Source organism: Perissodus microlepis, chromosome 5 (assembly GCF_051167445.1).
Source record: "Perissodus microlepis isolate ML-2025 ecotype Zambia chromosome 5, ASM5116744v1, whole genome shotgun sequence".
Lineage (NCBI taxonomy): Eukaryota > Metazoa > Chordata > Actinopteri > Cichliformes > Cichlidae > Perissodus > Perissodus microlepis.
In genome coordinates, this window is record NC_140465.1 from 7173823 (window position 1) to 7293372 (window position 119550).

A 119550-nucleotide genomic window follows, 5' to 3' on the forward strand; every position below is an offset into this window, starting at 1 on the left:
TACTTTCCACTCCGTGGCAGCAGGAGTCGCCCCTTAATGAATAATAGCGATTTCTTTAATTGATTTCCGAGACAAATTAATAACACGGCGTTAATTTGTGATTAGCTTCAGGCTGCAGTTTCAATGAATCTGATTCAAGAGTGATTTCTTCATTGAATTCTTATTACTTTCCCACTACTTCTCCATTTAATTTTCCAACTCTGGGGCAAAATTAAATCCAGATTGACAAACGCGTCACTACTTCTTGTTTCCATTCCTAATGTGTGTGTTCAATTTGACTTCCACTCTTTTCCAATTTATCCTATTCTCTTTTTTTCCTTTTCTCAGGCATCCTCCTGGGCACGTGTACTTTGACCCTGATTTCCTTGAGGGTATACAGCAGGACATAGAGCGGGAGGAGCTGGAATATGAGGTAAAAACACCATCTCCGTTCTTAGTCGTCCACTCAATGAAGCTCTACTTTTGGACAGAAGTGCATTATTGCTCCATAAGCAGACCTGAGGTCATCTCGGCGTCTCCGCTCCAATGGCCTTGTTAGCGACCCCAAGCCCTGATATATTGCAGTTATTGATGGGGCAGTCTCCCTATGCGGAGACACTGAGATGCATGCCAGACAGGAATCGAGTTGCTGGTTTGTTCCAGCAGATGCACAACGGTGACATCATTACTTATTAGTGACAGGGCCTAATAAGTCTTCCTCTGCTCCTACACAGTGGAGATGAGGCCCAGTGGATAATTAGATGGCACAAGATAATAGGGCTGCGGTGATGAATCTGACAATGCTAACAGAGGCTGGAAGAGGCCACGATCAAACCTCTGTCGTGCACCTTCATTGACCTCTGCCAACCCTCGCTCCCCCTCTTATTAAACCTCAGGGACCACCTGCCTGATATTAATAATATCTGTGGAGGTGCTCTTGAAGAATGACTCTGCTTCATAATGTTTAAATTCACAAAACAGCAAATTAGCGATTAAATCAAATCCGACAGGTTGACCGCTAATTTGTTTATATTAATACCAGAAGCTTTTTTTGTTTACTTTACTTTTCTTCCCAAATCATATTTATTGTTTTGTTTAGTTGTTTTTTTGCTAGTTAAAATAATAGATTCACACAGTCAGTGTTATGAATCCTGTATAATATAATCCAAATTAATGAATCCTATAGGTATCACTGTGATTCAGTTCAATTTTATTTAGCACTAAATCACAGCAACAGTCACCTCAAAGCACTTTGTATTGTAAGATGAAGACCCCAACAGTCATACGACCCACTATGTTGCGCTTGGCAACATTAGGAAGGAAAAACTCCCTTTAAACAGGAAGAAACTTCTGCAGAAGCTGCAGGTATTTAATAAATCCAGAAGAAAGACTGCTACAAACAGCTAGAAGCAACAATCTAAACTTCTAGTGTCGGTTTCAGCCATTCACACGTATCACCCCTGCTTACCGTACCTCACTATAGCATCATATTTACAGAATAAGAATAGTCATCTAATTCTTGCCAAAAAAAATGGGTTTTTCCTCAAAGATGGTCTCCATTTTTTAGCTGAGAGTTTTTAGAGTGCTAACCCCTTTCAGAATCTGCCCTCTGCCCCCAAAAACGAGCGCTGCTCATATCTTTATCTGTATCTGTGAGATTACACGTGTTGACAAGTGAAAAATGGCACTCTCCGCAACTGCAGTCCACTGCATCATCTCTCATTCTGTCAGAGGGCTTTGTCAGGAGCCTGTGGCCTCGCTGCCTCCAGCTGAAAGATTCATTACAGAGATTGATGGATCACTCCTTCTCTGGTGTCCCAGTTTTGATCCCATTTAGATAGTCCTGGGACACAGACGTATAAATACAGTGTTTCTCTGCTCTATGGGCCAAAATAATTCCAGCTATGTAGGTTATTAATTTGTGCATGTGTCCTTCCAGGAGGTGGATTTGTACAGAGACAACATTCAAGACAAGCTCGGCCTGACTATCTGTTACAGGACTGACGATGAGGATGAGGCTGGGATCTACATTAGTGAGGTATGTGTCGCAGGCGGACAGCAATTTCTTTTCCTGTCGGCGTCAATAACGCTCACTTTAACTCACAAATGTAATGTGTGCTCTCTTTAGATTGATCCAAACAGCATTGCGGCAAAAGATGGCAGAATTAGAGAAGGTGACAAAATCATACAGGTATGATTTCGTGTGTGTGTGCATGTTTCTGTGATCTCATATCATGACAGTGAACAAAAACTGCTTTTTTTATTTAAATGGCTCTTTCTGTGTCAATAAGATCAACGGTGTTGAGATCCAAAATCGAGAGGATGCCGTGGCACTGCTAACCAGTGAGAGCAACCAGAACATCTCCCTGCTGGTGGCCAGGCCAGAGATCCAGGTAATTTCACAAACTGTTATTGGTGTCAACTCAATAAAGGTTTTAGTTTGGAACCAAATGTGATTTCACATCAAATTGATTCAAATCTGAAAACAGCACTTGGACTTTGAATAGCAGATGGTCTTTTGTGTGTGTGTGTGTGTGTAAAACTTTGCATCTAATGAGGCATCTCTTCTCTCCGCCGCGTCTCAGCTGGATGAGGGCTGGATGGATGATGACAGGAACGACTTCCTGGATGACCTCCACATGGATATGCTGGAGCAGCAGCACCATCAGGCCATGCAGTTCACTGCCAGCATGCTGCAGCAGGTACGCGCACATGTGCGCAGCGTGAAGAGCGTGAGCACGCACAATCAATCTCCACTAACACATATGTCCATCAATAGATTATGTCGGCCGAGCCCGTTCTGGCGAGGTGAACAGATGCTCCGCGGTTTCCAACTGTTTTTTTTCCATTAACAGAAATTGTCTTTGTTATGGAGAACCTCAGGCTCAGCGACGCAGCCTTTGTTATTCGTCCATTTGTGATTAAAAGTGCAATGAATGCTCATAATTAAAGCCGATGTGATATTAACAGTTTTGCACATATTTGTCCAAATGTGAAAAACAGTTGTGAAACAGTTACGCTTATTTCTTCCCCCTGTGCGGTCTGTTTGCTTGTTTTGTTTAGAAGAAGCACGAGGAGGATGGGGGCACCACAGATACAGCCACGCTGCTCTCTAACCATCACGAGAAGGACAGCGGCGTCGGCCGCACGGACGAGAGCACGCGAAACGACGAGAGCTCTGAGCAGGAGAACCTCGGCGATGACCAGACCACGGCCTCCAACACGCTGGGCAGCTGCAGAAAGCTGACCTACAGCCAGGACACGCTCGGTAGCACCGACCTGCCCTTCAGCAGCGAGTCGTTCATGTCGGTCGACTACGCCGACGCCGACTTCCTGGGCATTCCGGTTGACGAGTGCGAGCGCTTCAGGGAACTCCTGGAGCTCAAGTGCCAGATGAGGAGCAGTGGAGCCCAGGGCCTCTATGGGCAGTGCGGTGGAGCGATGGGTCAGGACCAGGAGGGTGTGGACAAGGAGCTTGAGATGCTCAATGAAGAGCTGCGCACCATAGAGCTGGAGTGCCTGAACATCGTCCGCGCCCACAAGATGCAGCAGCTGAGGGAGCAGTGCCGTGAATCCTGGATGCTGCACAACAGCGGCTTCCGCAACTATAACACTAGCATAGATGCTCGCCGCCACGAGCTGTCAGACATCACGGAGCTGCCAGAGAAGTCTGACAAGGACAGCTCCAGTGCCTACAACACTGGTGAGAGCTGCCGCAGCACCCCTCTGACTCTGGAACTGTCTCCAGATAATTCACTCCGTAGAGTAGCAGAAAACCAAGCTGGGCCGTCGGGCTCCAGCGGCAGGATGCTGAAGCCCCTCCTGTCTCCTGTGCAGGAAGCTTGCAGCCCGAGCCGGAGCAGAAGCTCATCCAAGGATCCAGATGGAGCGCTGCAGGCAGAGGGCAAAGAGAGAAAGCCCGGAGAGTCTAGTAAGAGCGGGCGAGGCTTCTCTCAGCCGCACTCACCTTACAAGCACGCTCACATCCCCGCCCATGCCCAGCACTACCAGAGCTACATGCAGCTGATCCAGCAGAAGTCAGCCGTAGAGTACGCTCAGAGCCAGATGAGCCTGGTCAGCATGTGTCGGGATCCCATTACCCCCGGCGACCTGGAGCCTAAGATGGAGTGGAAGGTGAAGATCCGCAGCGACGGCACACGTTACATCACCAAGAGGCCCGTCCGGGACAAGCTGCTGAGGGAACGCGCCCTCCGGATTCACGAGGAGCGCAGCGGTATGACCACAGATGACGACGCCATCAGCGAGCTGAAGATGGGCCGCTACTGGAGCAAGGAAGAGAGGAAGCAGCACGCGGTGCGTGCCAAGGAGCAGAGGCAGCGCCGCGAGTTCATGAAGCAGAGCCGAGCCGACTGTCTGAAGGAGCAGGCCACCCTGGAGGACAAAAAGGAGCCGAACATCATCGAACTCAGCCACAAAAAGATGATGAAAAAGAGGAATAAGAAAATATTTGACAACTGGATGACCATTCAAGAACTTCTCACCCATGGTACCAAGTCACCAGATGGCACGAGGGTGTACAACTCCCTCCTGTCTGTGACTACGGTCTAAGACCTGTTCAGGCCTGCTAGAGGAGAAGAGACTTGAGTGTAATGGTCTGTACATAGGACTCTAACAGCTGGGGTACAGATTCCTGCCTCGTTCAAGGTGGCAACACGTGTAAATAGGAAACAAACACCTTTTCTGTGTGAGCATTTTCCCCACTGCAGTGAAAAGAGGTTGGACAATGGTTGGACCTCGAGTGAGTTGGATTAGGAGACCGTGTATGAGGAAGATTTTGGAAGCATAATTCAATAATCTTTTCTACCTTTGTGCCTGCTTTTTTGAAGATTTTTTTGAAACACAAATACAATATTTGACTTTTTGGAAGGTTTTGAAAGTGTGTAAAGACAGTGTGCCATACATTAAAAAGCCAGCATTTACACTATTTTACATTATTTTGTTCGTACTATATATCTCTTCAGTATTTTTGCTGTAATGTGTACGTAATGCTTTTACCAAAATAATATTTTCCTGCGAGGTGAAACACTTAACCTTTTCAAAAGGACTTTTTGTAAATTAAAAAAAATCCAACTTTTGTATCAAATTCACTTTGTTGTTTTGCTTTCCCTTGAATGGTGCTGATCTCCCAAAGTTTAAAGCCACCAGCGATGTACCGTCTGTTACATAATGTAGAGAACATCATAACGTGATATCACCATGTATGTACGTATATTTAGAGAAAGACATTTCTCACGTTGCTGAAACTGAAATGTCTGTTTGTTCAAGCACACACTGTAGTTGCTTTGGTAGGGTTTCATGTATTGGTCAGAATAACAGCTTAAGCAAATCTTTAGTTAACCACCCAATTTGATGTCTTGTAAAATGAGAGAAATAATAAATTATTGTTTTATATATGACGAGCTTTGAAAACTTGTGGGAATTTTGTCATTTATAAGAGATGTTGTTTATTTCCTTCTGGCATTTTAGCATTTAAGTATTTTTACTCAATAAGGGGAGGTTGGACAAAAGTAGATGGTGCAAGACTCCAGTCAAAATATTCATGTCGATTAAGGTATTTGAACCGAGTTTGAAAATGCACAGAAAAAGTGTTTTTGTTCAAAGACATGAAAGAAAACGGGACATTTCCACACAACAGTACGTGCTACTCCCTTTCTGGCTCTTACAGGTGCCTTTCAATAAAAAGTTACCATTTGGAAAAATTAACGAGGCATCTTTTTTCTCAAACTAGAGCCTGGATGTTCCCGTCCTCATGCTCGTTTTTGTCTCCCCCTCTTTTTTTCCCCTGTGTAGAGCCAGTTCTTTACACAGCTCTCTTTGTGGAAGCAGTAGTACGCGTAGTTGTATGAATTTTTGTTTTGGTGATATTCTTTATTAAAAGGTCCACTAATTAATAACGTATAGCAAAAACACTCTGACAAGAAATGTTTTGTTAAATTTATTCATTTATTTTTTAGTTTTTGAGGTTTTTACTGATGGGGTATTGTCGTTACCCCACCACACGGGCGGACAGGTTGGTGGTGTCGATATCAAAGTTTGCAAAAACAATAACTCAACAAAAGGTGATGTAGGATTTTGAAATTCCTACCATAGATCCGTCTACTAAAAATCTCAGGTTTGAATCTCAGTGACGTCAAGGTCAGAGGTTGCATTTTCCAAAAATCGTGTTAAGGGAAGTCACGTAGGATTTTCAGATTTATACCACACATGCATCGGCTAGAAGTCTGACTGGCAGCACTACGTTTGTTCTTTGTTTAGTTGAGTTTGTTGGTTTGGAGACTGTAACCTACAAAGGCTACAATAGTTTGTTTAAACAGCACAAGAGTTTTCTTCTATTTGGAAATTAGTTTTATTTAAAACGTCTCAACCCAACCTAATTTCCCACCAGTACAGAGTGATGTTGCTGCAAATCTGCTCCTAAAAGCTTGAGTAGCTATTTCACTAAAGTTGTTAATGATTTGTGAACAATGCGTCTATTAGTCAGTAACTGTAATTTACATTTTTTACATTTTTCCTTGTGATATTAGTGATGATAGTGATAGCATTTTGATGTTTATACAAAGAGTGTCAAAGACATTTCAACTTCACGGCACACAGCAGTGCGTTTAGGCTGGAGAGCTTAATAATCCATCAGATCTCTCAGGCTGCAACGCTGCTGAATTTCATTCAGTTCAAATCCAACCTTAAATAGATTTCTTTGCTGTGCTGCTTAGTCCGTTTCAATATCTCGAGTAACACGGTTTTGATTTTAGCATGTGGTATCAAAGGCACCCTCCCTCTCTTGGAATACATTTTTTTTCAATCTAGGATGAAGTCTTACTGGTATCACAGAAGCATCCATTCATCTGCCAGCCAGTAGTAATGATAGCAGAAGTCCTGAGGCAAAAAGTGTTTTGGCTGTGTCTGCGTTTCATATCAAAACCCAAGTAGGGCAACAGCATGACAGGCTGGCATTAACATAAAACAGTCCAGTCAGTAGAGATCCCTGCTGTCCAAGTCTGACGGGGCTCAAGGTTGACAACAAAGATTTACATACTGACAGCCTTTTCTACATATCTCACAGTGGCTTCCCTCCATTATCTTTTCCTCAGCCAAAGAAAAGTGGTCCATCAGCTCGTAGCTCAGATCTGATGGGTCGTTTCACGCTGTCTGTAATGCTGGCAATAAGCTTTGTCTTATGGTGATGTCCCCATGCTGGGCTGATGGTTTATTTATCTGACGCCGGACTCCTACCATCTGTTACAGAGACCTTGTCGCCTCAGTCCCGTATGATCCTTCAATTATCGGCTCAGCGCCTCGTTACTGAGGACAAAAGCAGCTCACCCTCTGCTGATCCACTTTGTCGTCACCTTAGTTGTTCAGTGCACCTTTGTTTTTTAATGAGACGACAACAAGGGCAGGAGTAACATGCATTTAACGTGTTTACTCACAGATGAGTCCATTTAAAGATTGATCAATTTGAGGGTTTGGACATTCAATATGTAGATATTTTTACTTTAGCAGGTCAATTAATTATTGTGTAGGGTCTGAAAGTGAATACTAGAGCCCATTTTCCTGCCATTTGAACTCTATTTACTTTGTTAAAATGTAGATATTTATTCAGTTGTATCTTTTTAGTGTAAGCTGTTTTGTGCAGCAAGTATCTAATAAACATACAGTCTTGTCTGATGAACGTAGACTACATGATTTACAAAACATACTGCGTATGTGTGTTTTCTCCACTGTTTCTTCCAAAGCTATGACACCTCTGGCACAGTTAAAGCAGCTGGAGGAGACTTCATCTAAACAATAACTTAAAGAAATTTCTTCCATTTGGGTTTAGATATGCAAACATTCAGCTTGTTGTGCTGGTCCCAAGAGATTTAACAAAGATGTATAAAAGAGTGCTCAAAACTGCAAACAAAGGTTGTAATATCTTCTTTTTGTTAGGGGATCAAATATTCGTCAAGCTCCAAAACTTTATATATACCCCATAGTAAGTCGTGCCAAACCCTGCTTCGTCGGTGTGTCAAGCTAATAGTCACCTAACAGAAACATGCACATCATGGTGATACTGATACAACCTAATGATACCGATTATCTCTACATCATGACCCCCTGTTGGTGGAGGTGGGGAAATATATGGGGGAGCAAATGAACATTTTGTCCTCAAATCTCATGTTAAAAGTAGAGATGGACCGATCCGATATTACATATCGGTATCGGTCCGATACTGACGTAAATTACTGGATCGGATATCAGAGAGAAATAAAAAAATGTAATCCGATCCATTAAATAGCAAAAAAAGCACCTCACAAAATTTGCAACACGGCGTAACTCGGCTCATAACCGTAGCACGTCGGAGCAGTGTGGTCACGTGATAGAAGGGCTGTGTGTATTTGTAGCCTCGCTACCAAACCAGCATTTCATCTCCGAGGAAGTTATCCCAGAGAAAAGTGAAGCAAGTGTGTAAGTTCATCTCTGAATGTTTGTAAAGCATTCCCACGTTAAGCTTAACAACCGATATATGGAGCGACTGCCTCTCTCTCCCTCTCCTGCTGCTACTTAAATCATTAAACTGATCAATGATCAGCTGATCGGCTTTTCTGTCACGACTCCGTCTCTCTTCTTTGTTTTTGGCCCACTTTGCGCCAGAAAGAGGAAACCAGCGGCTGAACAACAGCAGCACGTTTAAGCTTGATAAGCTGTTGTTAGAATTTATTTACTTTCTACACCAGGATCCTTTTCTACGTAGCTGACGGCTGCTAACTGTGCAGGGGCGGATCTAGCAAAGTTTAGCCAGGGGGGCCGATAGGGCATGAACAGGGAAAAGGGGGCACAAAGACATACTTTTCTTTCTTATTCTCATTTAAAATGTCTAGCTTTTAATAAATAATTATCTGACACCCAAAGTTTTAATCTGATGTAAAATGTATAGAAGTCCATTACTGTATATAGTAACTGTTAAGTCTAATATACCCTAGTAAGCTATAGTACTTTTTCCTTTGGGAAGGTACCATCTCTGCAGTTTTGTTGAAGAAAGATGTTGAATCTATTTAATTATTCTTGAAAAATAATTTATTTCTGTGCATTTTTTTCCACACTGCATCAAATTAAAGTTGATTACGTCGATTAAGCATCATGAGGTGGAGGGTGGGGGGTGGTTCCCTATTTTTTTTTTTTTGCTGGGAGTTTGCAACCCTATTAATTAGGTTGCTTAATATTTCTGCTAAGTACTCTGTAAAATACCAGAATAGGAAGGATTGAGTAGGTTTAAGTTTATTAGATTGATCAGTATGAACTATGAAATATTTTGGGTGCAGTGTATTTTTTACATACAGGTATAACTAATAGCTTTAGTGTTGTTTATTTAAACTTGAGTATGAACTTATACAAAATGCAGCAAGATATTAAAAAAACTGTTTTATTGATTAAAAACACACTATATCGGATTCATATCGGTATCGGCAGATATCCAAATTTATGATATCGGTATCGGTATCGGACATAAAAAAGCGGTATCGTGCCATCTCTAGTTAAAAGCAAGAAAAATGTGCAGGCGTGAGGATTTGAACAAGTTTGACAAGGACCAAAGGTTGGTGGTTCAATTCTTGGCAGCTCCAAAGTAGCGCCAAACTATCCTTGGGCAAGATACTGAACTACAAGTTACTCTCTGATGCATTCATTGGAGGCGTCAATGTGTGTGAGGACTTCAGGTATAGAAAAATTGCTTGGAGGGATTGGGCGAATGAAGCTTGTATGAAATGCTCGAGAACAGTAGAAAAGCAGTATAAAGGAACAAGTCTATTTACCATTGGTACTCCCTGATGGTTGTGGCCTCTTTCAGCAGGATAGTTCACCCTGAGGTGTTGACTTGGCCTCCAAATTCCCCAGATCTCAATCAAGTCGAGCATCTGTGGGATGGGATGGACGAACGAGTCCTATCCATAGAGGCCCCTCTCACAACTTACAGGATTTACTGCTATCATTTTGGAGGCCAGCTACAGGGTTGTTTTGGCAGCAAAAAGGGGCGGGCAGACAGGCGGTCATAATGTTGTGCCTTATCAGTGTACATGTTCCTCCCTTCTGTAGCCTATCACAAAAAGACTGACTTAAAATTCCTTTCTGAACTGGCAGTGCTGTCTTCAGTTTGTCTTATTAGTCAGTCTGGATAGTTCATGAATCTCTCTCGTCTCCATTCTTGAGTCTGCATCACTTATGAGGGATGATTATGATAATGAGGGGTGCAAGCTCAGCCTCTCCCTCTGTGTCTGGTAGAGTATAATTGATGACTCCAAGCTCTTTACGCTTGACCGAACCCAAGCCTCGTGATTTATGTCTGAGTACAAATCTCCGTGCGCACTCTTTTAATAGGAGATAGCAATGTGCCATGCAAGGCAAACTATAAGATATAGCATCAATTCTGGGTTGCCCCATCACAGACTCCTTGGAGATTATTTGATCACGTACCTGTTTTGCTACCTCCATGTGTTTTTATTATCGTTGGGATGAAAGTGTTGCTCTTCCCTTCCCCACATGGTTTGACAGTCCAGTGTTTGGATTGGACTGAGGGACTCATCAGTTTAAATGTCAGCGTGGAGAAGAGGCCGACATTCCGGTGCACTTACCCATTAACTGATAAGGAGGCGGCGGCTCTGCTTCCTGCGAGCGCTGCCGATCCCAATGCTGTCTCACTATGGAGACGAAAATGGTCATACCTGCTCAATAAGTCTGGAAACTCCACCTCAGCTTGCCAGTATTTACAAGCAGACTGATACTGCCTCTAAATGAGATTTGACACATAACAATAGAATTCATCTCATTCACGTCTTGCCAAAAAAGAACACACACACACACAAAAACCATGTACTTGACCTACATTAACATGGCCAACTTTTTCCATCTTTTTGCTTGGTGTGACGATCCTCGGAGGCACGGCATCGCTCCAGCGAGTTCAGCATGTGCTGAGACTGTGTTTGCACATGTTGGATTAAAGAGAACAAGCTGCTGGATAAACAGGAAGAATCGCTGAACCACATGTTTGTGTCTCAACATCAGTGGAAAAAAGGGAACGCTCAATTGTCGAATCGTGCCCTCCGGGACTTTGATTTTTCACAATAAAACTTAAAACTAAAACCCCAAAAGTACTGCAGATGTGAAACTGGAGCCCAGCAACATTTTTTGGTGCTTTTCTTTTAAATTAATAAGTAGGCATCCGTATTGAGAGCGATTGTTCTGACCTTGACTTGCATGACTGATCATTAAGATTACCGCGCTAACCCTGGTAGATATTAAGAAAAGTGGATTTATGGTTTCATGTGGGTTCTTTTTTAGTTATTGCTACTATGTACTTTGACGGAATGACCTGTTTTACCATTAACTCATATGTAGTTTTTTAAACAGGTCCCGGAAGCCAAAAATAAGAAGAACACACACACGAGTGGATGTTTTTCTGTTTAAAAACTATAACCATAATTTTTCTGAGTGAGCTGGGGAATTGCGAATGACATGTGTTTGTGTGTTGCTTTTAAATGCATTTTATCACTTCAACGCATCTGCTGTGAAATGATGCAGTATGAGACAGTCAGGAGAGATGAATCACTCTCCATACGGTGATCGGGTACATAAAAAGAATAATAAAATCCACAAGGACGTATGTCATTTACTTCCTCAGGATATGAGCTCAGACAACATCCAGGAACCTGACAGTATGATTTCGAGCTCTTTTCCACAGTGTATCCTGCCCCCCTCACCCCTGCCCCTAACCGGTGGCAGCAGATGCATCCCCCTCCCCGAGCCTGGTTCTGGTTAAAAGGGAGTTTTTCCTTCCCACTGTTGCCAAGAGCTTGGCCATAGAGAGCTGTCTGATTCTTGTGTTTTCTCTGTAATGGTGTAGGGTCTTTACTTTACAATATAAAGAGCTTTGAGGTCAGTGTTGTTGTGATGTGGCGCTATATGAATAAAACTGAATGGAACTGAACTGAAATATGGGAATGGATGTTAGAATGTGTGCTCACAAAGCAGTAACACCTACATTTTATTAACTACAAACATAGACGTGAAGTTAATTCATAATGAGTTCATTAAACTGAATTATAAGACGCCCTGGAGAGCTCGCCGATCCATTGCGGGGAAACGCAAATAGGCAAACATTTACGCTCACAACCACACTGATGGCCAATTTAGAATCACCAATTAACCTAACAAACTGGAGCACCCAGAGAAAACCCACAAACTGCACTTTGAACCTGGGATTTTCTAGCTGTGAGGTGAGTCGCCCCATCACTCCCACACACACATGCACTTTTTGTTCTCCATGCTAATGACATTTGTAGGGAATTTGTTAGAAACATCATCTATTTCCAGTGTAATCGTTGGTTTATCTCTTATTATTTGACTTTAAAAAATAAATTTACATTAAAGTGACATAAAATGTTCGTTTTGTTCAAAAGAATGTGTCTAAAAGCTCATACAAAAAGTATAAACCTATCTATGCATATCTATATTTTATTATCTATCTGTATTTGTTTTTATTGATCCACCCACCTCTGTTGAAAAGCACTGCAATAAGAATCGCAGTCCCCCATTTTTAGAGGCTCAAAGGGACCTGGATAATTGACAGAGAAGCAGTTCCATGGTCAGGTGAGACCAGCTCCCTCATCATTCAGTGGCAAACTGGGCAGATAATAAATCTGGAGTTGGTTCAAATAGTTGAATTTGTGTTATTTTACATACGAAACCCTAAGGAATTGTCTCTGTATTGAGGGAGGACGTTATTAGACTGAAACTATAAGACAATAAAATGTAAACCTACTAAAGAGACAGCAAAAATGTTAGAAGTGGCCAAATCAGCAATGTTGTACTTTCTTAAAAAGAGCAGCAAGGTGCAAACCGCTGGTTACACTCAAGGTTAGGAAATGAGATCAGATCTTGCCAGAAAACCAAATCCATCCAGTCATGAAAAAAATACTTTGGAGGGATGAAACCAAGATGATCTTGTACCAGAATGATGGGAAACATGTTTAAAAAAGGAAAGGAACAACTCACGGCCCAACACATGATCTGTCAAACATGGTGTTAATAAACTATTATGGACTGGTCATGTATGGCTGCCAGTGGAACTGGGTGTCTAGTTTTTATTGATGACGGAGATCGAAGGATGAATTCTGATGTATACAGAGTTATACTCTGCTCAGATTCAGCCAAATGCTGCAGAACAGATCAGCCACAGCGTCACAGTGTAGATGGATATTGATTCAAAGCAATCTGTAAAAGCAACCTGGAGTTTCTCAAGGCAAACAAATGGGATTTCTTCAATGACCAAATCAGACGCCTGATCTCAACCCAGTACAGCATGCTTTCCAGCTACTGAAGACAAAAATCAATGCGGAAAGTCCCATAAACAAGCAGCAACTGAAGGTGGCTACAGTAAAGCCTTAGCAGGTCATCTCAAGGGACGGAAACGGAGCATTTTGGGATGTCCATGGGTTCCAGACTTCAGGCATTCATCAGTGAAGACAAAGGAATTTCATCCAAGTCTGTACATATGTTAGTTAAGTATAAAATCCTCAACAAATTCTTACTTTACTTGGTTAGCTTTAGGAAAACATTGTGGTTTGGGTTGAAATATGCTCCTTTCTCAGCACGAAGAGTGGATGTGGAAAAATTACACTAACCCAATGTGTTACCAAAAACAAATATATTAACAAGTGTTCATATGTAACGATTTAGGAGTGACAGATCCTCTTGCTATTACTTAAAGCCATAAATTTTACATGCTTGGAATGAAAACTAACTTACTCACACAGTAAGTCAAAGAGGCTGACGAGAATGTAGGGCAATATTTTTCAAAACCCTGGATTCGAATATAAAAATCCAGCAGCAAGACAGGGCTGTCAAGAGAAACAGGAAAAGATAAAAAGTAAGTTGTATGGTTTGAGTCAAAGAGGGAAGGAAGAATATTTCGAAAGGTTCTTAATTAACTCTAAGAAACCTTCACCGGGGTTTGATACAGCTGCACCGTGGCACCATCACTGCCTGCTGCTCCTGCTTCTGTCTTCAAGTCATTTCTTTGCACTTTTGCTAAAAGGTCAGGACGGGCAATAAGGCAGCAAGTTCCCTGTCTGCTAAAGCTGGTGTGCCACCTAATCTTCTCTTTAATTAGACAGACGGCCGGCAGAAACAGGACTGACTTTCAGAAGTGACATCTACTATCAGGGGTTGCCAATGAACCTAGAAATATAATTTCTTCATTTAAGAAAAAATTAAGAACTTAGAATGAAACACTGTATTATATATTTTGGCCAAATGAGAGCTTTATAATGTGAAATGTATCTTTGCTTTCCATCTAACAGCCTTTCCTCTTCTGTCCTTTGAATGAACACAAAATGTGGGCCAACTCTTTGAATACTAAAGACACATTAAATGCCTCTGAGTACGTTTTTGACCCTTGCATGGTCTTGTTAGCTTCAAAGGCCCCTTTTCCTGTGTTTTGTTTATGGCCCAGCAGAGCCGTAACTCACTGCAGCCCGTCCTCCCACAGCCGCTAAACTATTCTCTCCGCACAGTTTCCTGGGTCAGATCGCATGAACCTCTGTGGCTCCCTTTTCTGCAGATTTATTGGTTGACAGCTAATTTATCCATTATACACATTCCAAATTATAGGCTTCGGTCAACAGGATGCCGGCAAAAGAGCAAGGATCAAGAGAAAGAACGGGAAAGACGAGCTGTCCACCACATTACCCACTGGATCCGAAGGACTCATCTCACCCCTGAGCAGGGCCCGATGTTTGCAGGCTCAGCCAGTGAGGTTTTGGCTTTGGAAGGAATCAGAACTTTTGATCATTGCCTGAGTCATACTTGTTAGAGAATCTCTACTTGTGTTTTTCTTCTACCACCCACTAACATTACTGATATCATCTTCATGCACGTTGTAGTAACAAATGCAAGATCATTCATCAGCAGCTCCGGGGTTCTTCATGACCCTGGAGTTTCTTCAGTGGTTCTTGATGTTATATGGGGGACAAGCGGGTATAATGTCCAGTGACTAAAGTGTTAATGCTCCCCACTCCATTCTAGATGTTCAAAAAACTTTGTGTGATAGTTAGGAAGTTAGGAATAGTTATATTTGCAATAGAGAAATGTTGACATTTTTGCCATTTTCGCCATCAGGTGGTGAACACCTGATTAGCCCTGAATGATAAGAAAAAAAGGAAGAACGTGCAAATTAGTGAGGTTTAGAGATGCCAGTAAGTGTATTTTTTTAACTTGACCGAGCTGATTAGGCTCAGTTCCACCTCCCTGCAGTTCTGTACTTGACACCGAGGCTTTAAAGTTTCATCTAAGCCTAATAAACCCAAAAAAAGCAACTAAAAGCATTTATCAAAAGTCAGCAAACTCTTTTTCATTTTTGTCAATTTTCCCTAAAACCAAATTTAATTTAAACAGCTATTCTGGAGCGCTATAAAGCTTCAGATACAGCCCCAACCCCCCAACCCACCCCTAAAATTCTGCAAAGAATGTGCTACGGCCCCCCCGAAATTAGAAAATCTGATTCATGAAGCTAGCTAAGCTAACAGCTATTCATGAAGCTAGCTAAGCTAACTGCCCTCATATTACTCCTGGGTCGAGCAGTTTGATACAGGTTACAGGTGGAGGTTTGTCTAAACGTTTGTCCCTGTACAAACTATTGCTCAGCAGGGTAGGTATCGATGTGTAACCACTTCACTGTCTATTGTACTAAAAAGTGGAAAAGTAGACCCCCAATACTCCAGTGTCACAGTCTTGCCACTGTAGTCTGTAGAGGCTGTTAGTAGGCCTTTAGAATTTCAGTCTTGTTTTGTCAAATAACATTGTTTGATCAGGTCAGTTCAGAAAGTGCACTTTGAAGGAGTCCACAGGTATCATTTAGATGCAGTTACTTTGTCTTGCCAAAAGAAAATTTAGTCACAAGTACCATACAGCTTTGAAAAAACAAAGCCTTAAATATTCCAAACTCCCAAAATGATTGATGAAATAATGATGGAATTAAAATCCACCCCACTCTCCATCATTAAACACTGTTGTTTTTGTTCTCTTAGGAACTATGCTAGCATTTGGCTTTGATTCTGCACATCTGCGAGCTACACCAACAGTGCCACTGTACTAAATGAAATGGCGGGAAAAAATAAAATTAATCTGTTCTTCATTTTCAAAGCATTTCCCCTCCCACATTAAGAAGCACTGCAGTAAAACAAGTAAGAATTTCAGCATGGTACGAGGGGTTATTGAGAGACGAGACATCACTTTAAATTCAGACTGTTGAGTTTACATTTTAAACTCAACCTCAAACAGAAAATAAGCTAAAAAGAGAAAACTCTGTGTGTGTGTGTGTGTGTGTGTGTGTGTGTGTGTGTGTGTGTGTGGTTTGCTTATATAGGCCATTAGCTTTTATTAATCTCCTCTGAGAGGATGAGGTAAACCTGAAGTTCACATCTTTAGAAAGGTTTGATTCTTTTAATATTTACACCCTCCATCTTGTGCATTCATTTATAATGTATATGCCATGTCTCAGTAATTCATGTCCCGTACACGTTAGAATGCAGCTCTCTAGACCTTTCCAGCAAGCTCAGTGAGTCCTGCCTATTGATTTAAAATAGTGACAGGAGGTCTATTGTTGTGTTGAAAGCACGCTGCTTGTGGCACGGGATTTTAGTTTTTTCCTGGCCTCCCACAGCAGCAGTTTTCAGCCATGCATAGCATGTTCTCTCAAGCTACATTTCAACTTTATGTTCTTCCAGCTGAAGCTTAAATCAATAAAGCTTAAGTGGCCACAACAGAGGAGCTTGTGTTATTTAGCTGTTTTTGAAGCCTTCAGACAGAGAAATGCTGAATGTATTTATTTTTCAGAGCTGAAGTGAAGCGCGCACTCAGTTTGTTGCTTATTTTTGCTTTGGGCCATTAGAATAATTACTATATGTCTGTTTTTTTGCATGGACAGGTATCTCAGGCAGATCCTCTCCCATGTGCCTCTTCACTGTGGCCAAACAATCCATTATCATCATCATAAAGCATCCAGGCAACCTGCCTCCTCAGCCACAGGACGCACACATGCACAGACCCACTCAGAGGCAGTATCACCGCATACACACACACAATCGCTATAATTGCACCTTTATTAGTCTCCCATTCACACTTTTTACAACCCGGCGCAAAGAGCAGGGCGCATCTCTGGAAATGGCCTCTAAAAGCACGGGACTGTTATAAACAAGACCCTCCAGTGCCATTAGGCTGAGTGGCTCAGGGAAGCAGGCAGGCCCTATGCTGCCAGCATGGTGAGTAAAGTCAGTTAGTGTACTTCACAGGAGTGTCACATGCGGAAAGGCTATCAAGGAAACTTTTTTCTATTACACTGGATGGCCCGTGATGCTTTTTTAAGGTAAAGAACTGGATGTCAGCTGGTGGCATCTTAGCTGAAGTGCTACAGATTGGACTGAGAACCCATCAGGGTCATAAGAAAATCATAAGATTCTATCTATGTCCATCTAACCAGGATGTAGCACATCCTAGATGGTGATTTTAATTGTGGGCAGACCTCCACTTCTATCAACATGCATACAAGACATGGGTGCCCCATAGCAAATATGGTGGCTGCACGGAAGCACATGATAGATTTGTAGTTATGGCGCTAACAAAATACAGTCTGGTTGCAAGTGAAGGAAAACTTTGAAAACATCCACTCTGAATGAGGAAAAACGTCATGCTGGATATATATACGGATATATAGACTAAGTAATGTGTTAGGAACAAACAAATGTCATATTGTTTAATAGAAAATAAAATGATCGACCTACAGAGGGCAGAATTCAAAGACATGTCAGTGGCCTCCACTTGTAAAACCACTCCTGTTTTGGGGGTTGCCCACTCTATGTAGACGTCTCATGAGCTTGCAGTGCATGTTGTTGAGTACGACCAACGTTTTTCCCATGAAAGGTTTACCATCCATACATCCATACATCACACCATGTTTCTGTCTTTTTGTGGGGTTGTGCCACTCCAGGGCCCCCTTTAGTTAAACAACTGGCCCAAGTTTTCTTCAACAAATTGTTTTCAGTTTTGTTTCTATGACTTTTTGCCAGTAACACCCCATGTGACCTTACTCTGCAAATATTAAATAAATATCAAATATTGTAGAAGACAGCTCAGGTCGTCAGGCACAGGCCTTCAGGCTGTTTTAAGTGTTACATAAAAGATTTGCGAAGCTGCATCCCGTGGTTGCTCATTTCCTATTTTCTCAATATTGCAGTGTCTATGGGACTAAGACGCACAGCTTTCAAACATAAGGTTAAGCGCTTCAGTACGAGTCAAATCGACAATCTCTTTTTTAACACTGACCTGATTTTCCCCAGCCAGGCTCACTGCCAGCATTTTATCACCAGCCATAAATGTCACCACTTCACATAATGTGTAATGTCCTACAATTTCCTGCCTTGGCGTTCTTGACAGGACTTGAAGCCGATCAGAAGGATGATGCTGAAAGGCGCTGACACAAATAGACTGGCTAGATCAAAGCATTAACCCAATATACTGTCTCTTTGTGATGATGCCATTCTGACAGCAGAGTGGAAATTCAAACAGCAGCTACCTGAGGACGGTGCCCTCAGAGTGCGCCGCCTCCACGAGGAGTTGCATAAAACTCCACACCGCAAAAACCCCCAGTCTGGGCATCAATCCCTACCTTTTTCAGCACACCCATTCAGGACATTACATAGTATTTCTCAGTGTCCGCACTTTGCTAAGCGCTTCTTGTGAAGTCTGTCTGGAGGCCTCCTGTGGTTGAACCAAATCCATTTTTAGATACGCCTCGTGTTCTTGAAATACGGAGAGACTTTATGTTTTTTTTCCCCAGCGACTTGTCTAGTCTGCCAACACACTGAACAGAGTCCCACCCACTGCTGCTACATGCCGTTTTGACAGAGGGGTTCAGAATGTTAAACCCTGCTGTGCATCAAATAATGCAACCTGACATTGACACCAACCTGCAGACCAGAAATCTACACTAACTGTTTACAGAAAGTCAAAAAGACACCGAACTAGCTACCAGATACAAGCAGCATATTCAAATAAAATATTTGAATATGCTGCTATCAACACATGGGAGTTGATCTGATGCGGTTCTCAAACAGGCGTGATAAATGCATTTGTAGAAGGAGGCAGCAAACACGCTGTCTGGCTGTTAGACGGTGAAGAAAAAGACAGCTGTGTCATCTTCATTCACAAGCAATCGCAGACTGAGCACCCACAGAAAGAAAATTAGACGGGCGAGGGTTCATTGTGCGGACAGCGCTGGATGGAACTGAAAGGGGTCATGATGATTCAAGGCAGTGTATTAGGAGGCATACTGAATATGTCACCATGAGCAGCAGCAGCGAGAGGACGAGGGGGAGGAGGGGGAGAAAGAAAACCTGGGCTGCATTCTGATCTTAGAGGAGGATATAAGCATGTTTGGTCTGCCTGCGAAACTAAACAGTACCCTCTATTGGATGACACAGAGATTGCGTCTGCCGGTCTCTTACTGGTCAGGGAGGATGTAGTGATGCTGACACTGCTGCTGCTCCATCTGTGAACTTTCAATCCTATTGAGCCGCTCGCATGCTCCAATCTGTTATAATGACTTTCAAAAGACTCGGTATATGTCTTCTTTTAATCCTGTCACTGTCGCTGACTGTATCCAACAATGAACTCCTTCCACTTAACATGACGACTCAAGGGAACGATTATGATTTGAGAAAAACTTCCAAAGACACCCCCAATCCCCAGTGGGGTGCAGAGTGGGTTGGATTTTAATTTCATAGTTATTTTACCGAGGAGTTTGATCAAAGGCTCCACTTTATTCGCTCCACCTATCACTCCAACCTCTACATAAACTCTTATAATTACTTGCTAACAACATGTCTGCCGGCAGTGAGACAATTTACACCATGTGAACGGTTTCGAAATATATATTTTTTATCTGAAAGGTGTTTTCTTTTCTTTTATTCCAGCAGTTTAAATAATGCTAACACTAATGGTAATACTACTACTATTGTTGTTATTATTACTATTATTGCTGATTATGTGAGACAAAGTTTTTACAGGGGCTCTGTGATTCATATAAAATGAATCAATAGCCTGTAGAAGCACTTGTATTTGAGAGTAAGGGCTGGACTGCTATACCTTCACTAACTTGAATACTTTGTTATACAGAGGAGTTCTTGTTTGAGTCGATGACTGCAAGTCGCCCAAGTAAATGAACCCAAATCATCAGGCCTCCGCCACCGTGCAGGACAGTTGGTATGAGGTCTTTGTGTTGATATGCTTTTGGTTTACCCTAAATGTGATGCTGTTCATTATGACCAAACAGCTTCACTTCAGTCTCAACGGTCGGACAATATTGTTCCAGAGGTCTTGTGGCTTGTTCGGATGCAAGTTTGCAAGCTTAAACCATGCGACCAAATTCTCTGGAGAGAAGACGCTTCCTGCTGGCAACCCTTGGCAGCCGTACTTGTTTTGTATTTTTCTGTACTGTCATGAAATTTAACATGGTAACTGATTCCTTTAATATCTGAGCTCAAGGGCAGGTTGCCATTTGGGGTGAGTAAAATTCAAGTATTTTATTAGTGTGTTGCTTAACATTAATTACCAGATAAATACTGATGCAATTTGCTAATACCAGCATTTGCTAACAATAAAAGGCTCCAGTCTTTTAGCTCCCAAACTCATAACAGCAGATCTTAAAATGCTGACATTGATGTTTCAAACTGTCAACAACCAATGGGTTACATGACGGTGGTTATTCCAACATTTATATACAGTCTATGGGAATAACATATGCACTAAAGAGTAGTTATGAAAACCACAAAACCTATGAAAACTGCCATCTTCCTCTGTGGACAGCACCTGCCATTCATGAATCTCGGGTCAGATTAAAAATCATCTTGGGTCAAAGCTGTGTTTAATATCCCTCCGGATCTGGCATTTGTCTCCCTGGAGACTAGTCTTCAAAGCCCACCGTTTAATCAGAGCTGCACAGATTAATGCAGTCCGCTCTTTATTTCCTCTGTGAGCCTGGGTAAATTTCAGCAGTGAAGGCAGCGGCAAAAGATGATAATGTGAACATACAGGCAGAAGCATCTCTTATGCTTATGGGTTTACCGAAGAAAGAGAGGTGAAAGGTCATCTTTATTTAAAAGTCAAAGGTTTACTCCTTTTTATATTTCCATTGTAGCCATAGGCCCAGAAATGCTTGTGAGCTTTAACAGAAAACATGTCTTTAATATCTCCAAAGTCAAACAGATCATGTTTTTTTCCTCTTTTATGTAAAATGAAAAATTCCATCCATTTTTTAACATCATTATCCAATTCAGCGTTACAGTGGGGGCAGGAGTCTCTCCCTGCTCTCACAGGGCAAAGAGGAAGGGTACACCTGTGAACAGAAAACATAATTCTTTTAAATGGCCTATGAGAAACCTATCAGAACTACAAACTACACTTCGTACACCATGTGCGCATGATGGCATCAAAGCTGGACATTAAAGTCGACCGCTGCACATGTAACGGACGAATAAACCTAACAAAGCAACTGCTGGAGGAACAGAACAGCTGCATTTCATTACAGGTTGTCGTCATGCAGGCTACGTGGCACGTTTTACCTCGGCTCATAAAAGGATTAGAAGCTCTGTTAAAGTTCTTAGCACCAGCTGTTTTTCATGATCCCAGCATGTTATTGCATGTGCAGCCCGTGTTGAGGCTGAATTGCATCAGTCAACATGCAATACTTGGAACAGAGTTGTGTCACAATGCAGGGTAAACAACAATTTTGATTTTTTCTTCTCATTTGTTCTGATTAATTTACACAAGTTATCATTACATTACTATCTTTAATACTAAGTAGTGCTGTGTAATACTTTAGCTAGTATTGATCTGATACAAGTATTGCAGGGCCAGTATTACAGCTTATGTAGGGGAGAGCAGTGTGTCGTGATTTATGAATTTGACTTTCCTCAATAATTAGTTAACGCAACAAAACACACCTTTCAGCTTTTCACGTATTTTGAAAACTGGGTTCTGATCCAAAGCAGTTTGGATCATTGTGTTATTTAAATGTGATATAGGCTATAAATAAAATAAGAGGACAGAATGAAAGTATCGATCTGATACAAATACCACCGTTGGAATCAACGACTGATCCACCTACCTTTAGTGTTAAAACTATGATATGCCATTGTGTGTGTGATGCAGAATTAGAGTACAGCAGAACTTTGTATGGCTAGGAAAAACCAGGGTACGAAAATTATTTCCAAATCAGAAACTACTGTAAAACCAGGCATCCATGTGCATCACTCATTTTAGTTCGAGGGCCACACGTCTGATCAAGTGTTTTTATATTATGTATGAAAAAAATTGCTTTGTTTTTTGATGTTAAGTATAAATACATTCTGAAATTCAATTTGATTTATATATTGCCACATTTACAACAACAATTGCCTCAAGGCACTTGATATTGTAGGGAAAAGACCCTACAGCAGGGGTGGGGGAACTCCAGGCCTCAAGGGCCGGTGTCCTGCAGGGTTTAGATCTCACCATGGATCAAGACACCAGAATCAGATGATTAGCTCATTACCAGGCTTCTGGTGAACTTCAAGACATGCTGAAGAGTTAATTTAGCCATTTAAATCAGCTGTGTTGGAGCAGGGACATATCTAAAACCTGCAGGACACCAGCCCTTGAGGCCTGAGTTCCCCCACCCCTGACCTACAGTATTGGAAAGGAAAATCAGCAATCACATGACTAACAGTTGGTGACAGTGGGAAGGAAAAACTCCCTTTTACTAGGAAGAAATGTCCAGTAAAACTAGGCTTGGAAAAAAAACACAAGTGCAAATGTGCCAGGATTTGCTTAACCAACTTATCACCAACACTCTGTGGCAATCTAAGCCATAGGTAGCAACTTCATTATTAAAAGGGCTGTAAAGCCGACAAGGATTCAGACAGAAATAATATATGGACAGTGTCAAGTCCAAATATTACACAACCATTTAGTGGGCTGGACTTCCTGCTCATTCACAAATGAGCACGCACACACACCCAAACTGGACCCTGGAAAGAACTCGCCCCTAAATTAACTAAAGCCATCAAATATATGCTTGTTGTTCACATCATCTACATATTCCTAAATAATTAATGCACAACATGAATGGTTAAGTGAGCAAGACCACCAACCATAAAAATGTTAACATTTATTGCTGTTTCTGAATACCCCATTGAAAGCAAAAGCATTCAGAGTATACACAGAAATTGTACAATTAGATATGGTTTCACAAAGGCAGTGAACACATACTGTATTACAATCTACAAAAAAATCTACTTTACAGAAATTTAAAATTCTAAATATCAAAAAGTACAGCTGCAGAAACAAGTGTAGAACTGGAACCAGAAAACTGCTCTGGATATCGGTTGGTGAAACAACATGGTGACATCACAATACAAAGAAAGCATCTGATCTTTGTACTTACAGCTGGTATTTGGAAACTACAACTGGCAGACAAAACTAAACAAAAAACAAATATACGTCAAAATAACTCATTGAAATGATCATAAATTATGTTGGTTTTATGCATCCGAAATATCATTTTACAAAGGACGCCTCTACAAGGTAGACCGTCATAGTACTGTTCAGTAGGATTGGTAGTGTATCAATGTGGGGTGGGTTAAACAGGACACGGGGGGGGGGGGGGATCTCACATCTCTGGTGGAACACACGTTGGTTAGTTGGTTGCCATAGTTTAGGTCAGGAACAGATTTGCTGGTTTGTTTAGCTTACATGTGAAATTCTTAAATAATGACGATCTGATGCAGCTCTGTTCTGACCCTGGCAGTGTGCTACACTACGGTTAAAGACTACCAATCCTGTAATAATGTCAAAATGGCTGGAGTGAGTGGCATTAAACAACCAGACCACCACAGAACTCAAACAACCCCAGTGAAAGAGACAAAAACAAAAACACAGCTGCAGAAACCAACCCCCTTTTAAGGGAAACTTAAAAGCAAACTTAAAAACAGAAGAGAGGAAGATCAATAAAATATTCCAGTTAAAAAGAAGGAAAAGAAAAATTTTTTTGGGATGCCCACATCAGTGCCAGGTAGCCATTTTGGAGGAGTGTCCAAAGCGTAACGAGGCGTTCTTCTTGTGTTTGAGGTGCTGTCCTCGTTCCCAGTGACAGTCAAGCTGGAGTCAAGGACAAGCTGGTTTATGGTCACACATGGCTGCAAAGGGAGGGGGAGGCTCTCAGTCTAGTCCTGCTCCATAGGCTCCTCGGTGTTCCCAGTGTTTAAGATGGCACTTCCCATATCGCCCTCTGTAGGAGGTTCACTTGTACTGCTGGAGGGAGTGAGAGCTACATCTTCACTGGCCGCTTCTGCTCTCTCCTCTATGCTACAGCTGCTATCGCTGCTGCTACTGCTGCTGATGACTGGGTCACTGTTGCTCTCCTCACTGTCTCTGCTGGTCTCGGGGCTTTCCAGGTCGCCTGTGGGTGCCTGCTGCTCTGTCTGATCCATGTCGCTGCCCTCGTCCTCTGAGCCACACGGCACTTCCCTCTCGGCCTGCTCGGCCTCCTGGCCCGAGTCTGCACATGCATCGGCCGCCGTGCTGCTAGTTGGTTCTGTAAAGAAAAGTGAAAAACAGCAGAGGAAAAACTAAATCAAAAGTAGTTCCAGAGGGGGAGGGATGTACGCGATCCCAACATTACACTGGGGAGTACAGTATGAAGATATTTACAGAAAGAAAATTATATATTCTTGAGAATTCACTCTCACCTCCAATAATGCTTCTGCATTATAATAAATGAAATGTTACCTTTTGTATCAGTAAATGAACTCTTTATGTGGTTTACATCATTTAAAACTATCCTTTCGTGCCTACAAATAATTCCTTTTTACTTTACTTAACCATCTGTTCAGGTCTTGCACTACGAGTACACATGCAGAGGTATTTGTAGGCCACTCTGGTCTAAACTACGTAATGCGAGAACCACAGCCACCACATTGTCATTGCAGTAAAAGGTACTGACAGCATCTTCAGGTATCAGCAGACCTGGCCTCTTAAACCTGGATTATATTGTGCTGAGAATACAGCTGGAGACCCAACGGCCAAGTAGTCATTCGTATTATACTTGTTTGATATCCGCTTGAAGTCCGATGCCTGGGTTGTAATGCAAGTTCACCACAAAAAACCCCCCCCCCAAAAAAAAAAAACAACAGGCACAGAGACATCTGCATGAATCCTTTTGCCAACTGCGTAATGATGACATTTACACCAGTGGAACTCGCAGACTTGCGGGTGCAGAGTAATCCCTGCTTCATCGTTAACAAATCCAGCACCACTCGGCCCTCAGCTCGGCTGTCCCTCTCTTCTGCCAGCTGCCCGACTAACACACACTGTGCATCAAATTATATGGTATTAATAGGACATGGGGTCAGTTTTATTTTCAACGCTATCCCTTAGTTAACTAGTTAAGCTACAGCTTACATCAATGACTTGATGTACTGTATGTAGCGACAATTCATGAAACTGGACTGGAAACTGGTTACAATCTATATCAATTCCTCAGTCATGATGTTGAATACTGGGCAGAAAAGCCACAGCGCACCCCCCCCCCTCCTCCCCTCCTCCTCCAAAAAAGACTTTATAAAGACAATTGTGTAGCCTGCTCTGATTATTTGGTCTGAGAGCATTTTTACCTTAATAAGACAAAGAACATTTTCACATCAGTAGTCTGGATGTAAGTCACTCATTTAAATGACACAAAAAACAAACAAATTGTGAGGATATAGACATGGAGTAATTTCTAATATGCATCTTTGAACTTGTTTGGTTCACCAAGTTGTCACAAGTGAAGGTGCTGCTGAGAAGAACAGTGACAACATGAAATGCACGGTTGAAGGAGTGGAAAAAAAAAAAACAGCGTATTTGCAACTTACCAAACAGTTTCCAAAAATGTTGAAACAGATGAATGACTAGTTAACTTCATAAACATTTCCCACAACCACAGCGCGGAAACAACAGTGGTTACTACTTTAACAGAGGAAGTTACATTGAACTGCATGCAGTCACACTTTACACAGAAAGTACTGCTTGAATTGTTCAACAACCAACAAGAGACACCAAAACACGTGTTTGTGAAAAGTACCCTTGAAAATCTAAAAGCCACAAGTTGTCCCCTTTATTCAGATCAAAGATGTTCACACCTTACGTGTTATAGTTATATATGTTAGAGTTAAAGCCAACTCTGACTTTGATGTTTCATGTTGCAGTGTAAAGTCAGAGCAAGCATGTCATTTGTAAGAAGAGTAGTCTCGCTTTTCTTTTCTTTTTTTTTTTTTTTAAACATAAAAACAATTACTTTTTAACCATAATAGTGAAAAGCTGTTTTGCCGTACCACGACTTGTTCTCCGGGTTCCCTATGGTAAAGTTCTAAATCATGTTATTGAACAAGGAAAACTATCAAAGCATCTGAGCTGTTTCTGTTTTTAAACTCGGTAATCTGATTGTTAACTGGGGTTGGTTTAGTGCGCTAGAGCAGCGGTCCCCAACCTTTTTTGCGCCACGGACCGGTTTACGCACGACAATATTTTCACGGACCGGCCTTTAAGGTGTCGCGGATAAATACAACAAAATAAAACTAGTACCGGTACCGGAAAAAAAGAAGATTTATTCATAACACATGTGAAAAGACCCAAGAAAACTTGAAGTTAATGATAAAAACGATAACAAAATAACGCTGAAAACCGATAAAAACCCTGAAAACCATACATTTCACACCTGAGCCTCAACTCTCGCGGCCCGGTACCAAACGACTCACGGACCGGTACCGGTCCGAGGCCCGGGGGTTGGGGACCGCTGCGCTAGAAACCTGAACAGCCAATACAGCCAGCACATTTGCACGATCGCTTGTATTTTTCATTATCTACGTTTGTAGAGTCAGCTCGACTTTGTAGCCTCAAACTGCTCAGTACTAAATTTATTGCCTTAACGTCCACAACCAATAAACAAACAGCACTGAAGAACACCTACCTTGGTCTTCAGTGGCAGCAGCACTGCTAGAGGCTTCATCCTCCTTATATGCAACCTTTTCTTCTTCCTCTTCTTGGACCATGGCTTCTGCTTCTTTTGAGTGGCAGGTGGCATCTGAAGGCCTCAATGCATCCACCCCATGCTCCTCCTCTTCATCCTCCTCCTCCTCATCTTCTTCCTCTTCATCCTTGCTGAACTTAAGTCTCTTCACCTCTTGCTGTTCAGCTTCCATGTCCTCTTCTGTTTCATCGTGTTTGTTCTTTACCGAGCTTCCCGGGGATCCGCCTGATGCCGAAACCTCACTAACAATGAAATAAGAAACCAGAGATACACGTGAGACCAGCAGCTTTGATTGGGCTCGACAGGGTGTGCTCCTGGTGTGTTAAGAATTCGGACATACCTGGAATCTCTGTCGCCATCTGGGTCCGTGTCAGTGTCTTTGTTGTCTGTGCTGTCTGGCAGACCATTAGCTGTTAGTGAGCTGGCCAGAGAAACTTTCGGTCTGTTCAGTGGTCGTGGAGTTCCTGGACCATTCACTTTCCTATCACAAAAGCAAACCAAAACAAATAAATAAATAAATGAAAATACATATTTATTTTTTTAAATCGGGTCAATAATCTGTCCTTGACACAACCTCTCTGTAAACGCAGATGTGCTTCCAGGAGGCATTACTCCATTCATTCTATTCACAGCACTGCATCCATTTTTCCTGCAAAAGCATGAAAGAGAAAAAAATATTAATGCATTATTAAAACCCTCTGCATGGACACTGAATGCAGATAAATATTCTATTAAACTCTAAACTTGAACACATCACTTACTCTGAGATTGGATGGACACAGCTTACCACCATTACATTCTAGAGGGAAATAAAAATTTCAGTTAATCACAGACTTCAATTAGTTGAAAAATACCTAACTTTTCTGTTCACGTCTTACCTTCTCCACCCCCCGAAGAAACTTATCTGTTCCTGTATAGTTCCTCTTAGGTTCTGTAAGTAGCTCACACAGGCGCTGGATCGTGAACGGGATTCTAAAAATGGAAGCAGAACGACAGATTCACCATACAGTGACCAGGACAAGTGTCCTTCAGAAGGTCCATGAATCTATTTTATGTGGTTTGTAAGTGGGAAGTCAACAGTTATAAAAATCAACAGGGAAGGAGAGATAATATTGAGAAACACTGTTCTGAGCTCTAATAGTCTCCCTTTAAGAAATGAGATTCAACTCGGTGTTGATCGATATACCCCCAAATCACAACAGTCACCTCAAGGTGCTTCATACTGTAGAGTAAAGACCCTACACTAATACAGAGAAAACCCCAGCAATCAGGCAACCCCTTACGAGCATAAATAGTAGCATGGTCCCTTTAACTATAGGTTTAACAGCAAAATTGTGCAAATAACTGAACTAGTTGCTCAGTACACTCATTTATTTAAAGCTGCCAACCACAAATTAACTTGAAATGTATCTAAAATTGATGAATAAAAGTACTGTTGACACAAATTATGCAAAATTCTGAAAGAAAGTGCAAACTGACTGGCCTGAAAAGACTTGGGCAATAGGAAATGCTTTCACAACAAGCAAAAAAAACGAAAGAAAGAAAAAGTGTATATGTGCATATATAACACACAGGGTAACTTGGCTTCTCTATTGATACCACTTCTGCCTCACGTGTTCCACTTCAGCTCAGTACCCACCCATTGTATCCCTTCACAATCTTCAGAATTCTCTCCTTCATATCTTCAAATGGAACTGACTCCACATTGGGATTTGCAGGACCTCTTTGCTCAGGTGCTGAGGCTCTGAAGTCATCCATCACTTTCTCCAATTTAAACAGAAAGTAGTTCTTAAATTGAGACCATTGAACCCTAAAGGAAATACAGTGAATAATTAGAAACGGGTCAACACACTGGCAAAAGACATGTTAGAAGCTTAAAACAATTCAAAGTTCAGCATTTCCATCACTGTGACAAATGGCACATAAATTAGAAACTGCAATGTTGTTAAAGTTAACAGACCTATGCTATATGAAAGAAATGGACCCTTCCACTGTATTTTTACAGTCTGAAATCTACCCCACACTTTTGTATTTTTGCAATTATCTAATAAGGCCAGGTAATGTCAGAAACCACAAATGATTTTGGAAATCAAATGCAATATAAAAAAAATGGTCAAATAAACAATTTTAAAAAATGTTAAAAAAAATCTTTATTGATTATTATTATTGATTATTCTGTGAAAAGAGTAATTTTATCATGGCCTTAAAAACATGTCACCCCTAGACTGAATATGTTTTTACGTGTGTAGTAAAATTTTACCAGGGTTAGGTCTAGCTGCAAAAAAATGGCATTAGGCAAACACTGTGGTTGATGTTTATCTGTTGTGTCAAATCAGTATTGTACTAACCATAAATGTATGAAAGTTAGATACTCCAGAACATCTTTAGCTCGACACCAAAACTACAACCACACACACTGACTAGCTGCTTCAAATCCCTGCAGAGGGCCCTGGACATCTGACACCTCTGTTTGAAAAAGCTCTTACAACACTTACAAAAAGAAAGCTAGTGGTCATTTTGTGTACACCTCTTGTCATTTGCCACCGTTTCCTCCTGCTGGCTTGAGGGGCTGCTGTCTGCACCAGCATGTGGAATTGTGGAATTTCTGGTAGCTAGGTCAATGCTGACCCACCACAAACTCCTCACTTTCTATCCCCAAAATACAGGTGAATGCCCATCATGTGTCTTTGTTAGTACCTTAAACTTTTCTCATTACAATATTTTAATAATTGTTCTGTTTACCATTTCCTTTTTAATCACCCAACCCCACGTGTTTATTTGGCCCATTTTCTTTAATCTTACGCCTTATGTAAGAATAACTCACTTAAATTTCAACAGTACTTACTACAGGATACTGCAGTAAGAAACCCTTATGATTTTAAATGATCCCATTATAAAAACACATGTTAACTAATATAACAGCAAATTGAAATGACTTATAGTCATGAAAGCTTTGAGCCACACATACTTTAGGCTGTTATCTCAAGTCCAAAAAGTCTATAAAATGTCATCATACAGGGCCTATTTAAAATGATAACAGTTGTATTTGTGTGTGTGTGTGTGTGAGTGAGAGAGAGTGTGTGTGTATGAGTAAGAGAGAGAGCAAAGGGATAAAATAAATAGGTCTGTAGTTTTCACCTACATGGTATCGCCAGTTTTGGCGATATGGCATAGAAACTGTTCCAGTAGAGGAGATGGCTCCTTCTTTCCTTTCTTGTCGAAATCTGTTAAGATGAAAAATAAAAAAAAACCCTGAGTGGCTCAACATGACCATTTAACTAGTGGAGGTGCACAGGCTTTGATTTACCTCAGCTTTCCCAACAGTTTTGATAACTCTGCCAATAAACCTGGATATTTTGTTTACTTTCAGTTATAATCTACTCTAGCCGACACATAAAAAGCTGGTAGCATATCCCTGAGGAGTCACCCTGTCTCGTTAAAGTTATCTATTTACATAACCAGTGTTGCTAATTCGCTGGCTAGCCTAAGTTTAGCATGTTAAGTTAGCCAGAAGACCATAGCCGGCAAATAACTGTACAAAAAGCCGGTGACAGTCGTCATATACTAAATACATATCTGTGAGAATATTATCAGTTACTGAGGGCAAATACATAAGAACTTTACAGTAAATCCAAAGGAATAAGTTGTATTTTCTCGTCGTTCTTTCATGACTAAACCATTTCCGTGAAACCGCTTATAATGCTAGCCTTAGCTAACGCTAGCCTCGAGTATCAGCTAGCTAGCGCCATTAGCGTGAGAGATACAATCCGATCATTTGTTACAAAAGAGTAATCTGGGCCGGACACAAATACCGTGTGGTCTCGGCCGATGAAAGAACAAGAGGAATAAACTGAGTATAACCTCTGAGAGCTTCTTGAAGCGAATCAATTTCCATCACGTCGTTGCCCTCTGTCAGTCTTGTAGATGTAAAAAAGCAGACTGGCGGCTAGCTGCGGCTGCTAAGCTACAACCTCACAGACAGGCAAAGAGGAGGAAGCATTTTAATATGGCGCCGTGAGGTCACTGCCTGTTCGCTGAAACACACGGGGGGAGAGAAGCACTCCACTTATGAATGGATGTGGATTTACACAAACAGACGGAGAAAATGAGACAGTGTTTTAAGGGGCGACATTCTTTTAACACAATATCGACTTAAAACAAAATTTATACCAAAACAAATTCATCTTAAACATAAAAAAGTATATCAGAAAAATGTGAACCAAACTAGTAATTTAAATGTATTTATCAGCACAAGTTTTGGATTTATGCTATCCAATACAATGCATGTGCATTTCTTTTTAAACGTGAAAAAATGCATGGTTGGCTGAATGCCAATCTATTTTCGTTATGTAACATTAATATATATACATATAGATGTGGGAAATTCAAGCTCAGGTGTATAATTTTTTAATAACAAGTGAATCAGAATGATTTCTATAAAAGTACACTGAACATAAAAAGATGCTGCATGTGAAATATCGATACATTAAGATGCTATGCACAGATACAATCTGGGACTGAGAGGCACTCATCACCATTTGCATACAGAGAATATTTACAAAGATATTTTTCTGAATCATTAGTTATGATACCTGACAATTTAAAATGTCTATTCTAAATATAGATTTTGTATCTTAAGTTAAATTTAGACTAAATTTAGGTTTACCCACTGGGAAGCTGTGAACACATAAAGGACCAGATGTGTATATGTGAGTTTGACAGCTGACATTCTTTAATTAACACCATCCCTGCCAATGACAATATATTCCAGCAATATGTTTTGCATATTCTGGGAGGTCTTGGATGATTACTGATTCATAAGTCACTGGAAGGTTTGAAAGAATACTCTGACTGGGAAAATGTCCATAATTTAAGAAATCCTTGATAATATTGTTTATTGTCTCATATATTCTTCCTACATCCAATTGGTCTATGCACACAATGGCCTCTGTAAATAATTTTCAACATATTGCTTACCATTATATGATTTATTCAAGAATACCAGTTACCATTTACAAAGTATGGGAGGTAAAGAAATATATCCTCATGTAAAAACAAAATAATCAATCTTTATTTCTTTATTTCTTTACATATTTGTTAAGGGCCCAGACATGGCATCTCAAATCTTAAGAGAAACTGCCATTTAAAAAGGAAAAGAAAAAAGATATTTCATCGTGTAGACGCTTGTTTACATATTCTATATAGCCTTCAAGTGTGAAAAAAGGCACATGATAAGCAACAAACCACAATCTACTTTTTCCAGGTTTCTGAAGCCCTGATAAGTGGGTTAAAAGGTCCCCGGGCCTTGAGTTTGACACACACAATAGAGAGTTAGGTGAGTGTTAGCTTCACTTTCAAATCGCTAAGATTTGGCTGTATTATCATATTTGGATCAAAATATACTGACATCAGATACTTACTGATCTTGTTGAAACAAATCTTGAGTAACCATTGTCTGTACTCTCTCTGTCACCATTTAAAGAATATAATTCATCCCCGTTTATTGTTTCAAACATATTAAAACACAATTGATTATTATGCAGTCATGGTGAAAACAAACAAACACACACAAAAAAGCAACAACAAACATTTGTATTAGGACATAATTAAAACTATCTGGTCTTTAATAGATCTTAAAATGAGATGAACAACAACACATGACATATTATTATACCGTGTTATTAACAAAAATAAGGCCAAAATGTAGAAGCACTGTATAAAAACTAAGGACACCCTTACTGCTTTCTAGTGGCCAGGTGCTGCTAATGAAATGCATTTGATCATTGATCATCAGCAACCAAGTTTTGGCAGTTTGCTGGTCTGAGATCAGCAATGTTCTTATAGTAGCAATTGGTGCTCTCCATCAGTCTTGGAAGGGGCCATTTACAAATAATTGTAAGAAAGATTATTTACCAGTGGAAAACATTCATTACAAATACCAGTCTTCCACTGAGTGCACATCCCAAATTCACCCCAAAACAGAATGTGCAATGCTTGGAGGAAGTTAAAAAAAACCAAGCTGTATCTCTACAGGCCTCAGTGAGCATGTTAAATACTAAAGCTCATTGCAGTACAATTAGAAAAAAAACACTTGTTTAGTTTTTTCTAATTGTTCTGCAATGAAAAACAAGGCAGCACAGCTTATGTTTGGAAGATTGTATCTGAACAAACTATAAGACTTCTGGAACATTGTCTCTTAGACAGATGAGACCAAAGTGGAGATTTTTGACCACAAGGTACAGCAAACACCAAACAAAGCACCTAATACCAGCTCTCAAGCATGGTGGTGGAGGGGTGATGATTTGGGGCTGTTTTGAAGTCCCAGTCATTGAGCAGACTGTTAACTCCTCTGCATACCAAAGTATTACAGAGTCAAGACCATCTCCAACAACTAAAGCTTAGCCCAAACTGGATCCTGGAACAGGATCAGAGAATGTCTGAAAGAGAAAAGAATCAAGGTGTTTTAATGGCCAAGTCAAAGTTCAGACCTGAAACGTACTGAAATTAACAGAAGTGTGCAAACCTCAATGAACTGAAGCAACACTGTAATGAAAACTGGGCCATAAGTCCTCCACAGCGATGTCGGAGTCGCACAGGAAGTTATTACTGCTACTCAATTTTTCACACACGGCTTCTGCCTTTTGGCTCCATTTTTGTTAAATAAACAACACAGTGATATGTCACATGTTCCTGTCCTTACTTTAAGACCTGCTCAGAATTAGATACTTTTTTATTTTATTTTATGATGTTGTGATGTGTAAAACCTCAGAACTGACAGATGTGGTACGTTCTTTTCACCAAGACTATATGAGCATAAATGAGGCTAAGGTAAACTCAGGACATTGCATTGTTTTATTAAGAAACACACGCTGAGTGTACAGCTATTCAGTTTCCAGGTTGAATGATTTGATACATTTGGCTCTTTATACCCCTTTAAAAGCAACTTTAAAATATACAGCCCATGCGTTCACCATTGATCACATGGTACATACACCACACATCAGATTACAGGCTCGGAGACTCTCTCAAACACACAAATCTACAGCACTTATTTTCTTCTGCCAGGAAAGAAAACGTCAGACATGAATATTTATACGGTACATGATCTGCTGTGGTTTGACACCTTTTTTTTCCTTCCTTTTTTCAAAATCTAGCACTTTTGGTTTTGATTTCAGTCGAGTCGTGTTGTATCTAATGGAGACATATGTGCAACAACAACAACCTTCCAGTCCTAATGTCAAAGTGCATTGTGACATTCAGTATTCAACACAAAAGTCTACATTTCTTCTGCTGTGCTGTGTGTAATACTGTCAGCGGCATTTGGCAACTGCAAAACAGACCACAAACTCATTTACACAGATTCACACTTCAAGTTATTTGCTGATAAAACATTCACAATTTTAGAGGAGTGGTTTATAAATCTACTACTTCAAGGTAGTAAAGCTGTCCAAAGTTGACTCTGTGTAGCACATACACATCTCCCTAATGGTTAGGAGGAGTACTTCAAATGCTTGTGAGGAAAAGTAAAAAAAGACAAGACACCTTTGTACAAATCTTGACAAAAACACGGCTTAAATTTTTCTTACACACTTGAGATGAGCTGATACTTTCTAGTTTTCCAACATTCTTATACGTTACATCACTTGTGATGTCAAAATAAAGACGGTTATAAGGCAAACCTATTCGGCGACGTCGCTGACCAGCACTGTATGCATAGGGTGATTACTCATCACCAAAGGCTCATAATGTTCATGAGACCCTTATTCCAGAAAGTGTCATGCGCTGAACACTGCAAATGCAGAGCCACCAGTTTGATCTGAGAATCCACAGGGAGACCCACTTTCTCCATCAGTTATTTATGTGGCCTGACGTGGCGGACCACTTTGTCCTCAAACACCTTCCTCATTGTCTTTTCGATCTGCTTGAGGAAGACTTGGGGAATCCGACCACAGAGCGTGTTGACCGTGTCCAGGAACTTGGTCTGGATGGGGTAGAAGAGCGACTGGAACATGTTGTCCTCAAAGGGAAACTGCAGAGACGGAGACATCGGCCCATGTCAGTTCCAAACCCAAAGTTTTGTGCGTTTGTGCGGGTTTTTTTGTTTGATATAGAACATATCACAGGCTAAATGATATTTACACATTCGGTTGGCAGGGGTGGGGCGGGCCTCGGTATTAATCATAAATTACGACCCTGCTCGTCTTTAAGAGGCTTATCTCAGCAGAGCAGGGGGGGAACCGACTCTGCTGCCGGAGAAAACAAATTCTAATTTTAAACTGACCCAGATTGTTTCATGAGTGCAAGGGGAGAGAATTTGAAATCACAAAATAAATAGTCATAGCTGTTCTTTTTTTCTGAGCTAAACAATGCTGCTACAGAAACAGGTCTACACACACTTATATGTAGAATTGCTCCTTTAGCAGCCTAACCCCTAAGCTTGATTTTATATGAGTGAAATCAACATCCAAACTAACGTAGTAACTGGAAACTCTTTTTAATCCCCACACCACAACCTTCCATGCTATTCAAACCATTGTGGTATGCTGCAACCTGATGTGTAGCTGCATTTCTCAGGAGGTGCACGTCAGGTTCCTTCAAAACATCAACATGTCCCAGTCCTACAAGACTGCTAAAAATTTTTTTTTATTAGTTATCAGTTATTTATTAGTTATTAATCATCTCTGGCTCTCTTCCACAGTGTGTCTTTATTCCATCTTCCTCCCCTCACCCCAACCAGGCGCGGCAGATGGCCGCTCCTCCCTTAGCCAAATTCTGCCTTCCTGTTAAAAGGGAGTTTTTTCTTCCCACTGTTGCTAAAGCTCTTGCTCACAGGGGGTCATTGTTGTTGTTGTTGATTGTTGTTTTTTATTTTTCTGGTTTTCTTTGTATTATTGTAGGGTGTTTACCGTACAATATAAAGCACCTTGAGGCAACTGCTGTTGTGATTTGGCACTATGTAAATAAAACTGAACTGATTATAAACGCTACGTAAGAGGTTGTGGCGTAGGGATAAATGTAATTTAAGATTTCCCTCAGAAGCATAATTCACACATAACTTTCAGACCCTCCTGGGATACTCACATTATGGATTGCATCATAGACTACTTTAAACGCTGGCTGCTTGTCATCATGATATACGCCACGGTTGCCATGGAGGATGGACACGCCTTCCTCTTCAGCCCCTTTGCAGTTACTACCGTACATACAGTGGTCAGGTCTGTAGTTCCACTGGCATGGAAAGATGAAGAGACGCTCTGGGGGGGGAAACGATGAAATGGTTTATTTCTTAATCAGGTAATTGCATCAATGTGTTTCTTGAAGGGAAAACTAAATCCAGACATACCAGAAGATTATAGAATAAACAGAGTTGGGAAAATAGATCGTTTTAATGTCAGCACAAAGAACAAAAAACCTGCTTCTGCTGTAATAGAGGAGCTGATCATTGAATTGCATGATAAAGATCAATAGAAAAAGAAACACAAATATCGATTAACTTATTTGTTCTGAACCCTCAATAGTGGTGCATTAGCTTAAAGAACATGAGGTCCTTTGTACGCTGGTATGTACGCTACTACCAGGAGAAAAAGTTTCCTCGCCAAGAAAAACACAGATCAGAAAAACGCTGATGGACCAACATGAATATATGAATATACTCAGACAGCAGAGAACACAAAGCGCTTAATATACAAAAACAAGACACTCCATTTGGCTCTGAGCAAATGCGAATGATGCCAGCTCTGCTGACGGCTCTGAGCATTTGATGCCTACATCTGGCGGCTGCAGCTGGATCTCAGTCTGCTTTCGCCTGCAGCCACAGCCTTGGTGTTTACACAGCCAGATTCATGAAGCAGACTTTAGCAAAAGTGAAAATAAGATGCAATTTTTGGAAACATGTTGATGGTGAGAAGCTGTTGTTTGGGCTGTCTGCAGACTGGTATTTCAAAGTGCACTCATATGCATGGATAAGCAGTTTGGATTAGGCCTTAAACATAACGTAACATAGTGCAATTAATGCATTTCTTATGTATACAGACAAACACACACACACACACACACACTTGAAAAAGGAGCTTGTACCTGGGTTGTAGTGGAAGATGATATTGAGGAGGTCCTGATCTCCCCAGGTGATATGGTTCTTGTATTTCTGGTAGAGTGGATGAAGAAGATCCTCCCAAGACAGGCCAGTAGGGATCATACTGTTCTGAAATACAAGGATTAATAAAAAGAACAGCTTAAGAGGAGCATTAAAAAAAATAAATAAAAAAATCATCAAAGGCGGAGCACATTTACATTCCCGCTTCCATGTGCAATCTGCTGCCAGTATTAGAGCTGTTAAATTGAGTTCTGAGGGCAGAAGTCTGTGATGCTGTCATGGTAATCTGGAAAGCTTTAATCACAGCCCACTCATAGCACTCTGCCTGTCACTTGAGCTCAAGGAAACAGCCCTTCAGAATGCAAATAGGAAATTGCAGCCCACTTTAGCTTTCTACCGATCAGAGTGTGGGGAAATAGTACTGTTTTGACCTTACTTTGAACAGCGTGCTGCGGATCCGTGTGAGATTCATCAGCATGACACCAGAGTTGACGCCCGTGACTCCGTAGAAAGGGTGGCGGGCAAACCGGCTGTACCAGCCAATCTTGGGTACCTCGTGCTCTGGGGCCATCGCTGCCAGCTGCGTCCTGTTGAAGGACTTCAGTAGATTCCAGATATCATCCATAGGGCGCAGAAACAGCACATCAGTGTCCACGTAGAGTAAAGAGTCCACGTCCTTCAAGATGACCTGGAAGTACAATTTTAGACGTAAATACAATATTTATGCCAGCACCAACGGACCAGTTTATGTCCGACAATATTTTCACGGACCGGCCTTTAAGGTGTCGCGGATTAATACAACAAAATAAAACCAGTACCGGTAGCCCCCCAAAAAAAGATTTATTCATAACACATGGGAAAAGACCCAGGGAAACCGAGTTAACGATAAAAACGACAAAAAATAACAATAAAAACTGATAAAAACCCTGAAAACCATAAATGTCACACCTGAGCCTCAACTCTCGCGGCCCAGTACCAAACGACTCATGGACTGGTACCGGTCCGTGGCCCGGGGGTTGAGGATCGCTGGTTTATGCCACACATTATCAATATGTACTAAAAAAAGAATACAGGGAAAATTAACCCCCAAATTCAATTAAATGTTATTTATATAGTACCAAATGATAACAGCAGTTGCCTGAAAGCACTTTATATTTTAAGTTACAGACCCTACAATAATACAGTTTGTTTGTTTGTCCAGTTGGGCTGGAGGAAAACTACTGTTAGAGCGGTTGCAAAAAGACTTCGGGTCCTTACAGGTACTCCAGTGCAGTGGTTTGTATCATGTATATCTAATATTCTCCAATTTGTTTATGTAAATGGAGAGTCCTCTTCAAACACTGAAGTTAATTATGGAGTACCACAGGGTTCTGTGCTAGGACCACTTCTGTTTACATTATACAGGCTTCTCTTAGGCCGTATCATCAGACGGCACAGCACATATAAATGAATGTCAGTATTAATGAACCCCAACTATCCCAACCAACACGTGAAGCTAGCTATTTCCTTCAAAACATACTGTAGTATCTGCTCTGTAGCAGCAAAACAGACTACTGCTTTATTTTTTCCTGGCTCAGCTGACAGGAAGATGCAGAGGAAGAATGCTAAAGAAGGAGGATGCAGTGCACAAGTTTTAGTTCTTCAAGAGGAAATCTGGGTTTCATTACACTGCTACAGGAATGTTGCGTGACTTTACGAAGTCAAGCAACGTTACTTGGAAAAACAACTAAACCAGCACCAATCCAATCTGTACAAACTAGAGTTTACATGGAAGGATAAATGAAACAAAACACAGAACCTGCTGCTCATATATGGAGAGAAACTGTAAATATGTTTTTTCCTTTAAATACCTCATCCATTTGGATACTGGTAAAGATATGTAGCTGCTTTGACTGACACATGTGCTTAAAGAGGATGCTGTAGTTGTGGCTAGACTTGAACCAGAGCTCTCCACAATGTTTTTTATGTTGCTGCCTTTTGAACCTTTTTGCACGGCGACCCTGAGCGGTCAAACGGACTGCAATTTAAGAAAATGTCAATAAAGAGAAAGATGCTGAAAAACTGCATCTTTTTCTCCCCAACAACATCAGCGAGTCCTCTGCTTATTTTAAGCATGTCACAGTGCCATCCTTCGCATGCCAAAATTGCTTCAATTGTGAGGTTTTTATATTGAACTTCCACTGTGCTTTTGAGTCCTTTTTTGCAGCCTTTTCTATTTTTTTTTTTAATGCATTTGACCTCTCAGGGCCACTGTATCTTTGAGCAGAATTAATTGACAAATAGTACAGTTTGCTGTGTGTTCTAGCAAAACCTACTAGAGGATTATACAGTGTTGGTGGGTGAAGTCCAGATATGGTAAGTTACGCCTTAAAATAAAGCCTAATAAAGTGAATAGTGAATGTCTATTGATTGCCTTGCAGCAAGAGAAAAAAAAACACCTATTGATCTGCCACATGTTCATTACATGGTAAGGACGCTGGCTGTTACTGCAATGAACCGTGTCAGAAAAAGGAAATCAATAGGCGGGCATGAGCCTCACTTGATGGAATTACTGGATTTGTTCTCTGGGGAATTCTTATTTGTTACATAATTGCTGCTGAGAAGGTATGAAATCATCAATAAACAAGCCAGTATCTAGCTGTAATCATCCAGTGAAGAGGGTAATAAGATTGTTTAAGTAGAAAAGAGATGGATTAACATTTTTTTCTTAACACCGGCTAATGACATTAAGCATGGTGGGGATATTAGGTGAGATAAGTGTGGCAGGCTTACGGGGAGGAAGAGTCTCTGAGCAGCGCAGGGCTTGAAGAGCTTCTTCCACTCGTCAGCGTTTCCCACCGAGAAGGAGATGGAGTAGATTCTGTACTGGAACTTGGCTGCGACAGAGCGAGGCCACTGGTTCAGCTGAAAGTAAAGCAACATGCGGTGTGTTACGCCAAAAAAAGGGTCTAACTGACTTTGAGTAAGGCAGGCTGCGTGAGAAAGAGTCAGGATAAACAACAATTAGACTGAAAGCTAATCTCCCTTTTGCTCTTTTCACAGACTTATCAGCTTGTGCAGGTGGCCATTTCAAACAATGAAGTCACGTCTCCGGCTGCTGATTGGCTCTTTTCGGTACGCGTGCAGCAGCCAGCTGCTATTTTATTAAAACGCAATAATCTAAACAAGGGAAGGCACCATCTTAAAGCATGGCGAGGTTCGCTGAAGCTCGCGTTATCCGACCAGTTAGGCGTTAAATCTCTCCATAATCACCAGTTCAACAGTTTGGCCCTGAGAAGAGCGAGAGAGACAGAGAGAGCGCCACAAGCAGGAGGAGGATAAGAGATCAAGGGAGGTGAGACTAACCTTTCCTGTGGCTCCTTTCTACTCAAACCTGGCATATGTGTCACATTATTACAGGCCTCAGCTACCACGACTCCCCCCTCCCCCCTCATGGGAATTTTCAACACATGGCAGTGATTCACCGCACACAGGAACGCTGGCTCACGGGGCTTTTAGGATTAAGATTTAAAGCTGTTTAAAGGTACTTCTGCTGATATTTGTGGCCCATCAATTGAAGCAATGTTAAAAGGCTGTTAGTTACAGTATCAGTGGAACTAATCAAAGTCACGCCAACGCACCTCCGTAAAGGTGACTTTGAGGCGGGGGGAGGCGGAATAACGCAGCGTGTCTCGGTGATATATTACGCCCCGGCCTTGAGATAAAAGGGTACAAGAGTGAGTAAGAGAGGCTCCGAGTTACAACTGCTGTGATCTCGGTGTCATCTATTACAAAGAAAGGAGGAGTGTTTAACATGTGCTGTGGTAACTCACAAATCAGAGTAAGATCCTGAACAGCAAAGCAGACAGCAAGGTGCATTGAAAATACAGGTTTTGGGCTCAAAACACATTACAGGGTTCTTACCCTTTCTTTAAACTGCAGGGCCAAGGGGTCCTCAGCAAAAATGTGAAACTTGATCTTCTTTAAGCTGAATAGGAGGGCTGATTTTACCATGGTGAGGGTCTCGTTCAGACGGTTCCCACAAGCCACCACAGCCAAATGCATGACGTCCTCCGCCTTGGTGTGCCTGGTTACAGGTCGGGCTACATTACTCCGTGGTTTACTAGAAAAGAGTAAATGTAGAAGATGAAGCACTGGCAGTCCTGTATAAAAGAAAAACAATAACACCTCAGTATAATGAAATTACTATATTGAGATCAAAAGCTGGCAGTAATTGCAACAAAAGATGTGCCGGATGTCGAGTTTTTCCTCCACCTAGCTGTCCGTTTTAGATTTCAATGGGCCAAGGCCACACGTTTGGGCGGGGTGGGGGTGTATGTGCTGACAATCACAAACCTTGTTCCCCTCACTCATCGCCTGCAAATTGGCCTGCAAGCTGCAGAGCCTGTGAAGAGCAATTTGTGCTCAACAGATGGACCACAGCACAGTGGAACCAAAACATACACAGAAAAATGAAATTACTGAAACAGACGCCATAATTTCAGACTTCCACAAGAGCTCCAACCCATATGGTCTTTGGAAAGCTGACACCTATATTTATATTTCTTGTAAGCCAACATAAACTGATGGCTTTTGGTTATAACTACACATATATCCCCATGAACACCATTTATGAAAATACCCCAAAATAATATTATACTCAAGCACGACACCTTTTACTTTTTACTTGGTGGGGAAGCCCATAAGTGAATAAACAGATAATAATTATTAAGATAATTCTACGTTCTTATAAACCCTACGTAATTGTACTGCTGGAACATAGTTCATTACCAAGACAATTTGATGCTAGGTTTTTGTTCAGCAAGATAATATTCACATTTATGCCTTAAAGCAAACGTTGTTGTGATTTGGTGCTATATAAATTAAAGTAAAGATTTTACATTTTCAATGAAAGTATGCAACTGCCAGAAATAAAATGCTAACCTCGAGCTTTAGCGTCACCTCCACTTAGCTCCAGTGTTTAGCATGACGGCTGCTTCAGAAGTTTGATTTAGCCACACTATTTAAAAATGTCCTTTATGTTATAGAAAAAAACATTTTTTAAAATGTCTAAATATTCAGGGCACAATAGGGTCTGTTAATAACAGAGTGGTTTTCTAATATTTCACAAAGAAGAAATTGCAAAACTCGACTTTAAAACAAATTTAAAAAAAAAACAACAACAACAACAAAACACTGCATATGTAAAATATCAACCCAATTTGAGATTTTTAGATTCATTCTGTCATTTATTTATTCAGCTAAAGGTTTTTACTGAAGATATTACCGTTTATTTTCTACCACACTCAATGGCTACCAAGCTAGCTGCACACAAACCACACCACAGTCAAGTGAAAAACAGCGTTTTCAAAAGATGTACTGTGTAGTCCTGTTATAAAGAAAACTAAGTATACCCTCACTGCTTACATAGGAGTTGTTTACATTTGATTAGCAGCACCTGCTAATCAAATACATAGCGCGGTGAGCGCCTCTATAAAAGCACAAGTTTTGACAGTTTGCTGGGAGCAAACATTCAGATGTGTGTTAAAACAATGGCACAACCTTTCCAGGAGTCCACACTTCAGCAAATTCATCCCAGGGTCAGAGAAAATACAAAAAACCCCAACAAAAAACCCCCAAATTCAGACACTAAAGGCCTTGGTTAACATGTTAGCACATTTATCAAAAGACTGAACAAATCGAGGCAAATGTGAGGCCAACTATCTGACAGCTAAAGCTTGACTGAAATTGGGTCATGCAGTAGGCCGGTGACCCGCAGCACAGCAGCAAATCTACAACTGGCTGAAAAAGAAAAGAATCAAAGTGTTGCAATGTCCCAGTTAAAGTCCAGAGCTCAACCTGACAGACCTAGACTTTAAGAGAGCTGTGCTTAAATTAATACCCACAAACTGAACTGACTCAATAATGAAAGCTTTAAAAAAGAAGCTAAGCAATAACATCACACCATATAACGTTTAAGCAAGGTTAGGTTCAGGTGAATGATGCAAGCGTACTGAGTAAAAGGTTGTGATTCCACTTTCCCTTCATTACAGCGTGTTTTGTTTCTATTCCTGCTGTTATCTTTTTAAAGTCGGTGCAAATCGTCCTACACAATGAAGGTAAAACAACGAAAAACAACAATTCAATTAGCAAAATGTATAAAATCAGAGTGGGTGATACTGGGAATAATTATATCTGTTAAAAAACAAATGCATTCAGCCTTAAGCTCTTTTTGCCACTTGTATGGATGTCAGTATTAATAGTACCGGCTTCTTACTTCAACAACAAAAACATCATTTGGGATTTATATGGATGACAACAGGAGGAAGTGAAGAATTTAAAAAAAGAAAAAGCAGCTATCCTCCAATTGAAATGAAAGGTCAACTATTTTTCTCAGTCATGTTACATGTGCGCCTCAGTATATCATTTAACAAACACCTTCACACACGACTACCTCTGCGAGTTCCCACTGGACTTTGCTCTTCCATGTTCAAAGGGAAGGGGGGTTCTTTATCGGGTTTAAGCGCTCTCTCTGCAGAGCAGCGCGGCCTAGCCCGCTCTATGATAGGGAAACATTTAAGTGATGGGGCAGCCTAAAGTTAAGGTCAACATCATCTATTTTTCTTCTGTGTAAGCACTACATGGGGCCGCTTGTGATAACAATACCTTCAACATGAATGTTGACATAGCCAAAGAGGAAAAAGACTGGAACCAAAAAAGAACAAAGAACCTTTTGTTTCAACATATAGCTTATTTTGCTTTTTTTTTTCTTTGAGGAGGAGAGCTGGGGAAGGCAAAATGGAGAAGACATTTGTAGAAGACATGCATTTCCTCTGCGTCTGAAACAAGCGGGAGCCTAGCATAAAATGGATAGGAAGGGAGAAGAGTGAAACTCGACAGGTGGGTTGTGGGGCAGTCCTCAAGCGTGACACTTCGTTTTCTGCATGGGTGCGGGACAATGATGAACTGCAGATTAGGATGAACGAGAAGGTGCTGAGAAATCTGTCCGCCACGCTTCAGGGGCTGATGTTCTGTCAAGGTTGTTGAACACACAACCCATTTCCCCACAGAAAAATGCAGTCCCTATCCCCTGCAAGGATGCAATCGCGTTGCACTTAGTCATGCAAAATAAATAAAGGCTTTTTTGCATAAACCTGAATGATAAGACAAAAAAAAACCCACATAAAAAATACATTAATAATGTGTTTGCCACATTAAGCATGGGTTGCTTACATAATGGTTTGTGTCATGGCACCGCTCCTCACATCTGGAAGCAGTCAAAAAGCACAGACGAGGTACAAAAGGACTTGAATTCCTTATCGGCTGCATAGCAGGCACAAGAGGAACCCTTCGCCTACAAAAGCACCACCACCGACCCTTTCAAAGCACGCAAGGAGAGGAAAAAGGCAGCACCTCTAGAGATAAAAGAAAAATGTACAAGCGCAGAGTAAAGCCTGTCCCAGAGAACACCTTGAAGACATTTAATTAATCCGAATGTAACTCTGTTTGGTGGACTTCTGACCGATGTGTTCGCATTGGTTTGAAGAAGCCCGTCTCAAAGTGGTTAAACAGAATTCAGCTGATTAAAGTTGAGACTATACGACAGAGAGTGCCAGAGCTACTTCTCGGGGCTGATCCGCTGGATTCTTTGCTTGAATTTTATTCAGCTGGGGCACAAGAGAAAACAGAAGAAAACCTCAGATCGCATGTGACCACTCATGAACAATCACCGACGCAGCTGCCACAAGAATCTGGTTTTATGTGTTCATTTCAGCTGCCCTCTCAGAACATTTGCATTCATCAGCATGCTGAGCCGAACGTGCTAAAATAAACATGCAACGTGTCAGCGCAGTTCTTAAACGACCAAAACGCGCTGACTCAGGCCGGAGATATTCACTTTCACAAACTCTAAAACCCAGTAAGAGATTCATCAGAGAGGCAGATGCAAAGAAACCCGAACAGAGAGCGGCACGCACGCACTGCTGCCATTATCATATCCTCTTTTCTGTGTCCAGCACAAACCTTGACCAAGTTCTCTACATATTAAATGCAAATCAAAGTATTATACAGCAGCAGGATGCACTGGCACTAAATATGGACATTTCTAATAGATTAAAAAAAAAGTGGGGACATTGGGACTGTGATATGATTCCCACACATAGACGGTTAAAAAGAAGGAAACAGCTTCGGGGTCTGAAAACTGAAGCCACCTCACAAATGTCTAATAACCAAAATGGCAAGATGGTTGCAAAAGGTGGTTGAAAAAGGACTTGGGGTCCTATAAATGTCGGATTGATGTCTGTAAACAGTAAGTTGCTTATTTCATGCCATACTGAATCTTCTTCTTCATATTTTATGAACCACATGTTTGATTTAGCTAAGATTTTATGCCAAATGCACTTCATGACACAACCCTCTCCATTTGTCTCTGCTTTTGACTGGTACTAAAAGTACACTGCCATTCTGCCTAATCATGTTTTATATACGCGCCTACATACAGGTCAAATGCGTAGAACACCAAAGGCGGAAGAGAGCAGAACTTGTAGGCGTTTGTGTGCATGGAGGCAAGTTTTAATGCAAGCCTGCACCTTCAGACTCAAGATATGAAGGATCATACCAATGGTTTATCATCTGAAAATCAAAATGCAAAGGACAGAAACAACATGGCTGGCATCTGGATAAAATGTCACGCTCTTCCTCCTCACCTCAAGCCTCATCTCCTGAACTGAATTCAGGGCTCTAACACACGAAAACGTGCATAAACATTCTTATTTATTCACAATATTGTGACAGTCATTGTCAGCAGATTGGACATGTGACCTTTCCATCTCCGAGCAGCTGACGTTAAGTCGGCTAAATAGCAAAAACAGCTTGATCACAACTGTTTGATTACATTCTCATACTGTATGAGTTCTTGAAGTTTCCAAGTCCAGCAATGTTAGACCCACTAACGCCAGCTAACAGCAGCTACCACTGACAAAAACACCAGCGCTTACTGATAGAAAACATTGAGGATATCCTCAACATCAGTATATCTGTCAGTGCACAGAAGCGAGCTTCGCTGACTCCTTTTACCTCCTCCAGACTAAAAGGGCTCACTAAAGAGTAATGGTGATCCTACTGTAGCTACGACTACGCTCTGTAATCTATGGACGTCTAATGGTCAGATTTTCCACGCTGCACTTTTAAATTGATTTTTCAAAGTTTTGACATTCTAAACGTTGGAAATACACATCTTGTCCCTGGCCTATAGCTTCAGGAGATGAGGTGGTAGTGATAGATATGTCATGGGTATGCTGCTGCTTCCTTCAGCAGAGTGATACGGCTGATGGATGTTAGTGGAGAGTTTAGCAAATGCGTGTTTGGTGAGATCTTTACAGCAGGTATCTCCATCTCATATTAGAACATCCCAGATCTTTAAGCATATATGAAATGTTTATTTAACTTTTACCAGTAAGAGAAACCAATGGTATATAAGAACCAAAAAAGCACCACGCAAACACCTCTTTTACAGTGATAACAACCATCAAACACCAGCATGGTAAGTTCCTATGCCATGACTGCCTGTGTATCACACACCCCTGCAGCTCAAAGACACTTTGGAAATGAAGTGAAAGTGGGAACTACCACAAAAATCCGTTTTTCTAACTTTGGCATGCGTAAATGCGATTAACAGCGTAGTCAGTCATGAAAATAAATGCAAATGCGGGGTTGACGTTAAAAGATAAAGGACTTTCTGTGAAAGCTGGAATGTGCGCAAGAAAACTTCCAAAAATGAGTTGAATACACCAATCACCACCTCCCTGAGCCCAAAGTGACATCTTCAAATAGCTTCATTGAGTTGTCCAAAAGTTTAAAAGATTTTTTTCCCTATAATGTCAAACTGCCAGAAACGAATACAAAGCAAACATCTGGCATCAGAGTCCTACCCATCCCAGTAGATCAAAGTTTTCACAGCTTGGCTGATCAATGAATCAGCTTAGTGCTCAGTAAATGCTTCTATTATTAATCATTTATCTTTACTTTTGTTGTTGTTGTCACGTTCAAAGCTATGACTTTCAAACCCAGCTCTTTACAGATGAGGGATTTTACCCAGCCCCACGATATCTTTCTGCCTCAGAATGACTCATTTACTGGCAATTTAAAAGTGAGTTAGCCAAACTAAAAGAGAGGCAAAACTCCCTCCGATGAGGCTCACACAAGCACCCTCTCCAGCCACGTCGGGCTGCACAGGCAAGCAGGGAGATTTCAAAAACCACTCCGAGCTGAGTGAGTGCTCAGTCATGCAAGATGACATTTTTATAGCTATGCATAATGCCACTGCGAGGCAGTGACTTCTTTACTGGGAAGAATGCAGCTTAGCTATATCTGAAGTGACAGGGCAGGGGATTTGTTTCGACACAGAGTATCAACACCAGTCTCACCCTGCAGATTCACGCTTTAACGCAGTGCAACAAAGCATCTGGAACACACGCTGAAGGTAATGAAGACGTCAGAGTGAAGGAACGGGAAAGTTACAGGTAAGGATCGTAAGTCACAGAGCCTGGAACTAAACCCTAATTCTGTTTTTAATTAAGCTGAGGGTGGGGGGTACATTAACCAATCACGCTCTGTTTAAAAATCGTAAAAAAAGGAAAAACACTTCACATTTTGGGTGTGTGGACCTCGCAAGCGTTGGGCGTTTGAAGTGATAAAGACAACAACGCATTATAGCCTCCAGTACGTGTGGGTTGGGGCGACATAGAGGACGTTCTTCGCTATTTTTGGCCACAGGAAACGGTGTGATGTGTCAAGAGGAAATTATATGATTAGGAAAAAAAAGGCATGTTTGTCTAATAAGAAAGCTGCACAGGAAATCTGTTCAGCGGTTCAGATTCGCAAACAAAGGGAGAGATACAAGTTATGAAGCATGGATTGAACAGACAGTTGTAATAAAAGAGAGTGTTAACTTAAATCTCCGTTTGTGTCGTTATGATTCACTATCAGAGCTTTACAGTCTGCAAAGTGTGTCTGCAGACCTGAAAACGACTCCCAATTGTTCCCAGTCCTCTGGCCCGATACTCTCAGCTTGAGCAATGAGACAAAACAAAGTTGTTTTTTTAGAGGTTCTGGCAAAGATGCTCAGTGCTCTTCCCCTAATCGCAGCAGTCAGTCTTGAGCATTTTCCAACCTGTTCGTGTTTGTTTAATGGCCACCGGTGACCCCTTCCACCCAATCTTCCTTATCAGCGTGCAGCACACATGGAGGAGCGTGGTTTCTGCAAAGACGCAAAGGTCCTTTCACGGCGTAACGCCTTGATGGCTTTTATCTGCCGAACAGTGTCCCCAACCTTGAGTACGGCTATGGAGTGGAATACATATTACAGCAGCCTGCCAGCGTGGGTAATCTCCACGGCCACATAGTGGCCATTATGGCACAGCTGGCATGCAAGACAGGAGGAAATGCAAGGCTGAAATTAGAAAGCTGGAAGACAAAATGCCCTCAATCTTAAACACAAATAGCAGCTGACGATATCTGAGATACTGCCACGGTGCTGATTTATTCAGGTCATCTGTCTTTGTGGCAGCTTCTTTGTAACAAACAAAAATAAAAATCACACCTGATAAGCTTTTCTGTAAATAGTTCTAGCAGACTACTTCCCATAATGTCTGACTCATGTTCAAGTGAAACCAAATGGGAGCCCGGGCTGCTCCGTACACAGTCGCAGCCTTTATGAAGTGCACTTTGTGTCTTTCAAGGTGACCTTTTACCCCCTTTAACACCAGCAGAGGACTGAGACCATGCCCCGCTTTCACACATAATAAGGCACAAATGATCGAGATGTTGAGCTCACGTGACAATTCATCACCCTGTTGTGCTTTGTGTTTGATCTCCTCTTTGCAAATACTGACAACACTTCCACCTAACCACATCAGTCAAGCTCTCTGGCCATATTTCAGCCACATTCTTTAGAAACTCATGTCTGCAACAGCGAAAAAAAGAGAAAATTAAAGCAGCCCAGCAGATGCATGATGGGGTGTCCCTTAAAAGATCTGGCTTTTGTGAAGCCTGAGTCCTTGAGCACAACGTAGGCAGTTTGATAGATGAGGATAAGGCTCACTCAAAGCACGATTATAACCCGACACCCTCACTTTGAAACTTCCCAGAGGCTAGGAAAGATGGGGATGAGAAAGCGGAGACGTTCATTTAGGGAGAGCCTTGAGGAAATAGGCTCTTAAACGGAAACACCCCCCACCCCCCTCACTCCTCACCTCTTTACATTCACGCTGGCCCCTCTACTAATTGGTCTCCCCTGTTTTCGTTCCTTACGAGGCTCTTCCGGACGCACGCCGACTCCTGCGGGCGATTTCCTCGGAAACTTTGCAACAACGTTGTGCTCGAGCTGGGAGGGCGACTGGGAAGAGCTGCTGTCCTCCTCCGGCTCCTCTCCAACTTCTTTCAACAGCGGATCATCCGCGGCGTTGCCCCCCAAAAAGTACAAAAGTAAGAAAACTCCAAAACACACGGCGATCACAACTACTTTGCAGTGGATCCGCATGGTGAGAGCAACTTGTTGCGGTTGGAAGAGGCGGTCGGGACTGCGCTCATGTCTGCGGCGGAGGGAGGGCAGCGCGAGCTGACATTTTCTTGCCGCTCCCCGCTCGCATTTTTCCGCAGATGATGATGGAGAGCGGAGTGCTGCTTCTCATCGTCCATAGAGGATTATACGGCGGAGGCGTGGCTTCCCCAGCCTTGCCGTAATGATTGAAGTAATAGCGCCACACGATATTTTGACCAGACCTAAAGTATCTGAAATGTCTGTTTTATTACGCCACAGCTTACCTTCCTGAGGCAATGCTAATGCTTATGCTTAAATCTTAATGAATGCAATAGATTAACGATGGTATCAGACTAGCTGCTGATTTGGCCATGGGAGTAATTTCATTCAGGGGATGCGAATTTTCAGCGAATTTAACTCGCGGTGCTACACTAGAACTGAGGGTTTAAATATTCTATTTAAAGATTCGTGCTGCTCTCTTTCTTGTGTATGATCGGCAGAATCCGTGTCTTTGTGTTCCTTATTTATGTATTTATTTTACATAGACATTTAATGTAAAACCATTAATGAAAGTTAAATTAGCTCTGACTTTGGGTTTCACAGATCCTGTATTTAAAACCACGCTTAGCTAAAAGTGCTTCAGATGACTGGGGATAGAAGAGGACAAACAAAAATGATCTGCTAGAATACTTACAAGTTTGCATTGACAAGGGAGTGTTTCTCTTTGTGTCACACCACCTACAGTGGAGGCTTTCATCATGTCCAAAATTAAGGGAATGAAAAATAGATAATCATGTGCGTCACTTAAGCAGTTACATTATTATTATTATTATTATTATTATTATTAATTTATTTATTTATTTTAATATTTGAAATAATAATATTAATTAAAGTATTGTCCCCAATTTCAGCATATATCTACTAATATATAAGTTATAAGTTATAAATGATTTTAAATAAATTGATTATTATGTCATCTTCTGACAAAACCTTAAATTTTTCATTTCAATTGTTGACAGTAATGATTTTTTAAAATCAGCACTTTTTAACTGCCGTTTTCAACTCTGTATTACGGTAAAAGATGGACGCCACATCAAAGAGCAGCCAGCACTGCTTTTTGGGATAAGTCACAGTATTTGGGGTGAGTGTGGCTGCGTGTTAACCTTTTTCAACATGCGTTGTATCAGCGATTTACTTGAACGTATTCGCAAGTCAGTTTTCAATAAATACAGCATATTAAAAGTCGTGTTGTAGCGGCTAGTACTACTGCGTGCTACAGCAGCCCCAGACATGTGTTAGCTTGCTATACAGGCTAGTAGCATGCTAACCACGAGCGGAACTTCGTTTAAAAATTTGTTAAAATGTTTGGCATAAAGATTATCAACACCGCACTCGCCTCATTGACTAGCACTTAATGTCGCGTAATTGTTATGGTGTGAGGTTAAATTCGGGCAGTTAGAAAGCTAATAAACAACAAGTTTTTGAATAAAAAAATGTTTATTGTTTATGCACTGTGTATGTACATACCCAATTCATATTTCGCTCTTAGACTGCGGTAATGTCACGTTAATGAATTGCTTACAGATGATTAAGAAATGAATTTCAGCTGTCACACCGGAGACAAGTTTTTCATTGCAGCTTCAAGAACATAATAAGGCAAAATTTAGAGATCTCACGTGTTTGCCAAAAAGCAGTACCAGTTTAAATGTCCAGATTTCTTTAACGTAGTTTGGTGTGATACTGCGTCTAGGCGACCGAAAACATGAAGGAGGACTTAAAAGCTAGCATTAAGCCACCATAAAGACCCCTTTTGTAAGTTACTAAAGATACAAGAAGCTGCCCGTTATGTTTGACGTGACCTGTGTTGACAGTTTTCACTGTCAGTGGGACGTACGTGGTCTGGTCACGTGGTCAGCAACATTTAATAGAGTTATCCACCAGGTGGCATGCTATAATCAGCTGGCCCGTGTTAACACGGTCGGGCATGCATTCCTATACAGTGAAATTGACGCTTATGTCATTTCTGTAATTTATGCTACAGAGCAGTATTACATCATCATCATTCAAGATGATAACGCCTGCGTTTGACCTGAGCCAAGAGCCTGACCACCTGATCCTCAGCATCCGTGTGCCCTACACCAGAACGTCAGACTTTGACCTTTACATTGATGGAACAGATTTAAAGTTTTTTGCAAAGCCCTACTTTCTGAGGTGAGTTAAGCAATGTACAGTTAATTGTTTCAAATGGCACCATCTACACCGGGCCTAAATGAATATTCAGAATGTTTGTTTGTTTTTTTTAATCGCAATGTTGAACTTAAAAGGGACGTAATATTTGATTTTCAGGCTAACTCTTCCTGGAAGAATTATGGAGGATGGAAGGGAAAAGGCAAAGTTTGACATAGATAAAGGTAGGTCGCACAGCATTAACAGTGTGACGCAAATCAAAAGCTTGCTTGGGTGTTTTAGCTACTTTAATTGGGTACCAGAGGACCACCTCCCCCTTTGTAAAGTTCCTGCTTGTGAATGTCTCTCACTCTGCAATGAATAAAATATCAGCACTCGATGAGGCAAGAGGGGGAAAAAGCAACTGTTGTCTTTTCCATTGTTTAAAAAAAAAAAAAAAAAAGCTTATTTTTAAAAAAAAAACAAAAAAACATGCAACATTTCTTTTCAGTATCAAACATCTAATCTGCTGATTTTAACCACTGAATTATACCATAATTTCCAATAATCCAGAAACTGAATAGGAGCTGCGAGGAGGATTCGTAGACTGAATGACGATTCAGACACAAGACCTCTGGTATGAAACACATACCCTGTGTGGAGGGATACACAGAGTGTTTCAAGTACTTGGGAGAACCTGTCACTGTCCCATTGCACATATTCACTTGTTATATGGCCCCGTTTTTCTTTTTGTAAGAGCCTGGCTGTGTGTTTGGGTGCTTTGTCAGGCTGCAGATTTTATTTGTGACCAATTAACTGCTTTCCAAGTTTAGCTGGGATGATGTTAGCTCATAACCAGCTGTTGTTGTTTAGCCGGCTCGTTGTCAGCTGTCTGGAGACAGGAGGGTCGCACATCTAATCTGCTGACAATAAAAAAAAAAAACAAACTGCAATAATATTGGGAATACATAAGCACGGTTTTGTGTGTTTCAGCCCGACTTCCGTTCAAGGACATGAGGCTTGAGGTGAGGAGGAAGAGGCTGTGGTAGAGATGAATGAGAGAGACATGATGAGAAAGAGATGATGAAAATATGCACAGATAGATGTTAAATGGTCATGTATAGCTTGAAATGGATACTTTTCATTTAAAGATCACAAATAACTTCCGAGTCATACTATGACTGTGGCCGGTGTATAGCTACATACATAAAATGCGATTAAATGGAACGGCGGTGTCCATCCTGCCCACTGTATGCAAGATGTTGGGGCAACACGTTAGCTTTATGGATTCTTTCTAAGTTTATTAAAAGGCATCAGTTTGCTGGAAGATGTAATAATGCACGAATCAATGTATAAAAAAACGAGAAAACTTACTGTACCTTTAAGATATTCACCATGGGGAATGAAATATCAAAGCAAAAATGTGGCAGCAGCATGCTATGAAATGTCTGTTTGAGGTGTCTATGTGAACACAACTTACAAGTGGTACTTTTGGTAAATGCTAAGGTTGTAGACTGTATTATGTATGTACATAGTTTACTACAGCCATGCTTTCTTTGCATTTACTGGCTTTTCAGAGCCTTAGACCCTAATCAAAACTTGTGGAAATCTGAAATAAATTGAGGTGCACACATCCTGGTTGTCTGTGAGTTTTGTTTACCTTTGCAGAGGGGTGTTTCATACATTAGAGCTCAGAAAGCCTCATTTAAACACGTTATGAATATGCAATTTTTCCTGTCAGCTGAGCTCTAGATCACTTTTAGAACATGTGATTCTGTGACAATGTGGCACTTCCTGTAGATTTTAAACCGAACCTCTGTGTTCAGCACACGTTACCTTGGTAATCTTTTTAGGTGGAAAAAATGAGATTGACAGTATAAATGTTCTTGCTTTAAACCTGCTGGCTCTCTGGGGACTTTGCTGTGTGGCGCTTGAGTCTTGTCCCTCTTGGGCTTCCTCCCACAGCCCAAAGACATGCATGCTAGTTTAGTCGGTGAGTCTAAATTGGCTGTAGGTGTGGCCATGAGTCCGCCTCTCTGTGTTAGCCTTGTGATGACCGAGCAGACAGACCTCACGTCTTGTGCTGTGACAGCTGAGATAGGCTCTGACCTTCTCCTCTCTGCCTCTCCTTTTAATGACTCCAGATTGGGTGAAGAAGGGTGTTAAGTGGATATCAAAAATAAATTTTTTTTCATACTTTAGAAAACCAATTTTGTTTATGTTTGATTGTATTTAGACTTCATGGCATATTGTGACAAAATTATGGCTGTGTTTGCTTCACATGATGTTGGTGATGATGTTGCACTGTCACAGTTCCAGTAGCAGTCACCGATTGTACCTCGGGGGGCATCTCCCCTTTATGCTTCAGTCATTCAATAAATGGTAAATTAGCCTTAGCTGGTCATGTTATTTTATCCCATTTAAATGGATGCTGGAGCCATGTTTAATGTCATAATGATTACAGAGTGCAGGAAGCTCTGTTGCACTGACTGTGACAGCTCATGTGGGATTTTCTTTAACTCTTTAATGAGCAAATCATAATGCTTATGAGTGTGATGTTGACTACTTCCCATCACTGTGGTCTGTCTTTGACGTTCCTTTGCCCATAATCAGCCATAATGAAGCCGTCTTTACGCAGACATCTGCCTTATGGACTCTGACACCTCGTTGCCTGTCTGTCAGCATGGCCCCAGTTAACACGCAGCGTCTAAATAAGCCTGTAACATCTGCTAATAAAGCTCCGCTAATGAGTGTCCTTGTTTAGACTTATAATGAGCAATCATTAAGATCCCTCTTCCGGGCTCTCCATTCTGCAAGGCCTGCAACTCGAGCAATTAGTCATCTCCCATTGTAAAGCACTTCAAAGCCCTAACGCTTGGGTGCATTGAAAGTTTATGAGGTCTTTAGGCAACCATCAGATTATCTCTGCGTCGTTGCCAAGCCGTTCAAATCATCAATCATGTGTTGCCTATTTAGTTTTAATAGCGGTTCTGTGAAGCAGCTCCTGGAGTATGAGGCACGGTGCGGACAGATGGCCTGGTTGATCAGCAGTGGTTTGTTGTAGAAACATGCATGGAAATCAGTGACTTCAGTAATCCATGATTTGAGTTGGATTTGATGCTGTATGGTGTCAGGTATTTGTCATGTTGTTAGGTAGGACTTAAGATCTTCTCTGATATTTATTGTGGTGTCTCTTTTAAAATGTCTGTGATCTAAATTCTCATCTAAAAGTTACCCCAGCGCAGTGTGAAGTCTAAAAGCAGCTTTGTTTGGCTCATCAGCAGTCACACACACTCAGTCTAAAATGTTATGAAATGCAGGAAAGCAAGTAAATACTCATTTGAGGAATGCTAATTATCTAGCTTTGCGGGTCAGCTAATCATAGCTACAATTTTAATTATTCCTTATTATGATTTTTTTTTTTCCCCCCAAAGGAAACTGCAGGTTTCCTTAAAAAACCATTGAATCTTAAAAAAACATTGAATTAAGATACAGAACAGTCTCTCTCACCCTGGGTAGGGAGTAGCGTCGGTTGGAAAACAGTTTTTGTGTCTGGCTGGAGGCTGTTTAGATGTTGTGTACTTCTTGTGATCTAAAGCATGGAGACATTGGACTGTGTGGGCAGTGGCTGCCTTTCCACTGCAGGGTGGGAAAAACAGTCTGCTTGTTGCGACTGTGGAGCCCTACTCAGTGGGTATTTCAGGCATGCTCACAAGTACATACCCCACAGTAGGTGCTTTTTCCTACAGCGGCGGTTCAAGCAGCTGAAACAAGCTATGTATTTCCTACCCCTTTCACACACTGCCAGATGCTGGGGGTGTGGGTCTGCTCGCCAGGAGGGTCGTGAGGTCAATGTATGTGCAGGTGCATCTTTGTGTTTTGGGTATTGGGTGGTTCTTGGGTACCTGGAGCCCTTGGACCCTGATCTCTGTTCACACCAGGGAGGGAGGCCCCTAATGGAGTCGGCTGCACATTGCCTCTGGGACTTCCATCTCTTGGCGCCCTTTTAGGGCCTCCCTCCTTCTCCTGGTGGGATGGGTGCACAGATATCGCAGAGATGTGTGGTCTTAGGTCTCCAGTCCTCTTGCATCATGGATGGCGCAGTCCTCCCAGATCCATTTCTGTCTGCCTCTGGCTCCTGGGGGGTTTTATTGCTGCTTCCCGCCCTCATTTTCAAGTACATTAGCACACACAGTACACAGTACATTAAACATGTGATCTCTTACACGTGCTATGTTGCTATAGGTCTTTTCACTCTTTGGGTCCCTAAGGAGACACCGGGAGAGCACTTCGAAGGTCTTCAGATGCTAACAAGCCTCCTCGCCCCAAAGGGCTCCCGTTCAGCCAAACCATTGGTGGAAGAAGTGAGTACTGGTAAGTCATTTATTCATTTGCTTACCTCGCTTGTCCAGACAGTGTTCAGTTTGTGCACACGGGTGGAAAAGATGGCATACAGTCTACAATGTGGTGGCTTTTTATCATTTCTAAAGAGTGCAGTGAAAGGGTGGGAGATAATGAAGACGAAGATGAAGAAGACTTTGATTGGCAGGTTGAGCAGGAGATTTACATGGAGAAGTCTGAGGAAGAGCTGAGAGCCCTGCAGAAATACGGCTTTGGCAATCAGAGGTGTGGAGTATTTGCCCGACTGCAGGTAAGATCCATGGATAGATGAAGGTGCGTTACAGATTTGGACTTCAACTCACCCGTGCTGTAAATGTTCTTCAGAAAGAGCTCAGTGACGTGATCGACATCAAGAACCCAGAAGGAACGTCAGCAGCAGAGAGGAGGCAGGCTCGGCTGGAGGCAGAAGCATCAGCCTTCTCTACTGACCATTACTTGTAAGTTTAACAAGGCTAAAAACCTCTCAGGTAAAGCATCTTTAATCCTCTTCTGCTTTTACTCAGTTATAGCTGCGTGTAATTGCAGGGCTGATTGGTTTGAGGATGGTGAGATAAAGGGGCTGCTGAAGTTTAGGCCATGGTGGACAAAGCTGAGCCCTTCTTCAGAGCAAGAGGGCGAATCTGGTGAGTTTATGTCATCATCTAAATCTGTTTAATTACTGTTGTTGAGATAAGTCTCTGCTTTGGCTGTTTCTAAAAAGGAGACATAAATTAATAAGATAAATATGCTGTAATAAGAAACATTGGGTGACAAAGTACTCATGTCAGCAAGTAAATCTCCTGCCTTTGAATCAAACAAAGGAACAAGTGCATTACTCACTAAATGCACTTAAAAGTATTGAAGAAAGATGACTTGCTCTTGAGAACATGGCATGATACCAGGGAAGACACAAAGGACAACTGTTTGCCTTTCCTGGACTGCGCTGTGCACATTGAAGAGAACGGCAAACTCAACATCGAAGTTTACCAGAAGCCCACACACACGGACCAGTACCTCCTCTTTGACTCCCATCACCCTTTGGAACACAAACTTGGAGTAATTAGGACCCTACACCACCGGGCAGAACATGTTCCCTCTAAGCCTGAAGGAAAAAAGAAGGAACACACACATGTAAAGGAAGCACTCAAAACGTGCGGCTATCCTAAATGGGCGTTCTTAAAGTCAGCAAAGAGGCACAGAAAAGAAGACCAGACACCAGCGAGGGAGGATAAGAAGGACAGACGCAACAACATTGTCATCCCCTATGTAGCCGGTGTATCAGAAAAACTTAGGAGAGTTTTCTCCAAGCATGACATCCCGGTGCATTTCAGACCCAGCAACACGCTCAGACAAAAACTGGTTCACCCGAAAGACAAAACGCCAAAACACAGACTTAACAATGTGGTGTATGCTGTACAGTGCAGCGAGGAATGCCCAGACCTCTACATTGGAGAGACCAAACAGCCACTTCACAAGCGCATGGCACAACACAGAAGAGCCATCTCCACAGGACAAGACTCAGCAGTCCATCTGCATCTTAAGGATAAAGGACACTCTTTCGAGGATGCCAATGTTCACATTTTGGACAGAGAGGACAGATGGTTTGAAAGAGGAGTGAAAGAAGCCATCTTTGTCCACTGTGAGCGACCATCTTTGAACAGAGGCGGGGGTTTACGACACCAACTCTCTGCCATCTATAATCCAGTTTTGAGATCCCTTCCCAGACGCCTTAACGCCCACTCACATCCTGGGCCATCTGACCTCAGGAATTCGCATGATAAGGTGGGGCCAGGTTTCACAATGAACACACCCGAAACTCTGGCTGATTGGGACCCACACCCAGTTTCACACCTTGGCTCAGGCGATTAGAGGATCATCAGGGGGTCCTTTTGTCCCTCTGTGGGGGGATACTCCCACTAGGTTTATATCTGGGACTCTCCACCATTTGACCTTAGAACTGAAGAAGCTTCTCGGATGAGAGGTGAAACGTCTTCAAGTAACTTAAAGAAGTCCAGACGCTTTTCTTTGCAAGCTCCTTTGACTACGATGACCTGGATGACTGAGAACCTTCACAGACATGGCATGATACTGTTATGGAAAATGTTAAAATGTTCTTACTGATACATAAAGATGTGTCAGCAGCGTTTCAGGATTGTAGCTGGATGACACACAGTGTTTTTTGTCTACTGTAGAGAAAGTCCTGCAACACAGATCTGTTTACATTTGTCTTACATTACATTTGTCTAGATTTATTGTAAAATATGACAAAACCAGAATTTTTAGTTGAATCAGGATCAATAATCCCACTTACAAATCCTGCAGATCTGTTGTGATTGTCCCACATTGGACATTTTTCTGTGATTGGTCCAAAGTCACAAATTTCATTTTTACATGTTGTGAAAGGAAACAAAGTTGGAAAATAAACCAGTAAAAGTCCCAGTTTTGTCACTGTACGGAAGTTTAACTATATATTTAATACTTGAGATATCTTAAGGCAAGGAACAGAGGTGGAGTTTCAACAGTTACTATCACTCAGCCATACGATGCTGATGGGGTATTGTCATCACCCTGCAGAGCGGGCGGACGCATAAGTTTGTGAATGCGATAACTCAAGAACGAGGAACATAGGACTTTGAAACTGATACCATAGGTATGTTGACTAAAGGTCACAGACGAGTTTGAATCTCAGTGTGAGACCCCTGCTCTAGGAGATGTAGTAGAGTGGAAAGGTAAAAAAACATTAAACTGAAATACTCTGCATAGTAAAAAACTTTAAAACTGAACCTGCATGTGCATTTTAAATAAGTACTGAAAGTATCATGTTAATGTTTTCAGTTACTTTCCATCACTGATCTAGAAACACTCAGACCTGATACCCAAGGTTTGCAGTAGTTTAGTGTGCTGTAATGTGTTTGCAAGGTAAACATGAGCAACTCACATCTGCATTTTTACATATGCAGTGCATGCTTTACCGCCCTCAGTCTGCAGCCTTTATGTCCAATTACTTAAAACAATGTCACACACATTCTGTGACCTAAATGCGGATCATTCATCAAGCTATTAGAACAGCAGCAAAGTAATTACTGAATGCCACCAGGAGGTGGCATGACGTTTCAAAAATAAAGAGAGCAATCGTGCATTGTTTATTATATAAGTTTAACCTCTCACTGATCATTTTCCCATTCACTGTGTTTTAAATCGTCTCCCCAGTACTTCTGCGGATTGAATCAGAGCGAAAAAGAGTGTTACTGCTGAGCTTGTCAGACACTGACAGTATATGAAATCCTAAAGGACGCACAAGTCTCTGCAGTGGGCCCTTCTAACAGAAGGACAGACCTCAGCTTGTGCTCCCTGCTAAAAGTGCCTCGGGGCACTTGAACAGGAAAGACACTTGTCATTATGAAGGATTGAACTTGGACTTTCCCTAATCTCTCCATCCGTCTGCTGCCTGCTGACTAATTTAAACTATCATTTTTTTTCTCCTTTCTAAAAATTTCCCGTCTGCTTACATTAATAGTCTATAAATTTAGTTTGAGAAGAGTTGCTTGTTGTCCGGAGGGGTCCCGGTTTCCTCTCTTTGTTCAGCCACTTCCACGGGAGTGATAGCTTGTGAACCCTAGCACTCTGAGAGACCGTGTAATTGTGCCATCCAGCCTCCCTAACAGTCTGCTAATTCCAGACCTTTCACTGCGGCTCACAGCTACAGCCTGTGTGCAGTGAATGGATGTTGTACGCTTAAGGGAGGATTTAGATTAAACAGATAGCAGCGTTGCTGGAGGGAGTGCTGCCGGCCGTGCTTTTACCAGCGCTGACGAGCAGCCATCAGTCAGCGCGGCAAAAGCCATTAGCCTCATCTTGGAGTTTAGCCTCCGACGAACATTACGGTTCACTGTAGCTCCGCCGGCTCCCTCTCCTCATTCTGCATTCTAAGACAGAGTGGCTCAGTCGGGAGCCTGGGCGTAGATAAATGGGCCAAATTAAACTTAATGGCTTGATTGACAGCTCGAATAGCATTAGCCTCAGCCGAGTGTGAAGAATGGCGTCAGTCAGGAGATTTAAGCGGCTTGCCGTCAAATCTTGAAAGCGTGCTCATGATTTTAACTGTTTGCCATATTTTTCAAACGGAGATCTCCAATTCCTCTATCTGGGTTTACTATACACCCCCCCCCTCGCTTCTGCTAAGCCTGATATATATATATCTATATGTCACCTGACAGATGGATGTGGACCCAAGTGCTAATGAAGTAGAAAACAAGAAAACTGGCCCCTTTGTGCTCTCCAGTGTCAGGGCCAGCGCGCTGACAGGCCACAGCTGTCCACTGGAGGCCTGTATTAACGCACTGGTCCAGCTTAAATGCTCCTGACAGCTTGGCCTCTCTCTCTACCTGACACTCTTTGTGTCTTTGTTATGGCTGGATGTAGAAACCGGACCTGTGACCAGCTTAGATGGTCTTCTGCTGATTTAGCCCGCGACACTGCTCACGTCTGAACAGACTGATCATTAAATGTCCCTTTGATTCGATCTTTGACATCATCACAGTGTGAGTGCGCAAAATTAACCGACTCTCTTATGCACGGTCAAACTTTGACCTCTAGCATTTGTGTGATTCTGAGCATTTTCCAGCCCTCAGCAGTATTTTGACCAGGCATATTTGCTCCATGCCATCCGGCCATCTGGACCTGTAGAGAGCAGTGACGAGCCAGGCTTTCGTTCCAACAGGAGGATTTAGGTCAGAAATTAATTTGCAATCAGCAGAGGCCCTCATAGGCTGTGTGCTAATGCCCAGTAGAATCGACTGGCTCCGTAGTGGAGATGAATGAACGTGGCGGTGGGTAAATCGGGTACACGGAGTTAATAGAAAATATATCAGCAGCACGAAGCTGCTGGGTCTGTGCTGAAGGAGAGAGAGGCTGCTTTGTTTTTCCTCAAGTGCTCATGCATCCTTGCATTTGCACGCACCCATGTGTTTGAGCGACACAGATGCGCATTCACTTAGATAGCTGTTACTTAAGCTAGTGAGTCACTTTGGTGTTTCATATTTATAGCTTCTCCCCTTATCTCGGTGCCTGTACCGTTACGTTAAAAGTGCACATGCACGCAGATCTTTGTGTCTGAGCTCTCCCTCTGCAGCTACACTGACGAGGGACTCAGGTAGTGTCTGCAGGGAGCTGAATCCTGACGTAATGCAGCAGGAATCTCCTTCGCAGCACAGCCAAGTTCCCACTGCAGCCAAGGAGATCACTCTGAAGCGCTGCCTGTGCGTGTGTGTCTGTGTGTGTGTATGTGTGTTTGTGTGTGTCTGTGTATATCAAATGTGTTTGTGTGTGTGCATTTGCTCCAGCCAGCACACACCTTGCACACCAAGGGCTCGGAGCAGGGACTCTCTTTTTCTCATGCAGAGAGAGGGATTGCTTTCAGCTGTTTAATAAGCTGCTTGGTGGGGGGAGTTGGAGTTACAGCATGTTGCCGCAGACATTCAGCATGCCTTTCAATACTGAATGATCGCAGATCGCTTAAAATGGGATTGAAGTCTGTTTGTGTCGCCCCATTAGGCTTGCCACAGATCCCCATTAAGCAGATGTTTCTTTCAAAAGACAACAGTTAGCGAATTTGCAGAGAGAAAGGAAGCCGAGGTTTGGAGATATTTTCATGTTACAGAGCTCCAATTTTTCTTAATGCAAAGCCGCTTTGAAACACGCACAGTACTAATAACATCAGCTCTGCTAATTTAGCTTATTTAATGTGGGCCTATTTGTCCTATTTTGCTTCTGCTCTTCAACACAGAATCTAATCAACAATCACACCACAGCCATGGATTGGGCAACAGTCATAATGTATGTGTGAGAAAACAGCGTGCAAACCTTCAGTCTGGGTTTCATCTGAAGACACCGTCACAGATGACAGATTCTTTTTCTCTTGTATAACCTGTGCACAATTATTAGGCATGTCGTATTTTGGGGGATTAATTTGATTGATCAGCAACTACAGCGCTCGCGATCAATCCAAAACGTTACATAAAGTCAAACCTGATTATTTAAGACAGTAAAAGTTTTGGCTTTTGTAGAGAATATCTGTGTGTACGTGAATGTTGGGCAGTTATTGGTAGGGATGGGTATCGTTTAGGTTTTATCCGATACCGGTGCCAAACCGGTACTTTTGAAACGGTGCCGGTGCTTAAACGGTGCTCAAACCAGTGCTTAAAGAATGGAGAACACAAACTTTGTCCAAAAACCTCTAATATTCAGCTGTTTTTTTTTTTGTAAAAAGATAACAATGTTAGCCTTTTCTGCAACTAAGGGGCATATATGGCATCATTCTTGGCTGGAAGCACTGCTTAAACAATGGAAAAAAACACAAACTTTGTCCAAAAACCTCTCATGTTTAACTGTTTTCCACTTTTTCTTTGGTCATTTTAGCCTTTTTGGCCAGGGTGAAGGGAGTATCTGCCATCAAACAAGAAGACAGCTGCATGTAACTATGATGATGTTTGCTAGTTCACCTTACATGCATTAATGTAATAACGTGGTTAGCCTACTCAACGTAAATTACACACAAACAACATTAAGCTACTGACCCAGAGAAGAACGGCTGCTGCTGCCATCATCATCTGTCATCATTTCTGCTACAGTGGCAGGGCTAGGGGCCAGGACTCTCCTCTTCGGGTTTTTGGGGGATGTTGCTAACTCCGGGTCCGATAACTGGCACCACACCTGCAGTAGATGTGCTCGGTGTGAGGTCTTGCAGCAAGCTATCAAATACGGTGCATTTCTCGGCTTTTAAAAAAAACGCTATGCGTCACCAGGTGTTTCATCAGATTTGAGGTGTTACCTCCTTTGCACAGTATCAGCTTAAAGCACCTGTTGCAGGCTGCTGAGTTTGCATCTTTTGCTGTGCCAGACTTTGACCGCTTCGCTTTGGGCATTTTTAATCTGTAGCTCTGCTCTAAAAGAATGTACGTACCTGGACCCGCCTACTATCCTCGGAAACGTAAAATGATTGGCTAGAATCTAAAGTGTATCACAGCTCAGGAAAAAAAAAAGCACCGAAATAAAGCACCGAAATGTGCGCTGCTTTTCGGTCTGGTTACTACCGTTTATGACAGAACCGGTACCCATCCCTAGTTATTGCTGTTTAGAATCATTGTGCAACTAAATTACATTTTACAACTACATTCCACAAAAAAAGGACATGAGATTTTGAATATGTTGGATGTGAAATTGTCATATAGCATTGCAATTTTGCGAAAAATGTATCCTCAAAAAATGCATGAGAAAAAAATGAAGTCGACATCAAGCCATCGTGAGCTGGTCCTGATGTTTCTGAAGGAAAAAAGGAAGAAATGGAGATTCTGGATTCATTTATTTGTCGCAAGAAAGCAGCAGCATGGAGAATTTCACCGTTTGATCCAGGAGTTGAAGCTTTCATGCATATTTCAGGATGTCAGTCTGAGCTCTTGCTGGTAGAGTTGGGACCACATTTGTGGAAGTGGAGAAATGCGTTCAGAGAGAAAGAGATTGACCCGGAGCAGCGTCTAGCCATGTGCTTGAGGTAAAATAGTTATTTTACTGTGAAAAACGTGGTTGGTGTGAACGCCCGCATTGACTCTAAACTCTAAATTTACAAATAAACATTTAAAACAACATCTGTGACCAGTATAGCAACCCTCTTTTTTTCTGTTTTTTCCAGTCATCAGCCTTCCATTCATAAAGCCTGTCAGTTCTCGATAGGATTTTAGGTGAGGTGAGGCAGGGGACTGTGTCATTATTCTTTCATCTTTTTGCGATGGAGCATTGTCCTCCATAAAAACCACTCTCTTCTTGACAGATTCAGATCTTTTCCTGCACCTGCTTGAAGACGGTGTCTTCTAAAAACTGGCAGTAGTTTGCGAGCTGATTTTGAGGCGATCTTTAATCCAAAAGGTCGATTTTAATAACACCAAGATGTACCAGTACCCTACCTCCACCTTGCTGGCATCTGGCGGAGCTCTGTGCCTGTTACTGATACTGATCTGGCCTTTCAAGAATTATTCTCATTTCTTCAGTCCATAAAACCCTTTACAAAAATCTGTCTTCAGATATTTCTTGGTGCAGTCTTGATATTTTAACTTAACTTGGTCAGTGGTGGTAAGGTTTCAGTCTTGGACATGAACTAGAGCTGACCAATTCACACCACGAGCCACTGCTGTTTATATTGTTAGGATTTGGAAGCTACACATTGAAACTGATGATATAGTCAAAATGCTTACTTGCCTTATAATTGTGCGCACAGCGTTTATGCAACAAGACATAACTGTATATCAGTTTGCGGTAAGAAGACTATGACTTTTCTTGCCCTGACACAGTGGATGTAGTAAGACAGGGAGAGGAAAATCCATTTGATGCAGTCGTTTTGTTGTGTGGATTCTGGGATTTGAGGAGGTGGACAATGGTTCCTGCTTGTTAAGACTATCATTTGCTCTTGCTGTCCGATCTTATTGAGTGGCACACTACACTGTGATCTTTTTTTTGTTAATAAAAATGGATATCTAATCCAGCATCATGTGAATAAGAATAAATAAGACGAGTGTTTTAGTTTTCATTGACATATTTTCACACACAGCTGGACTGTAATCTCCAGTATTTCGGCGACGTGCTATGTCTATCACGGACGTGCGGTAGTGTGAGATTTACTCACAGTATTACGAGCGCACAGCCACGGGCTCCTGCAGGTATTTTATTTTCCCTTAAAATGCGTCAGGATCGGTCACAGATCTGTCCATATTTAACCCTACCTCACGTCTCATTGTAATTCAAAGGCTCTCTTTTGTGTGTTCAACATGACTACAACACGAGGTTAGCAAAATGGCACGCAGCTCATATTTATCCGGCTTAGTGTGGACATAATCTTAAAGACTTACTGCACTAAACCTATTTTTATTAAGCTGTTTATCCCTGCAGTGAGACTATGTGCCTCACCTCGATGCGTGCTGGTTTCAGTATGTATTTGATGTGAAAAATCGTTAATTTGCGTCTTTGACTTGTGGCCGAGGAGCTTTCTTAAATGATGTGTCTGTTGACTGTTTGTAAAGTCATTTACTGACAGTACGTCGCAGGGAGCTTACCTGTGAGAAGGAGCCTAACCACTGTGACCTCTTCTCACACCCACAGCTGGATTCTTTTTGTCTGCGCATTTAAAAACTAGACTGCTTCGTGTGTTTTGACTGTCTAATCTTTGGTCTCGTGCAGCTGTACCGTTCACCGATGATGAGAAAGAGCAGCTGAGGAAATTCACCAACCGCTCCTACCTGCTGGACAAGGCGTCTCGTTACCAAGCGTGGCTAAGCCTCGTGGACATCCTGCTGGCTTACACCTACGAAGTGCGCTCGACGGAGGGGGAACACAATGTGAGTGTGTGTGTAGATATGTGTGAAGAGGAAACTCCTCCTGAGCAGCACTTATCCTTGGATAACAAAGCCCTCTATCCTCACATCCTTTAGACCGCCTTCCATTTTGTTCAGAGCCTTAAGAGATTACCAGCAGATCCTAAAGCTCAGTCCAGGTCTCCCTGTGTCACTCCACTAAAGGTAGCTGCTGCAGCAAGGCGAGAGGAACAAATCTGATTGCCTTGTTAAACCATGTGGTAAATATTTGATACAGCCTTAATGTTGAATTAAATCTCAGCTATGAAAACAAAATCTGTCATAGGTGAATATTTTAATTCCACTCGGTATTATATTGTGGAGCCTCCCCCCACTTTATTTCCAATGGCTCGTAGCCTGCTCTTTACAGAACTCTGAGCTTCTGCTCCGCTGTGGTGCTTTCACTTTATTTCAGTGTATGTTCTTGTAGCGTTTCCTGTCTGTTATTGCACCGATGACCAGTTTCTCTCTTCTTCCCTGCAGGTGGAAACACCGTGGACTATCAGAAAACTCAGTGGGACTCTGTGCTGGCTGGAGGTGAGTGAATTATAACGCAGCAAGAAGCACTTCAAGAGCGCAAACCTTCGTCAAGACAACTCACTCTCTGGACTGTATTCATTTTTGAGGGAACAGTATTTATTTTGTATGTATTCATTTTATTTTCTTTGTTGTTTTTTCTTTAAATGCACTTTAAGAAGTTTGCAATGCAGTAAAAACCAAAGCAGGGCTTTTGTTAGCCTGTTGAAACCCATTTTATATATTTGATGAAGTTGGCAGATGTGAAATGTTGAAAATGAGCTCTAAGGTTAATGTGATATGTAGAATCCCCGTATATCATTCTCTATATGCTCTCAATACAAACAATGGCAGTAGGAATAGTTTTATATAGCTCTATGTAGCATTATTATCACTTTGACCTTCAGATCACACCTTGACCTTGAAGGAGAGGTCAGCGGTCACGCTCTATATGTTGACAATATCACACCGCACTTCTGATTTATAAGGCCTTTTGTCAATTTCCCACCAATAAATCATGAAGTTGACCTTGAAGACCTCGGTTGGTGTAAGCTAAATTTTGTTGGGTTGCTTACATGACTCCACTCTGCACCCTACAAAGTTGCATCAGAGTTCATTCAAAACCTTTTGAGCTGTCGTGTTCACAGACAGAACGATGTATGCGGTGCAACCTTCAACCGACCGCTGGACTCAACCCCAGTACTTTTTTGTTGTGCTAACCGTTGCGCCTCTATGCTACCCACACCCTCGAGAAGCACCGCATGCATTTGTTATACAACGACTGTCTGTAGCAAATTCAATTCAGTTTTCTTTATATAGCACCAAATCACAGCAAGAGTTGCTTCAAGGTGCTGTATGTTGTAAGTAAAGACCTGACAATAATACAGAGAAAACCCCAATCATCAGACAACCTAAAATGAGCAAGCACTTGGCGCCAGTGGAAAGGAAAAACTCCCTTTTAACAGGAAGACACACTAGCAGAACCAAAAGAGGGGCCTGAAAACTAAAGGCTCTGACTCCCATTCTACTTTAAAACTCAAGTAAGCCCACAGTCCAAGAACAAAGCGGCAGAAATCATGGCACAACTGTATTTCAGCTGCTATTTGTAGCTGTGTCTTTGACCAGCGGTCCCCAACCTGTATTGGGCCATGGACCGGTTTAATGTCAGACCATATTTTCACAGACCGGTCCTTTAAGGTGTCGTGGATAAATACAGCAAAATAAAATGATACGACCAAGACAAAAACTGTGGTATTTGTAAATATAATAATAAACGTGAATTCACTGTGTAACCGGTCCATGGCACAATAAAGGTTGGGGACCGCTGGTAACTTTTATTAGCAGAGTCCTCCTGAAATGCGCCAACCACATTGAGAGTAACACCCTCCTCTCTGCCCCATAATGCTCTCTGGTCGCTATTAGGGATGGGTATCGAAAACCAGTTCTTGTTGAGAACCAGTTCCCACTGTTTCAATTCCTTGGAATTGTTTGCCATTTTTGCAAACGATTCCCTTATCGATTCCAGTCGCCCCGAATGACGTCACCACGTTGCGTAGCGTCATTTACCTGGTAGGAAACATGGCGCCTAACGCTCAAAAGTTTGGTTATACTTAACGAGAACGGATGACAACAGGGCAACTTGCAAAGTAGATATTTCATTTAAGGGAGGAAACACTACGAATATGCAAAAGCATTTGCTCACAAAACACGCGATGACCTTAAATGAATGTCGTGTTTTTAATTCCGCTCCGGACTCGTGAATCTCAACCCAGCAGCAGCGGTAACGTTTGCGGCAGGTAAATAATCAACTAACAGTGCATATTATGTTAGCGCGATCTGCCTTATTACAAAACCTGCCATTACTGTGCATTTATGTGACCATGATGAGAGAGACAGACAGAGGCTGTATCCCAATTCAGGGTCTGCAGCCTTAAAGTACGCAGCCTCAACGGTCCTCAAGGACCGCGTACTTAAAGACCGCTAAGGCCGGAAGTGCGAGGCTTGTGAAATGGGACGGTCTAGCCTCCGTTGCGCTGCCCAGGTTGCCTAGCAACCATGATACTGACAGCTGGAAACGTTTCATACAGCTTTGTTTGACAGAAATGAAGGAGAAAATCTTTTGTTCATTTGTTTGTTTGTTTCTACATGAGCTTTGATCATTCTCTTTAAGATTAAGGTCAGCTATTGAACGGCGTATATTTTAAAGTAAAGGCTTTAAAACCAAGTTAGTACAAACGTCACTAATGTCACATAACTTTGCCGACATGTGGCCAACAGTAATGTTTTAATGTTCTTCGTTATTAAACATTTGCACATAAATAAGCGACATAATATTCAGTACTTACTTGAAGTTTACTCTTCGGGCGCCCCTCATCCGCCGTTTTTTATCGGCAAAATTATCCACGCCCACCGCCGCGCTATGCATTCTGGGATATGTTGGGCCACGAAGTCTACACCGCCACATCCTTAAAATTCAGGGAAATGAAGGACGCATTTGAGGGCCGCATTTCGAGCAGCCTTCGAATTGGGACAGCCTTCGTCGCGTCGCTGTGACGTAATCGGCCTTAAAATGCGGCCTTTAAGGCTGCAGACCCTGAATTGGGATACAGCCAGAGTCTGGCTGGCGCATTTTCTGCAGTCTTTGTAAAATGATTAAATAAATGAATAAAATGCTGTGCCTGTATTGAACCACAGGCTGTTCTTGAAATAACACAATTTGGATATAACTAAGAACGCCATAAATAAATATTTATTGTTATCCTCTCAGGCTTGTAGCTCCACAGCAGCTACTGTCTGGCGGGTAGGCTGGATATGTTAAAAAGTAATTAGACTCTTGAGGGGAATGTCAAAAGGTTTTCAAATGCATCTGCGAGTCTGTTGCATATAAAGTTTCACTTTGTGTAAATATATTGATACCCTGGCTGATTTTTTTTTCTTCTTTTTTTTTTTTTTTTTTGCCTTTTCCGTTACTGATATATGCACTGAAGTAAACAGAGCGGGCCCAGGCTCCATCTATCTGTCAAACCAGAGGCATTTACTACAGCAGCAACAGGCGCTCCCAGCTGAAATTCTGAGTGTGTGATCTGTCTTCTACTGTCTGCTCTCACAACCTGCCATCAGACCATCGCTTTAGTGTACAGAGTGTGTTTGAACAGCATCAGACACAGGAGTCTAACTTGTCTAAATCGAAAATCTCCATCCAGTCTGTTGTTTTCTGACAAGTTTGCTTTTCACATTGACACCGCAAAACAGCAGTGAGTGCATGGTCCCTGACAACCCAGCTCGGCCATGTTCTTGGCAGAAATTCCATTTGCTGTATTTTGTGTCATCCAGTTACACCACAGTTAGTTATGTTGCTTTCTGGGCTACATTATCATATAAAGTATTTCTGTGAAATTGTGCAAATTCTAGATGTCTTTGTCTGTGTGCGGTTTAGACTTCACAAGTATGATATAGTACAATACTCTGTTAACCACTGATTCTTGATCAGACTGATAAAGTCATTAGAGAAATGCAAAATGGTTTTGACTCATTTGGCTTGTTTAAAGGAACCGGTTCACTGAGAAGTGTGCATAGATTTGCTGAGTAAATCCTGACCTGAAACAGATATGCTTGCTTCAGAGCTTTCACATTTTACTCAGCACTGTTATCCAGATTACACATTAACGCCGCTTCTTGGAGCAAGATCAAGTATTTTGTTGTGCAATATATTGTCAAATGGGAAGAGGTGGAAGTGACCAAAAAGCCTCTTATTTCTGTGAGGAGTCATTTTGAAGTTATAGTTATGGGTGCACACAAGTTAGTGTACTCCTAGTGCCTGGATAAATAGGGGAGGTTGTTTCAGGAACGGCATTTGGTGTGAGATTTTTGCTGAATCAAGCATGTGGATCATCTGAAACGAGATTTCAATACCGGATTGGTTGAGGCTTGGTAGGTGCTGCTGGAAACAGTGCTACTGCATGTGGCTGAAGGCAGCCAAGAGGAAGAGGAAATGGGGAAGGCACAGCTAGTTCGGCATTGACACCTTTTCATAAGTGACCTGCTTTTTCGAAATTTTAAGAAATGAAAGTCAAAAAGCATTTCAGGTCATATTAATAAACTGCTAGTGCATACGCCTCCCATGATTATAGGACCAGTTTCTTGTCTGTGTGTGTTGAACTAGCTTTAGATTAGACACCAATGCCACGTGAAGGAAGGCGCTTAACATTGACACAGAGAGACTGCGGACACACTTATATTGCTGCATGCAGCTACCTTGTTTCACCTCATCTCATTACTCAATGTGAGACTATTCCTTTGCAGTTTCAGTGATAGGTTTATTCATTCACTGAAATGCAAAGAAACCATTGTGCTGAGATGGCAGAGATCATTCCACGGAAAAGGGAAGACTACTTACTCTTTTTTTCAGCGCACTTAACATGAGTGTGACTGCAAACAGGCGGCAAATCGTGGTTGTTTGGCTTAGAGTTAGATGTGGGCCGTGCTGAAGTTCATTTGTTTATTACAACATTATTACAACATCACTAACACAAACCATGAACTGGCTTCTTATTAACAACCAGCAACTATTTTACTAGTAGAGCCCGTTCAAGGAGACACTAACCAGTGTCTTTGCAGCTGCAGATATGCTTTAAATGCAGGTAATCATAACATTACTGTGTTCCAAAGAGGACGTCTAGAAGGATGCACTAGTGTTTCTGAGACTGTTCCTGTTTAAAACATGGCTGTTGTGCATAACGAGAAGATTGCGGGTTGCAGCTTTCTTGCAACAGTTCTTCCAAATAACACAAATGACTGAAGTCACTCACCACAGGAAACTAGAGACAAAAAAAAGTAAAATGGAAACCTGTTCCGTTGACTTTACAAGAACCAGTTTGAATTTTTAGATCATCACAGCGATCAAGTTTTTGGAAAAAGTTGGAATTTTTATTTCTTTTTTGCATCCGTTTAGGTGTGTTGTTTCAAACTTTGTATGGCTCAAAGTAGGGTTAGGTTTAAACGTCATTATATGGGGGCGAGAGATTCATCAGTCAGTGCCCTCAGAAAGACACTCTAGGGGAAATGCCCACTCTCACTCAGCAACACATGAGCCAAGTTTGAAGTAGATTGAATAAATGTTTGTCGAGACTGGTAAATTATTAGTTAGATTACCATCAGCTGTTATTGTGTTAGCTTTGTTTGGCATTTTGGTTTGAATAAAGCGATATCCATCCATCCATCCATTCACTTCCGTTTATCCTTTTCAGGGTCGGGGGGATGCTGGAGCCTATCCCAGCTGTCATAGGGCGAGAGGCGGGGTACACTGTGGACAGGTCGCCAGTCTGTCGACCAGTCCCACATTCACACCTATGGGCAATTTAGATTTTTCAATTAACCTATCCCCCGTAAAGCGATATCGATTGGACACAAAAAGCCCCACGGCATGCACATGGACACGCCGTCAGGGCTGAAAGGTTGTCTCTCTCCAACCAAAATTGACTGAACCAGCAGCAAAAGAAAATCAAAACTACGCTTCACATTTGAGAAACATCTTCATTAGTTCCCTCTTACTTTTGCTGTTTTGTTTCCACCATGATAAAATCACACTTCCTGCACAGCTCTCTCGCTCTCTCTGTACGTCAAGAGCAGTTTCCAATCAAAAATCTGTTTTCTGCATTATTTGCTTATTACGCACCAGTCTACCGTTGTGTACAGCTATGTTGGCTGCACCGTTTTGTTTTTGTTTTTTTTTTACAAAATTACTCCTTAAAAGAAAACAATTTCTGCTGTTCAATACTGAAGAAATTTAAACTTTTTAAAATTCTGCCAAATTACAAAACACTTGGCTGTGTCTCTAATAAACCTTTGTAACTTTGCTCTGCTTCATTTCAGCAGCATCAGGTAATGTTGATTCATGGTTTTTGATCTACTGCAGAATATTTTTAAGGTGGTTATCTGCTATAGAAAGCCAGGCCAGGAAAATCTCCTTCATGTTTTATCCTCAGTTACTTTGACACAAAGACATCTGCTGTGATGCTCACACCTCTGATGAAGTCTCACAAGTGTCAGCTTTGTTTTTATACATAGATATGAAAATATGGATATGTACTGAGAAATTATCAGAATTATTATATTTCTGACTGTCTGAGTCAAAACTGAAACGAATCAAATCGGGACCTTGTGAATCAGAATTGAGTTTTAGAAATCAGTGGTAATATCCAGCCCTACTAAATACCCACAAGCCACTTCTTATTGTTGCCACACAGAGTAAATTTAAAAGTTTGTCATTACATTTGAGAACAAAAAAACAACAACACCAAAGAGGTATATAATATAAGTTCTACACAGCCAGGTTTTCTTTGCATTAGCTGGTTTGACAAATCCTAAAACCCCAGGTGGAGATGAATGGTACCACAACAGTGGTTATCAATGTTAAGTCTGGCTCCTTGGTTCTGGCTCTGTGTGCACTCACATAAAAAAATAACTCTTCTTCCATATAAAAATGGTCCCTATGATGATGATGATGATGATGATGATGATGATTATACATGATGATGTATAATCATATGACAATGATAAGAAAATGGTGATTGAAAATCTCTAAAGAATGTAAAAAGTATAATGGAAAAATACACTGCAGTTCCAGCAGATTAGAGTAGATTTATGCTTTCCCACAACAATGTGACACTTCACTCAGTATTTTTTAGTAAGGTGGCTTAATAGCTTGCACATATAAAACACATTCCCCCTGCAGATAATCTGTAAAACACTTAAAACCTGCTGTAAATAAAAGAATCAGTGACAACGGGATACTTTTAAGACTGTTTTAACTAAAACTCAGAACATAACCTGGTCCCGACCTGGTTATATCCTCACCGTGGTGATTTAACCAGATGAATAGAGAGCCATTCTATTAAAAGACTCAGCGTAGCTCACAAAAAACTTAATCTGACCTCACAGTACACCCCTCAGGGCAAAGTGAATAGCATATTTTAGTTTCTGTCCACCATTAACAGGACACATGACTAGATTTAAAGATGGAAGTCCACTCTAAATTGTAGTTGGTTTGTACTTTGGATTAGAGGTGGGCGATATATCAAATATACTCGATGTATCACAGGTTTTTCCACATATGATGGTCAAAATGGCTTTACCGTAACCATCGAGTATAAATTGCCATGGCAGTATTAAGCTGTCTCCATGTAATTCACTGTGAGGTTTTCTTTTCTCCCACATTAATGCATCATTAATCACCCCCTCCCAACTGGAAAATTTCTACCTTGCACACAGCGCTGAACATCTGTGTGTATATACGACCAGATTGGGAGGTTATTTAAACATATTGTGATATATTTCGTGTATCGCGATATAGCCAAAAAAAATATCGTCATATTAGATTTTCCTCATATCGTCCAGCTGTTCTTTGGATTATTTTCTTTTGAGCTCTTAAAATTTTTCCACCACTAATCAACAATCAGAACTCCTAAATTGTCACTTACATTGCCAAAGGAGGGAAGACAAATGCAACCTTAAAATAAAGTTACAGAGTGGAAGGATGTTATCTCAGTTGTCCAACACTACAGAGATAAAGTCACATTTTTGAGGAGGTGCACATCTGCTCCACTGTTATCCCTTCACACACAGCTATAAATCAAGCTTAAACCTCGACTGACAGTTGCTGCTACACACCCCGAGAGCTGCTCAGTCATTGTTATTGCGCATAGGGGCTGTGGGTTGTTCTTGCCAGTTGTCTCGCACTTAGGGCAACATGCTTCTATCCTACATCTGCCAAAACAGATGATGCACTTGAATATACGATCCTTCATTAACGCTAGGGACACACTACACTGCACATGTGGTTAAAGGGTCCCAGAGGGCATTTGACTGTTTAGTGAGTGACGGGATCCCAGAGCGTCCTCATTAGGTTTCAGGCACGCACACATGATTACCACTTGTGATCAAAATGCAGTTCTAAACAAGTCTTGTGGGGGTTCTTGGAGGCGTTTGAGAGCCTAGACCTAGACTATGGTATGAGAGGAAGTAGTTTCCCTGTTGTGCTGACAGGGAAGCACAGAACAGTCTTCACCTGCACGACAGCCCTTTGCTGCTCGTCAGTCAGTCAGTAGAGCTGTCAGCTCCCATTGAGGGGCCACCTCACTCAGTCTCCCCCTCCTCCACCACTTCCTCGCTCTGTTCTGCTCTACAATGGATTCCTCTCCGTCTCTGACTGCCTGTCTATCTGTGTGTCACTGCTGATACAGCTCTGCTGCCTCACTCCATTCTGCTGTCTGCTATCTTTTTTTAATGCTCTGACTTGACTCGCTCTCTCTTTCCTCGCTTATGCCAAACATTCCTCTTTCCCTGCCACCTTATTCCACCTCCCCACCCCCCATCTGCTGCCTGTTTACTTGTCCTCAGTCGACTGTGCTGGTGTGACTGTGAGTCATTCCCCCCCCCCCCCCCCCCCCCCGCGGCTGCAGCAGACCTTATTTACACTCTTGCTAAACAAGCCCAAGGGAAAGCATGATCCCCAATGACATGCACTTGCAAGCTTGCAATACATCCTTAACAAGCCACAAAGAAAAAAAAAACGAGGGAATTTGAGGGTGAGGGGGTGATAAAAATCTCTCGTTCTGTCTCCAGGCCATGTCCATTAGTGCAGAGAACATCAGAGAGTGATAGCAGTGATTAAAGAGAGGCAGCAATTAACAGTCCAGGGCTGTGGAGGTGTTTAAGAGTTGAAAGCCTCTATTTTGCCAGCTCTATAAATGAGTAGTTGTTAGGAGTAATTACAGAACCATCAACTGCAGTTCTCACCAGCAAGGGCCAGTGTTCAGTCTAAGAATAAGAGGGGATGGAAAAACCTCAAGCCCTTTCAGCCAGTTGCATCTTTGTGTTTCCCTTTCTGTGCTCTGGCTCTGTGCAGGATACTCTTACAAATGTCTTGTTCTCTTTCCTGCAGACATACAGCTCCCTGCAAGAGGTCCTGGTGTCATTTGGACGGAGGGTTTTGTGCTACCCGCTCTACAGACACTTTTCTTTGGTCTCTCTTGCGATTCATGACACGGCTAAAATTCTGCATTCAGGTGAGACACGCTTACCAGACCTACACCGGCAACACGCACACATATGCACAAAACCTCATAAAGACCATTATTACCTCTGCAGACTGGTAGTGACCCTTTGACATCTGCCACATGATCTGCAGTGTTCTTTGTGGGTTTTGTGGTTTTGAGTTAAAACTAGAAGCTAAACCAACTCTAATTTCTTTCCACTGTGAACACGGGATCTTGGCTAATTAGTGTTAATTGATTCTGCCCACCCCGTGGTTTCTGCAGAGCAGCGCTTTCATATGTAAATGGGTTTTAGCGTGTGCAGTCAGAGTCTGCTGCGCGTCCGTAGCCTGTAGGTTGCTGCTCGATCGAGAGTGCGTGCTGCTGAAAAGGCAGCCTGATAGCCAGCGTGCTTTGCATGGAGTATTGTTTAGCAGAAGCAGCCTGCCACTGATGGAAAATGGCCCATGAGAAGACAGCAGCGAGTGTTTGAAAATGATATTCCTCCAGCTACGCGAGAGAGCGAGAGTGGCCTGGCTCCCACCCCCTCAGGGAGCGAAATGTGGATTAGAGGAAAACGGACTGTTGACTTTGATATCTCAAAGCGCCACGTAATCTTTAAATCAAAAGCCCCCGCAGACAGCTGAGAGTCAGCAGTGTAAACATACTCAGGATGTGTGAGGGCTAAGATTATCCAGCTTGTGATGATTTTAACGCTAGCAAACGACAGAAAATTAAAGGCCTTTTAAGCCCCAGATTAGCATTTCCTCGCCTCATTAAGTAGGAAGATGAGTTGATCAGGAGAGCCAGGGAAACAGCAGTTAGACTCGCTCTTTCCTTTCTGTCTTTTACCTCAGAGCAGAGATTTCTCTTCTTGAGCCCAAACCTGGAAATTGTTCCATCTCCTTACACCTCAAAGAACATCTTATTCCAACTCCACTCTGTGCATAATAAGAAGCCAAAGCATCTGTTTATTTGTTTAAATTTAGAGGGGGGAGGGATGGGACTTAATTTTTTAACATGTAATAATGTTCCCTCCCGGCTCATAACCTTCATTATTTACAAGAATTATGAAGAATAAGTAAAAGGGCTTCTCCTTAATCAACTGTAACACTACAGTAATTCGTTCTGTTGCATGTGTGAGGCTGCCTTTCCTCCCAGCATTACTTTAGACACTAATTAATTTGTCAGGATAAGGCGAATGGAAATGCACGTTCCATTTTCGAGGTACTTCATTTAACTGTCTGTACAAGCAAACATTCATATTAGCAAAACAAACCCATTAATGGCAGCGAGCAGATTAAGGCCTCAGAGGAAGTGTTATCCAGGGGTAAATATTTGAACAACCTTCTGGCAGTTTGGTGAGCATTCTCAAGGAGCTCCTCCACCTGCTTCCTAAGAGGCTGTAACTAACGAGCCACCGGGCAGGGAGAGAAGAGCAGAAAGCCAGTCGGAGTTAGGAAGTGTCGAGGTGGGCACCACTGTCGTGCTGCTGTCGTGATCAAACAGAAAGGACGGTACAGGAAATGTCAGATGTGTCCTTCGATAAAGGTCCGCCATGTTCCTGTGGCGGACAGCACCTTTACAGCCAACGTTTCTTTGGAATTTCTTGGGAAAGTTTTACGTTTGTGGAAGTCAAGTTTTAGGTCGAGTAAGGTGCTGTGGTCTGAGTAATGACATTTTACATTCAGGCCAGGGTGATATTTTATTGGATGAGATTTAGGCTATTCCACACCAATGTGAAAACGCATTGTTTTCTCTCCGTTTTGGCCTCCCGTCCACACTGAGACGGCGTTTTCCCCAAGGAAAAACGCAGCGTTTTGAAAACACTCTCAAAAACGAATACATTTCAAAACGGAGCTGTTCCGTTGCAGTGCGGACACTCGAAAACGCAGACTTTCTAAAACGATGACGCATTTTAGTCATGTGATGCAGTCATGTGACCAATTAAACAAAGATAGCGGAGTGCATTATACAGCAGTTGTTTTGATTGCTCTCAATTTTGACAGCCCAAAAAAAGATGAATATCAGTTTGTACATGCTCCAGATAGCTTTTCTTCCAATTCTTTAATTCTCACTCGTTTTTGCACACGGACGTTTCAATGTGGACGCACAACTCTGTAAAACCGACTGAAAACGCTAGTGTGGACGCGGAGCGTTATCAGACGAAAACGCCGTTTTCAAATCTATCCGGGCTAGTGTGGACGTAGCCACAAGAAGTGGATATGCGCATGTGGCTGTGGGGGTGGGAGGAAAAGTACCATCAGGGATGAATTGTCCCAGCACATTAGACCTGCCACAGGGTGAAGCCTTTCAAGCATATCATCATTAGTGGTAAAATCTGACAAAGGCAGAATGCTTCTGGCTGCTTTTCCTGTTGCCTCTGCTCTTACTCTGAAAAGTTAGATGCAAAAAAGATAATATCATTTAAATGTTATTGATATGAGTTAAAGAACCTTTAGTAGATTTCCTATTCCCCAAGTTATTCATGGTGGCAGGGCTGTCAAACAGAGAAAGTATTTACCCCCTTCCTCCTCATCATTATTATTATTATTTATTTATTTATCTTGTCACACTTGCATTTTTCATATAATTAAACAAATTTTCATATTTGACAAAGATTCCCTGAGTAATTACAAATGCAGTGTTTAAATGTTGACTTGATTTACAGTCAGGGAAAAAATTATTTGAACCCCTGCTGAATCTGTAAGTTTGCCCACTGACAAAGAAATGGTCATTCTGTCATTTTAATGGTTGGTTTATTTGAACATTGAGAGACAGAACAATAACAAAAAAATCCAGAAAAATGCATTTCAGAAAGTTATAAATTAATTCGCATTTTCATCAATCAGTAGGACTTCTAGCCCCCAGGTCTATCTTATACAGGCAACGAGCTGCCATTGGGAGCCTTCACAACTTGTTATGCGTATAAAAGAATGCTGTCCATTGGAGCAATTAATTTCTGCACGATGGCCAAGACCAAAGAGTTTTCCAAGGATATGAGGGACAAGATTGTGGACCTACACAAGGCTGGAATGGGCTACAAGACCATCACCAAGCAGCTGGGTGAGAAGGTGACAACAGTTGGTGCGATTAGTCACAAATGGAAGACCCATAAATTAGCTGCCATTCTCCCTCGGTCTGCAGCTCCGTGCACGATCTCACCTCGTGGAGTTTCAATGACAATGAGAACGGTGTGGAACCAGCCCAGAACTACTCAGGAGGAACTTGTCAGTGATCTCAAGACAGCTGGGACTATAGTCACCAAGAAAATGTATGGTAACACACTACACCTGCAGTGCCCGCAAGGTCCCCCTGCTAAGTACAGGCCTGTTTGAAGTTTGCCACTGAATATCTCAATGATTCAGGGGACTGGGTGAAGGTGTTGTGGTCAGATTAGACCAAAATCGAGCTATCTGGCATCAACTGAACTCGCTGTGTTTGCAGGAGGAGGAGGAATGCTGCCTATGACTGAACACCATCCCCACTGTCAAACATGGAGGTGGAAGCCTTATGCTTTAGTCATGTTTTTCTGCCAAGGGGATGGGACAACTGCACCGCATCAAGGGAGGATGGATGGGGCAATGCACCATCAGATCTTGGGTGAGAAGCTTGTTCTCTCAGCCAGGGCATTGAAATGGATCGTGGGTGGATATTCCAGCATGACAATCCATGATCTAAAACACATGGTCAAGGCAACAAAAGACTGGCTCAAGAGGAAGCATATTAATCCAATAGAAAATCTGTGGAGGGAGCCGAAGGTTCAAGTTCCCAAATATCAGCCATGAAACATTAATGAGTTGGAGAGGATCTGCGAAGAGGAATGGGACAAAATCCCTCCTGAGATGTACGCAAAACTTTTGCCAACTACAAGATACAGCTGACCTCTGTGAATGCCAACAAAGGTTTTGCCACCAAGTACAAAAGTGTGTTTTGAAAGAGATCAAATACTTATTTCTTTCATGAAAATGTGACTTAATTTATAACTTTTTTGAAATGCATTTTTCAGGATTTTTTTGTTATTGTTCTGTCTCTCACTGTTCAAACCCAAAAAACGTAAGCAAGGGTTAAAATGATTTTTTCCTCTGACTGTATAAAGGGAAACCACTGTCCAAATCTACCTGGCTCTGTTTAGGGAGCAAGTAATTGCCTCCCTTGTTAAGTCATTTTACTTTTTCACAGCACAGTAAAATATCCACCTGCATAAGGGACCACTGGATGGCTTTTTAGTGTGAAAATTGCTGGGGAGGAGGGAATACTTTTTGGACTTTCCCAGTGGAAAATACACTGGGAACCATTGTGTTGCAAAGTTAAAATGTTTAATGTAATGAGTGTTTGTTCCAAGCCACAGGTCTGAGTCTTTCGACACAGTCTAGTTTTTCAACTTTTGTACTGGCTATGACATCCTCTGTAGCTGCCATACGACACCAGAGTAAGGTGGTTAAGCTAAGGTGCTGCACCAATTTGCCACTGACTTTAGTGCTTCTTTATAATGCAAAAAACCAAAACAAAACTGAGACATTCCTTTAGATATGAAGCTGCTTTGTTTTTAGTTGAAGACAAGGTGGCGAGGACCATTTTTAGGTTATCATGCAGTGGTTTTACTGGTCTTTGTGAAGGTTTACTCCACATGTTTTAAGCAATAAATTAAAAAAAAAATGCTGTGGGCTGTCAGTAGTGTCCTTCAAGATATTTGAAAATAAGAATACTTTAAATTCCTCATTAGAAAAGGCTGAGGTTGTGTTTCTCACATACATCATTAAGTGTTTATGTAAAAAACATAAAAACTGTTTTAAAAAAAAGATTACTTTGCTGCTGCAGTGTCTAAAAAACACAGCAGGCTTTTGTTTTTGGTCCACTTCACACCCACCACCACACTGCATGCCTGCCCAGTCTGCAGCCATGCAGGAATTATTTTGAATGCGTCTCCCTCCCCACTCATTGGATGACCCAATGATACCTAATTGAAATGCCTTGCTCACTTGTGCTAAACCCTTCACCAACAATCAGTATGTTAAACTCAACCTTTGCTCCAGTTTTCTCCAAACAACTTAGAAAGCTTCTCTCTGGAAAAAAAATCAAATCTTGGAAGCGAGACCTTTTTTTTTTTTTTTTTTGCTTCACACAATCCAAGCCTTGATTTTTTTTTTCTTTAAAAAAGAAAAAAAATATTTCTTTTATGTTTTTTCCTTAGGCCACAGTTCCTTGTATACAATGCCATGCTTTAAATGAGGACCAAATGTTTGTTCAAGGTTTTCCTCGCTGTGAGTACGCTGTTTATTTTGATTGGTCTGGAATGTCTCTGGACAACGCCAACAAGCTCTCTGGAGGTGGAGAGGAGCATTTTCTCTTGCCCTCAGCGGATTGTTGGCCACATCATATGGCTATTTATATGCCTGATTGAAGGATAAGTGCTGCAGCACTTTAACTAGCTATGTGCTTCAGGAGAAAATTCATTTCAGAATAACACACGTATTCAGTGTATCGTCTTGATGCATGCTCAATCATGCAGGTAATTAAATCCAAAAATTTGGTTCTGTTCATCTGGACGTTTTCAGTGGGAGAAACATTTCGTCACTTGTCCATGCAACTTTTTCAGTCTCAGCTGACTGCAGGTTTCCCCAACCTTATAAACAGTATCTTTGCACAATGACTGAAACCAGCCCACTGAATAAACAATGGGCTGTGAGGTCAGGATCCAGGAGAGAAGGACAACTGCTGCCTAAGCGAAAACCCTTAGTGATTCCGTATGTGTCAGGAGTATCGGAACAGTTAAGACGCATTTTCTCCAAAGACTGCGTGGCTTTCAAACGCCAAAACACACTCTGCCAAAAATGGTCCACGCCAATGATCCCTTGACACAAACAGAGCAATGTAGGTACTGTTAAGTGCCAGGAGGATTGCCATGACTTATACATTGGGGAAACCAAACAACCTCTGGACACATCCTGGACAGGGAGGAACGCTGGTTTGAGCGGGGAGTCAAGGAGGCCATTTACGTGAAAAGGGAAAGACCATCTCTGAATCGAGGAGAGGGCCTAAAGGTACGTCTTTTTCTATCAGCTCACTGTGGATGGTACTCATGGTCTTTGATCAGTGGTTGTTGATCAACGGCCATGGCAATTTGCAAAATAAGGAAGGAATCAAGGAACTGACCTCACATCCCATTGTTCCTTCAGTGGTGCTAGTTTCAGTCATTATGCAATGTACTGTTTGTAAGGTTGGGGAAACCTGCAGTCAGCTGAGACTGAAGAAGCCACTTGTGAGAGTGACGAAACGTTTCTCCCACTTAAAACGCTACGTCCAGATGAACCATTGTGGTTCTGTGTGTGATGCAGTTGGGGTGTTGAAAGAGGAAACGGTTTTTCTAAAACAATTTCAAAACACACTGTCAAAAATGTCAATAAGGACTGAAAGTACATTCTTTAGTAGATAGTTTGACAGTAGACATACATTTTCTGTCACCATCTGTATGTTTTATCATTTGCATTAAATAAAGCACATTGTATCCTATTGGCTTAAAATTAACAAATGAACAGTTTTATATTAAATTAAAATAAGACATTTAATGTGTTGTGGCAATAGTTATACAGTTAAGTGTATGAAGGCAAATAAAGAGCTATGAGGTGCTGCTATTCTTAGACATCAACTGCATATTGGGACTTTGCAGCTTACACAGCTCTGGTGGCTTCCTGGTGGATATTTCTGGTGGCTGTAAACATACATCTGCTGTGCTCTTGCTTTGATAGATGAGAGTACACATTTTTCCAAAGCAGCCTCTTGGGATGAACTCTGCAGTCATAGTGACACACAGTCCTTCTCTCCAACAATAAATCAGTCACTTAAATCTCTCTCCTTGTTGCTGATTGGCTTATTGTTTGTGGGTACCTCAATCCAGTCACCTCCTCTTCTGTCTCCTCCCAAAATAAACCAAGAATATAAAAATCAGTATATTTACACACGGAGAACAGCCACAATATTAAACTTTTACAGTGTGTTGCGGTGTCTAACCACATTAAACCATTAAAAATGCAGAGTTTGTGAAGCCGGCATGTTGCCCTGTAATCATGAACAGTGACCAAGATGGACTTTTATATATGTGGCTAGAGAACGGTCACATCCGTAATACATCAAAGGTGGAAAAGAAGAAAGTTAGGAGCCATTCGCATGCTGTGGAGAGGTGTTTTAATTTGTCTCTTCACCTTTAGACTGAAAACATGAAAGCTCATGCCTCTTGTTATATCATCTGATTAGAGCTCCCCTTCACAAAGGCAAAAACGTGAAGGAAAGGACCAAAACGACCGGCATCTGGATAAAACATCATGCTCTTCCTCACCTCGAGCTTCATCTCCTAAACTGAAGTCAGAGCTCTAACTGTACAAAAACATACATAAACATTGTTATTTATTAACAGTATTGTGACAGTTATTGTTGCAGACTGGACGTGCGACCCTCCATCTCCGGACAGTTGACAATGGCCAAATAACAATAACAGCTGGTTATAAGCTAACATTATGCCAGCTGATGAGATTTTTTTCCCCCCTCAAATAACGAGAACATATGAGAGCTTATTAGCACTAAGCATCAGAGTCCAACAATATTAGGTCCACTTTTAAGACAGTTCTGCTTACAGCGGCTAACACGGACAAAAACAACAGTTCATTCATTCTCACCAACTCACCTTTCATCAGACAGAAGCGAGCTTCACTGATTTATCGATGCATATTGGACTCCTTTTACAGAGTAAATAGACGTGGACACCAGCTGAGATAAACAGCGCACTGGCAGCCTACACTCATTACAGATGAACGGCGTTTAGAGTTGTTTGTGCAATAACGACCACCATAGCTGGGATTACGGACTTGCATCTGGAATCTACTGGCATCACTGCAACTTTAATGTTGTTGCCGCTCAGTGTTAATGAAAACACCACAAGTCATAAGTGCAAATAAATTATTTTTGTTCCTAATTTTAAAATCTAATTAAGCATAAGCTTTAGTGTCATATCTGTTTTTCAGTGACATTTCTAAAGTTTTGCAAAGACAGATTTTTATGAAAGAAATTAGGAGAGAAAAATAAGAAACAAACAGGATTAGAAGGAAATGAACGAGCACATCTGCTGTGTGCATGAAGAGCTGCATAGACGCAACTCCAGTGTCTCCCCCTGCAACCCCGCCTCCCCCCAGGCCCTCGGGCTTGTTGTAGTTTTCAGTATGAGAAATGTCACTTTTGGAAGTTATAGCATTTCTAAGGTTAGAAATGTAAATTAAACCAAATGTACTGCCAACTGCCAAAGAAAGACTTTGAGAAAGTGATCCTCCTCCTTTAGGACCAGGCGGGATTTCTTGGACAGAAATAGTTTTTGAGCGCTGTGGAGGAAAAAAGGGGGGGGAAATCAACAAGATGCAGATTTCTAAAAAATTCAGCTTTTACATGCTACGTCTAATTAATTGATATAACATCAAATCAGAAGCAAAATGGATACAGATAAGGATGCAGCGCAGTAGCAGAACAGGCAGGCTTAAGATTTATGTCAAGTGGAAAATCATCAGAAACATTCAGAGCTATTTTTGATAAATCAAGGCAAAGCAGTGTTTGACAGAGTTTGAGCAGAAACACTATTAATTTGACAGACTCCAGAAATAGAGTTGTCATCTTTGTCTCAGATGAACCGCTTCTCTTTTTCCTAAAAAACAAAAAACCCATATGGATGAAATTACTCTGCTGCTCGCTGGGATTTCCCTCTGATCCTGTATCTTGGCTTTTATGTATGGAACAATAACTGCAAGCCTTAAGACACATGGTGCATCTGCCAGCAGCTGGAGTGCATTGTCATCTTTAATAGTGAGCACGAATAACACTGTTTTTCCATTTGCCTACCCTGGCTGTGTTGCCGTGCCCAGGGAAAGCCTGCGTCCTCAAATGCCTGCTGGATATTCACAGAGTCTTCAGAGAGAACGAGCCGGCATACATATTGAACGATCTGTACATCACAGACTACTGCATCTGGATCCAGAGAGTCAAGTAAGTCCACCAGCACACACAAATCCATTCACACACACATGCAGACACCTCAGAGGCCTCAATCTAGATAGAATTACCTTCAGAGCCATGCACTGTGCCATTCAGACTGCCCCCTCCCGCGATTCTTCAGTGTCATTTTGTCACAGCAGGGCCAATTGCACGACCAAGACTGCGAAAGATGCAGTTTATGTGGTCAAAGTACCATCAGTGGGTGTTAAAAGAGCCAGCTGCACTCAGCGGATTCACTCTGTACGAAACCTTTAGGAGCTCATGCGCGTCTGCGTGGGCTTCTCCAATCTTTAGCGGATGCGACCTTTTCCTAGAACTGCAAGCCCAAAGATGCCAGATCTGCACTTTCTTCCCAAATGCCACAGGTCTGATGGCTCTCTCCTCCTCCTCCCCGCCCCCCTCCTAGTTCATATTTAACAATTAGTCACATTTTAAATGCGAGCCTGCGAGCACATTACGGAGTAATGAGCTCAGTTTTACTCCTGGCCAAGGTTCAGCAAAGTGGTGTGCTCGTCTGGAAAAAGCCCAGTTGAAAAATGCGCGCCTGATGTTGTAGGCTCAGCGCCCAGATGCAGACACGATAAAAGGTCTGCAGGGATTTAGCGGTCTCTACCTCCCTTCCTCACATTCTCATTTCTACATTTTTCCAGCACAAGTCTTGAATGCTGCTCTTTAAAAGAAATAGGAAATGCAGCGGATGCTGCGTTCGTAAAGGGTGGGAGGAATAAGGAGTCGGGTTCAGGGCTGTTTGAGACACAGAGCAGAGAGAAGACACGCACTCGATCTTAGTCTGTAAGCGCACGGAGCTTCTGAAGCTCTTGTCAACTCACAGAGAAAGTCAATCAGTCTCTTCCGAGGCACACCGGAGCACTGCTCCCCCTTCACTGCTCCTCCTCCCTTCCCTCCCTGCTCTACTTTGGAACTAAATGTCAGCTTGACCAAACGTGCTGGCTGCCACTACACCCTTCATCGATCATTAAACGGATTGGCCCCGTGATCTCTTAGCACTGACCTGTGATTGAATCATTACATTTCTCTTGTCTAAATAAAAGTGTACAGTATTTTTTATTTTATTTTACAACCTCCCGTAGGCTGTCATGATGTGAAAAAGACAGTAGAAGCACTTCCATCACCTCCTGCCACTTGAGAGAGCAACCAAGCGTGAACAGATTTTTGTTGTCGTTCTTTATGTATGAGCGCGCTGGCTCACACTCAATAGAAACCTCATACAGTCTTCTCTCGCGGTTTATGAAACTATGTTCCCATGTTTGCAGTGTAATATTAAAAGGAGCCTGCAGTCAGAATGCAAAGCAGCAGCGCAGGAGAGCGAGGCGGCAGCGGTGATTTCCACAGACCAACCTCCTCTATCATACATGCGGTTTGTTGTGGCGGCCCCCTTTGTATCATCTGACAGGTTTGATGACAGATCGTGTAGGCATTGTTTTCCCACAGTGCGAGATATTCCCCCGCGCAGGATTTGTCATCCTCCGCTAAGTGAGTCGTCTCTGGGAGCCCAGGCGGTTAGATGAGATGTAATCTATATACCCCCCACCCCCCGGTGCAATCCCCGTATCCTGTCGCTCCCTCTCCGCTGCTGCTGCCGAGGCATATGCGATCAGCTATACGTGATGGACACGGCGATTAATGGATGTTTGCTGGCTGCAGGGGGGGGTGGTTGATTTATTTAATCTCCTCACTGTGTCCCACATGCGTTTCTACTCCTAAAGTTCATCTGACTGCTGAGACATCGGTCTCAGATTTACAACCTCGTAAAGACTTCATCATGATTTAAGCCACGGGGCAGGCGCTCTCCTCTACGCTCTCAGACACTCGGAGCAGAACCCCTTTGCGCTGAGATCAAGCGTGCAACCTCAAAGCAAATTGCGCTTCCCGTTGTTTCAATAATGAGGAACTTTTTTTGTTTTGTTTTGGGTTATATTTTTTTCCCCTCACTGGAGCGGTCACCATTTCACACAAACACACAAACATCCTTTTGTTGGGTATGGTTTTTAATCCGCCCTCACACATCCGTCCATTCCTAATTATCTCTGAATTGTTAGCAGACAGTATTATTTCAAATGGAGCAGCAGCCTCTCCAGTCCATTAGTTTCACTGTATGCTTTTGAAGGTCTTCAGCTGCCAAAACCCCCGCAGAGTTGCTGGACGGCACAGGAAAAAAAAGAGGGGGGAAATAAGCGAGTCGCCTCACGTTCTTTCTCTTTGTTTTGCCTGCCTTTATCAAAAAGCTTGGAGACAGGCCAACACAGATCCACGGCAGCCAGCGCACACGAAGCTTTATAAGCCTGTTGTTGTGTTACAGTACCTCAGAGAATCAGAAGGGCCGCAGCTTCCTTTTACCACACAGGTTTCTCTCGCAGCCACCCACCCACCCTTATTAATTGGGTCAATTATAGTCTAGCAGGACAAAAAAAAGAAAAACGCGGAGAATACAGACTACAAGCGCTTCAGGGTTAGTCTGAGGAGAGGATGAAGTGATTAGCAAGAAAATTTAGTCTGCTTTTTCTTTTGTGGAGCAAATGTGTGAATTGCCTCTGAGATGTGTGAAATGGACATTGACACATTGCTGCAAAAACTGGAAAATTGACAAGAAGCGGCTTAAGGATGGGCCGAGCCTCGCACCACAGCAGCTGAATGGACAGACTCAAATAATTGTGAATGGTAGGTGTGAAGTGAGCAGTCCTCAGAGACACAATGGGTGTTGTTCTCAACTGTAGAAAAGAGAGTGCATCACAGAAAAGCATGAAAAGCAACAACGGGCAACTGTCGAAAAATGAAGTTGTAGGCATTCTCTTTCCTGAGACCAGTCTTTTGTTTTTAGACAGCAGAGCAGCCCCTCGCTGGCTCTACGTGCTCGCAATGCCTCCCCCGCCCTGCCTCCCTCACCTTGTTCAACCTCAGCGTTGTGTCCTCGGCGGCGGCCGTCAGGGAGATTTGTCAGCAGCTCTGACAAAAGCTCCCCCGCGGGTGGGGTGGGGGAGTTTCTGGAGCTCTAACAACTGCAAGTGTCTCAGGGCAAGGAGGTCAAGCGTGGGGTCAGTGTGTCAGCTGAGGCGTGTGGGTCAAACACCTTGAAAGTGCCCTTGTGCTCAGTGTCAACACTTTCTCCCCACGCTGCCTAGGACGACTGGTGGTTTTTACCTCAGCGTAACTCTGTGTTATTGTAACACACAAGTCAAATACTAACAGGGTTTCCCCTTCAGCCTTTGGCACTTACAGATGTTTTTGTTTCACTTGTGCTCAAAGCTTTTCTGGTCACATTAAAACAGCTCATGTGTCAATCTCCCAGCTGATCTGACACCCAAATGTTTGTTGGGAAGGGACTTCCAGCAGACAGCACCACACAACTGTCAAACAGCTGTCCTGAAAGCTTTGAAACAGATAATGGAGCTGCTCTATCTGCCGTTAGCCGCATCACTGAACGAGATCCTTAGAGGCCCCACCGGGCAGAACAAAGACACCAATGTTTCCCAGCTAACAGGGATAAGTAGTACAGATTTCCTCTCAGCAGGAGTCCACTCCGGATTTTTGTCTTGAATACACAGCTCATCATAAACACAGAGTACTGTGCTTGCATAATTTCCTAAACCCTCGTGTGGAGTGTTCACTCCAGTTAATTCAATTGATTATTGTATTTTTTTTCTACAGGCGTATCAGAAAAGGGTGTCTAACACTGAATTGTGTCACATTGTGAGATACTAGAAAGAGATGTTAGCAGTGGGATATGAAGCAGACAGGCTGGAGAAGTAGAGGACTTGAAGGTTTTTTGTGATTACACAAGTCAGATGGTAAGTGAGGAGACAGTAAAAGCAGAGAAAAAGTAAAGAGCTGAGCATTTGTAGTAAAGATCCCATAATCCCAAAAGTAGAGAGTAAATCCAACTGGAACATTCTGACAATATGTTTCAAAGTCAATCCTGAAGACTTTAACTTCTTTGAGCTCAGACCAAACTAAAGCCTGCAATACTTGGATGCTTTTTTAAAAAAAATCCTCCTCTTAAACCTAAGTGATGATGTAGGAATAGAAACTTGTCACTTGAGACGCTTCTTTTTATCTGCCACCAAATCCACAAAGGACTAAGAAAGAGTAAGAGAATGCTTTTTCTAAATCTGCATCTTGTGATAGATTAATTCTTGAGATTTGGGAACATGACAACCCAGTGAGAATCCTTATGGATTCTAACTGGTTCCGCTTTAAGAGTCACCACCATCTCTAAGCAGTAGATCACAGACAAATTAATTACATCCTGTGTGGTCTAATGTTTGTGCATGTTGATGCTATTTAACCTTTTCGTTGTGATCAGTTTTGGTGTCATTACTCAAAAAAAGTAATATTTAACACCATTTAACATGAGGCTACAGTCCGACACACCAACACAAATCCCTACCCAAGTGAGGACACACGATCTTTCCTTTAGTATCCTGAACACAAAGCCAACAGTACAAGCAAAGATGCAAACCAGCACAAAGACTATTTAAAGTGATCGTCATGGCGATTTCGACTTTAGAAACATGAACAGACAGAAATGGAGGCTGCAGCCTGACTGTTACTCAGTTTGTTACCTGTTGAAGTTCAGGCTCTGGCTGCTGGGTTTGGTCAGCATTCAGTCCGCTTTGATGTCACTCTTGGGTCTTGGCTAGCTTAGCGTTAGCATGCTGTCCATCCAGGTGCTTGCAAAGAGCTGAAGTTCCTTTAGTAGTGTATTGTTTCTGCATCCTGTTCCTGGATGCAGTTTCTACTTTACCATTGTGCTGTCATCTTCTTGTGGAATAAAAATAGATGTAATGTCCATATCAGATGAAATCAGCTGATAGTAGTACAAGTGGAGCCAATAAGCTGGATTGATAGGTTAGCAGGCCAACAACTCCAAGGAATTCAACTACTGGGAACTGGTTCTCGATTGCCATCCCTAATGACAACCCCCAAAACCTTCACAAAATAGTTTCATCATTGGCTGATCTCCCTTTCAAAATGGAGTCTTTGTGCAGTACTACACCACTCCCAACGATCCTGCGGTTTTTGTTTTTTCGTTTTTTTTAAACCCCTTCCTGTGCTCTTGACCAAGTGGTCAGAACAGAACAGGAAATAGTTTTCCAGCTGGATTTAGAACAGGACAGAATCTTTCCCACCTATCACGAATGTGTCAAACCAATGATTTTCAGTATGAATTTCAGTTTTGGGAACATGATGTAAATGGATTATTTGCACAGAATCTTCATTGATGTTGGAAAAGAAACTACAAGCATGCTTCTGATCATACTTGTGACCTGAGGGGATGTGATGCACCACCTTCGGGCTCGGACGCTGGGGGCTCTCCCACTAATCGACTGATGTTTGGTCTCAGACTATGACATGGAGACCAACCCTCGCAACCACGGTCAGTTAGAGGAAAAATGCGTATACCCTGACCAGTTGTTGAGTGGTTGCTGACTCACACTTGGTGAAATTGCCTCCTTGGGTTACAACATCTGTGACACCAACCATCAATACTTTCACATTCCTGGCAAGCATTGCTATTGTCCTCCTTGTGATTGCTTTAGTTGTTAGCAGATTGCTACAGTTGGCTGTAATTTGCATGGAAGATGCCAGCATGACTCTTGATGAGTAACACCTGAAAGACTCAAACCAGAAACGGAGACCACAAGTCAAAGTTCTGTCTTACCACTGACACCAACATGTTTCAGAAGGTGCAACTTTTAGTCAAACAGTCTCTTTTTCTGGTTTTTGCAGAAACGTTGGTGACTTTCCTACCAACTATGGGCAACTGTGGCAATCACAAGGGGGTTTTCAGGGCAGCAACTTATACCTGTTTGCAAGCAATTTGACAACCACAAGCAACCTCCTGCAACCACTCGCCAACCAGTCATGAAATGCAGTGGAATAGTTACCAGGCAGTTGCAACTGGTGTCTAGGGTTGAAATTTTCCCCAGTTGATACAATTCGGTGGAACCTTTTTATGATGTCAGCATCTGTTGCTCTGCTCTTCTCACATCCTTGCAGTAAATATGTTTATCTTCATAAGCATTTTAAGCCATTATATGACCAAAAAGAAAGAAAAAGACAAAAAAAAGAAAAAAGAAAAATAGAAAAAGTTCCTCCACACCTGTCTGCTCAATTGTGTGAACCATCTACCAGTGTTTCAAGGGTCCTCAGGCAGCTGTAATTGGGGTCTCAAACACTGGTTCCCCGGATAAATACATCTGTGTTTCTCTTTTCTGGAACGGGAGAGGCTACAGCGCCTCGGACCGTTTCAGCATTCAGTCACACTGACGGATCGCGTCTCCCAGCGTCGGCTTTTATCCCCCCCTTCAGCCGGTGAATGATGCGTTTGCGAGTTACTCTGAGGAAATCTGGTGCTTATATTACACAGATTTCTGCGTCTGAGGACAAGCTTTATCTGAGATGTTTTCAAGAGCACAGACACGCTGAATGAGCTGCTCTTTCACTGAACACAAGCCTGATGAAAGAAATGTCAGATTGTAATTTAGCTCGGCTCTTTCACAGACAACGCACAGACACACACACACACTCTCCCTTCACGTTCTCATCTAAAGACTTTGGCAGATGGAGGCGTCTTTGTCTCGCCAGAAGTTTTCCAACCTTGAAAAAAGGCGCCCCTCCTCAGTTTAATGAAGGCAAGCCACAACAGCAGTATAGTAATGACTGGATTGTGTACAACATTATCCTTCCCCCCTCCTGGACAGGGCCTTTGTGTTCACTGCAGGCTGAGCTTCTCCCACCACAGAGCAAGGGAGGGGAGAGAAAACAAGCGCGCCTCTCCAACGCTAACTCAATAATGACTTCCCACGGGGGAAAGAGAATACAGGGCAGTCTTTGAAGTGGCTGTGCTGCAGGAGGCTTCTCTGCCACAGTCTCACTACAGGAAGCGCTCACGTGGGTTTTGCAGAACCTGGGACCCTGAACAGGCTCCATCATCATCATCATAATTATATGAGGTTACATTAAGTTATTTGTGATTGTTTAAAATAAAAACAGTGACTTTTAAACTCGGCTTTCCAAAGAATGCAGTGGTTGTCTGTGTTCACACATAAGTGACAGCTTCAGACAGCGTATACTTAGAGTGAGCAGTGCCCACAACAAACAGTTTCTGGTGCTTGTCTTGATTTTTTTTAAAATTTTCTAAATGCTTGCATGTATTTAGAAACTCTTCTCGTGTGGTGCGTTTATGTGCTACTGCCCAAACTGGAAAATCATCTTCAATTGCATTAACCAGACTTCAGTCAGATGCTTCACATTTGAAGTAATTTATTAGTTACAGCAGAAGAATACAGTTAAAGTTTGGCATGTTGGCTCCTAGCTCGTCACTTTTCTACGTGTCTGTGTCTGTAGATGGCAGCTTTAGTGAGTTAGACCCAATCAGCCTTGAAAGTTTGTTAAAATGGGTACTGAAGCATTTAATATGTTACAGGTGACATTTGTTTAGTAGGATCACTTCCTAGCTGGGTTTCCTTTTCATGCAGCTTTCTTGACAGTGAAGATCATCACGCAGCTGTCTTGCACTCGAGTTGCAATATCCGCATCCACAAGTGTTTTAGGTCTGAGTGACGGATTTCATCATCATCGGAGGGTGAATGCGAGGCTGTGTGTGGATGTCTGTAAACTCCAACTACACATGCTAACTCCAAGACGACAGGTGGTCATCCATGGTTTCCTTAAGCGATTTTTTTTTAATTGCACCTGGATCTTGAAATTCCGGGGACTTTTGTTAATGAACTAAAAAGACCCTTCTGATAGTTCCTCGGTGCTGTAAAGATGAGGCGAGTTGAGACTTCACAAAAACAAAACGATGGCATTACATCTGCTGTCTTGTCTCTCTGCTCTCTGTGGCAGAGCTGTGGGTCCGTGTGTCTGTCTGGTGGGTGGAGCTGAGACGCATCTGGCAATGTGGTGCCTTCCCACAGAGATGCGGGGTGGTGTGGCTGTGTTTATTTGTGATTTGTGGATGCAGTGAAACCATCTGAAATGACACTTATTGCCAACGCCACTTCTATTCTTAAGCAGCCAAGTTCTGTTTATGAGAAGAGTCTCTCAGCATACGTTGGCAAACTGATTTTTGCGAGGTATTGCAGAGATGACCGTGAGACGAGTGAGAGAGACGGGCTGAAATGTTCAACCAGACTGTCACCTGGCGAAAGCCCCACTCGAATGTCCCTGAACTTTGACATTTGCCAACATGCTGGCACCAGCTGGGCATAATTGCTGGGCTCAAAGTTGGAGCCACTGACATTAATGTCTGTGGGATGGGCTACTGCAAGAAATCCACCAATGATCACCAGCCCTCAGATTCTGTCCACCGTGATTTTCGTTCCATGGAAATTAGAACAACTTCTGTTTTTAAACAATCAGTTTAAACATTACCTAAGTGTGGACTGGGAAGGTGCAGCTGAGAACAAGTGGATCACTTATCCCACCGATCTGCAGTTGATTCTCTTCTGGCTGTCGTGGGGCCGAGAACGGGTGTCCTCATGCTACAGCACAACTATGAGATCTGTTAACATAGTTCCTCCTGAGGTCCTAAATGAATGCAAAGCTCCTACATGCTGCTTCCATAAACACTTTACTCACCAGAATGGGGAGCTCATTAGGAGTGCATGGTAATGAGGAGCCATCCTGGTGCTCAGCAGTGGGTTAATTGGGCCAGAGAGGGCAACAGGAGCTGTGTGTGAGAAAAAGAGTAGCCCCTCTAAACATACACACACATGGTTTCTCCCACCCTGAATGGACACAGTCTGAATCTCAGTGACCCCCAGAGGTCAGCTCGTAATCACCATGGCAATGAGAGGAGGGACAGGGGATGGGGGCACACACGCCCTAACTGCACCAGGGAGCCCAATGGCAACCACTTAAGTTTTTGGCAGCATGGCATGCTTTCCCAGCGTGAATAATGTGCAGGCTGGGGCCTCCACACAATCTTATGCCTTTACACAAACGGGGCCTTGTAGGAGGACATTCATCAGCAATAAAAACACGTCTTTCTTCAAGCAGTCGCAACTATAAAACTAAAGCGGCGGGATGGGAACTCTGTTTAATGTACTGCTTTATGAGGGCATTCTCTTCATCTTAATCTTTGGAGACATTTAGCTGTTTGGGCCTCAGCCTGCGCGCTCTCTCTATCCACGCTTTTATTGACTGTATTGCAGTGTGACTGGGAGCACAACTCCACCGTCTTTAGCCTCTTAGGGCTGATTTGCTTCCGCACAATGCACAAAGCGCTCGTGTTTATTCTGGTTTGTTCCAGCTGCAGCATTATTATTGGATGTTTGGGTTTTTTGTTTTTTTTTCCTTTTCCTCTCCAGCATCGAAACACTCAGGATATATTGACCTCATCTCGACTAATCGTGCCATACGCAGCGGTTGACTTAGCCATTTCATATTTATAGGTGGAAGTGTGTGCATGTGATTTTTGCATGCACGGACTGAGGTAGAGAAGGAGGAATAGGAGGGGTCTGCCTCCCTCTGTAATCCTTCTCGGTCTCTTATCACCTCTTGCAGAGAGCGCAGCAGTTGGGGGAGGGAGGAGAAGATCCCAAGGCTCGTGTATCAGCAGCGCTACATTATTAAACATCCATATTTCCATATTTCATTGAGCCCCCGTCGCCTCTGCAAATCGCGGTCTACTTAGCATTCATATGAGAATGGGCTTTGGTTAATGGGTATTAGATTTGTAGATGGTTATCCTGTGGCTATGTCTTTAGTACGCAGAGCCAGTCGATCAGTCAGTTGTCATGCCGCTCTCTCTCCCAGGTACCACTGATGAAGTGGTAGTTGGATCTCTCTTTTTTCCGTTCCCTTCCCTGTGTGTAAGTGTCGTATTGAGTTGAAACTTTCTGCCTTCCTAATTACTTTTTTTCCTCTGTTTCATCTTCCCAGGTCCAAGAAGGTGGCAGACTTGGCAGCAACGTTGGAAAAAGCAACCCTGCAAAAAACCGACTTGGAGCTGGAAATCGACGAGTTAGAGGACGCTGCGAGGATCGTGGCGGTCGAAGAGGAGCAGCAAGCTTCCAAGAGGGCTCCCGTATCCAGCGACGACAGCAGCAGCTCTTCTGACAGCAGCAGCACTTCCAGTGACAGCAGCAGCGAGTCGTCTAGTGAGAGCGAGGAATCTGAGGCTGAAGAAGACTGCACCGAATCCAAGGAGGGAGGAGGAGGAGAGATGTTCAAGGACAACCCTCCAGAACCCCAACCCTCCGCCTCCGTTTCTCCCACCCCCCAGGCACCCACGAGCTTTTCAGCAGAAAAAAGGAGAGAGGATGCCCTTCCCTCAGCCTCAGAAGGCTCCAGACAGCTGATTCAGGTGCTGGGGGAACGGGTGGCGGAGGAGCTGAGAATCTCTCCAGACTCCAGCCACAAAGGAGCGAGACAGCCGAGCAGCACTGCGACAGAGACTGAAGGCACGTCTGGGAGGAGCAGCGGCGGGACTTTGTTAGAGCCGAGTCCTCATAGAAACCCTCTGCTCATTGTCCAAACACAGCAAGATCCCGATGATCTTGAAGGGGACTCTATCAGCTGATGGAAAGGAATTTGAAAGTTCCAGGATTTCATTTTAGACTCCTTGTCAGATGATTTCAGGAAGTGTTTTTGTTTTTAAGGATTTCTTTTCTGTTTTTGAAATTACTGCGTGTTGTTTTTGTCGTGTAATTTTAGGGTCTTAACCCTCTTAAAGGAATATTTTTGTACAGTTTTTGTTAATGATAAAACTGCGAAATCTCAATTCTTCTTTAACGCTGCAAACGTGCAAAATAATCTTGTCTTATTAGGATAGTTGCAGGCAGCCAAACCTACTTTTTATTTTGTTTGTTTTTTTGTTTTTGGCCTGTTATCTGTCTACTATCCAAGCGGCACACTTGCTATACAAATACATTCGTGCTCTCTGAACATAGTGTGTGATTTTATATGAATAATTTCTGCTTCTTTTTAATTATTCATGTAATTTAACAGCGTCTGCGAGCTCAATTCAGTGCGCTGACATCTGCTAACAGTGGTCTCTATTAACCATGTATATTTACATATTTACACAGCCAATCTGCATATTCCTGTCGGGCTTGAATAAACAAAACACTGCAGGAAACTGACAAACTTTGTGTGTGTGTGTGTGTGTGTGTGTGTGTCAGTCAGCCAGAGCTGCTTTTTGAGATCTTTTCTTTTCCTAACAAATAGCAGGAAAAGCGCTAACCTCTTCCTAAACCCTCGGCATTAATTGAAGTGGAAAAGACTCTGCCTGCACTAAACAGGGCAGCGGAGCACGCCGGAGTGATTGATTCATCTGGTGTGAACGGAAGAGTGCCGTCGACACAGCTCAATATCATCGGCCGCGTCTAACAGGCGAGACAAAACAAACAGGGAAGCACATGTCATGCAGATAGATGAGGTCTGCGAGCGGGGCTGCGGCACAGGAGCTGTTTGTTTGAGAGATAACAGCACCCTGGGGCCAGAGGGAGCTGCAAGATAGAGGGGCAGAGGGCCAGCGGAGACTAACTGACGCTCCGGACTCTTAGCCTTGAAGATGTCCGCATGCGGTGTCCTCTCTGCTTTAGTGCTCTTTGTGTGGAAATAAATTTCCCTCGAGTGGGACTTGATTCCTTTAATTGAGGGAGAAAAAATGCAGGAATGACCCACGTTAGCAGAATTCATCAGGCTTTGTGATCCTTTCGGATTATAACTGAGCAGAAAGAGTGACTGATGTGGCACAGCTGCAGCGTTGCCCGAGGCGATTTCATGAGGAATCTCATCCAGTGTGATTGGAGGCAACTCTAGAGCCACCGGTGATAGTGGCTCCTTAGGTTGGAGCTGTCTGTAGTATTATGTTACAGAGATGGATGCTGTTGTTAAGCACCTCCCAAGACGGCATCGCCTCCCTCGCAACCACCCCCTTGGGGACGAGCGCCATCATCACTGCGACTGAGATGAGTTACGGTGTGAAATTGGGCCCATTTTAAACACCCCATATCATTCTGGGGACATGAGTCCTGGGACCGCGTGGCCCCTGCAGGCGGTGGTTTCCTTCTCCCCACTGGCTTTTTCATATTGATTAAGTGACACGGGGCTCTGTTGCCATTTTTCATCTTAAAGTGGCCTCCGTATTCCTCCATTAGTGCCGCCGTTCTGGAGCCTGACTGAGAGATCTGCGGCTGAGCTCGCAACTTCAGTTGGTTCTTTTTGCAATTAATACTCTCGGCCGACAGACATTTTTCAAGAGGCTAGGCCGCGGTTAAGTGAACGGAGCTGATTAATTAAACAAGGCAATAATTAATGTGACACGTGTGCTTTATTTTGACTTGAATTTGATTAAATCAGCCACTTACCAGTGTAGTAAGTGTGGCCCTTTGACTTGCAGGGCTCTAAAAAATCTGCAAGACTAATTAGGATGGTCTGTGTAGAGCCAATTAGTAACATCGGATGACTAATAGTGAAGGTAACTCTATTAAAGCTAGTAGTATAAGTTTAAGTAAGAGGATCTTGCACAAGCACCGTTTCTCATGCCCTTATCACTCGACTTATCTTTTTAAGTAAAAAAAATAAAATAAAATCATCTGTTCACAATCCAGACCTGCTAGGCTTTAAATTATTATCCCAACATGAACATGAGCAGTAAATGGGAGTGGGAGCTGATTCTAACGCACAGATGTAGTGTTTTGACAAAATCTTGAAGGAAGAGGTTGCTATTTCTGTTTATTCACTCTGTTTCTGAGCTTTAGAGGGGCACACTGACTCATCTGTCCAGGGCTTCCCATCCAGTGATTGCGTTCATTGAGCCATCAATGAAAAGATTGAATGTCTTACTCGAGTACACCCTTCCTGTGCACTCACTGGGAATGACTCGTCTTTCACGTAGTCTAAGACGGATGGCAGATAACATCACGTTCCAGATACCTCAGGTGTCGGAACTTGGGAATAACAACACTCTGGTGTTAAATCCATCATCTTCTGGAGCCGGCTGCCTGGATTCACTTAGCTGGAGGTGTCAGGGGTGAGGCCTAAACTAGGAAGTATTTTCTGATTGCAAAACTCATGTAGCAGGGGCAAATATCAGTGTCTTCTTGCTGCAGCCTTCAGCAGGGGCAGGTACAGATGGAGCGTCCCAAAACCTCCATCTGATCTCCTGTTCCCAAGCTCATGGACTTTTCTTCCCAGTAATCAAGTGCCTGTCTTAACTTTAACTTAAAGACATGCCTGCCTTTTTGACCCACTCATCAGCTTAGTAGTTGTTCTCCCTGCGTCTAGTCTTTATGCTGAACCATCTCCTGGCTGTAGCGTTATATTTAGTGGGCAGATACGATGTTGGACTGATCTTTCCAAGAGCAAGAAAGGAAATTGAAAGTTCTTCTCCAGAATACCTCTTAAGGATGAAGTCACAAATGTAGGTTTGGAGCTTAACTCTGACATATGTGGAACTTAAATGCAGCATCATGTACCTTAGTTCCTGCTCACATTGACATCATGCCCTGACATTTCATGAAAAGTGACGCAAAGGCTAACAGTAAGTGTGAGAACCCTAGGTGCCCTCTGTAGAGCTAACACATGAATTAATTTGCAGTCATTCGGGCTGGATATCTGTGAAGATTAAACTAACCATGTGGCCTTTTCATATAAAGAAGCTCTAGAGCAGCTGGTCATCAGTGACCCTGCTTGGCCTTACTGTGAATACAGATATAAAAATAATCTCACTAATGTGGTAGGGATTCCTTCCCCGCTTTTTGTTTTATGTGGGAAAGGCAGCGCCAAGGACAGTGTTGTCACTGGCCCCCCTCTCCCCGTGACACACTGCCTCTGGTTGATTGTAATAGAAAACTCAATCTCCACTCCTGCTCCTGAGAGGCAAAGCGATTCTGGTGCTTGAAAAGATTAATAGCCCTCTAGAAGAAATGAATCAGGTGCTCCTCAAGGTCTGACTCCTCCAGTGGGCGTGCAAATAGAAACCCCTTTTGTGTACCGTCTCCTTTCTGTGTCGCCCGGCCCGCTGCAGCTCTCCCGTTTGTGGCCTGCCGTACTGACTGGTGTCGCTCCGAGGCTTGGCAGGCGATGAGAACGGGAACGGCGGTCGGACACTACCGCAAGAGAAGCATTTCCCCTTCGGCTGAGTCTTCCGGCTTTGTGCTCGGTCCTCTTAAAATGACTGGCGTATGGTAATGAGGGAATGAGTGCATGGGATGTGTCTCTCAGGCTGACAGTGCTGACAGGGAGGGATTATCTAAATGGGCTATTTTCATGCTCTTAATCACAAAAGAAACATTGAAACACCCCCCTTTCCGCAGTGTGTGGGAGCGTACGTGTGTGTGTGGCTGTGTGTTGACAGCGCCGGCATCCACTTGTCGTCAGTAGCGTTGCCTGGCTGATTCACTCTAATTGGTGTGAGCAATGTCCGTTAAATCACTCCCTAACTCTCAGTGGACATGTGCTATCAGGCAGCTTAATGCTGCAAATTGCCTCTACCACGTCAGAGCCGTGTGTGTGTTTGTGTATGTGTGTGTGAGAGAGAGCGAGAAAGCCTCTCATCGTTGTACCACCTTGTTAAGTGTGTTGGGGTTGCAGGGATGTTGTTAAGGTGTTAAGGTAGAGGAGAGTTATCTGGAAGAGTAGCCAGGCAAGAGGCTCGACTCTGACCCGCTGATATGTGAACATAAACGCTCGACTCCTCCGCTTATTGCATTACAATGCTCCCCCCAAGGACATGACAGCTGAGAGACAGTACAGCTTGTCATAATTTCACACTTGTAAACAACAGCACATTCCTAATGAGGCTGCTTCCACATTGTGCTGTCTCGAGCCTGCTCCTTCTTTTGTCCACAACAGTTGTTCCTTATCTGAGCCAGTCCACGCTCGTGCATATGTCTCTGCGCTTTCCAAAAAAAACAAGCTTCGGTCTTGTGTTTGTTTTCGGAGCTAAAACAGCTGTCAAACACGATTAATATTTCAGCGAGAGACTGTGCCTGAGGGAAAGTCTAAGTGCTAGGGGAGCTGGAAACAACAAACCAACACTGTTGCTTTCTGGTCTTCTCGCGCTTTGTCTGCTGTATGCGTTCGCCCCCGACCCCCTCCTCGGTTCGGCTTTCATGGAGTTGAGCAGGTCTTTCGTGACTCCCCGGAACGAAGAAGTGATGTGAAATCAGAATAAGCCAGGTGTATCACTTCATACGCTGTCGATTGAACGATCACAGGTGGAGGGTCTTTGATATTTCCTTCCAGAGATGAGGTAAAAAGAACTTCTGAGCTGAACCCCACCCCCACCGTCGAAACCCCTTCCACAAGACAAGTGTTTGCTCTGTTCACAGGACGTGCCCTTTGGCCTCTCTGTGATGTCCGTGTTTCTTCCCCGTCCCGCTTTAGAGCGGAGCGAGCTAACAATGCCTCACGGATATAAGAACGCTGACAAACAGACGAGGAACAAAGATTTCTCACGATTGTACTCCGAGACAAGCTCCCCTGCTATTGCCTGCAACAACATCTTGACACAGATAAAAGCTTCTGCTTACATGTAAACACAGAAACACACTCAGGTACTTTTTTTAAAAAAGAAATTCCCCGTTGGTTCCAGTGCCTCTGCTAGCATGCCCCAAGCAAACACATGCATAGACTGTTCAGCCTGAAAATTGCATGATTCACAGTTCAGAATAATCTGTATTTAATATTGATCAAAATCTGATTTTTTTTGTCTGCTTGTTCACTCTACAAATAAAATGTGACAGCAAACGCGCTCTAGTGTGAACCCTCAAAGCGGCCGCATGCACAAAAGAAGACGTCACACACAACGCGCTCTGTTTAGACCCAGACCAAACAGTATTGTTTGACTGATGGCCTTAATATAAAGACTTGTTTCGGACTTTACGTTTCCCAATTTTGCTTTAAGTTATAAAGTTATTTTGTTCTTTACATATGGCCTAATAATTATCCTTATTGCTGTTTTAGAGGAGCGGTGCTTCAAAGGATAGTTGCGGATTTCTGTCAGAATCTGCAGATTATACAGTACAAATAAAATGTTCACATTTCTCCAACGTTGTCTTCCCAACAGTTTAGTTTCACTAAAATCTACACTGGATGGCCAGGAAGCGTTCACAATGTCTTCTCGGGCGCTGATAATTGGCTTCTGTCTTGTGTCAGTGACGTAAAAGACGGATTTAACGCGACATGACCGTTCAAACAGCAGTCGCTTTCTAAAACATCGGATATGTATCGGATTCAGTACCACATACGAAAGTGACCCGGGTCGGATTTGAAAATATCGGATTTGCGCTGTTCACACTGTCATAGCATGGTCGGATATGGGTCGCATAGGGTCAAAAAAGTCGAATTTGATGCGCTTTCGCCTGCAGTGTGAAGCTGCTTTGACTTCTCTTTAAGTCCCTCCCACTGCGCGGTGGACGGGGCTTAAATTAGGAGTTCTCTCTCTAAGCCCATCCCACTTCGTGGTGGGAGGGGCTTCTGGACTGACAGTTCACGTTGTGTAATCACTGCGTTAAGGACAGCGCCTCCTATTGACATCACACAGATGCAAGACAAGAAAAAAAACTCCCTAAAGCCAAGTGACATTACCCGCACATGAATTTGACCCAGACTGTGACGTGTGACAAATGATCCATTTGAGCAGGAATAAAAAAGCAAACAGGAATGAGCTGACCGACCTCCCAGAATCCACACAGCAAGCACGATACACTGTCAGCTTTTGCCATAGGCTCCATGGCAGGTGGGTGTGGATGTCAGCAGAGACTCTCAAGTCAAGTCATCTGACATCTACTTGCTTCACTGCTGAAAGTTACACAGTGAAATGGACCGTCACAGAAAAAAAGGCCATAGCGAAAGAGAGACTAAGGGTGTTTTCACGCCGGCCATGTTTAGTCCGTTTAAATCAAACTCATTTTCCACTCTGGTACGCATTGCAAGTTCGAGATAAACACCTTCCTGGTTTAAACACATATGCTTTGTATTCTGGGATGCTGCAGGGTACCGTAGATGTGGAAAGGTCAGTACAGACTAGCAACGAGCCGTGAAATAAGCGTAAATGTTCTCCATGTTCTTCAGTTGTCCAGAACACAGTGCCTTCTTCCTATTTATACTTTGAGCGGACTGGGCGTTCTTACATGGTTTGTAGTCATGCATTTTGGTTTGTTTGGTGTTCACTTGGATTTTTCTCTTTGTGAAAAGCAACCAAACCACAGGATAAAACTCCAGACTTACAAACCCCGAGTCAGTAACGGTAGTTAAAACAAGATGCTTATCTCCACTGCAATGGTGTAGCATGTGTTCACTTTAATTAAAATGTTTTTGTGAAGTTGCTTTTTCTTTGGACTTCTGCTTCATGCTCAGTCATGCTCATTTAAGCTTTGTGTGTCTTGTAGGCTATGCATGTTAGTAATGCAGCTGTTTCCTATGGCGACATTAATTGTGTGGTAAAATCAATGCATAGATTTAGTTCTACTGAATTACCAGTCAGACTGGCTTTGCGTGGACTGCTTGAATTCCTGTTGCAGGTCCCTTCCCAGAGGGTTAATATTACCGTTTCCAATTTTTAATTATCATGAACACTGTGTTCAATTATTGCGCTTTTAATAACTTGCGGTAAACACTACCCTAAGAGCTAAGAGCTACAGTAATATAAACTGAAGCCTTCATTGTTACCGGCTCATAAAAACAGAACATCTCGGTCTGCTGCTGTATGCCTTAGCTGTCTGCAGGCTCTGCTCCCCCATTAGCGCATCATAACACATTACGTAGGTTAGTCATTCTAACAGTATATTTTGTTCATTAAAAAGTGGCGGTCTCAATTCAATTGGTTACAAAAGTGTTTCATGCAGATAAACACGGCAGACTCCCGGACAAGACCCCTGTTAATATTGATTATATTAAATGTGCAGGGGATTATTTCATGTACTTAAATCCAGCCCATTAGGAGAAACAGAAAAGACTTGTAGTATATGTTTGTTTTCCATGATTGTCTCAAAACACTCATGTATCTAATACCACGATTCACTCATAAAAATAGGCCCTTTTGCATTTTTCTCACTATAGCTGAAATGTGATGGACTTCATCTCTGCCTATGGCCTCCTTACTTATCCTCTCCCATCTTAAACTCGCTCTCGTTCCAAATATCTGTAACACTGATGTCAGGCGAAGCATGTGCAGTCCCACCCAGTTGTGCAGCACCTCTTCCTTTCACCGCTATCGCAATGACTTGGCCTCCCCCGGGATGTGTCGCATGAAAGCAGATACCCACATGTGCTGCTGTGCCGATCCTGTCAGCATGTCACGGATCGGCAGCCCGCCGCGTTTCTCTGGCACGGAGAGGTGTAGATTACATCGTCATGGTACCGAGCTGTGCCTCCCAGTTGACACGCGGCATCAACGTAGGAAAAAAAGTGGGGGCTTAGGTGGGGGGGAAATCACTGTCGGGGTTGCACGCTTAAAAAAAGAGATTCTTGCCTGCACTTTTCTTGGAGAGAAATTTTGCTGCTTCTCACAAATGATTTGATTTGAGGCTAAAACATTTCAGAAAGCATGTTAACAAAGAGCAGAGCATCACTAAAGTGTCATTAGGTTTGCAGACTGTGGTGCTTTGGCCCTGACGAGATTTCTACACTTGTGTGAGTGGCAGCTTGCTGGACTGTCCTGCAGTTGAGCTACAGAATATGCGTGTTGTACGTTAATGCTGTGTCAACTCTGGGAACAGCGTCTGATCAGATAAGAAATGATAATGTGGTTAAAATGACCTACAGGCTGAGTGACTCAGCACTTAAAAAAAGATAAAGGCTCCATTTACTTGGATCCATTTACTTGTACACTAGGAGGCTGTTGACTTTGCACCCCGGCAGAGTGTCTGCTGTAAATGACCTTTAGCTAGTCCAAATGGCGTGGGATGATTATAGAGTACCTGTGTGTGTGCAGAGTGGGGACTTTGATCTCTCTGAAAGTGTGCTGAAAGATTTGATCTGATAGCAGCTGAGTGTTTTGCATTGGTTTTGTGGGAGTTTGAAATGAAGAATTATCTCCGTCTTTATTTTAAGAATTTCTAACAAAGAATATAAAAGCTAAGGTGATAGTATAAAACAATCGCTATCATGTTGGAAATCTTTAAGTACATCCTCCAGCTGAAATTGCCCTCATTTGGAATTAATGTTGAGATTGTGTGCGCCTGTTGAAGTGAAAAAGTAACCAGTAGTTGAGCTTCTCTGAAAAGCTCATGTGTTTGATTCTTCACATTTTGTCACCTTTCGCCTGCACCCCCGAGGAGCAGCAGCACGAGGAATGGCTGAAAGTGTTCGAATGACTGCTTTGCCTCCATGGACGTATTAAAGAGAAGCAGAAACCAATTATGCTGTAATTTCTAATTCATTCAAAGGGCTTGCTCGTTGGCACATACCCTAGAGTCTACAAAGCTTCCTTCACGAGGCGCCCAGATGTTCAACACGCTTTGCAAATTTGGGCCGTAAAGCTCAAGCCCATGCATGACCAAGTCTGGCTGATTTCCCATTGGCTTCTTGCACACATGGATGGACTGGTATCAAATATCCATAAACGGTGTCATCACAAGGTTCTGAAAGACTCAAAACCTCCCTGATTTCAACTTGTCCAATGTTGCTCGGTGTTGCCCTTTTAAGATCATCTTCTCTTGCACCTCTAGACTGTTCCCAGTGCTGCTTGAAGACTGTTCTTTACTCTTCTTCATCACTGCAGACCTTAAACCTGTGAAGAAAACCGGTTTTGTGTCACACTGACCTGGTTTCCAGTTTCCAAGTTTCCAGTTGAATGTTCCAGATGTTTGTGGGGGCAGAGTTTATGGTTGTACCTCCGATGGCTCGTCTTCACTTCTCATTAAACTGTGGGGTTTACAGAGCTCAGAGAAATGCTCAGAGAAATGGATTCACCAGCTACACCTTCTTCTTCTATAAGTAATGAATGCAGATATAGATATAGTAACATGTTTTGGCCCATATGTTAATGCTACCACACAACCCTGCACTTTTTCTAATACCTCTATATACTGTTCGTTTTTAATTCTCATCTTTCTGCCTTTTCCACCATTTTTTCTTTTCTTTTTTTATTAGTCAGTCAGTATTTTCAGTTTATTTGCCTTTTACTGTTCATTATGTATCTCTGTCAGTTGTCTTTGGAAATCAAACTTGTTGCAATCAAGTTATCCAGTCACTTACTCAGTTTGAGTCCTTGTTATTTTCCTAGTTTATACCCTCAGTTTGTTCCTCACTCTCTTCTGACGATAACTTTTCACGTGTAATTTTTTGACGCGTTTTGCTAATCTGGACTTTTGGACAGTTTCTGGTTTTTGCCTCTTTGGCTGCCACGTTTGCCTCGCCGACTGTGTTTGATTGTGGCTTTGGCCAATAAAGTTTTGGATTTTGTATTTAATCTCCCTCTGGTGTCTTGTGTTTCGGGTCTCCTCTTTGAACCACTGCACACCTATCTGTGATGTTGAGCTCTTTGCACCACGTTCAAATGTGGGCATGTGGAGCAGCTACAAAACATGCATGTCTTTGAAGAGACTACATACAAACGTACGCTTTTGAAGCATAATGAATGTCATACAGATGCTCTGCCTCACATGCCAGAATACTGCTTCAAAAGCAACATCATATTTTGTGTAAACCAAATTCTAACTGAAATTTCCACAGCAGCTGCACAATCTAGTTTACCCCCTTGTTTTTACTCCATTTTTATAATCATGGCAAAAGAGTGAATGAGGAAGCAAATGCAGCGAACATTTTCAGTAAGAACCAGACCAAAAGTTTCATGTCCCATTTGAAAACAGTATGCAGTCTTCCAGGTTAACAGTGGGGTTCATTGAGATGGTGCAAGTGGCTTTGCGTTACCCAGTCATCCATAACATCTATAGAAACCATGGCATATTAACAGGGCATTGACAAGTAGGAAGCGCAAGCTGTTTAGATTCAACATGCGAAGGGTGTTAAACACACCACCATTCCTGTTTAGAAAAAAACCTACTTACTAGGGCTCAACGTAGATCTAGTAAGGAAGAACTCCACGACCTAATTATTCACAACCAACATAAAGCAACATCCATGCAAGACAGAGTTAGAACTTTTCCCCATATATGATTTTACTGACTGATGCTCATCGGCTTTTCAATGACCATTTGCTAAATGAAGGTCATAAAATGAAAGGTCTGAACACTGCTAAGTAAAAGCGTAGTGTCCTAAGCAGAGATGGGCAGTAACGCGTAATCCGATTACTTTTTTCAAGTAACGAGTAAAGTAAGGGATTACTATTGCAAAAACGGTAATTAGATTACCGTTACTTTCCCGTAGGAACGCTGCGTTACTGCGTTACTAAAACCGTGATTTTTTGCGAGAATGTCTCATGACAGTGACGTAAGCGAGTGCGATGTTCTGACAACAACTGTGTGCACATCAACAATGGATAACATATTGAGTGCGGGAGAGAGTATGAGCGTGCAGCGTTTAAAGCGTGGAAGTACTGACCTTATTTTAAGTTTGATTGCATAAAAAGTGACAAAAACATTAGCGTCCGTTGTGCGTGGGAAGAAAACGTATTTTTACAGCGAAAAAACCCCCCTAAACTTCCAAGCAAGCACCGAGTGCGCTACGACCTAATGGGAAATTCACAGAGAAACTCGCGGATTCTTCCACTGACCGCTGCGGCACACCTGCACCAGGCAAACCTCCGCCTACGCCACTCCTGCTTTACAGGTAAAAATAGAGCAACAGGACCGCTAGTCTTTGACTTTATTTATTTTCTGCTGTGTTTTACTTGCATCTATTTGAAAGAGTGAGTGTAAACACACAAAAAAAATATATATTTTATGTGCTGGAATGTGCAGAAAATAGGTTTAAATATTAAACAAATTTCTTCCAGTCAGAGAATGTTGCATATAATTAAATTTTTGCTTGATGCATAAAGTTAAAAAATTAAAACTAATAAAACAAGTTTTAAAAAGAGACTTTTCCATTTGATTACATTTTGTATGATGGATTATGTAGAAAAAGTAGAATTGGGCTGAAAGATCTATCGCTTTATCACCTATTCAGGTTGTAAATCGTGTTTTTAAAAAGTAACTAAGTAACTAAGTAATTAATTACTTTTGAAAATAAGTAATCAGTAAAGTAACGGGATTACTTTTTGGGGGAGGTAATCAGTAATTAGTTACTGATTACTTTTTTCAAGTAACTTGACCAACACTGGTCCTAAGTAGCTGTGATAATATCTGTTTTGCACCCAAACAGGATGCGACTTGTTCAGCCAGCTTGCTACTCTTATCCAAATGTTATCACTTGAGAGTTCAAAAAACACCATGGCCATGTCAGTAACAATGAAAGTCCAAAAACCAGTGGGTGACATGACGACCAGCACTGGGGTTATTACCCAAAATAAGTATTTATTGCCTATATACTCCATGGGAAAGTAATTTATTACACTACTTGTCATATTAGTTTCACATTATTGCCTAATATGACCTGAAATGCACTGTGGCATAATTACCAATTGGCAATATAAACCCTGAGCTTCATAGTCTAAAAATAAGTTTACATTTTTTATCCTAATGAGTACACACATAGATTTTTCTGTAAGTGTTTCAGTTTGAACACAAAGCCAACAACAACAAAACAAAGTAAAAAACCAGCCCAAGGAAACAATCAACAGCACGATTCTACTGGAGAAACATTTACAGAAGAAATGGAGGCAACAGTGTTGCAAACCTGACTGCCTTTGTTACCTGTTGAAGTTCAGGCTCTGGCTGCCGTGCTGCGGTCAGCATACACTCTGCTTTATCTTCACTCAAAGCTGCTTTGTGTTAGCATGCTGTCCGTGCAGATGTTTGCAATTAACCAGTATTGTGTTAGCAGTATAATGCTGTTATTTCTTTCCTGGACAAAGTCGACACTTTACCATCACATTATTGTCCTTTCATACAAGAAATAAAAATGTTCCTCCTTCCTGAGAATTGAGATCAGCTGATTGTAGTAGACAGGAAGAATAAAAGGCATGTTTAAAGTTTTTTCCCCTTTTTAATTGTCTAATTTCTAATTTCTTTCATAGTTATAACCATAATGTGGCAACTGAATTGATTATTTGTTTACTTACTTGGATTACAAAAAATGTAATGTGGTTAAGGGAATGTATTATTTTATGCAGTGTTACATCCAACACTGATCATGTCATATATACAGTGGATGAGATCATGTCTATGTTTGTTTAACCTATTTTGTTACATTTACTCTTTGCAAAGGCCGGAGAGAACGCATCATGCCCAAAGGATCCCATTTTAAATGAGACACATGAGAATTCAACCCACATTTTCTAACATTAGCATTCACTATTTGATCAAAAGACTTCAAAAGTATATTTTTGGTAATCCATCTACTTGCAGCCTGGTCCAGACCAGCCTCTGATGTCAGTGAACAGAGAGGAAGGGTGATGGGAGTGCAGGATTCAAACTAAAAGTATATGCCTTTTTTAATGCATCCCAGCCCTCGTGTGTAACGCTAACCTGCACTAATCTTACCAACAGAAAAATCAATGAGGCACCCGCCCACCATTCATCCCCGCTGTCAGCTCAGGAGACTCCAGCCTTCACATATTGTGGGATGTTAGCGTCACTCGTGGATTTACTAGGGTGCCAACAAACCATGCACTTTCATTCACACACCTCTCCTGAGCCTGGGGGTAATATCAGGACACACTGCATACTCTGCTGTGAATCTTATCAGAAGACAACAGGACCTCCCTCAAGAGCCCACAAATATGAGATAATATGTCACTTCCCCAAGTGGAACTAACGACAAATGCTGATTATTTAGAGCAAACCGCTGCTCTCTCTCATCCATGCAAATACGTAGTGCGGCAGGGCGACCTTTTCTGCTATTGAGCAGAAGTAAAGGCACCGTGCGCTGCCAACTCCATGGCAGTAAAAACCAGCAAAATCACCACAACATAATGACTTATGCAAATGAAATCATTAAGCTGATGAATGACCTACTGATGAGCTAATATTACCTTGTCAACATACTTATCCTCATTTAATGGGTGGCACTTGAGGAATGGTTTGACACACGCTTGTTTTTATTGCTTGTTCAGCGTTAGAGCCAGGAGGGCTGGAACAGCTAGCCTGGCTTGCTTGCTCCAAAGGTGTTTCTCAGAGGACGATACCCTTTAAGTGTTACTAAAACCGAAATTTCTCTCGTCCACACCATTTTGGATCTTAAGACCTGTGTGACGTTCCTCTGTGTACATGGGGGGGAGTTCGATAAGTGCTCAGCGTTGAACTCGACCAGAAGCATTCCTTCACTCTGAAGGGTCAAGAGGCTGCGGTGAATAAACACGGGAGTGGATGATTCTCAGTATTTATCTGAGGGAAGGAAGGAGAAAGGTGGAGAACAACATATAGTGGGGAATCTACTGCTAGCACGATCGTTCTTGGAAACGTACATCTTGACAAATTTATCCAGTATGCTGGAGGTTTCAGGAATGTGACAGAAGGCACCGTGACAGCCTCTAACTGAGAACAGACCTTGATTTTGGACGCCAGTTTTGAGTGGAAAAAGAAAAAACATCTTTTCGTCATTCAAACTGTGAGATTTCTATTTAGAGGCTGTTGGAGAAAGTGTGCTGTACTCGTGTCAGCTTGTTAGTGTTTGTTCAGCACGATTATTATCAGAAAGCAGGTAGGCTGCTTGGCTTGTGGGCACTTCTTTATAAGCATATCGTGTGGCCACTGTGTTGGAGGTTCATTTCTCCTGACAGCATCACTTAGCAACAATATCGAGAAAAGCTGTTTCCTTTATGACTTGGCCATTTTAAAATTATGACTCAACCGTGTCAGCAGCGTGCAGTAAAACATAACACTCTCGGAAGCCGTCTGCAGACTTTGAACGGATGGTTTCTTCACCCATCCATCACTTTGATTTTATGTTTAGATGAAGTTGTTTAGCTGAAACTTGGTACATGATTAAAGGCTTTCAGGGCACCAACAGGAGCTTGTCAGAGGCAACCAAGTACAGCAAAGGACATGTTTAAACAAGCCAATAGCCATCTAGAGCGGTTTGTAGGCACTGCGATACACTGAGCATGCCACAGTGTCACAGCAGTGTGTTCACCACCTGTTTGTTTGCTAACTTGCACTAAACACAATGCGAAGCTGATCTTACGTGTGGCAAACCATCAACCAGAACAACACATTCTCACTTATCTGTGAGAATGCTTCATAGCCCCCTTTTTTCATGTTTTATTATACTTATTTCTTTCAGGTTAGTATACCTTTAGCATCACTTTTTGAAGATGTCAAATACCAACAGACAGAGATGTCAGTGCAGATAGAACAACAACATGAACTCCCGCTGCTATTTTTACGCGTCCATTCTACTTCCATTTTTGCTTTTGACTTGTCTGTTACTGTTTAGGCATCAGAAGCACACGGTTAGGCTCAACAAGTACTTGTTTTAGGCTCGGGCAAAAACAAAAAAGAGCACTACCTCACACCTTTAACCACGTGTTATAAGTTGAACATCTCTCATCTGCGACAAGCATCTTTGCCATTTCCTTGATTGTCAAAATTCTGTGACAGTGACAACACCAGCAGTGCACTTTAGCTTACACTGTTAACATTGTATTATTGTATTACGTTGTGAATCCTAACCAGGCATCAGTGTGTGACAGGTTTGTAGTGAGAACAGGCTGACCGTAGCTGAGGTGTGCTGGAGATAAAGTACTTAGGACTTTGTCTGGTATGAATGCACTCAATAGCTTAAGTGAAAGCTTTGACCCATTTGTAACACTGGAGTAAAAGTCAAAGGATCAACATGTACATTTTATTTCATCCTCTGGACAGGAAGGATGTCAGGAGCACAGAATCTAAAACCTCATCCCAGTTGCATCATTCAGTTTTAGAAAGTGGGAGCATAGTGTCAGTGCCTCTCTTTCTGTGCTGTAACGCATGCAGCTCTCCTATTTGACAGAGCTTACAATGGATTTGTTGATAAGAAAGTCATCCTGCCAGATCGTAATCTTCACCCTAATGAACTCTAACCTGACATAAAGCTCTACTGGTAGTTGCTAGGAGATGTCTGATTTAACTTACATCAGTAAGGCAGTATATATCTGTGCTTTCAAATGATCAAATGATTTTTCCTCATGTCATTGCATACTTTGCTTCCAAATGACGATTGTGTCGTCTGCGGGACGAGCCACGCTTCGTGTGCTCGGCACAAGCTTCGCGGCGATAACGCAGAGATCTCGTTCCACCGTGAGACTGCGATTACATCTCAGCCACACGAGCCTCCACGCTTTACACTTACTCACAGGGCAGAAAAGTACTGTGGAGGATTTTATGTGTTACAGTCACATGGATGAGTGGAGCACACGCAGCATGCCCTGGGCCTGTTTCCACTGTGCTAACACTCGCTTCAGTGGACAAGGACAAGCTGCAACCTTCTCGTACACGAAAGCAGCGGGCAGCGTAAAAGTCTGATCTGACACAGCTGCTTGACTCTTAATGGTGCATTTCACATCGCGACAGCCCTTCACACAATGTTATGACCACAAATTGTTCGTGTTATGTGAGACTATTAGAGGGATGCACACATACTGTATGTGGAATTACCACAATGACCTCTCTGGTGATAAGCTATATGTTTTGTGCTATGTACAGAAATGTGCAAAAAGCTTATGGATGTCTTTCCCCTTGAAACAAAACTCAAGAATCTATTCTGTGTGGGAATCCTTGTAGTCCAGTCTTTGATCTGGATGATGGAGGTTTTCTAGACTGTGAAGGTCCCATAAGATAGATTCTATCACCTTATCTCTACTATCAATATGAGGCTGGCATTGGTTGTGTTTGATTGTTGAGTGGAAAACCACTGGAATTCATCACTGGCTTTTTGTCCGTAGCCAAATGTTAAGCTACGATTAAGACACAGAAGGTTTAAAAGAAGGTATAAAAAGGAAAAAGTGGGAACTACTTTGAAACAGAGGACACCTCTTGTGACTGATGCTAGTCGTCAGCAATAAGCATACTCTGAATAACCCTCCTCTCTGACTCTACCAAGGACCATAATTTACAAAATGTATGTCATGTTTTCTTCATTATGACCTGGAGCAAGCAGTCAAAGCCATAAACTTATTAGGAAAATGTCTACAGAGGTCACAGTACAAGGGCGCCAAGGGCTGTTTTCCCAAAGGCTTCCATATAACCAGAAGTCTTGTTGCACTGTGGTGGTACTGGTTAGCTAGCTTGCTACTCTGAGCCTGTAAATTTAACATTTCTCATTTTCTTCCCCCCAAAATGAACTTCTCTAATAAAAACAACACAAACAGAAGAAGAACAGAAGAAAAATGAGCTGGCGGGGCTGGGGTGTATATCGGTGTTTTATCTTTTACTTTATTAGGCCAAACCTTAACTCTTTAAAGTTATTTAGGTTTGACGTAAATCTGTGACAAAGCCAATAACGCAAAGCTTCCTCTCACCGAGTCATTTCTTGTGTGATTTCAGGAGTCAAAATGTCAAGAAGCTGCCTCAGAAACCGAGTTACCAGTTTTGGTTTTTGGCCTTACAGTTTAGCTTTTTTAAAGGGTGTTCAGACTGCTCAAGTCTACTGCAAGTTGTCAACACTGGACATTGACAACATGAAGCAATAACTCGAGAAAGAACAGCAAATCGAAGCTGAGCTGCCCAGTGCTTCGGTGAGGCTTCATCCAGTCATAACTTCCTTGGTCACAGGAGGTTTATGCCAACGGGAGACGTGTAGGCACGTGGATCCCACAGAGTAACTGAACAATGAGAACTCAGCTACAGTGCAGCCGGCCTTACTTGTTTAGAACGTGGTGAACACATGCTACATGGACAAATATACTGGTACATACCACACCTTGTTATCTTTTAATTCAGTTTCTCTCAGTCCCATAGCCACAAGTGTAGAAAATCAAGCACCTAGCCATGAAATGTGACTTTATGAACATTTGTGAAAGATTGAATCGATCTTTAGAGCTTTGAATTCGAGCGTGGAAGTGTAATAGGATGATATTTGTTGTAAAAAGTCAGTTATTCGACAATCCGCTGGAAGTTGTATTATTACAAAGTAGAAACATTTAGGAACTCGGATAAGAAGGCAGACCACGTAAAGTTACAGACTGTAAAAGAAGCCAATGCTCTGCTGACTCAAGAATTGTTCCAAACTGCCTCATTAAAATCAGCACATAAAACTGTGGACCAGAGACTTCACAGCTCGGGTATCCACGGCTGAGTAGATCTTGTAGACGTCAAGTGTAGGTGGCCCAGTATTTTTGTCTGAAACTGATTTAAAGTGCTTCTACTGTTGTTGTCAAAGAGATTGTTGAGCTAAAACTCCTAAAATGTGTATTATCTTGTAGTTTTTTATTAGTATTACCAATCAATACACCGGCAAGCTATTCAGAATAGCTTATAGTAGGCAAACAATTGAGTCGTTGAAGTAGTTGAAGAGGTCTGCTGCACGGCAGTGAACAGGTTTGTTTTAGCCTGGATTTGGTAAAATCTTATCATTTATTTAGTGCGTGTGCACACATAAAGAAACGTGTATCAGTTCACATCAAACATTACTGTAAGATAGTTATTAGTTATTTTAATCTACAGCTAATATTAGTCTGACAAGGCAGAGCCAATTCCTAAAGGGCGGATAAGAACACACAACCTCCGATGGGGATTGAAGCACTACAGTCTTCTCTATATTGATTTGTTTTTGCCACTTGGCTTGTTAATGGCGCTAGTTTTATTTACACGCACGATTAACTCAAGCGCAGAGTGTTATCAGCAGCCTTTTAATTGAATCAAATCCACAGTAGCCACGTGGTGCACTCTCGACTACCTCTCCCCCCTGGCAGACAGCAAAGGGCAAACTGTCACCCTGGGCAAGGAAATCAGGTGTATTAACAAGTCAATGAGAAATTCATGTGTGTATAATTTCACAGTGAGCACATCTGACCTTTGTTAATGATGCCACTCAAAGCTGCAGGTGGTGTTTTTCAAATGAAGTCTCGGGGGAGCGGCGTGCACGGCTGCCGCACTAAAGCGGCTCATTGCTCCTGACTGGTAGGAAGGGATGGAGGAACACGCACTCAATCAAAGGACAAAAAGTGAAACTATAGGGAAAGCACGGTCCAAATCATTTTACATCAAAACTCAGCGGGTGCTCCCTATTGATTTTTTTTTGTTTGCGCCATCAAAATGGAGACCATGTCACCGAATTCCTGCGTGGCATGATAACATGTTTTCATTGGAGAGCGCTCATCTGTGCATATACCCCCACCAGCAGCACCACCTCCCACCAGCAGTAAAGACAGCTGAGAGGGGGAGGGGTGTGACTATACTTACCCTTTCATAGGCTGGCTTTCTTCTCCACCAGCTAGTGCGGAAACGGAGAAAGGGAGCGCCGAGCTTTTACACTCACAGTTGAAATCACTCATGTGCTTCCACTGTGATGTATCACTCTTGAGATCCCCCCCCCCCCCCCCCCCCCCTCTCTGAAAATTACCCTTATATTGTGTCTACTCCACGTGGAGTACTGTTGGTTTTTGAGGTAGCGCTCTTATTCAGGGGGGTTAGAAAGTCCTTGAAAAGCAATTTATCCTCTTCCGTTCACAGCCACCTTCCTACCTGCTCGCTCTCGCAGCTATTTTCAACCATCTCCTCCTCTCATCTCCTGGAGTCCTGTTACTCCATCTTAATTTTCTGCTCCTTTCATCACCTGCTGATTCACCCTCTCCACCTTACAATCCTTACCCTCCCCACCTTCTGTACCTCCTATATTACTCTTTCTCTCTTTCGCTGCATCGCACACTTATCACATCCAGTATCATAAGAATCAAATGTGAAGGCCGGCCACGCTTTTCCTGCTTAAATCTCCCCATAATGGAGCCCAAGGGTATCTGAAATTGAGTGTGAAGACTGCATCAAGGTCATTTACTCCACCCTATAACATAGTGATGGATGTCTTGTCTCATTGCTCGATTTGGCTGCCCTACTTGACGAAGGGGGAGCGTATCCCATTGCACTCTGGAGAGAGTGTTGCTTTTGCGTGGAAAAGTGGCTGAAAAGTCGTTCCAAAGAGGTGAGGAAAGAAAATCAAAGATGAAAAAAGGTGAGAGAGATGGAAGAGGTGTAACAGGAGGATGCAGGTACTGTAAACATCCAATAGGAGGCTGATGAGACAGACGTTCAGTGTCCAGATTCTTGAGAAAACAATTGAAGGGATTAAAATAAAACATATTGATTGCTGGATGGATGGCTCACCATCTGTCAATACACTAATCTGCCAAATTGACTTCACCTCCCAGAGCACTGTGCGCTTCCAAACAGCTGGATTCAGTCATAGAAAACCATAAACACCAGCCATAGTCAGCTGAAACCTTTCCCAGGTGCCTGTGATTTATAATCCCTTGGATCATGTGTATGTGCACACTTGTGGGAATTACCATAGCCCGTGGTTGAACATGTAGGGCTCAACCCATGTGCTTGTATTGTAGGGGTAAAAAGGGTCGTACACTCTGATAAGCTTGGTCAGAGAGTGGACTCAGTCATGTCTCTGCAATTTTTCTTGCTCCATCTACTTTCTCAAAGGCTGCACAGCAAAGCTGGAAGAAATGACCCATGAAGACCTTTTTATCTGATCAGTCATTTGTCAATTGCCGCCATCTTTTTGCATGACAATTATGAAGTCTTTTTCATTTGATTTACTTTTAATAGACTGCTGAATGGCATTTGGCTTTCAATCCTGAGTGTGTGGTGGCACATTTCAGGTTTAAAGTCTGTATTTTTTTTACGGGCATATAAACAGTTTGTGAGGCAGCGCGGTGGAGCAGTGATTGGCGCCGTCGCCTCACAGCAGGAAACTTCCTGGTTCAAATCTGCCGGCCAGCTTGGTTGTTTCTGTGTAGAGTTTGCATGTTCTCCCAAAGACGTGCATGTGAGGTTAACTGGTAATTCTAAATTGGCCACAGTGAGCTTGCTGTGCTGCAGGCATCAGTGATTGTCTGAATCTCTGTAATAAACTGGTGACCTGCCCAGGGAGTTCCTAGCCTCTTGCCCAAAGCTCAAAAACTTCTTTGACTCTGAATTTGATTGGAATTTGGATGGATGGATGGCTGGAAGAATGGATGGATAGATGGACGTATGGATGGATGGATGGATGGATGGATAGATAGATGGACATATGGATGGATGGATGATAGAAGGATGGATGGACAAATGGATGGATGGATGGATGAATGAAAATTCCTCAGATATCTAGCTCCTGCTTCTAGGTACTTCACCAGCTCCTGTGCTGATTCAGGTTTATATACAAAATACAAACAAGCAATAAAGCAAGACGTATTATTATTGTTTAAGACTGGGTTCACCAGGGGAAAATTACAGAAAGTAATTAAAATTGTCCCCAAAGGCAGCTGCAGCATTAACGCTCATCCTTCCAACATATTTAACATGCAAGGACTGCAGTCCCCGGGGACACTAAGAATTAGCTACTGAAAAAACACACAGCAAATAAAACTATATGCACACAGTAATAATCTGTTATTCTAAATACTTAAAATATCTTTAAAATGACAAAACAGACTGCGAGTTAACATGTGACCTGTAAAATAAATACATTAGTAAAACAGAATAATAATATTTAATATATACTTTTATTTTCCTGCAGAAGCCCAGTACATTACTAATTTTTAAGTTTATATTCAGTATTTTTTCTTTCAATCTAATTTGAAAAACAAATGCGAGGAGAAGGTTAAAATAGTGTAATAATTTAGAAGCTTTATCCTAAATGATAATTTCCATGTTGCTTTTACACATTTAGAAAAGCATTTCTTTAACCAAAAACTAGCACACAGGTGAAATTTCCCCGGCCTTTAGATATCAGAAGACTGAGACATGAACGCAACGCTGTAAAACTCATAAAAAGCATCAAGGGGATGCAGCGCAGCTGCCAGACGCCGTGTCCTCCAGTCTGAGGCGTTGAGCTGTCAGATTTTTAATCAACAGGCAGGTAATTGACAAGTGAGGTGTGACTGTCTTAGTCTTTATTCAGTGTTATGTTTGAGAGTTAACAAAGCGTGAGATTGGGCCGTGCCTCCACGCTGCACATTCTCAGCTTGCAGGCCTTTTGTTCTGCAGCCCTTTGTGGAGCCTGCCCCGGATTCATTGAAACTCTCCACTGCTGAGTGAGCTGAAGGAGCTGGAGCTTTTTTTTGTCACACACTCTCATTCTCTCCTCTACACACACACGCGCACACACGCGCGCGCGCGCACACACACACACACACACACACACACACACACACACACACACACACACACACACACACACACAAAGGCTGAAGCTCTGCCAGCATTTCGTGGGATAATCTACCTTCCTGAACGTTTGCTAAAGCACCCCTGCTTCCCTCCCTCCCTTCCCATCACAACCCCACTTCTTCTCTTCCTCCCCTCTTCTCTCCTTCTCCTCCTCCTCCTCCTCCTTATCGGCCCCAGTGTAAGCAGCATGTGGTTTCCTGCCAACTTCTCCAAACAGGAACACGTATGAAGACATTCCACCACTGAAGGAAACAGTGTCCTCAACCGCAGCTCCCCTCTCACTCCCCTTTTTTCCCAGCCCCTCCCAACCAAGAGTCTTCCACACAACCCACACAGCCCGCCGGGGCTTGACCATCGGACAATCAGCACACATATACACACACAAACAAGCACAAAAACCACAAGAGTGGGCACAGACTACAACCATTCAGCACAGGCATGGAGATGGAAATGAAGAGGGCTGTAAGTCTGGGTGTGTGCATGCATCTGTGTGTGTGTATGTGTGTGAGAGAGAGAGATAAACAGAAATTGTGGGAGACAGAGTATGTGCATAACTATGCATGAGAGGGGTGGGAGAGAGTATGTGCATGGGAATGTATGAGAAAGAGAGAGCATTAACCAGAAGGATTGAAGATTAATGTTGTAAAGAAATCTGTGATAAGCTTATTCCACATGATTTATCACCATGTGCTCACACATCAATTTTTTGGCTTGAGAGTCTCAACTTTTCTTTAGTGTGCCCATTCACCCCACTTGCGTGTAAGATGTTGGAGAGGTTCTTCTACTGTATGTGTTTTTCAAAATTTATTTATTTTTTATTAGTAATCCATGAAAGCGCTCGCAGAAAAGCAAGCATTACACTGAAGAGCGCTGAGAGAGCTGTTGGAGGGCTGTTATGCGCCTGTTACAAGAGTAAATTTGTTTAACATCGCACGAGCGCTCTTTAAAACCAGACGGCAGATCTGGGTAAAAGCAGTAATAACAACGGCCGTGCTGCCGGTAATTTTGATAAATGGGGCGAGTTAAAGAGAGAACAATACAGAAGCCGAAACAAGACTCACCTGGGAACTGCCTGCAGGTGAGAGGTCAACTACATGCAATCATGGTAACATAGTGGAAATGGAACAGACACAACAGGAGTCCAAAAGCTGTTATGGCAAAGTGGGAAGAGGACTTGTGGTGATATCCATTAAGGAATCTGCACTAAAGGGAGGTGGGGAGCAGAAAGAAGGCTTTAAATCACTTAAATGATTATGTACTAGTGCAGAGCCTGTTTGGAGAGTTTACGTCTCCTTAATTTGGTATAGCCACAATTTACAGGTGCGCCCTAAACGCATCACGTGCAGGCAGTCATGAAGTTAGTTTTTTGAAAAGAATACCGCCAGAAGCATACACTCACTGCATGTATGTTTGTACTTTTTCTAAGTGAGATCGTGCAGGAGATTGTGAACTGCAGGTTTCTCAAGAGCCTCTCGTCCAAACTTCATGACTGAACTAGAAAGTTGATTCTGGTCATCTGGATGTTCAGAGGGAGCAAAGTTTCGTCACTCAGCTAAGTGGTTTCTTCAGTGTCGGACTGAGACTGGACTTTTTTCTTCTTCAGTTGCTTTGAAACGCTACGTCCAGATTACCAGAATCAATTTCCTGGGATTTCCTTCTCTTGAGCATGCATCGAGACTTTTAGCAGAGGAAACCAAGGATAAAAACAATTACGCACAATCTAATAAAAAGCTATATGTATTTTCTAAACCTATATTTTCACACCTCTTCAAAGACCTGTTTAAATGCTAAAACTGGCCACTCACTCTTTGCACCCTTGGCTCAATTTCCTCTTTTAAAAGGCTTAACGCAGCTTAAAAGTCATCCCGGTCAGACGGGTATAATTTTTATGTTTTGTGTCATTTGGCTCAGTTTGTGTGGTTCCACTCTGCTTTTTGGCATTGGCTGGTATTTGTTGTAAAACACTTTGTGACTTCCTTCCCCTTCAGAAGTGCTATGTAAAGAACCTCATTACTAAAGCTTGTATTTGATGTTATGAAGTTAGAATTAGGTTTAGTTTAGGTTTAAAGTAAAGACAAAGGGCTTGAACTTCATTTAAGTGAACATTTTGTGAAAGATAGCTGAACACGTATGTGTGTATGTGGGCCCCTCCCCCACACAGAGAGTGGATCAGGCAGCAGTCACTGGTAACAGAGGACAACTTTTAGATAAAATTTGAGAACCTATTATCCAAATGACCTCAAAGTAAGCACTGACCTTACTTAGGTCACTATAGCAAAGCACGTGCCAAGTTTAAATGGATCAGATAAACCTTACTGAAGATAGCCAATGAACAGCCACAGTGATGAACATACCATTTCTTGAATTATGAGTAAAATAAAGTTCTCCTCAGGGATGCAAGGTGTGGATGACTGAAGGAATGTTAGTAGGGAATTCTGTGATAGATGATCATTAGTCACTTTTCTCCTCTATGTGAATGGAACAGTGCCAAAGCAAGAAAGAGAAGAGGTGTCCTTAATCTGCAGTCCCATTGCCTTTTTTTTTTATCAGCCATTTCTCCCACTTTGTCCCTCTATCTCAATCTTATCTTTTCTCCCACTTTCAAAATGTTCTCAAGGAATGAGTAAACAGAGTGAAATGGCCCATACAGAGATTTTCAGAAACTGATTTCTGGTGTGTTTTCCTGTGTGGCTGTGCTCACCAGGCGTGCACGTCTTTCTGTGTGCCCACACATAAACGGTTCAGTGGCATATTGAAATTGCACAGTGGGCTCCTGTGGTGAAATTGCAGAGGAGTTTCTGATCCTCAATGCAAACCGAAGTGCTTGAGACAAAAGAAGGTTTATTTTTCACTAAGTGCAATTACAGTTGTTGTGCGATGGTGTTTTACTGCTACTCAAGCTTTGGGCAGGTTTCCTGGAGACATCTGATTTGTTTTTGTCCTCTTAATAAA

At 42.4% G+C, this 119550-nt stretch overlaps 4 protein-coding genes across 6 annotated transcripts in view; 2 read left to right on the forward strand and 2 right to left on the reverse strand.

The window, feature by feature from the left end:
* The window catches only part of pdzrn3b (PDZ domain containing RING finger 3b), a 100611-nt gene extending 95202 nt beyond the window's left edge, over positions 1 to 5409 (forward strand). For both annotated transcript variants that reach the window (XM_084927541.1, XM_084927542.1), the window contains 6 exons: positions 328 to 412; positions 1919 to 2017; positions 2108 to 2170; positions 2271 to 2372; positions 2565 to 2681; positions 3043 to 5409. In XM_084927541.1, the coding sequence (XP_084783667.1) occupies positions 328 to 412; positions 1919 to 2017; positions 2108 to 2170; positions 2271 to 2372; positions 2565 to 2681; positions 3043 to 4548 (1972 nt within the window). In that variant the 3' untranslated portion in view covers positions 4549 to 5409. The remainder of the gene's footprint in view (positions 1 to 327; positions 413 to 1918; positions 2018 to 2107; positions 2171 to 2270; positions 2373 to 2564; positions 2682 to 3042) is intronic.
* Positions 5410 to 23217: 17808 nt separating this feature from the next.
* On the reverse strand, positions 23218 to 31140 carry ppp4r2b (protein phosphatase 4, regulatory subunit 2b). The gene is made up of 9 exons (XM_084927543.1): positions 30989 to 31140; positions 30270 to 30351; positions 28767 to 28937; positions 28006 to 28099; positions 27889 to 27926; positions 27702 to 27776; positions 27468 to 27608; positions 27068 to 27369; positions 23218 to 24655 (listed from the first exon to the last, which is right to left on the reverse strand). Exons 1-9 carry the CDS (start codon positions 31020 to 31022, stop codon positions 24285 to 24287), a joined length of 1308 nt encoding a protein of 435 aa, XP_084783669.1. The 5' UTR covers positions 31023 to 31140; the 3' UTR covers positions 23218 to 24284.
* A 2825-nt stretch (positions 31141 to 33965) lies between these two features.
* On the reverse strand, positions 33966 to 49893 carry gxylt2 (glucoside xylosyltransferase 2). The gene is made up of 7 exons (XM_084927544.1): positions 49451 to 49893; positions 41124 to 41322; positions 39993 to 40124; positions 37657 to 37908; positions 37205 to 37328; positions 36209 to 36381; positions 33966 to 35156 (listed from the first exon to the last, which is right to left on the reverse strand). The coding sequence occupies exons 1-7, from the start codon at positions 49735 to 49737 to the stop codon at positions 34980 to 34982; spliced, it is 1344 nt and encodes a 447-aa protein (XP_084783670.1). The 5' UTR covers positions 49738 to 49893; the 3' UTR covers positions 33966 to 34979.
* A 912-nt stretch (positions 49894 to 50805) lies between these two features.
* shq1 (SHQ1, H/ACA ribonucleoprotein assembly factor) lies at positions 50806 to 104649 on the forward strand. 2 transcript variants are annotated; one of them, XM_084927546.1, is made up of 12 exons: positions 50806 to 50878; positions 51779 to 51948; positions 52084 to 52148; positions 56149 to 56277; positions 56394 to 56554; positions 56629 to 56741; positions 56830 to 56927; positions 65509 to 65666; positions 66165 to 66218; positions 75139 to 75262; positions 84133 to 84253; positions 94172 to 104649. In XM_084927546.1, exons 2-12 carry the CDS (start codon positions 51806 to 51808, stop codon positions 94809 to 94811), a joined length of 1806 nt encoding a protein of 601 aa, XP_084783672.1. In that variant the 5' UTR covers positions 50806 to 50878; positions 51779 to 51805; the 3' UTR covers positions 94812 to 104649. The 2 variants fall into 2 exon arrangements, with proteins under 2 accessions (XP_084783672.1, XP_084783671.1); XM_084927545.1 differs by lacking the exon at positions 50806 to 50878 and having other exon boundaries at positions 51770 to 51948.
* Positions 104650 to 119550: the final 14901 nt, after the last annotated feature.

Bases quoted from the DNA above. Each gene is read 5' to 3' on its own strand.
- ppp4r2b (XM_084927543.1), bottom strand. From the start codon at position 31,022: ATGGAAATTGATTCGCTTCAAGAAGCTCTCAGAG. The intron at 30,352-30,988 runs GTTATACTCAGT...TCATCTTAACAG, and splicing joins GCTTCAAGAAGCTCTCAGAG to ATTTCGACAAGAAAGGAAAG. The intron at 28,938-30,269 runs GTAGGTGAAAAC...TATTTCCTTTAG, and splicing joins GCCAAAACTGGCGATACCAT to GGTTCAATGGTCTCAATTTA.
- gxylt2 (XM_084927544.1), bottom strand. From the start codon at position 49,737: ATGCGGATCCACTGCAAAGTAGTTGTGATCGCCGTGTGTTTTGGAGTT. The intron at 41,323-49,450 runs GTGAGGAGTGAG...ACTCTTTTCTAG, and splicing joins GCCAGCGTGAATGTAAAGAG to TAAACCACGGAGTAATGTAG. The intron at 37,909-39,992 runs GTAAGCCTGCCA...TTGTACTTCCAG, and splicing joins CTCAGAGACTCTTCCTCCCC to GTCATCTTGAAGGACGTGGA.
- shq1 (XM_084927545.1), top strand. From the start codon at position 51,770: ATGCTACAGAGCAGTATTACATCATCATCATTCAAGATGATAACGCCT. The intron at 65,667-66,164 runs GTGAGTGTGTGT...TCTTCCCTGCAG, and splicing joins CGACGGAGGGGGAACACAAT to GTGGAAACACCGTGGACTAT. The intron at 75,263-84,132 runs GTGAGACACGCT...TGCCGTGCCCAG, and splicing joins GGCTAAAATTCTGCATTCAG to GGAAAGCCTGCGTCCTCAAA.